The following is a 110,771-nucleotide window of genomic DNA, read 5'->3' on the forward strand; positions in this document are numbered from 1 at the left end:
TTCAACTTGTCAGCTTTCACCAAAAAAAAAAAAAAGTGGCTGGAATTCGTACTGGAACTGCAATCTATAAATCATCTGAGTGAGTAATGACATCATTACAATATGAAGTCTTAAAATCCATGAACACCATGTATCACTCCATTTATTTAGGTCTTCTTTTATGTCTCTGAAAAAAGTTTGTTTCCTGTAGAAGTCTTGTAGATTTTAATTAGATTCATTTCGTGATACTTGAAATTTTTAATGCTCTTACAAATGGTATTTTATGATTTGTTTAACTCTTTGTTTATGGCGTATAAAAAATAATTGACTTGTGTATTGATATACCAAGCAAACTTGATAACCTGTCTTATTAATTCTAATGGTTTTTGTGTAGATTATTGTATTGTAAATTTTTAAAACTTCATATTTTCCTGATGGCTCAACATCCCCATAAACAGGCTCTACATATACCCACCAGGCAACCAGGTGCACCAGTGTAATAAGGTTGGCCCCTGCCACAAGTTCCTCTTCCTACCTCCCCCTTATTGTGACCTGGTGTCATTCAAACACACCAATGAAATCTCCTTGAGTCTTTTCTTGTATACTCCACACTGACTCCTAAGTAAGGGCACTTGCTCATGAGGGCTTACTCACACCCCACCTACTTGGCTAAGTCTGATCTCTTGGCATTCTATCCCATGTGACCTCCTCTGGCATGCAGTGACTGTCTCTCAGGACCTGTGATTATAATACACTTTTTTTTCCTTCAGCTCTCTTGTGTCCCTTCTTGTGGCCACACCTGGCTGACCATCACCTAAAAGAACACAAAACAATTATTCTAGATATTTACATAAAAAGTCGTATCATCCTTAAATAGTGAATTTTCCCCATCCTTTTCAATTTTTAAACCTCTTTCTATCTATTGCACTGGGTGAGACCTCCAGTCCAGTGTTGAAAGGAAGTGATGATGTGACATTCTTGTCTTCTTCCCGATTTCAAAGTTTCTCCTTTAAGTATGATATTTACCAAAGATTTTTGTTAATTCCCTTTATCAAATTAACTCATGCCTATATGAGTAAGCCTTCATGAAAAATCCATAGGCTACAGAGAGCTTCTGGGTTGGTGAACACATCCGTATGCCAGGAGGTGCACTCCAGCTCCACATGGACAGAAGCTTCTGCATTCAGGATTTTTGGGGACCTCACCCTTAGGCCAGACCTAAGCTGATGATGACACATTCATTTAGCCTCATTGCTCTTTTGAGAAAGCAGAGAAGTCTGGCTGTTTTAGAGGAGTTTTGAGGTCCATACAGCAAAGAATATATTCCCTGGGCAAGGAAAAAATGACCCAGCGGACCAGACTCCAAGGATACCTCTGACGAAGGGGGAATCCAGAGAATTGAAATTGGCCCGGGGAAAGTGCTCCAGGGCTGTCTCTGTGTAGGGTTCTTGACCACAGAAGAGGAGTGGATGGGTGTATACTAGAAAGGGATAAATAGGGCTTCTGGGATGTTCCATTGCTTGATCTGAGTGGTATTACGTAGTTGTTCACACATAGGTGTGGCCACTTTATGTTAAAATACTATACATGCATGTGTGTGTGTGTGATTGTGTTTAACATACTTTTCTGCATGGTATAGTTTACAATATGAATGTTTTAATAATTGTACATACTCTGTCTTTACACAACTGACAATCACGCAGAATGAATGACTTTTTAGTTACAGGCGCCTATTGCCTTTTGCTCCTCTCCTACTCCCTACCCCTTACTCCCTTTCTCTTTTTCGCCAATACTGTTTGGGTCTTCTCTGGTCAGTTCAGCAGTTAGTGCTTTTATGAATACTTCATGGAACCCAATAACTTAAACATCCCAAAAGAGAATTGTGCTAAACCAGGCCTAAGTGCCTGGTCCAGGAGCGAAGAAACTCACATGAAAAGGGCACTATCCTAAATCTACCATTTTCCCTCCTCCTTTTTTATCTGCTGGGTCTTGAGTATGAGCTCAATTGTTTTAGTCTTTTTCCAGAGGCATTAGAGGACTTCAGCCTTCAATTTGACCAACCTAAATGACTGTGGTTGTCCAACCCCAAGATCTGGTAACCATGTGGAAGCTTATGTAGTAGGACCTGATTGAAGAACATGCTCATATGATTTTTAAATAAAATGAAGGCTCTGTTGCTGCCTTATGTGGTATCTTTGGCTTTGCGGGCTTCCTGGATTCAGGAAGTTTCACTGTAGCTTTCTTGCATTCTTGCCTGAAACTTTCATTAAAGTCAGGTTTCTCTTTTTTAGCTTGCTGGTGTTCTTCGGTATCTGGGCCTCATTCTTTTCCAAATACTATACTCTCAAAGAATTGGCATCATCAAGATGTTGTGGCTTATAGGAGAATGTCTTTTATTATTAGGAGATTCAAACTGAGGTATTTGGGGGTGAAGGATCATGATGTCTGAAATTTACTTTCAAATAGTTCAGTCAAAAGAAGTAAATTGGATAGAAGATAGAAGGAGATGGATGGATACATGATAGGTAGAAGATATATACATAGATAAAGCAAATGTGGCAAAATTTAACATTTATTGAATGTATGTGGATGTATATAAGGGTGTCCACTGTACTATTCTTTGAGTTTTTACATATATCTGAAAATTTTTACAATAAAAAACTTAAGAAAAGCTACTAGTGACTGATTCTGAATAATATGTAACTGATTCTTAGGTTGCTTGTTTGCTGTATGGCAGGAAGTTGGAGAATAAAGTAGAGGTTCTCTCCATCATATCTCAGATCACTGGCAGAAATCTTCTTAGCTCTCATCTAACAGGAACCCATTGTGTACCCATCTCTGGGAAGAACCAGGGTTTCTGTTTAGTTTCCTGGGATTGAAGCTTTTGGGAAGGTAATGAGTTGATGCTGTTTGGAGTTTGTTGAGCTTCTTGGATGTGTAGATTAATTACTCATCAAATTTGGAAGTTTTGGGTCATTATTTCTTCCAATATTCTTTCTGCCTCTATTCTCTCTCCTCTCCTTCGAGGACTTCCTGTATGCATTTGTCAGTATGCTTGAGGGCATACCATAGATCTCTGAGGCTCTGTTCACTTTTTCTTATCCACTTTTTACTGCTTCACTTTTTCCTGTTTCTCACACAAAATAATCTTTATTGACCTATCTTCATGTTTGTTTATTCTGTCTTCTGCCAGCTCAAATCTGCTGTTGATCCCCTCTAGTAAGTTCTTTTTTACCATTTCTGTCTCTTTGTTGATATCTTCTACTTGGTGAAACATTATCATCATACCTTCCTTTAGTTCTTTAGAGACGGTTTCTTTTAGTTCCTCGAACATACTTGTAATAGCTGATTTAATGTCTTGTAGTAAGTCTGACATATGAGACTCCTCAGGGGCAGTTTCTAGGGACTGCTTTTCTCCCTGTGTATGGGCTATACTTTTCTGATTCTTTGTATCACACATTTTTGCAGAAGCTACACATTTTAGATAATATAATGTTGCTGCCTTGGGTATCAGATTCCCCCTTCCCTCAGGGTTTGTTGTTGTTGCTATTGTTGTTGCAGTTTGTTTCTTTAGTGACATTCCTGGGCTAATTCTGCAAAGTCTTGTTATCCCTGTAATGTGCAGCCACTGAAGTCTCTTCTTGGTTAGCTAATGATTGATGAGAGATTTCCTTAGTTGCCTTGAGTCAGTAGGTCTTTCACCCTTTGCCAAGGGTCTTTTGTTTGTGTTGTGGCACTACGTCTACACTCAGGCAGCTTACGAGTGTGCTTTAGCCTTCTCTTCCTGCTGCCGAGTTTCAAGGTCAGTCAGTGGTGAATTATGGGTGGTCTTCAGGTCTTTCTGGGCACATACATATCCCTGTGTAAGTAGATCCTCAGGAATATGTCAGTGTTTAATAGCTCCTTGTGAACATCTTATTCTTCAGATATTCTTTCAAAAAATTTTGGCTAGGCTATTGTTTACCTCAATTCATATTGCAGCCTTAAGCTACTACAGTGTTAAACAATTGAAACTGATCGTTTTTGACAAATGGTTTTCATGGCTACTGTAAGTGTGAGACTGCTGTTTTTCCAAGGCTAGTGCAGAGCTGGGGAGAGGGGGATGGGAGTAAACAAAGTTAAAACTCCACAAACCCCACTATTTTTACTGAGGTTCAAAACATTTTCTTAATTTAAGGCTCTTTAGATTATTATAGGCCCCTGGTTAAATTCTGGAGTTGTAAAACAGTTGAGTTTAATAATTTTGCTAGTATTTATGTTGCTTTTATGGAAGAGTGGATTTACAGATACCCCCACACTGCTATTTTGGAAGTCCTGCCTCATCACCTCATTTACTTTTGCACCATAATCTAATAGGATACAATTTATTAATTTTATAGGTAAATACCCTAAGTCTTATAATGATTAAACTGCTTTCCATGGGTTATAATTGTCCTTGGCACACAGAGCCACCACTGCTTTTCAATATAAAATACTATATCCAACTTAATGATTGCCCCTAATAAACCATTAAAAATTCTATGTCCCAAAATTATGTCTGTCCAATTTCACTTCCATGCTTCCAACAATTTTTTCAAAGAGAAAAACAGTCACAAAGCATCAAGAGAATACTGACACTTATGCAGTATTGTACATATTTGTTTGTCTGCCTTCTGACTGAAGCTGAAAGCCTCTAATTGCTAAGTCAATATCATACAAATCTTTTCATCATCAGTTTCTTGGGTGTATGTCTGCCATGTTCTAGACATATATCCTTGCTTCTCTGAAGAAAAGAGAAACTGTTGTGAATGGGCCACTAGTAATTTGGGATTTTCCCCCCATTTAAGAGCAGAATCTTGGTGCTTGGGGGGATCTCGAAGCAACAGTATCAGGGGGCTGAGGGTGGGATAACATGCTGCCAGAAAGGTGGTAGTGTGCTGCAGCCAAAGGTGAGATTTGAAAAAAACAGTATGATAAATTGTAAGGATAGAATTGGTGAAGTAAAACAAAGCGAAGGTGCTTGCTAGAAGCAGGATGGTTTGAATGGCTTTCGCCTCAGGGGAGAATCTATGGGAGTTTCTGAGCCTGTGAATATGCCTCATTCTCTGGTGGTGTCTACGCAGGAGAAGTACCATGTGAACACTGGCCCCAATCAGGAGTCCCATGAACACAACATCTGGGAAAGTCATTAGAATTGTGTATTTTGCAGCACTAGAGATTTCAGGATTTTTAGAAGAACACAGTCCGTAATCCCGTATCTTGGTAGAATTGGGAATGTGCTGAAGAGCCTCTAAATGTCTAGGAATAAAGATGTTTATCAGCAGGTTGGAGATCCAGCATAGAAAGCAGGAAGAACTAACGTTCTTCCAAGCTCTGTCTTTGAGCCCCACCCACCCACCAGTTCTGCGGCTGATGGTGAGTGCCTGAAAAGTGCTCAAGAGGCAAGTGGTGCAGAGAGAAGGGCCTCGGGCCATTCTGTGGATATAATAGACAAGTTTACACTCAGTGTTGCCCAGGATGTGTGTCACTCCCCAGATAAATATCATCTGGGGGATCCCCTTGAAGAGAAGAACCAAGAAGTTGGCCACAGCCATGTTGGTGAGAATCAAGTGTGTGGGCCTCAGCGCGTGGCCAGTGCATGATGCTGAAGCATAGGTTGACAGAAGAAAGGTATTCCCCAGGACCCCGATCCCAGTCTGGACCAGGAAAAGTAGCCTCAGGATCAAGTCACCAAAAGTCATTCTCATGGGATCATGGGAAGAAGCAGTTCAGGAAAGAGCCTGAGGGTCACAATATTAGAACTCACTGTGACAGCACTAGTCACAGATTTGCTCCAACATCCCAGTTCAGATAGGGACTCTTGGGCCCTCAGTAACTCCCCTTTCTGAGGACAGTACTTACATTTCTGGCAGGGGGGGAATCCATACCAGTGAGTTCATAACTGTCACTCAGAGTAGCCATCCTGGCATGTTTCTCTTTAGGCTCATACAGCCATGTAACAGATGGTTCATTATTTAGTCTATTTCCCAAATCCTTTGGTGTACATGTCCAGGACATAATCTCCAAGGTAAAGCTTTATCTTTCATTTCAAAAAGTTTTCTTAAACATCTACTATATGCCAGAACAGGTTGTCAGTCCTCAGATTTACAAAGATTAAATGGCCTGCATCATTGTTCCTAAGGACTCCGAGCCTAGTGTGGGAGACACATATATAAAGTATGATATGAATAAAATATAAATCATGCCATGCATTAGTATATAAATGGTACTGTGGAAACATGCATCAAGGATCCCAACACTTAGTGATTCTGTGAAAATATACAGAAATTTTTATTTTTATTAATTTAGTAAATTGCTCTCGCAAATCAAATTAATATGTGTATACCACAAAAAATAAACTAACACATAGAGGAAAAAACTTCATCTGTGTCCCCTCTCTCATTTCTAGTCTTACTCCTCCTTCCTGAGATAGCCATATATCTCAGGTGTGCATTCTTCCACAATTTTCTTCCTACTCTTACAAAGTGTGTATATGTGTGTTTTAGCAATCAGTAATAAATACAGGATTGTTTTAGCAACAAGCAATAAATATAGAATTAAATGTGCTCCTTATGTTTAGAAATATAAAGCATTCTTCCTGATAAAACAGGGGCCAAATAAAAAAAAATCACACAGCAAACATGGTATTAAGAAAATAATATACTATGGCCCTATGAGACATATACCAGGAATTCAAGGATGGGAATTTTATTAATAAAATTCACCATATGTATCTCGATACTGTAAAATTCACTTGATATATCTAAAAGGAAAATTCATATGACTATCACTACTGATGCTAAAAAAAAAGCCTTTGACAAAAATCAACATGAGTTTTTTACAAACCACTCAAGCATACAGGAGTTTATGGATACTTCCTTAGCATGACTATGTATTTTCATACTAGCGCTTTACTTAAGGGGAAATATTGCAGGAACAAGCCAGAAGGACCACTATTTCAATTAAAATATTGTCCTCTAAGTATGAGTCTATGTAATTATACAAGAGAAAATAAATAAACATGAAATTTGAAAAGAAGTAAAATTATATTTGCAGATGATATGATGATATAGCAAAAAACCCCTAGAGAATCCATTTTAACTCAACTAATAAAAAATTTACAAAGGTAGGAAGCTATAAAATTAATATACAAAATCATATACATAACTAAATTCAGAATATCTAATGGAAGAGAAAATCCTATTTACAAAACCAACCAGAAGTTAGAAGTTTTAGGAATGAACTTAAGAAAAAGATAGAGAAGTGTGATGAGGAAAAATTGTAAATACTTCAGTAGGATATCAAAGTAGACCTGGTCAAGTGGAAGGACATTCCTTGCTCTTGGTAGGCTATCCAAACATTATAAAGACATAGTTTTCCAAAAGATAATTGAAAAATTCAATGGACCAAGTAAAAATAACAACAAGCTTTTTTCTGGAACCAGAGGAGTTGACTCTAAAAATTACATGGAAAGTAACATGCAAGATTAGGTAGGAAAAGCATACACGTGCTATGAACGGGCCGGCCCAGTGGTGCAGCGGTTAAGTGCGCACATTCTGCTTCAGTGGCCTGGGGTTCCCCTGTTCGGATCCCAGGCGCGGACGAGGCATCACTTGGCAAGCCATGCTGTGGTAGGCGTCCCACATATAAAGTAGAGGAAGATGGGCACGGATGTTAGCTCGGGGCTAATCTTCCTCAAAAAGAAAAAAGCAGCCGTGCAGGCCATCTTCAGCCTGTGTCAAATGACCTTGCAACCCCCACACCTCATGACTGAAGATGCCAGCTGGACAGATCCACAACAGAAAGAGATAAAGGAGTACCTCACTCTCACATTTTCCAGCTGCGTTTCTTAGAGAGTGAGGGGCTAATTAACTACCCTAGTCCTTGCCTCCCTCCGCACACAGATAATGTCAGCATCTCTGAACATGCTTGATGCATAACGAAGGAAATCTTGTTTATGTTACCTTCAATGTATAATCTAGAGAAAAACCCACATGTACTCTATCCCTTTTTTTTTTTGACATATATGAAATCTAGTTGTAAGTTTCTTCTCTTTTCCTCTTCCCCGCATGTGCACTGTTTTGTGAAAGAGATATAAGCTGTACTTAAAGTCACACGCCTCGGAGCAGTGCCATCAGAGCCCTCTGCTGAACTGTTTTCCTGGGGTTTGAACTTCCTACGCTCATTATTGAATGAACTCCTTCACTCATATCACCCAGGCTCTTTATTCCAGTGGACATATCTAAAGAGTGAGTTCACTAAAGAGGGAACAACAGCAGGTAGATCCTGAACGGGGGTCGACAACTGGAAGAAGTGCGGATTTTCCGGTCTTTAATGACTGTTCCTGAGGGCAAGCTGTCGTTGGCACCATGCAAAATGCCCAAAGCCCAGATAGAGCCCCACAGTCCTATTGGTCTAAAGAACCACAGCACAAAGTTCAGGATAACCACAGAGGCGGCAAAGTACGAGGAAATCTGGGGGAAAAAAGAGCCACAAAGATGGTACCCCAAATTTTAGATATAACCTCTATCCAAGTGTCTGGCTGAGCCCTGAATATGCGTGTATGATGCAGATACCAAGCAGTCCACTGAAACCTAAAATAACAACTGAGATTTCAGAATATGGAGTTTGAATTTAGGCAAATTAACTGCTGAAGGAAAAATAATCTATACTCTTTGGGAAAACATAACAAAATCCAGTCTCTGGATGTATCAGGATACGATCCAAAATTACTAAACATACAAAGAAAGAAGAAAATGTAATCCAGGGGCCGGCCCGGTGGCATAGCAGTTAAGTTCACACGCTCTGCTTCAGCAGCCCAGGGTTCGCTGGTTTGGAAGCCGGGTGCAGACCCATGCACCGCTTATCAAGCCATGCTGTGGCAGGCTTCCCACGTATAAAATGGAGGAAGATGGGCACAGATGTGTGCTCAGTGCTAATCTTCCTCAAAAAAAAGGAAAAGAAAGTGTAATCCATATTCAGAGAAAAAAAGTTATCAATGGGGAGACTAAACCCACGATAACCCAGATGTTAGAATTAGCAACGATTTTGAAGCAGATTTTATAACTATGGTCAAGATGACAAAGAAAAATAAGTGAAGAGAAATAGTAACTATATAAGGAACCAAATGAAAATTGTAGAAGTGAGTAACACAACATGCAAAATATAAAGATCACTGAATATGAGAGAAGAGTCACTTGACTTGAAAATAGATCAATAGAAAGAAACCATTTGAAAGAGAGAGAAAAGACTAGGGGGAGGAAATAGAGTGGTAGGTACCCGTGAGGAAATATTTTTAAAGTATAAACAACACAAATAAATGGATTCTTCCACAGATAAAAAATTATAAAAACCAGATAAAATATCTAAAAACAACTATCTAGAGGAACCAGAAAGCACCCCGAAACACGCAGACACTGGAGGAACGTTTCCACTTGATAACATGGCCTGAAACTATGGCAGCAGATCCAGGATTGACGGCAGTGAAACCTATGCTGACTGCAGTGGGAAACAGCAGGCCTTACCATCTCACGGTGCCAGAGAACAGAATTCAGGGATAGGAAAAAAGCCGGGAATTTAAAGGGAAAATTCTGAAAGTGGGAGAATCAGAGCGGGAATAAACATCCAAATCTAAATATGAGTTCCTCCCCAATCTCTGACTAAGACCAAAACGATCCAGGTGCCGAGGGGATCCCCGAGGGCCTGAGGAACCTCTCTGCACGTTCTAAATTATCTCTAAATAAAAAGCTTTTTAAAAATGCTTAAAGTTCAATGATACTGAAAATCCTACATTTCTAAGCCTTAGAGTTTCCATTAGAGCTATCTGTAGAGGTAAATTTATATCCTAAATGTTGGTATAAGAAAAAACTAAGACTGAACATAAAATACCAAACATTTAGTAAAACAAATAGTAGCTCCCCCGCAGGAAAAAACAGCAGAAAGAAAAATGTCACTTTAAATGACGACATATGTGACATAGGACAGGCACATCTGGCAGGTCTCTTGTAAGTATGGTTTTCTTCTCAAACTGTTTGTCATTTTTCCACATTTTCTCCTCTAAATGAATTATAGGATCAGTTTAAGTTTTGGGTGAAATTTCTCTAAATTCACAGGTTAATACAAGAAGAATATCTTTAGAATGTGAGATAGACCTCCTAATCATTTCCTTTTCTTTACCGCTCTTCAGGAAACGATTTTTACTTACTTTCAGCTTGCACATTTCTTTTCAACTTATTCCATTTTTTCTCCATGTCGATTTGTCTCTTATTTTCTAATTTTTCTTCCTTGTATATAAGAAAGTTAACGATTTATCTCTCCAACTGAACAATCATATTAGTATTCACATGCTTTCCACTGATTCTCTTGGATCACCCAGCAATGCTGTTACATTACCAGTAAATGATGACGGTTTTGGGTCTTTTCTCCCATTGGTACCTGACTGTATCCTTGCTTGCTCCAATGCGTTCTCCGAGGCAGGCAGACTGATACATTTCAAACCTGGATTGTAGCACATCACATCACGTCACGTCACGTCTCACGTCACGTCACATCCACACCCCTGGATAAGCTTTCACTGGCTTCCCTTTGTATTTAGGATAAAAGACAAAATTTTTCACAAAATCCTGCCATCGTCCCAGCTTCATCACCTCTCCTTACCCAGTACACTCCAGCGACACAGTGTCCATTCGATGACTTGAGTTTTCAAGCTCGCTCCTACTTCAAAGCCATCTCACACTCTCTTCTTTTTGTCTGCAAAATTTTCCATTATCCATATGCCAGCATCACTCTTAGCCATCATTTTGGTCTCAGCTAATGTCACTCTATCTGAGAGGCCATCTCTAATCCTTCATTCTAAATTAGGTACCACTGGTTATTTTCTCTTGGAGCAAATATCTGTTAGCTTTCGTTCAGGTTTCTTGCTGCCATTTATATAGGATTTTGTAGTTAATTTGTGTTTCACCCCCTTGAGCTTAAATTCAGCATCAGCAGGAGGCATATTTGTTGTGTTATCTCTACCTACCCAGCACCCAGCAGACCACCTGGTCCACAGAACGTGGTCAGCAAATATTTTTGAAATGATATGAATTGGTTGAATTTCATCTGCACCTTTCTCAATATTCGACCATGTGATTGTCAATCACATTTCTGGAGTCATCACAGTTATGCTTGGCCCCATAGGAGGCAAGATGTATGACTGTGAATTTCTGACATAGGTTTTTTTCTAGTTAAAATACACACACACACAAAGGGCTTAAAATAACCCTGCAGGTGAATTTAATGCCATCTTTACCAACAAACAAGAATGTTTTTAAAAAACAATCAATAAGTAACAAATACCTCCAAGATCCTGCTTTTTCCATTTTAATGTGAATATGGTATACCAGGGAACAAAGAAAGTCATATATAAGAATAAGATCTTACAACAACGTATAAAAGAGTACTGTTTGCATATCACGAGAGACTCACATACTGACTAAGAGGAAAGTGTGCCCCACAAAGTGCATAAAGCTGCTGGGCCTGACGAATGGAGGTCAAAGATCCAGTTGGAGTCTAGGAGTAGTTAGATCTACCTGCCAATCAGTTTGATTACCACCAATATCTATGCATTTTGTGATCTATTTATGCCTTCCTTCTAATGTTTCTCTTTCAGTAAAAATTGTAGCAAGACCCACTTGCTTGCCCTCATGAAGAGACTTTTCTGTAGAGTAACAGTGCTGGCTCCATAAAGAGCTGTGAGACCTAAAGACAGTATTACTGAGTTCCCACAGAAAAACCCTCTCACGCTGACCTTAGTCAACATGACCGCCTTCCTTTTCTCCAACAATGAGGGTACTGCCAGAGTCAGAGACTCTAGAACCAGAAAGAGAATAACACAACTGGTCACAGATCGAACCGGGGCTGGGTGAATCAGTGTTTCCTTCTGGAAAGGTGACACCTGGCTCTGATCCATCAAATCGCAGCTCTGCTCCAGGCTCACAAAGAAACGTGCACTATAACCTGTGCTTTGGGAGGCCAGAAAAATAAAGATACAAACAGTGAAAAAGTAGCGAGTATTGACTCTGTGCCAGGCACTGCTCTCGGGGCTTTAAATATATTGATTCATTTAATCCCCAGATAACCCAACAAACTAAATACAGTAATTATTATTCTCATTTGGCAGATAATAACAATGAAACAGAGAGTTCAGGCGTCCTGCCCAAGGTTACACAGCTAGTTAGTGATATATGTGCACTTGACCCCCACAGTCCACATCCTAGGGATCCTGTCTTATCCACTTTGTTTTGCTATAGATTGAAAATTTCTGCAACAAAACCCAAGACGTCTGCTGGGTTTGCTTTTTCCCCCGAGGGGGTTGGTGCTTCATGGGTTTCTCTGCACGAAAAAAAATTTTTACACTGACAGCAGAGATGAGAGAAAAAAACACTTGAGTATTGCAAGTGCCATAAAGGCAAGCATCAGTCAGAAATAAACATGAAAATTAAAATAAAATGGAATTGTGAAGGACAAGACAAATATTGGTAAGTCAGGCACAATCAGACTTGCTACTTGGAGCCAGAGGCAGCAATGTTTGAGAAAGCTCCCTGCTTCAAGAGTGCTGGAAATAATCCCTGTATCTTAAAGGGGACTGACTTAAAGATGATAAAAGAGCAAGAAGCAAGGACTTGGAAGAATATTCACATAAGGGGGAAACGTAATAAGAGATATGAGAGGTAAAAGTGATTAGAAACATAGAAATACACACAAAGAAAGAGTGAGATTAGAACAGAGCTACCAATTCTGTATTTCTAACCCATTTCTCAAGAAGTGGCTCAGTCCATTCAGAGAAAATACCAGTAGATAAAATTTATTGCTGATTCTCCACTGTTGGCCTTTAGGACTGGATACAGGAACTTCATGTAAGTTAATACTGAATGTTCAGTGTCAGAGAATATTCTTATCCTATTTTACAAGGATAGCAAATGAGGGACAGAAAATTTTTTAACTTTCCCAAGGTCACTCAATTCTAGTAAATGGAAGGCCAGTTCTGATCTGACCAGAAGTATGTATTGTCTCATTATTCATAAATATCTTGGAGAGGACAAATTCATTGGTATACTGGTAAACGTGGGTGTGGTCTAGGTATAGTCTGTCTCTGTGCTACTCTCTCTGTGCTTCTCTCTCTCTCACACACACACATACACACACACATACAGAAGAGTCATTCAAATCCATTCCACAAAACCTCCCAAACAACACAAGGTAGAATTGGGAAATCAATAAAGAGAGTCGCACAGAGACGGGGTGAAATTTGATGACGGCTGCTGCTAGCTGCATGTCTATCTTGCTGCAAAGTATGGAATCCTCTAGAATCCTGCAGAAGAGACTGACATGAGTACTATTTGCTAGAGTATTGATAGGTGCTGGCACTGTCACCCTCTTTAATATTCAGCCACTCTATTTAGTATTCAGAGTGATGCTGTGTTCCTACTCCTGGCTCATAGGTTGGGAAGCTGAGACACACTGTCAGGAGCTCCCAATCCCCCAGCTTGTAGGAGGCAGAGTAAGGAATTGAAAAAAAGCTGTTCCTGGCTCCCAAGGCTGGACTCTTACTCTGTGCTGCTTTTAAATGGTGCCTTTCAGTGGTGAAGAAAAGCAAACAATATGACAACCCCACTAGGACCCATGCCCATCCATTTCTCCAGTTCCATTCAAATTCTGAAATCTGTCTGTGAGGGCAACGCTGGAGCAGTGTAATTCTGAGTGCACATGTGTGTGCAGCGAATAGGGACCACAACTAAAGAATCTGAACATTGACCCTGAACTCTCGACACCAAAATTTATCAACTGCCTTGAGTCCGGTTCTTAGCAATTTAAGCCAATGGAAAACCTCAACCTCATTCTTAAAGAGAAAGAGGAGAGAGAAGAGCAACCCTTTCCCCTCAGGCTGGCCTCAGCCTCGGCAATGTTGAGCCCCCTTCAGGCTGAGTACCCATGGCCGTCCCCTGCCTACTGTGAGGTCTCCACTGTTACACTCTCCTGTCACCATCAGCCCAGAAATGAGTCCAGAGCTTTGGAAAAGCTGTCCTGAGACCCAAGGGACCACCTCTGTCCTGTCCAGTTCTTCACCTTTCCTCTCTTTTTAGACACTCTCTCCCAAACCTTATTTGAGTCTGAGCCATAATGCAATACTCACCAGGGTTGATCTCTGTTCCTGGATTTGGCAGCAGAACTGTGGCCATCAGTAAATATGTGGCATGTAGAGCCAAAGCAGTTGTGTCTTGAGATTCTCCGAGTTCATCTCCCCCCCGAGCTGCAATTACCTTGTCACCTGCAAGGCACTGACACTTTCTACAAAGGGACCGTGATGCATCTGCAGAGAAGCTGTAAATCTTAGTCCCAAGACAAGTCAGCATCAGTAGTATCTGGGGATTATTAGGACATGAACTAATTAACAGCAAGTGCAGCTGAGAGCAAAACTTTCCTGAGCCCAGAGCAGTGAACTCTGCGTTTCTAAGGGAGTGTGGAATGCACAGGGCATTCTCAGTGCTGTGCTGGGATAGTCCCACCAGGGTCTGCAAAGTGGATACTCATCTCCAAGTCCTGTTCCCACTCAGGGTCACAGTGATGAGAGCTGTCATGTTCGTGCTAGACTCTGAGCCCCGGTGTTTTGTTGTTGAGGACACGACCTCTGCTTGGGGTGCTGGGTCATCTAAATATCGGGAAAGCTCAGACACAACACTACACTCAGATTCTTGCAGGACTCCTTGGGCATTCCCACCAGTCCCACTCACCTCAGGCCATTCTTAAATTTGTCTTCTGCAACAGTCCTGGGGCAGCATGGTCAACAAAAGTGACTCCATTTGCCATTTCTGAAGGTGCTTCTACCCTAATTCTTGAGTCCCTACTATGAATAATGATGCATTCGTATAGTTCCACTTCCTCTTTCTTTCCTTCCACTGCCCAGGGTTAACCATAGAGTTATCTTGATGTTTCTTTTTATACTTTATGTATCCTTATTCTTCTATTTTTTGATAAGTCAATTTAGATATTTACCTCCCTCCCTAGACTAAAATGATGAGATCAATATAACCTTTTTTCCCCATTTCTCTCCCAATTTTTTCAGTTTTATCATTTCTGGAGTGTCACTGTTTTTAGCACTTACATTAGGCTCTGTAACTAAAATTACCACAATCTACTAAAGGCTTATATCTATGGTTAAATGGATTCATTGCCTACTCTCAGTTCTTTGGCCATTGTTCATCAGTTTATCTCTCACGGGTAAAATTCCTGTTTCAGTAATTCCTTCAAGAAGTTCGGAGAATTATAGTCCCTCAGTTCTTGCATGTTCAGTAATTTCTGTCTGCCTCTTGGTACTTAAAAGACTTATTTATTGGAGGTGAATGGTTATTTTTGTGATTCTGAGCCTTCACACTTAATAACCAATCTACCTTTTCCTTTATTTTGGCCATCTCAAAGATATTGCAATAAAGTGTTTTAAATCTTTCAAATTCTCTTATAATTTTTATTGTGAACAGAGCACTTTTCAAAAATATTCTGATTATTGCTGGTGCCTGACACTCAACTGAAGTTGCATATTGACCAAGTTTCTGGAAATCCTACTGGACTCTCTTACTATTCTACACGGTTGTCTGTGGATTCTCCTGTCTTTCCACATGGCAATCACATCATCTGCAGATAATGACAATTTAGTTTCTTCATTTCCAATTTTTCAACCTTCTACTTTTTATTATTGCCATACTATGCTGGTTAAGACCTCCAGCAGAGTGTTTAGCAGAAACAGGGACAACATACACTTGTCCCTCATTGCCAAGCAACTAGGAAACATCCTTTAAAGTTACATCATTAAGTATGATGTTAGCTGTAAAGTTTTGGTAGCTAATATCTTTTTAAACTTTATTTTTTATTGAGGTAACATTGGTTTATAACATTATATAAATTTTAGGTATACATCATTGCATTTTGATTTCTGTGTAGACTACATCATGTTCACCACCCAGACACTAATTATCATCCATCACCATACACACGTGCCCAGTCATTGCTTTGGCCCTCCTCCCTCCCCAATTCCCCTCTAGTAACCACCAATCTAACCTCTGTATCCATGTGTTTGTTTGTTGTTGTTGTTATCTTCTATTTATGAGTGAGATCATATGGTATTTGACTTTCTCCCTCTGACTTATTTTGCTTAGCATAATACCCTCAAGGTCCACCCATGTTGTCACAAATGGCCAGATTTCATCTTTTTTATGGCTGAGTAGTATTCCATTGTGTATACATACCTCATCTACTTTATCCATTCCTCCTTTGATGGGCACTTAGGTTGTTTCCAAGTCTTGGATATTGCGAATGGTAGCTAATATCTATTAAAGTAAAGAAGATGTATTTACACCTGTTTTGCTAAGCAGCTATTTTTTTCATAAATAATGTTGATTTTTTTTAAAAGATTGGCACCTGAGCTAACAACTGTTGCCAATCTTCTTCTTGTTCTTTTTTTTATTCTTCTCCCCAAATCCCCCCAATACATAGTTGTAGATTCTAGTTGTGAGTGCCTCTGGTTGTGCTATGTAGGATGCTGCCTCAGCATGGCCTGATGAGCAGTGCCATGTCCGTGCCCAGGATCCAAACCAGTGAAACCCTGGAGCTGCCAAAGTGGAGTGTGAACTTAACCACTCGACCACAGGGCCGGCCCCAATAATGTTGATTTTTATCTGCATTTTGAGTGCCAGGGTTCCTGCAACATTATTCTTTTTAAATCTATTTTTACTGATGTAAAAATTCACAAAATATAAAATTAACCATTTCAAAGTAAACAATTCAGTGACAATCACTACATTCGCAATGTTATGCAACCACCAACTCTATCCAGTTCCAGAACATTCTCACCATTCTAAAAGAAAACTCCATGTCCATTAATCAGTTGGTTTCTACTCCCTCTTCCCCCCAGGCCCTGATCACCACTATGTTGCTTTACATCTCTAGAGATTTACCTATTCTACACATTTCTTATAAAAAGAAATATAGTATGTGGTCTTTTGTGTCTGGCTTCTTTCACTTAGCACGATGTTTTTGAGGCTTACTCATGTTATAACATATATCAATACTTCACTTGTATATATTTCCCTTATATATACCTGTGTGTGTGTGTATGTATATGTATATACACATACCACATTTTGTTTATCCATTCATCCCCTGATGGGCGTTTGGATTGTTTTGACCTTTTGGTGATTGTGAATAGTGCTGCTATAAACACTAATGTATAAGTATTTAAGTACCTGTTTTCAATTTTGTTGGGTATATACCCAAGAGTGGAATTCCTCGGTCATAAGGTAATTCGATGTTCAACTCTTTAGAGGGATTGCCAAATAGTTTTCCACAGCAACTGAACCATTTCACATTTCAGCAATGCTCAAGAGCTCAAATTTCTACAATGTTATTCTTAATATTAGTAAAATACCAAGCATTTTAGGAAATGCTAAGGAGAGAAGAAATGTTTGTAGGGCCCAAGGACATGTTGTCATAATAAATTCAAAGTTCCTCCATGACACAACACTTGAAATAGACACACGAAAACTCACCACATGTAACCTCTTTTTCCCCCTTCAGTCTCACGTGTTGCCTGTTTCCTACTTATTTCATGTAAATCTTTTATCTGTATATTTAAGAAATAAGGCTCTAGAAAAAAGTAGGCTTCAAATAGTGCTGGATCATCACAGCTGGCAGAAATATTACAAAAGACAGTAAAAATAAGGAGAGCAAACGTAGATGGTATAATTCTTTAGACTTCTTATTAATGAGTCAAATTACATATTACGAGACATTTTTATTTAAAAGGAAATAGAAGATTTCTATTTATATTAGGTTATATTACTCAATATTTTATAACTATGCTGAGAACTTATTAAACCCTAAAAATTATGTTCCTTCGTGTAATTCCAGAAACATAATAAAGTTAAATACATAAAGTCCATGTTACGTAGTAGAGGCCACAACATAACCCCTACAAACCTTTGTCACTATTCAATAACTGATCCTTGTTATGTTCTGATTTTTTCATATATTCAAATGGCATTGTATGTGCAGTGAAAATGTCTAATATTTGTAGCAGAATATTCTCTGGAATCCTTTCTAAAACAATTATGTTAAACCCTCATAAAATTATTTCATTCTATATATAGCTTCCAAGTCTACTTAATTACCCAAATCTAAAATGCCATCAAACAGAGAAAAGCCCTGACAATTAAATTATGACATTCGATCAACTGTAACATGAATCTTAATTTAAGATATGGTCAGATACGAAGAAACAAATCCATGAAATACAAAAATAAAAATAAAATATAATTTATCACTGATACTCTTGCCACACTCATTGCATTCATAAAATCTCTGCATGCAGCAAATTCTGTTACTATTTTTAAGAACTTATGATGCTTAATGATATCCAGTCCTTCGCAGAAAGCATTTTCGGTGACTATAATCACAGTATTTCTGTAATGTATGAGTTTGCTGGTGTAGAATAGAGATATGATTCCTTAAGGATTGCATACCTTCAATGAATCTAGAAATTATTGCCTTGTCTGAGAATACGGTCTCTCTGCTATTTGAGTTGGTGGGCAATGAAGGAGCTCTGAACTGTAAATAAAGCATTTTAGACAATCACTCTAATTCATGGTATTTCTTTCTCGCTGTGCAACAAGTTTTGTGGCCAAAGGCAGACTTTAACTGTATCCATTTGATTCTCTCCTGAATTAAGAACATATATTAATATGTCACTTTCAAAGGCTGTCCACATTCCCTGTTTCTAAGGGGTCTATTATGAGTTTACAGATGATTAGTGAGCTCTGACCTCTACATAAAGGCTTTGTGACGTTTACTACATTAATAGGGTGTCCCTCCTAAATGAATTTGCTGATGTAAGGGAGATATGCATTAATTGGCAAGACTTTACCACATTCACTGCATCTATCTCTCTCATACAAGATGTTCAAAGAGTTTTGACTTTCTAGATGCTCTCATTATCACAACATTCCTGAAATTTTTTTTTGTACAATGAGATATGATTTTTCTGGGCTTTCTTGCCTTTGCTGCAACAATGGGGTCCCTCTGCTGAATGAATGCCCCAACATATAACAAATATGATTTGAAAAAGAATGATTTTCCACTTGCACTGCATCCACAGTGCCTCCTAAATGCACTGCCTCTGACTTTCAAATGAAGTCTTTTGACAATCACTGCATTTATAATGTTTCTCTTGCGGGGAGATCCCTATGGTATAATGAGGGGATGTCTTCACGTGGAAGGCTTACAACTTTCATTGCATCTGGAAGGTTTCTTTCCTGTGGGAGTTCCAGAAGGGTGCACTATAATCATAGCATTTCTATTCTGTATGAGTTCTCTGAGTAGATATGACTAGTAAAAAAAGCTTTCTCAATTCCCACAGTCATTGCATAGCAGAGCTTCTTCTATGCTGAGTTTGCTGATGATTTATAAGAGCTGACTTCCGAAAGAAGGCTTTTTGACATTCATTGCATCCATAGGGCCTCTCTTCTGTGTCAGTTCCCCGGCGACCAATGAGAGTTGACAAAGTAGCAAATGCTTTCTTACAATCGTAGCATTCATACGGTTTCTCTCCTGTATGAACTTTTTGATGTACACTGAGATGGGATTTGGCTGTGAAAGCTTTATCACATACACTACATTTGAAAGGCTTCTCACCCATATGTGTTCTCTGATGTATAATGAGAGTTGACTTACAGGACAAAACCTTCCCACATTCACTGCACTCATGAGATTTCACTCTTGTGTGACAACTTTGCAGATGGTTAGTGAGACCTGACTTCCAGATGAAAGCTTGTTGGCATTCATTGCATCCATAAGGTCTCTCTCCCACATGAGTTCGCTGATGAATCATGAGATGTGCCTTGGTGGAGAAGGCTTTCTCACAATCCCAGCATTCATAGGGTTTCTCTCCTGAGTGAATTCTCTGATGCACAATGAGATGTGCCTTTGATGTGAAGGCTTTATCACATACACTGCATTTGAAGGGTTTCTCACCTGTATGGGTTCTCTGATCGATGGTGAGAGTTGACTTATAGGACAAAACCTTCCCACATTCACTGCATTCATGAGATTTCCCTACTGCATGATGAGTTTTCTTATGATTAGTGAGATCTGACTTCTGGATAAAAGCTTGTGGACATTCACTGCATCCATATGGTCTCTCTCCTGTGTGAATTCGCTGATGAATCATGAGCTGAGCCTTTTTCGAGAAGGCTCTCTCACAATGTGAGCATTCATAAGGCTTCTCTCCCATGTGAATTCTCTGATGTACCATGAGATGTGTCCTAACCATGAAGGCTTTGTCACATACACTGCATCTGAAAGGTCTCACTCTTGAATGAGTTCTCTGATGTAAAACGAGTTTTTACTTCCAGGGGAAAGCTTTTGCACATTTACTGCATCCATAGCATTCTCCTTCCCTATGATGAGTTTTCTGATGATAGATGAGTGCTGACTTTGTCAGGAAGGCTTTTTGACACTGATTCCATCCATGTGGTCCCTCTCCTGTGTGAACTCGCTGATGAACCATGAGCTGAGCCTTTTTTGAGAAGGCTCTCTCACAATCTGAGCATCCATATGGTTTCTCTCCTGTGTGAGTTCTCTGATGTACAGTGAGATGCGTCCTAACCATGAAAGCTGTCTCACATACACTGCATCTGAAAGGTCTCTCTCCTGAATGAGTTCTCTGATGTAAAATGAGTTTTGATTTCCAAGGAAAACCTTTCCCACATTTACTGCATCCACAGGATGTCCCTTCTTTATGATGAGTTTTCTGATGACAGATGAGTGCTGACTTTGTAATGAAGACCTTTTGACACTGATTGCATTCAAATGGTCTCTCTCCTGTGCAAGTTTGTGGATGAGTAATTAGCTTTAACTTACTGGGAAAGGCTCTCCTACAATCACAGCATTCATGGGATTTCTTTCCTGCGTGAGTTCTCTGAGGCATGGTCATGAGTGGTTTATAAGCCTTCACTGTACATTCCTTGCATCCATATGGTTTCCTGCCTAAAGGAGTTGAGTCATAGTTAGTGAGCTCTGATTCTGGATGAAAGCCAGTGTACCCACAACAGAATGAGCAAGATAACAAGGAGAGGCCCAAAAAAAGTTCTTGTTTTTTCATTTACTATAAAAAACATTAGTGAGACAACCAGTAACGTTTGAGTAAGCTCTGTAGATTAGATAATAATTCTGTATGAACAGCAATATTCTGATTTTGATAACTGTATTCTGGCTATTTTAAAAAATGACATTTCTAGGAAATACACATATTTGTAGTTAGGGATAAAGAGTTCAGAAAAACAATATAACCTCTGTGTGTGTGTGTGTGTGTGTGTGTGTGTGCAATGACAGACAGACAATGACAAAGCAAATTTGGTAAAATATTACCACTTAGGGAAATTTGTAAAAAGAATGTGCAACAAATTTGTGTATAATTTTGAGATTGCTCATTAAGTCTAAACTATTTAGAAATAAACACTTTCAAAGGAAGAAAAACAAAAAATAAAAGAAGACATTTATGTAAAGGTATGCAGGAGCATTACGCATGGTGGCCTGACTGCAGAATGGATAAATTGTAGTATATTCACATAGTGGCATCCCAAGCAATACTCCAGAACTCTTGGTCTAGTTGCTGGTTACACAGAATGTTGATTGTAAAAATTAACTGAGCTCTACACTTATATTTGTATACTTTTCTCTGTGTGTTGTACTTCAAAAAAATTTACATAAAGAAGTAAAGAAAATTTTAGGCAGGAGTCAGGAAATGCTCACATGCAGGAGGATCCTGGAAGGAATCTGGATATTATGCTAATAGTAACTGGATGGAATTCAGGATGTAACAGTGGATGACAGATGACATGTCCTGATTTTTACTTTAAAAATGTCATCCTGTAAAGAAGATGTGGTACATATATACAACGGAATACTACTCAGCTGCAAAACAGAACAAAATCATTCCATTTGCAATAACATGGATGGACCTTGAGAGAATTATGTTAAGTGAAATAAGCCAGCAAGAGAAAGATAATCTGTGTATGACTCCACTCATATGAGGAATTTAAAATTATGGAATAAGAACAGTTTAGTGGATACCAGGGGAAAGGTGGGGTGGATACTCTGGGCACAAAGGGTGAAGTGGTGCACCTACAACATACTAACAAACATTAATGTACAATTGAAATTTCACAAGATTGTAACCTATCAATAACTCAATAAAAAAAAAGTCATCCTGTGTGTATGCGCATCAGTTATCACACGGACAAAGATTTAAATATTGTGACATAAATACTATCTTTAGGCTTACGGACTGTGGTTGTGAAAACTGGTAAAGATCTGTATGTCATACAGCAGTTTTCAGATTATACTTTAGATCTTTCCCTCCATCCTCCAACTCAGAAGACTGTTCTTTCTATATGATGCTTTCATTATCTTCCACACCTGTTTTCTTCTACCCAGGTAACGACTGAAACCTGAGGTCTTTAAAAATCCATATGTTTTGAAGTTTATTTTTATGTTCATGAATTTTGAGGTAAGGGGTTGGAAACAGTGACTTCCATTATGTGCTTTTTATAAATAAATAAAAACAGTAAAATAAGACAAAAAATTCCAGCTGTTATGTGGAGAATAGAGAGAAACAAGAGGAAGAAGTGAGAGTACTTTCATGAAAATTATAAAAATTTTGGCAAGAGATAATGGACATTGAGGCTTGGGTGAAAACAATAGTTACAGAGAGGAGTGGAGGACCTCAGGATATCATAAGGAGAAAGTAAAGACTAGACTTGCTCACGGGTTGGATTTGTGGTGTGAACGAAAAGAGGAACCAAGAGTGATATGAGGTTTGAGGGAGCTATTAGATCTCCAAGTGTAGAAATGAAATATGTGGGGATAAGGGAAGCTCTGGCCTGTAGACAGAAGTTTGGGAGTTGCCAGTATATTAATTGTATTGTTAAGGCCATGAAATTGAATGAAATCACACAAGAAACAAATGACAGAAATAGGCAAGGATGATGCTTTATGGTCTCCAACTCTAAAGACTTTAGAAGATGCCCAGAGAATGGAGAAAATCCATCTAGGAGGCACAAACAATGACTTCCAAGGAAAATGCCAACTTAAGTCTTAAATATCATGGGGAAGTGGGTTAGAATGAAGGATCCTCAGCTTCTCACCTAAAGATAAGCATAGTTATCATCTCTTACTGATTCTTTATTCACTAACTAATTCTTGATGTAACAATGACCTTCTTAAAGCTCTAATATCATATTTAGAGAACATCACTGTGGTCAACATTCCCACCTTCTGGCTTGTTTTGGTACATTCTCACATGGTCCACAGAAGTCCACCTGAAATATAGAAACTGGACAGTGGGTCAAATATCCTTACCCCAGGATAAAAGGTGCTGCTGTATTAACTGGAAGAATTGCTGCATTATTTGATCAGGTAAAAGGGTTGAAAACAAGAGATGTGGGGAAAACAAGAAGTGATACAGCCAAAGAGGAAGTAGAAGAAAAGGAGGAAGTCCGGATGCTGCTGCGAAGAAAACAACATTCTACCGAACACTGAATCAATCCAAAAGAAAGAAAAAGAGGTGTATCCTCATTGAAACACCAAGCAAAAGAGATCCTCACCAATATTTAGGTATTTGTAATGATTTTCAAAGTTTTAGCCTTGTTAAACAAATTTGGAAGTGGTCACCCCTACATGGTCAACTATTTTACTTTCAAGGTCTCCCATCTCAATGGCTCACAGTTACTCACTCACCTGAACATTGACATTGCATTTCATCTTCTATTAACCATATCTCTTCTCCATGCTCAAAATTAAGGGTATCTGGTTTGGTAGCTTGATAGCCTGTTTACAGGAAATGACAAAGACTTGGACACTTATAATTAGACTTGGTGAAGGATGTCAGGAAGGGCACAAAATGTTTCAGGAACTGACAAGCTTTCACCTTGGCAGATTCACCTTGTGCTCTCACTATCGAAGGTGAAAGCACATTAAGTTCTATCTGGGAACAGAAGAGGGACTAAGAATCTATTGCCTATCAACTCAAGTCCAGTATCTTGAAGCTCTTTGAAAGCCAGGACAAATGAAAAAGGAAACACTATTGGCTGTGCACACTCTGAATGACACACGGCAATCATTTTTAACTAGCTGTAATTCTCCAACATCACATCCTGGTACAGGTTCTTCTGAGCTGAACCTAGTAGCTGCCACTCCTCCCAGGTGAAGTCCATAGATACATCCTCAGATGAGATTAATCCCTACAATAACACATTTTCTTCAATTTGTGGTGATCATTACTAATGTGAAAAAGACTTAAAAGTTTATGCTCTGGTTGTTTTCACCATAAGCTACAAACGTTATATCTCTGTGTAATAGTTTTCATTATTCATTATGGAAAGAGGTAAAATCTATCTTACAAGTGAACACTTAATTCTCAATGAATCCAATAAATTAGAAGTTTTTGAAAGGCATATTCATTAAATCCTACAGGTAAAATATCCCTAAAATATTAATTTCTCAAAAACATTTTAAACATCTATTTAAAAGGTAGAGAACTAAGTGCTAATGTATAAACACAGCGAACATCTTCACAGAGCTTTTATCTTGAGCATGTTTCAACAGAAAGAACAAACTATAGAATCAGACATGAAATGACTACACATGCAGGAATTATCAGCACAGAATATTAATAAGAACGTTTAACATATTGAAAAATAAGATATCTAAAACATAGGGAAGGAATAAGATATTATTAAAATGACCATTTAGATGTATATGAACCAGCAGAAAGTTTAGAAACAAAGTACAGTCAATTCTCATTATTCACAGATTTCTTGTTTGTGAATTCACCTACCTGCTAAAATTTCTTTGTAACCCCAAAATCAATAATCATAGCACTTTCATGATCATTTTCAGTCATGCACAGAATAATTTAAGGAGCAAATAGTTTGAGTTGTCCAATGTGTATGTTCCCAGCTGAGTTTGAACAAAATGACATTCTGCATTCTCGTTTGAGTTCTCCTAGACTGTGTTCTTTTTGTGGTTTACTTAGTGCCACGTATTTTTTCACATTTTTATGCTTTTTGTTGGTGATTTTGCTACTTAAAATGGTCTCGAAGCACAGTGCTCAAGTGTTGTCTAGTGTTCTTAAGCGCAAGAAGGCAGTGATGTTGCTTATATGGTATCTGACAAATATTAATGCACAACTGAAACTTCACAATGTTATAAACTATTATGACCACAATTTTAAAAAAAGGAGTAGTGAGATCAGGAATGATCCAAGAGAATGCCCATACTAGGAAGACCTAATCTGGTGAGCAAATAAAATGCTCCAGATGAGGTGGGCAGGTATGGGCTATGACTGAATTGCAATCTAAAGTGGTTAAGAGCACAGACTTTAGGGTCAAACCTTTGTGGATTTGAATCTGAAGTCTGCCACCTTACTGTGTGACCTTGGGTACATCACATAACTTCTGTAAGCCTCACTTTCCTCATTTTAAAATAAAGATAATAATCCTACTCTAATTAAAAAAAAAAAGGCAGTGATGTGCCTTACAGAAAAAACATATGTATTAGACAAGCTTTGTTCAGGCATGAGTTACAGTGCTGTTGGTCATGAGTTCAATGTTAATAAATCAATGGTATATATTAAATAAGGTGTCTTTAAACAGAAACACACATAAAACTATGTTATGCATTGATTGATGAAAATATTGTAACCAGGAGATCCCAGGAACCTAGCCCGTACTTCTCCTAGGAGCAATGGTTCAATACTTTCTAATTCAGTGTTCATAGTGACTTCATGGAATGTAAGTACTGTGAATAACAAGAATGGGTTGTATACAGTAACTAAAATTAGAGACCCAACTGACAAATTAATAGCTGTATAGATACAGCTGAAGAATTCACATACTGGAATAGAGATCTTCAAAAATCCCAAAGAATGCAAAGAGATAGACTATATGAAGCAGCGGGTAAGAAATACAGAAGTGAGTTCTAAAATTTATATGGATGGGGGCCACCCCATGGCCGAGTGGTTAAGTTCATGCACTCCGCTTTGGTAGCCCAGGGTTTTGCCCGGTTCGGATGCTGGGCATGGACATGGCAGCACTCATCAAGCCATGCTGAGGCGGCATCCCACATAGCAGAACCAGAGGGACCTACAACTAGAATATACAACTATGTACTGGGGGACTGTGGAGAGAAGAAGAAGAAAAAAAGAAGATTAGCAACAGATGTTAGCTCAGGTGCCAATCTTCAAAAATATTTTTTTTAATTTATATAGATGTACAAAAGACTTGGAAAAGCCAAGGCAACCTTGAAGAAGAAAAAAAACTGGAAGACATAACCCTACCGGAGTTTACAGACTTACTACGTAAAAACCCACTTTAAGTAAGACAGTGTCATATTATTAGTACAAGGATGGTAAATACAACAATGGAACAAAATACACAGATCCCAGAAAAGGACTCAGTATACATAACCACCTATTTTACAAGATGCCAATATAATTCAGTGGGGAAAAAGGATGGCGTTTTCAACAAACTGTACTAGTTCAATTGGATAACCGGGGGGGAAAGAGGGAGCTTTCACCAGCTGCCTCACATTCAGAAAAGTAAATTCAAAATGAATCATAGGCCTAAATATAAACAGTAAAATATTAAACTTTCTAGGGAGAAAACTTACAAGACTACATTGATTATCAAGGGATATGCAAAGACTTCATAAACAAGATGCAAAAAGCACTAACTAGAAAGGAAAATAGCGACAAACTGGGTTAGTATTGGGCATGACAGATCTTTACAAATTCTCACAACCATGTCCACTTTAAAAACATCATTCTGTGTGTGCTTGTCAGCTATCATACTGATAAGTCTTATGTAATATAAACACAGTCTACCAGTGGTTATAGGTAAAGCTACCACTTTAATTGCTTGAATTAGAACTAGATAAAGGTGTAAAATCAGTGATCAATTCTCACTTTATGAAGCTGGGGGGAAAAACAGTAAATTGAACCTAAAGTAGAGGAAAAAGACTAAAAATGCTATAAGTAAATCAATAGTGAACTGAAAAACAAAAGAGAAAACTGAAAAGATTACTAAAATTGGTAATCCATAGCAAGACTGATTAAGAAAAAAAGAGAGACGACAAATTAAAACGAAGTGATGAAAAATTAATCAACACTACAAATCCTAGTCATTAAAAAGGACAATATGATATCTACTCTTTTTTTTTTTTTTTTTGAGGAAGATTAGCTCTGAGCTAACATCTGCCGCCAATCCTCCTCTTTTTTGCAAAGGAAGACTGGCCCTGAGCTAGCATCCATGCCCATCTTCCTCTGCTTTATATGTGGGATGCCTGCCATAGCACGGCTTGCCAAGTGGAGCCATGTCCGTACCCAGGATCTGAACCAGTGAGCCCCAGGCAGCTGAAGCACAATGTGCGAACTTAACCACTACGCCACCAGGCCGGCCCCCCGCACCTTTATTTTGATTTATTTATTCTTTTAATTTTTTTTAATTGAGGTAACACTGGTTTATAACATTATGTAAATTTCCAGTGTACATAATTATATTTTGATTTCGGTATAGAATCACACCTTTAAAGTGATGAAAGAAAAGCACTGCCAACCCAGAACCCAGAATATCACCAGGGGAAATATTATTTAAAAATAAGTGTGAAATAAAGACATTCTTAAATAAATAAAATCTGAGAGAATTCACTGCCAAAAGACCTGCACAGAAGAAATGTTAAAGCATGTTTCAGCCTAAAGGAAAATGACACTAATGGAAAACTCAGGTCAACAGAAAGAAATGAACAACACTAGAGATGATAAATAATGGGATATTTATAAGACTATGTTTTTATTCTTCTCATTTTCCTTAAGAGACAAATTGTTCAGAACAGAGCTTGGTAAGCCCAGCCTACTGACTATTTTTGTAAATTAAGTTTTATTGGGACATAGCCACAGCCATTTGTTTACATGTCTGTGGATGCTTTCACTATAGAACTGAGCACTAAACAGTTGTGATGGAGACTGCAATTGGCTTGCCAAGCTGAATATATTTACTATCTGGCCCTTTATTGCTTTAGAACAAAATAAATAACACTGTAAAGTGAGCTTATAACAATAAAAACTAAAATGTAGGACAACAATAGCTCAAAGTACAGGGAGTGAACCTAAATGGAATTATACTGCCATAAGGTTATTAAATTTTTTGAAGTGCGAAATGGAATGTGTCAATTAGAAGTGTGAAGGGGGAGGGGCTGGCCCCGTGGCCGAGTGGTTAAGTCCGTGCGCTCCGCTGCAGGCGGCCCAGTGTTTCGTTGGTTCGAATCCTGGGCACGGACATGGCACTGCTCATCAAACCACGCTGAGGCAGCATCCCACATGCTACAACTAGAAGGACCCACAACGAAGAATATACAACTATGTACTAGGGGGCTTTGGGGAGAAAAAGGAAAAAATAAAAAAAAATCTTAAAAAAAAAAAAAGAAGTGTGAAGGGGGAAAGGTAAGGTGTCACGTGTGAAATGAGTAGTGTAAAATGGCACAATATCAATTTAAAGTCAACCTTGATAAATTAAAGATGCCATATGGTTAGCCCTAGAGCAACCACCAAAACAATAATAAAATCAATAATAAATAATAAAAACAAGGGACATTATTCTACCCAGTACAGTCTGACCTTGTGGCACCAAAATTCACGACCACTCCATGTGCAAAACACACTTTTTCATTCCGATTGAGAATGAGACAAAGATGTTCACTCTCATACTAGAGGAGCTCACCAGTGCAATAAAACAAAAATAATAGGGTTAAAGATAAGAAAAGAAGTAATATTGTTATTTGCAGACAACATAATCATGTATAAAGAAAACCCTAGAAAGCCTACAGAAAACTACTCTTTATAAAATTAAAATGATACCAGTTACTATAGCAAAAAAACTCCTAAAATATTCAAGAATAAATCTAATAAAAAACGTGCAAGATTGCTACAACGCAAACTACAATTCATTGCTGAAAAAAAGAATATCCAAATAAAAGGAAAGTTATACCATGTTCATAGACTGAAAGACTGTACACTGTTTAACTGTTCTACCTAAATAGCTTTATTGCAATCACTATCAAAATTACAGAAGGCACTTTTAAAACAAGCTGATTCTCACATTTATATGGACAAGCAAAGGATACACAAAAGCCAAAACAATATTGAAATAGAAAGAAGTTGTTGCAACACTTGATTATCTGATTTCAAGGCTTACTTGAAAACTAGAAGAAGCAAGACAAGTGCAGTACTGATGTAAGGAGAGACACACAGGTAAATGGAAGAGATAAGTGTGTCCAAAACTAGATCCACACTAATATACGCAATTGATCTTTAGATCAAAATGACAAGTGAGTCCACCAGGTAAAATCTTTTTAATGTTGCTGGAACAACAACATATCCATATAGGAAAACAGAAACTGTGATCCCTATCTCACTCCATATACTTAAGTGACAGGAAAAGAATTATTTCCTCTGAGAAGCTGGTCTGATTTCTCCTTATGAACAATACCTATCATATAACTTCTAGTGTTTCTTATGCTATTATTTACATTATAAATCTAAAGATGACCCCTTAAGATTCCTGCTCCTTAAATGTTCAATCAAATATTAATTTAGGTACTGCTGTGAAGGGAGTTTGGAGATGTAATTAAGATTACTAGTCACCTGACTGTAAGAGAGGGAGATTAACCTGAATTATTTGGGTGGGCCCAATGTAATCACATAAGCAGTTAAAAGCACAAGAGGAAGGCAGAAAACTCAATCAGAGTGATGTGTCAGAAAGAGAAGTTGGAGAGATCTGAAGCATGAGGGGAAATCAATCAGTTGCTGGAGGGGTACCACCTGGAAAGCATCAGAAAGCATGTAGGCAGTCTCTAGGAATAAAGATCGACTCTCCCTGACATCCAGTGAAGAAACAGGGATCTCAGGCTCACAGTCGCAAGGAAAGGATTCTACCAACAACCTGCTTAAGCTTGGAAACAGATACTCCCAGAGCCTTCCACTAAGAGCCCCACTGGCCCACACCTTGACTTCAGTCTAATGAAAAGTAGAGCAGAGAAACCAGCCGAGCCAACCCAGACTTCTGACTTAAAGAACTGTGAAATAATAAATTTGCCTTGTTTAAAACTGCTAAAAGCTGTTTGGGCACCAACAGAAAACCAACACATTACTGATACCGGAAACATTAGAAACAATTTGTAATTCAGCTTAATTACACCATACATTGCTACATATTTATTCACCAGCATTCCTTTATATGGACCCGATGGCCTACATTTTCCCATTCAAATGATTTTAAAGTTTATTTTCCCTCAAATTCTGAACTTAGGAAAGTGTACATTTCCATTTAATACTTATTTTTATAATCCTTTGCAGATTCACAAGGATGAAAGGCAAAACGGAGAAACAAACAGAAACCCCCAGGGCCTTGGTCATTTTCTTCTGTTCTTAGTTAACGGCCAGTGATTTTAGGGTCTGGTCTGGTCTGTTGTCCTTTCTGGTTCTGAACATGACAAGAGATCTCTGATCAAGGGTAAAGGAGACATTTCAGAGAGGGGCCTAGCTTTTAGAATTTGGGCAATTACTCAACTCTTCTCTTGTGATGGAGGATGAATTCTTAAAAGCATAAGGCTGGGGTTGGAAAAAGGAGCCCTCAGAGATCAGACTAATCAGCCTACACACCACCTAGGAATTTCTAGTCCTCACTGCCACCGCTAAACATAGATAGAGAAAGCCAGTGGGAATCTGGAGTAACTGCTCCCCTGGACAAGATCAGCACCAGGCAACTTGTGGTGGTGTGCCTGACTCTGGACTTCTCTGAGGTCTGGCAGGTTCTAGTATCTAGAGACCCAAGTTCTAGACTGGAAATCAAGACAAAGTGGGTAGAATCTGTAAATCTTTACAGCAGTGTGGTAGGTTCTAAAGTGTGTAAATCAGATTTCTTTCTGCCTAAATCATCTTCCCATTCACAACGATACTGTTTAAAAGTTGCTCACTTATTCCTCAAGGCACTACATGGCAGACTGTTCTGTAAGCTTTCTGTTCATGGTAACAGGGCTGGGAAGAGGCCAGGACTGGACACCCCATAGGACACACAGGACACACTCAAATTCCCGTCCCAGGCCCCCAACACAGATCCGTCTGGCCCCCTAGAGCAGGAGGAATGAGAGCAAACACATCCCATGCAACGAAGGAGTTCCCTGGAGCCATTTTCCATCTGGGCCACACAGCAGGACAGACCCACCAAGATCCAACCAGGTCCCAGCTGAGCCACTGGATGGGCTTGGAACTGAACCACACAAGGCCAATTCCTTCTCATGCTGCTTACAGAAGCCCCAGCAGCGTTTGGTTGGGGTTCTAGCAGGTACCCTCTTCGACCACCGCTTGCACTCAGGTAGAATTCACTCACGTGGAGAAAAACGGCTGAAGGTAAATGAACTGCGTATCCCAGAAATCCCCGCGGTAGCCACACAGCGAAGATGCACCAGCCCCTAACCAGGAAGATAATGTACCCGAAACTGTCCCTCCCAGAAACTTCAGTGGCCCAGCACAGGTGCCTGTTCCCAGAAAAAGCACAGAAGAACTAGCCACAGGCTGAACTATATTCCTCAAATTCAGTTGTGCTTGGTTCTCCTCATGGGACCTGGTCCTCACTGATAGCGATTGCTTCCTTCTGGCCCCTTCCTGGGAAGCTGAACATCCTGGGAATAGGGGCTCTAGCACCTAGAGTGGGCCTTATTTGCCCTTTTGTTCTTGTGGAGGGAACCCCACGGTAAATTATAAGTTTTATAATCCACCTGGCACAACCTTCCTGAGCATATAGAATATCTATAACAGCTGTTTTTAACATCATTTTCTGCCACTTCTCCAACCTGTGCCACTTCTGGGTCTCTATCGATTTTCTTCACGTTTATAGGTCCTATTTTCCTGCTTCTTTGCATACCTGGTAGGTTTTGATTAGATGCCAGATGTGAATTTTACATTACTGGCTGATGGATTGCTTTCTAATCCTTTACTATTGGGCTTTGTTATAGGAAACAGTTAAATTACTTGGAAACAGTTTGGTCCTTTAGGGGCTTGCATTTATACTTTGTTAGAAGGGTTCAGAGCAGCCTTTAGTCTAGATCCAAAGAGCCACCCACTGAGGCAAGACTCTTCTGAACTTCCACTGTGATTCTCCAAATGTTAGGAGGCATTCCCATTCCAGCCGGTGGAAATAAATTATTCCCAACCTTGGGCAACCTCCAAGGATGGTTCTGCCTGTTCATTTCCAGTGATTCTTTCTGCAGCCTAGGGAGCTTCCTCACATATATGTGCTGATGACAACTTAAAAACTTGTGGGGGAACTCTCTAGAACTCTCTAACTCTCTCTGGGTGCAGATCTCGCCTCTCCTGTAATCTGCCCCACGAATCTGAGCCACCTTGAATTCTCCAAACTCTAAACTCTGTCTCCATTCAGGCAGACTGCTGGGATCTCTTTAGGTTCCTCCTCCCTACACTGCAGAACGGAAACTCCCTCCAAGCAGTAAGCTGGGGCAATCGTAAGGCTCACTTCATTTGTTGCCTTTCTCCCAGAGATAGCTGTCCTGAGCTCCCATCACCCAATATCTTGAAAAGTCCATTCACGTATTCCATTCTCTTTAGTTATTTAAGATGGGAGGGTATACAAATCAAACATTTATTGTTAAGGAAAAGGAGGTTATTGGGATTGGATGTGAAAAACACGGGTCAGTATTTAGGTGCCTCATGGTATATGCAGATATGTTAATTTACACAATTTTAGAATAGATACAAAGATGTTTGGCAGCATTTCCCGCAGCATAAATCTCATGTTCCTTTAGGACATTTAAGAGTTATTTTCCAGTGATGATAATTTGATTTATACATTTCAAGAGCATTCCATGGTATTCATATCTAACAATCACAGCATAAGATTCAGACTATAGAAAAAAATGTTAGTTAGATCATAATTACCATGAATACTTCTCTGGGAACAAACTTTTTCAAATTTATTTAATGGCGAGGTAGGAACTTATTGCAGTGTAAATTCTCTGAAATCTAATGTTTTTTGGTAGGCAGAATAATGGCCTCCTAAAGATGTCCATGTCCTGTTCCCAGAACCTGTAAATATGTTACATTACATGGTAAAGGCGAATTAAGGTAAGAAGATGGAATTTAGTATTTCAGGACCATATAAGTTGTTTCTAGAGTTTTACAGGTTCACAGCGAGGAAATGTGCCTCTGGAATTGTCCACAGGATGGATAGTACCCAGAGCCTCATCAATACTCGATTTAGACGATGAGATTTGGCACTTTAGAGCTGATAAATTTTAGGTGAGATTTTGGACTTTGAGTTAGTGCTGTGATGGGTTGAAACGTTTGGAGATGTTAGGATAGGGTAAATGCATATTGTATGCGGGATGGACATGAATCATTGGGTACCAAAGCGTGGTCTGTAGTAGGCAGAATAATGGCCTCCCAAAGATGTCCACATCCTAATCTCCAGGACCTGTGAATATGTTAGATTATAAGGCAAAGGGGACTCAAAGTAGCAGAGTTAAAGATGCTAATTAGCTGACTTTAAGTGGGGAGATTATCATGGATTATCTGGCTGAGCCCAATAGAATAACAAGGGTCCTTAAACACGGACAAGGGAGGCAGAAGAATCAGTGTTACAGTGATGAAAGAGTTGACCAGCCATTGCTGGCTTTGAGGCTGGAAGGGGGTCATGAGCCACAGAATTTGGGCAGCTTCTAGAAGCTGGAAAAGCAAAGAAACAGATTCTCCCCTAGAGCCTCCAAAATGAAATGCGGCCCTGCCCACACCTTGCTTTTAGCCCAGGAAGATGCATTTTGACTTCAGGCCTCCAGCACTGTAAGATAATAAATTGGTGGTGTTTTGAGACCCAAAATTTGTGGCAATTTGTTAGAGCAGCCATAAGAAACTAATACAGCTGTACAAATTCAATGTATTTGCATGCTTTCATTACATAATGCAATTCCTGGTGTCCAGAAGGTTTCATTTATTAAAGAAGTTTTTCCAAGATTCCCAAGGTGTAAAATTGTGACTCATGAGTTAGTTTGGTGTTAGAATTTCCATCTTTTATTGCTTTCAGGGGTTTCTCTTCTCTATGAGTTCTTCTACATTTTACTAAAAATGTTTTCCACATTCAGTGTCTCTAGAGTTGTCTCTCTTTGCTTCTCTGGCATGTGATGCTGTACAATTTATCATTGAAAACCATCACATTCTTTCCAAAGGTTTTAGTCCTGTGGGAATTCTTTGATACCAACTGTGATATCACCTCCGGGAAAAGGCTTCCCCACAGTAGTTGCATTTCTGCGCAATATGCTTTCACCAATATTTAATAAGTCTAACTTCTCACGGAAGTGTTCTCCACAACCACTGCATCCACAGCATTTCTGTCCTAAGTGAGCTCTGACATTTAACTCGTGGAGGATTCTTGCTAAAGGCTTTTCCACATTTCTGGTTTCAGAGGATTTTTTTTCCTACACAATATCCGTAACATATAAGACATAATTTATTACTGAAGGTGTTGTCACATTCACTGCATTTGCAAGGCTTATTCCCTGTGCAAATTCCTGATTATCTACTGAGGGCTGACTTCTTGGAAATGGCTGTTCCACAATCACTACATTTCTACCCCCTAGGAGCTCACTGAGGTTTAATAAGGTCTGAGTCCCTGAAGAAGACATTTCTACAGGCACTGTGTTCATAGCATTTTGCTCCTGTGCGAGTTCATTCATGTATAAAGATCTACGACTGCCTGAACTAGCTTTCTCCATCTTCAGTGGATTTATAGCTTTCTCTCTTGTATGAGTTTTCTTATGTTTAATGAGAACTGACATGTGGGCAAAGGCTTTGCCACATTCACTGCATGCATATGGTCTCTCTCCTGTATGAGTTCGCTGATGCTGAATGAGCTTTGACTTGCTTCTGAAAGCTTTTTCACACTCACCGCATTCATAAGGTTTCTCTCCCGTATGAATTCTCTGATGCTTGGTCAGGTCTGACTTAAAAAAGAAGGTTCTTCCACATTCACTGCATTCGTAAGGCTTCTCTCCTGTGTGAAGTCTCTGATGTGCAATGAGGTACGCCTTCTGGGAAAAGGCTTTCCCACACACACTGCATCCGTAAAGTTTCTCTCCAGTATGAGATCGCTGATGTCTGTTGAGCCGGCACTTCCGGCTGAAGGCTTTCCCACATTCACTGCATCCATAGGGTTTCTCTCCTGTGTGAGTTCTCTGATGTACCATAAGCTGTGACTTTCTGGAAAAGGCTTTTCCACATTCATTACACTCGTGGGGTTTCTCTCCTGTATGAGTCCTCTGATGTTCGGTGAGCTGAATCTTCCTCATGAATGTTTTCCCACATTCGTCACATCCATGGGGTTTCTCTCCTCTTTCAGTTCTCTGATGTCTAACAAGCTGTGCCTTCCTGGAGAAGGCCTTCCCACACTCACTGCATTCATGTGGTTTCTCTCCTGGATAAGTTTTCTGATGGTCACTGAGCTGTGATTTAGTGCTACTGGGTTTAACACATCCATGGTATTTAATTCCAGTGAGAGTTTTATCACGCTGGATGTAGAGAGACGATTTCCCATATCCATTAAATTCGTCAGAATCCTTTCCTGCATATCTTCTATGCTGGATTACAAAACCTAAATGTGATTTCAAACTTTTACAATGTGAGCCAAACTTATTGTGCCTTTGTGTTAAAGGAACCAGACTTTTGCATACATCAAAATTATTTGCAAGTGCATAACTCTGCTGACATCTTTCCAAAGTTTTAATCTCGTTTTGGTTTTCTGGGTGCCACTGCATATGGTCAATCTCCCATATTTCTTCTAGGAAAAAGAACAATGAAAACATCCATGATAATTTTAGGAGGAAAAAAGGTAAAAAAAAATGCCATGGTTTGAGCTAGCTCTTATAAGATCCCAGTCTAAAAGAAATGTACCCTATGGAAATGTATCCTATGCCCTGTGAAAAAAGAGAATATTATAAAACAGTAAAAGAAAAGACAGCTACTTTAGAAATAATGATGTATAATCTACAATGAATAAATATAACTTGGACTTAATTCCAAATAGGACCTTGCAAAATTGGCAGAAGAGCAGAAACAGAACCACACTGGGATTGGAATAGAACAAAGAAGATGGAGAGGATGGATCCATTCATCCAATAAACATTGAATGGGCTGGTGTTTGTGAATAAATCAAAATATCAGAATGTCAGAATTAGAATATACTACTCATAAAGTGACTAATATATTCTGTCTCCAAGGAGCTGTCATTCTAGTAACAAGAGAGAAAGAGAGAGTGCAAAAGACTGAGAATCAACAGGTAAGCAAAGAAGTAAGAAAATTACAGGATGCAAAAAATGGTGTATGACATGGTGGCAGAGTAGTGGTAGGCCAATCTTAGGTAAGGTAGTCATCTCCAAAAGAAAAGCTGAGCTGGCATCATAGGATAAGAATGAGCAATGTTATGCAAATAACTAGATGAAGAACATTCCAAGAAGAGGGAATGGCCAGTGCAAAAACCTAGAGGCAGAAAAGACTTAGGCATGATCAAGAAATATAAGAGAGTGGTGTATCTGGACCATCCTAAGACTGAGTGAAATAGAAATAGGTAAGTTTGGAAAGGCAGGTAGAATTGAAAACATATAGATCATGTAGAAAGACTTTGTTAGAAATTTGGATTTTATGCTAAGAGCAATGGCAATAAGCCACCAAGCACTTTTTTTCAAAATTTTTATTGAGATTATAATAGTTTACAACCTTGTGAAATTTCAGTTGTACATTATTGTTTGTCAGTTGTGTTGCAGGTGCACCCCTTCACCCTTTGTGCTCACCACCCAGCCCCCTTTCCCCTGGAAGCCACTGATCTGTTCTCTTTGTCCACGTGTTTAACTCCCACATGTGAGTGGAGTTATATAGAGATTGTCTTTCTCTATCTAAGCCACTGAGCATTTTTTGGCAGGAATACACCACTTTCTGAATTGATATTTCTAAAAGTTCACATGACTGTTGTATGGAGAATGAACTGGAGAGATGAAATTGTGAGAGAATACACAGGAGGCTATTCTCAGAGTTCAGGCAAGACCTAACAGAAGCCTCAGCATGAATGAGTACCATGGAGATGGAGAAATGTACAACAACAAAGGACACAGTATAGAGGTGGAAAAGACAAGACCCACTGTCAGAACTAATGTTGGAGGTAGAAAAGGAAAGAATCAAGGACAGCTCCTCGATATGTGGTTTAAGCAACTATGTAGGTGCTGTGTCATTTAATAAGATAAGGAAGGTCTGGGAGACAGGTTTGACATTTGGGGGGAATCAAATGCTCCATTTTGAGACACACATCATGTCTGAGAAGACTAATTCAAGAGAGAATATGAAGTACTCAGTTAGATCTATGAGGTGGAGAGAAGTCTAGACTTAAGATAACAATTTTAAGTCATGAGTATATAATCGTTACTTAAATATTTTGACTGCCTGGGACTAGGTAAGATAATTTAGGAAGAAGAGATAGAGAAAGAGGAAGGCCCAAGACAATAGCTTCATGCACTCGAAGTTTCAGAACTTTGGGAGAGGGATATGCAGAGAATATGATGAGCCCATCCACAGATAAACCATATCTATGCAGATCAAACAAATAAGCACCATGGGTTTGAGTAACAAATGGTTGGAATTGGGAAATCAGAATGTAGGATCCACAGCATCTCATTCCAAGATCACTGGTAAAATATTCAATAATCACCTTGTTACTAAATCTTTTCCTTCTCATTCCAACTGCATACCAAAATTAAACTTTCCCACATCACTAATCACCTACTTAGACTAATACTGTATATAGTCAATACTCCAACTTTCTATGTAGGTATGATACAACCTCACCTGGTCCAATATATCCAGACAGGTATACGTCCATATGGAATTTAAAAATAGGTCCCTGGGCCATCTGCCCATATCCCAGAGAAGAGTTACAGTTGTACTCGTAGGTGGAAATATCACTTTCTCCAATCAGTTTAATCATATGGTAACTGTGTATAGCACTGTTCAATAAAACTTTCTGTAATGATGGAAATGTTCTATATCTGTGTTTTCCAATATGGCAGCCAACAGCCATGTATGGCTATTGGGCACTTGAATGTAGCTAGAGTGACTGCAGAACTGAATTTGTAATTTTACTTAATGTTGATTAACTTCAAATTTAAGTAGCCACAAATGGCCAGTGGCCAGCACACTGGACAGCACAGGTATAGACCATCATACTCTATATTTGCCATTATAGTCTCCTTGATACAGTCATCTCCAAATTTACTTCTTTCAACTAATGCCACAATCTTCCTTAATCTCTGTTCCTACATCATCTCTGGAACCCATCAATTAAGACATTCTGAAGAATCATTCTCCATTCAGGAATAAAACATTCATCTGCCTTATCTTCCATTTATCCTAGACCTCCAAGCTATACCTTCCTATTGTTACAATGCTACTATCCAGCTATCAAGCAAGACTCTCTAGAACTAGCAAAAAAAGGTAAAACAAAACCAAATTCACACTTTCTAAGCCAATAATAAACATAAAATCCAGAATAATCAGCCATTTCCTTTCACATAATCTCCTACAGGCCAATCTGCTCACACTGACCCACATCGCCTTCCTCATTTCCATCTGCAAAGTCTTCTTTTTATATTGTTACTGATGCACAAGGCCTTTCATCATCATTTTTATTCAAAATCCAGATACCTTTAATGCAGAAATTATTTTATCATGCTTCCCCAAAAAAGCACTAATTTGTCTCTGTAACACTATCAAAGCTCAATTTTCTATAATTTTGGAAAACAGTCCCTGTCTGGCCTTCATAACCAAATGCTAAAAATTTTAGACTTTTATGCACTTATGCCAACCCTTTCCAACTGGGACTTCTAAACTTGGAAGGTATTTCTGTCCTCCATTACATCGGACTCTCTCTCAGAGCATATTAGAGTGCTGGTTCTTCAACTACAGGGATCAAAGCAGAAGTGCCTGGCAAGCCTTTCAAACTTCACATACTCAGGTCACTCCCTGGATCTAGTAAATCAGAAACCGAATTTCAAGAGACAAAGCCTGCAGCTTGAACAAGCTCCCACATGGTTTACACACATCTCTGATTAAAAAACAAAATTAAGGGCCAGCCTTGGTGGCCGAGTGGTTAAATTTGGCGTGCTCTGCTTTGGTGACTTGGGTCTGGTTCCTGGGTGCAGACCTAGACCACTTCTCTGTCAGTGGCCATGCTATGGTGGCGACATACATACGAAATAGAAGAAGGCTGGCAACAGATGTTAGCTCAGGGTAAATCTTCCTCAGCAAAAGAAAAAGAAACGAAAACAAAATTAAAACCAAAATGAAACAAAACTAAACCTGCTTTTAAGAAAGATATAAGGAGTGGACTCAAGTGACGGTGTCAGTGAGGGATTATGTAGTCTACACTAAGTAAGGAAGAATCAGATATAGAAGCCTCACACCAATCAATAAAACAATACCAAAAAAATAGATGATCATCATCAGGGAAATGCAAATCAAAACTACACTAACATATCACCTTACACCCGTTAGAATGACAAAAATATCTAAAACTAATAGCAACAAATGTTGGAGAGGTTGCGGAGAAAAAGGAACCCTCATACACTGCTGGTAGGAATGCAAACTGGTGCAGCCACTATGGAAAACAGTATGGAGATTCCTCAAAAAGTTAAAAATAGAACTACCATACGATCCAGCCATCCCAATACTGGGTATTTATCCAAAGAGCTTGAAGTCAGCAATCCCAAAAGTCCTATGCACCCCAATGTTTATTGCAGCACTGTTTACAATAGCCAAGACGTGGAAGCAACCTAAGTGTCCAGCAACAGACGAATGGATAAAGAAGATGTGGTACATATATACAATGGAATACTACTCAGCTGCAAAACAGAACAAAATCATTCCATTTGCAATAACATGGATGGACCTTGAGAGAATTATGTTAAGTAAAATAAGTCAGCGAGAGAAGGACAATCTGTGTATGACTCCATTCATATGAGGAATTTAAAATTATGGAATAAGAACAGTTTTAGTGGATACCAGGGGAAAGGTGGGGTGGGGGGTGGGCACAAAGGGTGAAGTGGTGCACCTACAACATGACTGACAAACATTAACGTACAACTGAAATTTCACAAGATTGTAACCTATCAATAACTCAATAAAAAAAAAATAGATGATCATGACTGAGTTAGTGTGGTGTAGACAGGAAGTCAGGAAAAAGGGTGTTCCAAGTGTGCACTCGAACTTCATGGAAAGAAAAAGAGCTCAGAGTGAAAGAACGCAGTATCGGGATGTAAAAATGCATCACAGTCAAATGCAGAGATGCCAGTCCTCAAATTATCTGACATTATCTCTGACATTCAACAAAACCTATCACTTTCTCCTCCTGGGAATACGTACGTCACTTGTTTCTGGGACATCTTCTGACTCTCCTCCTCTCATAGCTCTGATATTTCTCATTCTATTTGGCTGGGTCTTTTCAATGTCTAAATATATGTAGATCTCTTGTTTTTCCAACCAACTCTCACTCTTCATGTTTTCTCATCAAGTTCCACTGCTTTCCCTACCCACAGAGGAATGCAGCCTAATATCAAAAGGGACTAAGAAAAACACTAAAGAGGTTGGCCAGTGGCATAGTGGTTAAGTTCACGCACTCTGCTTAGGTGGCCTGGGGTTCGCAGGTTCAGATCCCAGACGCAAACCTAACAGCACTTACCAAGCCACACTGTGGTGGCATCCCACATAAAACAGAGGCAGATTGGCACAGATGTTAGCTCAGGGACAATCTTCCTCCAGCAAAAAGAGAAAGATTGGCAACAGAAGTTAGCTCAGGGACAACCTTCCTCACAAAAAAAACAAAAAAAAAAACAAAAAAAAAGGACGAAGAGAAACAGTGAAACCAGCTAAAGTATGTAGCAATTGGGGCAGTGCGAGTTGAAATTATTACAGCCTACTTTGAGGTAGGAATTGAGAGTATGGAATTTCCAAATGGCCTTTTCAAACCAATGACAGTTAATAGGAACAGCAGAGACCTTCAGAAATAATACAGCAGACCAAATAGGGAAGACTCAAGGCAACTCAAAGGTGGCCAGGTGCCACAGCACAGAGCAGGACAGTGGAACATAAATAAAATGCACAGGAGGAAAAGGATCCATCAGGAGGAAAAATAGTCTCAGGTTCTGACACTGAGGCTGAAGGAGAAAGGATTTCACAGGATAATTATCCTGGGTCCAGGCAAAATACAGAATTAAAAGGCAGATTAGACCATAGCTAGGTAAATGTCAACTCAGGAGTATCTGTCAGAGTACAGAGCTTAAATCTTCGGTATATATGATACACTCTAGGGTGGTGAAGACATCACTGAGGGAAAGGAGGAACTGGCTTCACATATAGGAAGTAGGACATCATGGACAGCTGCCTTGGTGACTTGCAACATGCAGGGGCTTGGAGTACAGATTAGGTCAATTTGGGGCTCTCGACAGAGAACAGAGAGCTTAGGCCTTGAGAATGAATTAAAATTTTAATATGAGAATCAAGCAGAAGATTTAAAAAGACAGAACCTGGCAGCTGGGAAAGCAGTGGGTGAAGAAGTAGAGAGAGGTGCCCTGAGAGACAAGGTGTGTGTGGTTTTCAGATGAACCAAGGTGAGGCGGATTGTCAGGGAGGGCCATCAGCCCTTTTAAAAGGGGCAGAGACGTTGGAGAAGTAGACAGCAGTGCTAAGTGCAAAGCGATCTGTATGGGTAGTGAGAGGAATTTTATCGCAAGTAAGGTGGAGAAGAGGAAGTGAGACTGCTGCAGACAAAGAAAAGGAGAAGACAGGTGCATACCAGGAAGACTAGAACCAGGTTAAGAGATCAAGGTCCTAGGTGAGAAAGACTGTCATCAGATCTAGAAACCTAAAAAAAGGAAGACATCATCCTTAAACAGCAGGGAAAGAAGAACAACCGTGATAAACAACAGAGACGCAGAGAGGTGTTAGGTCAGGGTTGCCAAGTAGTGTAAGAAAAGCTCTCCGAACATTTCAACAGCGTCACCCCTTCACTGACCCGCCGGAATTGTAGAGTCATCTCTCCCCATTTTCTTGGTTTTCACTCACTCACCTGGACAGGTTTGACTATGGGCTGCTCCCTCTGCTATCCATGGTGGTTCTCCTTGCTCCAAACGGAAGAGAGAATCTGGCTTCATCGCTTGATATCCTGTAAACAGGAAGTCATTGAACACTTAGCACCAAGTATTTAAGATTGGGGGATCTATGAAAACTGGAAAAAGTTATATTTCAGGGACCACATCATTTGTGCTTCAGTAAAGTAAAAGCTTTTTACTGGGGAAGGGAGAGCATACACTCTACGATCAAAGAGGAGAATAAAAGTCTACCACCTACAATGCTTTAGCCCAAACCATGAAATACTTCAGGAATCCTACAGGTTGCACTGAATGAGAAAGAAAAGGCAGCTGATGGTGATGCTGTCCTTACCTACTGACAGTAGGTTGTTGTAGTTCTCCAACATCACGTCCCTGTACAGGTCCTTCTGAGATGGATCCAGTAACTGCCACTCCTCCCAGGTGAAGCCCACAGCCACATCCTCGAATGATAACGCTCCCTGTAATAACAAATTCCAGTGCAATCTGAGGTGGAATAGATGATGTGGAAAGAGGGGCGGTAACATGTTCAGCTCATATTCCCCATGATAAACGATGCACACTGTGACCATTTCACATACCATAGGACCATGTGTCTCAGTGCACTTGGGTTGCTATAACAAGATACCACAGACAAAGCAGCTAATATAAACAAAAATTTATTTCTCATAGTTGCAGAGGCTGGGAAGTCCAAGATCAAGGTGACAGCATGGCCACACTCTGGTCACAGCCACTTTCTGGCTCATACAAGTTTCATAGTGCCTTCTCACTGTGTCCTCACCTGGTGGAAGGGTGAGGGATCTCTGTGGATTCTCTTTTATAAGAGTACTGGTCCCATTCATGAAAGCCTCACCGTCACGACCCACATACCTCCCAAACGCCGCACACCTCCTAAAACCATCATCTTTGGGGGTTAAGATTTCAACATATGAATTTTGGGGGCATGCAAACATTCAGATCACAGCACTGCAGAATTCTACTAATTAATTTTCCCAGCTTAAAAAAGTACTAAAATAATATTTGCATAGACATCAAACAATGTGCAGTAAGAATGTTCATTATTTCTTTGTTTACAATAGTGAAAACCTATCAATAATCTAAATGTCCATAGAAAACAGACAGGGTTAGATGTGATAAAATACCTCGTAAACATTTAAATCAATCAGGAAGATGAAAAAATACTGATAGCAATGATCTTCAAGGCATTCTCTTAAGTGAAAAAAAACAAGTTCCCAAAGAGTGTATATAATATGATCCCAAACATCCTAACATACACAATTACACATGTATAAGTAACATATGTATGGATATAGAAATGTACATAAATATAGACATATTCCACCACACGTCAACTATAGAAAGGGACTGGATGGAGACCCACATTATTAACATTTGTTATCCTTCGGGTGGGGATTGGGCAGGAAAAAGGTGTGAGGGGATATTCTCTTTTGGTGCAAATACTTCTGTTTGCTTGAATCTCTTGCATGCAAATGTAGCCAGGTATCATTTGCATAATTAAAAATATGAAGACCAAAACAAGAATAATTGGCTCTGACTTCATTTTTTGAACCTGAGGTTAAGAAGGTATAAAGGGAGCATTGTCCACGTCTGTAATCCAAGCTGTTCTCCAAGAATGGAACCTGCAGCTGTCTCTTGCCAAATCAGTAACACAAATCTGGTTGAGAGAACTCTCCTTCCTGGAGGACCACTCAAAGATCACACAACCCACTTATTCTATGGACAATCCAGACTTCACTCCTGGGTAAAGTCGGACCACCCGAAGGCTCTGTTGTTGAGGTGTGCTGCTTCTGAAGAATTTTGTCCACTGGAGTTCTGCTCTGGCATCACCTCCTTAGCCTACTCGGAGGAACACAAGAAGAAAGAGCCAAAGGAAACACCATATGCCTTTATGACACGACTGTTACTGAGGACACTGTCTACCAAAAAAATCTCTCTGAAGAGCTAAGGAAAGAAATTTCTTAAGACCGAAGAACAATGAAATGTTTACTTCCTCTGAAGAACTGGTTTGCCTTCTCCTCACACACACTGCAAATCATGTAACTTTTCACATTTTTCTTGTTATTACGGCTGCCGAGAAAAGCAGACACAAGTTCAAAGCTAAGGCAACCCACAGGGTCTTACACAGTCACTTACCTAAGTTCCAACGTTAAGAATTTTGTACAAACCCTATGACCTACACATCTTGCTTCCTAATTTGCCCTGATTTTAAGATTATAGCCTAAACTTATTTTCTGACAGGTCCTGATTTTTATCAACATATGCTGTCTCATTTCATCAGACTTTTAGAAGCTTCCACATGTCCATTGGGAAATCAAGGATAAAACAGGTAAAACAAACCTCACCTGGGCCTTGGTCATTCCTCCTGTTCTTAAGAAAGGACCAACAACTCTAGGGCGTGCTCTGTCTTCTGTCTACTCTGGGCCTGCCTGGAAATTGTGGTTGAATATCTCAGGTCAGGCTGCTGCCAGAAATGACGATCTCCCAAGCCTGGAACCTTCTTCTTCTATTACTGAAAACGTCTCATTCCTGTAGATTAGAACCTGTGGATTGAGGAGCAAATTCAATTACAAGAGGACATGTGCCTGGGGCCTCAGCTCTCTCTTACCATGTGGACTCATTCTAACAGAAGGCCCCAATATTTCATCCATCTCTTTAACACCCTGGAAGTTTTTACATCCTGGGGCCGTGCTCCACAGGAAGATATGGAATGGTCAAGAGGAATGCCCTTTTCTTCCCAAAGGTGGAATGTAGTGGATGTGGAAGAGGAGATGGGAAACAAAAACCAGTTCATGGTCCTGTCCACCACCAAGTTCTCACACAGATCAAGTTTAGGGAAGATAACATATAGACGTAGTGGTTCTGGAAAGTGACTTAAACCTGTGTCCACATACTCCTAAATTTTTTGTTTATTGCACCGAGGCAATTATCCCAGTTTGAAGACTAATGTACTTAACAAATCATAAGCAGTGTCTTATGTATTCCTTAACATTACTCTGTAATGTACTCATTATTATCACCATTTTTTTTCTTTTGGAGGAAGATTAGCCCTGAGCTAACATCTACCGTGCAACCTTCTTCCTTTTGCTGAGGAAGACTGGAACTGAGCTAATATCCATGCTCATCTTCCCCTACTTTATATTTGGGATGCCTGACACAGCATGGCTTGACAAGCAGTGCATAGGTCTGCACCCAGGATCTGAACTGGTGAACCCCAGGCTGCCAAAGCAGAATGTGCGAACTTAACCACTGCACCACCGGGCCAGCCCCTATTATCTCCATTTTTAACACAAGTAAGCTAAGGTTTGGTCAGGCGAAGTGTGTTGCCCAGGCTAACAACCTTCCTAAGTAGCAATGTGGGAATTAGAATCCATATATGCCTTTCTCCATTATAATATTTCTCTCTTCCAACAGCCTCACAATACAAATTTGTTCTCTTTCTCATGCACTTTAAAAACTTCACTTCCTGGTGCATCATCCTGTGAGGTGGCCATATAGTCACATTTGCCAAAACAGGGCCCTTGGAATTGGCTCTTGTAATATTCACTGTGCACACCCAGCCAGCTCCTTCCACACAAGCAGGAATGCACAGGCAGCCCCACCCTTGCCTCAGAAGCAGCAGATCAGAAATCAGTCTCCCCAAGAGCCAAGCTCTGGAGCCATGCTAGAAACTCACTCTAAGGAGACCAACAGCATGAGGTCAACTTGAATTTAGTTTTCACTTCTTGAGGCAGCAAATTATTATTCTCAGCCTCTTTCTCTAGCTCTCCTGAATCTTCCACACCTAGAGACCTCATTTCTGACTCATTCTCTGACCGACTGGTAAACATAGCAGTGAACAAGCATACCACCACCATCTCTAATTCTGACACTGCTTTGTCCCAGTCTTGGCCCATGAGTCTAGACTCCTTGCAGGGTCAGCCCAAAAAGGATGGCACACAACTCATATGTAGAGCTCCTTACGGGCAGGAGGGAGGTAGGAAAAGGTGTTTATACAGGAATGGTTAGAACTGAGATCTCTAGGGTTGGAGGCTCAAGGACCCAACCATTCCCTAGAAGCTCCTTGGCAGACTTTCCCTCACACCTAACAGATCAGAGCTGCACCAAATGCTCATGCCTGGAATACAGCAATGAAACCGAGAATGGCAATGGAACCCCCCTGAGTTGTAAGACTAATCTGCGTTTCCTACTGAACTGAAGTTAAGGTCAAGTTGCTAGATGGATGGCTACCTAAATAAAATAGGGATTTTCTTAAAAAGGAGGGCATGGACATCAGGTTGGCAGCCTAAGTAGCTAATAAAATAAATTAATAGGTTAGAGGAGAAAAGCCTAAATTGATATTAAAAAACAGTTCATAAAACTCAGTATTGCTTTTGTTACAAACCCATAATAGCCTAGCAATGGAGCGGCTACTTCCTTAGACTTGTGGTATAATAGGAAATAGATATTTGGTCTTTGTCCCAGGTTCCTGGACACGGCTCCTAAAACCCTTGGCATCTCCAGAGTGATGAGTATCTTTTAGATGCTAATGAGGTTATTGGTGGCTGGGGACCCCTAGATAGCTTCAGGATGGGGGCTGGTCCCCAGAAAGACCAAGGCATGATTAGAGGGCTCGAACTTTCAGCCCCAACCTTGGGCTTATGGGGAGGACAGAGGGACTGGAGATAGAGTTTAATCACCAGTGGACAATGATTTAATCAATCATGCCTACGTAATGGACCCTCCATAAAAACTCCTAACCGTGGGGTTTGGAGAGCTTCTGAGTTGGTGAACACTTTGAGGTACTGGGCAGGTGGTACACCTCAACTCCACGGAGACAGAAGCTCCTGTGCTCAGGACCCTTCTAGATCTTGCCCTATGCAGCCCTTCATCTGGCTGTTCATTTGTATCCTTTAAATAAACTGGTGACAGTAAGTAAAGCATCTTCCTGAGTCCTATGAGCCATTCTAGCAAGTTACCGAACCTGAGAAGGGAGGCAGGGAAACCTCTGATTTACAGCCAACTGGTCAGAAGTACAGGTGGCAACCTGGGACTTGCAAGTGGCATCTGAAGTGGGAGCAGTCCTGTGCGACTGAGCTCTTATCCTATGGGGTCTCTGCAGGCTCCTGGTAGTTAGCGTCAGAACTGAGCTGAATTGTAGGACACCCAATTGCTGTCCAGGGAGTTGGAGAATTTGTTGGCATGGGGTAAAACTCCCATATATTTGGTGTCAGGAGAGTTAAAAAAAAAAAAAAAAGAAAAAGCTCACTGATTAACAATAACAAAACTAAACCCTATACATCTCGGTAGAAGGATATATAAAGTATAATACAATTTTTATAAACTTTTAAAACGTACATAAAATATTATATACTGTTTGTAGATACACACATACTTAAAAGTCCAAAAAGGATTATAAGGTAAAATTTCAACTTAGTGATTACATATGGGGGAGGAGGAAGGAACGGGGTAGAGAAGTGGCGCTGACACTTGAGTTGTGTATGTAACACTTTCTTTCCAAAAGAAAAGAAAAAAAGGGAAAAAATCTAAAGCAAAGCCAAAATCAAACACCGTATATGCTCAATTGAGAGCCAGTGACACTCTGTAAGCATTCCCACACAGAATGGGAAGGGTGCAAGAATTACCATTCTCATTTGTCACTGGTTGGTCCATGCTTCCAAATGCAATTAGAGAAAGGAATCAAACAGCAATTACCAATCTCAGAGAAAAGGAGGCAAACTATCGTCTGCACAATATTACTGTAGATGCATAAAACCCAAGTAACAGAAATGGACAATAGTAAAAAATAAGTTTAGTCAGTGCTTGAAAATGACATGAAAACGACACATGAAATATGATAACATTCCTTTACTGTCAGTATTATATGGTAGAACATTACTGGGTATATTCTCAATTATGTACTGAATATTTTCAAAATAGGCATCGCTTCTGACTCAGCTTTCTGTTTTGGGGAATTTATGCAAAGAAAATAGCAGCAAAGTGAGCAAAGACTTACGTAAAGTACACTAAACATATGTTTAGGTCCACTAACAGAAGATTAGTTGAATGAATAATTATAATCCATCTAATGGAATACTACATAGTAATTTAATATTTTAACATACTTACTGAAATTAAAAATGTCCATAATATACAACTCAATGAACAAAGCACATTTCTATTCATTGTGTGTAGTATGATCCTGTATTTCTGCAAAAGTAAAGCAATACATCGATATCTGTGTGTGTGTGTACACTCATTTACAAAAAAAAACTTAATAATGTTAATAATTATTATGGCTGGTCCAAGAGACTAGAAAAGTGAATTTTACCTTTTTTTCAATAAGCACAAGATTCTTTTAAATCAAAATTAAACATTTTTAAATTTAAAAATTTTAAGTACAAAAATATTCCCACTTGAAATAAAATTAAAGATGTTGGCAAGTCATTAGAAATCAATAACCATATGTGCTTTGGGAAGGAATGGGAGGAGGGAGGAAGGGAATAAGTCATTTGTCCCACCGGATGTACCGCCTTCTGGATTCCGCTGATTGCCTCATCATGGTATATTTAATTTATTCTTCCTCACCTCCTCCACTCTCAATTTTTCCTGTAAACTGGGTAGCTGAATTTAGAGGTTTGAGCACGTCCACATTTAACTATTTAGGCAAGAATCCTTCATTAACGTTGCTGTACACTTCTTATCGTAATATGTTAAGAGGCGTGAGGACAAAAGAAAGACTAGAAGAGGAATTGTCACAGCATAAAAGAGACCTAAGAGATGTAAGAAGCAAACAGAAGGCAGGCACGTTCTCTGGATCACGTTTCAAACAATCCAATGTTCAAAGACAACTTTGAGATGATCAGAAAAAAAACTTGAACATGGACTGGGGATTGGATGAAATAAAAGAATTATTATTAACTTTGATACATTTGAAAATGAGCTGCTGCTTACAAAGTTTTAAACGACCTTACCAGTTAGAGATGCATACTAGAATATTTACAAGTTTAAGACATGCAATCTTGAATTTGCTATGAAACTCTCCAAGGGAAAAACAAAAGCGGAGGAGGCACAGATGAACAAGATCAGCCGTGAGTTGATAATCACTGAAGCCGAGTGACGGGCACATATTATCCTATCCTCTCTACTCTGAATTTCCATGAAAAAAAGTTAAAAACAAAAAAGTCATCAGGGCCTGATGAGTTTCACCTAATCTTCACAGTACAGATGATTCCAAGGTTATGCAAACTCTTGTAGGTCACAGAAAAAGAGGAAAAGTTTCTCTACTAATGTACGAAGCCAGTATTTCAAAATATTAATCAATAGTTTAGAAAAAAGAGAACTAGAGAGATACTTATAAACACTTATTCACTGATTTTCATCCGTCCTTCTTTTCTAACATATGTATTCAAGGCTATAAATTCCCTCCACTGGCCACTTTAGTTGAATTCAACAAGGGTTGATATGAAGGATTATTATTAAAATGTAATTCAAAACATTTCCACTGTAATTTTCCTTGATTCATGGATCCATGGGTTATTTAGACGTGTACAGCATACTTGTCAAACAAATGGGCATTTTCTAGTCATCATTTTGGTATTACTTTATAGCTAATTCCACTGTAGTTAGAGAAAACAGTCTGTATGATTTCAATCCTTTGAAATTTGTTTACACTTGCTTTATGGCCCACCATATGGTAACTGTTTATAAATGTTCTATGTGCATTTGGGGAAACCATTGGGCAGAGTGTTTTATATTGCTCAAGTTTGTTAATCATGTTATTCTAATCTTTTGGGGGTTGGCACTATGGTGAGTTGGTGACCTGTTTTTGTAAATAATCTATTGGAACACAGCCACACCCATCTGTTTGCATATTCTCTACGGCCGCTTTCACATTACAATGGCAGAGCTGAGTAGGTGTAGACAGATATTCGATCTGCAGAGCCTAAAATATTTACTATCTGTCCCTTTACAGAAAAAGTTTACTAATCCCATTAATCTATAGCCTTCTAGCTTTTTGTCTCTGTGTTCTGTTACCGAGAGAGGCATGTTAAGAATCTCCCATTATGACTGGGCAGTTGTCATTTCTCCTTGTATCTAGGATACCCTACACTTCAGGAATTCCACCAGGTTTATAGCCCACAGAAGTCCAATGCACCAAAATGCATGGGAAAAAATGTTCATATTAACATCATTCATAATAGTCACAAGCCAGTAACAACCCAAATCTCTATTAATAGCAGAATGGATAAATAAATTGGGGTATAATCATGCAATGTAATACTACACAGCAATGAGGAGAAATGAACTACTGCTATATGCAACAACTCAGATGAACTTCACAACAAAATATTGAGCAAAAGAAGCCAGGGACAAAAGAACATGTACTATATGATCCCATTTATATAAAGTGAACGATCAGACAAATTCAATATGATGGTTTTAGATAACAATTACCTCCGGCGAGGAGGGAAGAGATTAAGATGAGATGGCACCTTCTGGGGTGCTGTAATATTCTATGTTTTCATTTTTAGTATTATACTTGAAAAAACTTCTAAAGAAAAGTACAGACCGGTTTCACTTATAAATGTAGAAGCAAAAATTTTTTAAATTTTTTATTATGAAAAATTTCAAGCAAAAAAAGAGGGAACAGTTTAATTGAAACCCACGTACAAAAAAAGAAAAGAATAGGATAAACTCTACATATCCATCATGTGACTTCAATAATTATCAACGCAAACCTAACTTTGTTTTATCTACACCACTGCTCTCTCCTCTTCCATCACTGGCTTATTTTGAAGCAAATCCAAGACATCTTTTTATTTCTAGATGCAAAAATATAAAATATTAGCAAATAGAATCCAGTCCCATATTAAAAGAACAGATCATTACGGATAAATACGGTTTCTTCCAGGAATAGGAGATACTGGGAAATCTAGTAACATAAATCAAAGAAAATTTTAAAGAGGAAGAAATTATAAATGAAAATAATTTTAAAGATAAAAAGCCTTTGAGGGGATCTAATGTACAGCATAGTGATGACGGGTAATAATACTGTATTATAAACTTGAAAGTTGCAAAGAGAGTACATATTAAAGGTTCTCATCGCGAAAAAGAAATGGTAATTATATGATGCAACACAGGTGTTAGCTAAAGTTACGGCGGCAAACATTTCGCAATATATACATGTACCAAATCGTCAGATTACACACTTTAAACTTACAGAATGTCACATGTCAATTATACCTCAATAAAACTGGGGGGAAAAGTCTTTAGAGGAATAAAAACTTGATAAGTCACAGCTACCAGTTATTCAGACTCTACTATGTGCCAGGTAACCCACCTTGTACTTAAAAAACATTTACCCATTTAATCTTCATATTGCCTCTATGAAGTAGGAATTATGAGAATTAAGACAGCTTTTTTCACAAATGAAGAAGGTGACTCAGGCATTAACCTACCCAAATCATGGGCAGAAGTAGATTCTTCTTAGTCCTCAGTCCATACACTCACCACCTGGCCAAAGTTATTTGCAGGCGACGAAAGTGCTCAACTAGAAAACATAAAGGAATCAATTTAGAAGCTGTTAGTAATAATCTGAGTAGAAGGACATGATATAATAAGTATATCTTTTTAATTTCTGCTCTTGTGCGTTACCTAAAATTGGAAGAAATAAAAGAGAGAGCAGGGTCTTACGGAAAAAAAAAGCCCACCATTGACAATTATAATAATTATTTAGGAATAAGCATAAACCAGATACGTCCAAGACACATATGGAAAAACACCATATCTGGTCAAAGAAACAAAAAACGGGTTAAAGGAAATCTATCAGACGTTCCTGCGAGTATTGTACCTAGGTCTTCATCAGTCCCACCCAAATTAAAGCTCCCACTCGATGGAACACAACTGCAGGAGTTTAAAAAAAAAGAAAAGAAAAGAAAAGAAAGAAGAAAACTTCCTAAGAGTGTGCAGAATGGAAATGGTTAGGCTGGGATGTTAGACTAAGAATGTATAAAATTATACCAATACCTACACACCTGATCCCCACATTAAAAAGCGAAATATACTAAATTTTAACAAGAGTCCTCTTTCGGAAGAGTATTTAGGAGGATGGGGATGTCATTACTTGGGTCGGGATGAACCTGAAAACAGATTTTCAGCAGAAATATACAGCAAACGTGGACGCAAGAGAACCAGGCACCCCATCTCTAAAATTAAGCGTTCGATAAGCAATAAACACGGATTCCCCAAACGCTGTCCAGAAACGGACCCGACTCCCCCTCCACCCAACCGCGGACACCCCAAACGCTACTCTCCAACAAAGACCTCCCCGTCCTCGTCCCAACTCGGAACCCCACGGGCTCCCCCTCCGCGGGGAACCGCAACACCGAACCCCCAGCGACGATTGCCACCCGCTTCCCCCAACACCGACCCCTACGCGCTCCGGAACAAAAAGAAAACCTAACGCGCTCTCCCCTGGCCCCGAAACACGCTCAGAACCCGACACCGACCCGACCGGTGACGTCCGTGTTCACCGCTGGAGACAAGCCGCGGAGCCACTTCTCTGAACGCTTTGCCTCAGTGTCTGCGGCCCCGCGGCCCCACCTCCCCGGCTGACAGGCCCCCCACCCCGCCCCGGAGCTGAAAGGACGGCGGTCGACGAGGGCCATCCAGCGTCGTTCCAGACACCTAGAGTCTGGCTCTCGGACGCCTCTCTGTGACGTAAAATATCCTCGCCTGACTCGAGGATATTTACTGGGAGCAGCCATTTTCCCACTTACTGCCGTACAGCGAGCGAAGGCTCTTTATTCCGCCTTTCGTGGGAAGGCACAAGATGAGAAGGTATTGAAAACGACCCTTTTCATCCCATTTCCAGGCCGCTTCAACCGCTGGGCCCCGACTTTGCAACATCCGCCAGGGGCGGTACACAAACCGCTCACCTTCCTAGAAGCTCATGCCTGCCCAGATCTCTCTGCGGGATGGGGAAGAAAGGGTCGCGTACATTAAGGCACTTTGATCCTAAGGCTAAAGAGAGGCTAAGTGGGCGCTGCCATGTTAGAGTAAGTTCAGCGTGGGGGGAATCTGAGCCGAACGCGAGCAACAGTTGGAGGGGAACCGGCTCATATCCCGGGGATGCTGGCTGGAAGGGAGCTTTATGGAGGAAGCCGCATTTGAGGCCAGTCTAGGGTTAAGAGAACGGCTGAAGAAGGCATTGCTCAGAGAGTGGGTAAAACGGCAGGATTATAAAGCCCTTGTTATGATTGGTGTGGAGGAAAATGGGAAAGGGGCAGTGACAACGCAGAGGCGTGGCTCTCCCTTCCACGGGGGAGGAGCCAAAGGCGGGGCAAGGTTTTCCTTCCACAAAAATGGGAACTTCCTTGAAATGAAAAGCTCTGAGAAAGGGAGGTGATTCTCTTCAATATTGCAGCCCAACAGATTGAAGTGACAAGTTCCCGACGCAAGACCCACTACTCATAATTATACAGCCAGGCTCAGAGCGCCTTCAAACCAAAGGGATTGAGCATTCATTCATTTATCCAGCAGATGTTTATAAAATGCCAACTGTGTGTCAGACACTGTTCTGCATGCTGGGGATACAAACGCTATAAACACAGACAAAAATACCCTTCTTTATGGAGTTTTACATTCTACTGGAGATATCACATGAAGTTATGGTTTGACTTCCTCATTACAGCAAGTGTTATGATTGCCATCTACAATGTGACATACAATGCAACCTGGTTGTGTTGACCTACTATACGACCTGGAAGGCAGAGCATTGAACCAAAGATGATTATTCTCAAGTCTTAAGATCTAATGGAATTTGCTTTGCTGCGTTTTGGATTTGTTTGGGACCTATCACCCCTTTCTTCCTTCCAGTTTCTCTCCTTTAGAATGCGAATGTCTGCCCTATTCCTGTCCCACCACTGTATTTTGGAAGCATGTGAATTTTCTGGTTTTAAAGGTTCACAGCTGGAGAGGAATTTTGCCTCAGGGTAAATTGTACCTCAAGTCTCACCCATGTCTGATTTAGATGAGACTTTGGACTCTAGACTTTAGAGTTGATGTTGGAATGAGTTAAGATTTTGGAGACTGTTGGAGTGGAATGCATGTATTTTGTATGCAAGGACATGAATTTGGGAGGGTGCTAGGGGTGGAATGTTATAGACTGAATGTTTGAGTCATGTCATATTCATATGTTGAAGCCCTAACACCCAGTGTGGTTATATTTGGGGATGAGGCCCCTAAGAAAGTAATTAAGGTTAAATGAGGTCATAAGAGTGGGGGCTCTGATCCAATAAGTTTAGTTATCTTATAAGAAGAGACACCAGAGAACTCTCAGTGCAAACTGAGGAAAGGCCATGTGAGAACGTAAGAAAGCAGCTGTCTGCAAGCCAGGAAGAGGATCCTCACTAGAAACCAAATCTGCTGGAAGGTTGATCTTGGACTTCTAGCTTCTAGAATTGTGAGAAAATAAATTTCTGTTGTTTAAGCCATCCACTCTGTGATATTTTGTTTTGGCAGCCAGAGCAGTCTTAATACAGTGGTGAATTACATTGTTTAGAAAATTAGACAAATTTTAACCTACTTTGCATTCTTTGGATAAAACCAATGTAGTCACGAAGTGTTTACCTTTTTTCTATATTGCCTATGTGTTCAATAGAAACCTGGGAAACACTTGCAGGATCATGGTGGAAAGAATATAACTTTGGATCAGGCAAATTTAATAATATGGGGTTACCATATTGTTACCATTACCTTAATGGATTTTGGCTTTAATGTGAGCTCAATTAGAATGCTTCTAACAGTTTACATGGTTGGTTGACTGAAACCTGACTTATAGATGTCCTATACTAAATAAAGTTTAAATGCCAGAAATTCCTTCATATTCTGTAGAGTATCCAAAGGCATATGGAGTTGGCAATGCTGATGTGGCTTTATCATGTAAAACCAGCTTACCCATCCCAATTATGTATCCCAGGAGCATCCAGAAGTCAGTCTCTTCAATGAAGCTTATCTGGCTACAGAAATACTATCATAGAAATCTGTTACTATACATGAAAAGGTACAATAACACTTGAACTTATAGGGATAAGTTTATGATGCATGCTGTAAACTCATGGAAGCACTTAAATAAGAAAGTTACAGCTAAAAGCCAACAAAGGAGAAATAATCTAAAACATACTCAGTTACTCCAAAAGAAGGTAGAAAAAGAAGAAAAGGGGAGTAAATAGATGGGATAAATGGCACAGTGCACATTATTAATTTAAACCTAGATACATTAATTCTCACATTAAATATAAATGATCTAAACACCCCAATAAAAAGAAAGATTATCAACTAGATTAAAAAAAAGCAAGAGTCCAAGCTATATGCTGCCTACTAGGAACCCACTTTAAATATTAAGTCACAAATAGGTTAAATGTAAACCATGTTAATAGAAATATGAAAGATAAAAAGAAAGTCCTGTCAAATTTATAGAGAGAAAAACTACAATTTCCGGAGTGATGGCAGATTAGATATTGCAGAAGAAAAGATCAGTGAACTTGAAGATATAACATTAAAAACTATCCAAAATTAAACACAGGGGGGAAAAAGACCTTAAAAGTATGAACAGTATTATAACCTACTTGTGTATGCAAAAGAAAAGATCAGTGAACTTGATGACAAGGCAAAAGAAACTATACGAACTCCAGAACAAAGGAAATAAAAGCTTAAAAAAGGCTTTTATTACAAAAAGAAAATCTTTGAGTACTTGGCCAATGGGTAAGAGGTATCATTGTGAGGAATGCCAAGTGGAAACCTCTCAATTTGCCCTCCACTCTCTGATCAATACAGTGAATGAAAAACAATATTATGGGAGAGTTTATATGATAGAAAGAAGTAAAACGTATTGCATATCTTATAAACTCCACAGTACATTGTTATTATTAACATGTTAATCATTCTTCTACCTTTTTGATCTAATGGAATACAGCTATAACTGTTTATCCAGTTATAGTGATGTCATTTGCTCAATCTAGCACTTACGTCAGTTTTGATTGGCTTTTCTCCTCAACATTGGTCTCACTTTCCTTCTTTTATGCATGCCTGGCAATCTTCTAGATATCTGGTATACAGGGGTTAACAGAAGTTCCCTACCCTCATGAAGCTTACAATCTAACTTAGCCTATTTACACTCAAGACCTTATACTTGAGCATGAACTCAGAAATTTGCTATTTGTTGTAAGATGCTTTGTATTGAATCTGATTCAGTAAGGTTTATACATGACCCAAGGTCTTTATATACTCCATGTTAAAATCTTTAAGAAAACAATTGAGATGGTCTCTCCAAATGATTCTAATGGTTTTTACATTTTGCATTGATTTTTAAAAATCACCTTGTTTACAATGCCATTAAGATACCACATCTACTGACAGGCCTCCACCCTTAGTTTCTCCCTAAGAAACCTGACCTCATGCCCTTCCTCGAATCCGTTTTCCAGCAGTAGACTCGGTCTGAACCTCATCCTCCATCAGTTTTATGCCAGCCTCTACTGACATTACCCCTGACTACAGTTCTCTAATTACACAGATCAGTTTCTGAAAATACTTGCCAGGTTGGTCAAAGGCCTGTAGTATTCCAGCCCAAAACTAGGTTCAGCCCAATCTTCCAGAGCTCCTTTGCCTACTCCTGATCCTGTTCAGTGCCTTCAGCTCTGTGGAGTATAAGATAGCAAGGCAAGGTTAATTCTCCTATGAGGATCTACTTTTCTCTACCTCATATGACAACAGAATATGTAAGACTGAGTTCCTTTGACTTGAGAGGAAATGGGAATACATGTCAGGAAGAATGTTGGAGTGGTTCCATCAATGAGGCAAAGGGTAGGGTTTACACAGGGAACTACCTCCACAGGGCACAGTGCAGTGATTAGTTATCCAGGAGTTTAGGACTTCATTTTCCCAGGATTCTGAGAAGAATAATTTGAATAATCAGGGAAGGGGGAGAGCTAGGATGGGAAGCAAGTAATTTTTTTTTTTTTTTTAAGAAGAAGATGATTAGCCCTAAGCTAACTACTGCCAGTCCTCTTTTTGCTGAGGAAGCCTGGCTGAGTTAACATCCATGCCCATCTTCCTCTACTTTATATGTGGGATGCCTAGCACAGCATGGTGTGCCAAATAGTGCCATATCTGCACGCGGGATCTGAACTGGCGAACCCCAGGCTGCCGAGAAGCAGAACGTGTGCACTTCACCGCTGCGCCACCGGGCCAGCCCCTAGAGTCATCTTAATTTGTGTTCAAATTGCCTATCTTAACTTTTTCTTTTCATGGTTTCAAAAAAATTACCCAGTGGAATGTATTTTATTTAATTTATAGGTTTAAATAACTAATTGTCCTTGGGCTTTAAGTTCATTTTACAAATCTGATTTGTCTACCTTTTCAAATCTAGGAAACTTTTTAAATCACGCTATGGTAACATTGTATTATGCCTGGTCTTATTTATAAATTGAAGTTAAACTCATCCAAGGATGTTAAGTTACATTTATGAATTTAATATATTCATTTCTTTTTTGAAGGACTTCAGTTGTCTGAAATAATTAAATAAATTTAGAGCCAAAGAAATGCAACAGCTAGCCATCTTCTGATATTGGGTGGGCACTGAAGATAATTAAAAAAGAAAAGAAAGAAAAAGAATCTACAAATGGGAGAAGTGAAAATGTGAAAACCTTAACCAGTGATGTGGGTCAGAGACTATCTCCCTTAAATTATGGAATCATTAACGTAATAACTAGGAATATGACCCAAGGTATCCTATCCCAAAATGTACATCAGGACACAAATGTCTTATGTGATGTATCATGCACGTGGAAATGGTACATAAAGCTCTCAAACATTCCTCATTTCCACAGGCCTTCTTTGCTTCACAAGAAGTTTAATATTTTGTTAAAGGTATTGCACGATTAGTGTGTTCACAGTGTTTTATTTCTATAGGATTTCATCTGCTAATGGATGAGGCAGAATGTACGTACCACTGGAAACCCTGCCACATTCACTGCCTTCCAACCTTCTCTCTCCATTATGTACTGGCACATATTGAGGCCAAAGACTTTCACACTGTCATTATATTTCTACACACTAGGAGCTCATTGATTATTTATAGTGATCACTAATAATGGATAGGGTCTATCTTCAAAAAAAATGGCTTTCCTAGCCTCTGCATTCATAGGCTTTCTGTTTATACAAAACCATACACTCAGCGAGACATTATTGCACAAGGCTTTTCCAAATTGAATGTATCAGTTTTTTCCTATGTGTTTTTTGTGACATAAAATAAGACATAATTGACCACTGAAGGTACAGCCACATTCACTGCATTCATAAGGTTTCTCTCCTGTGCAAATCCTCTGTCATTTCCTGAGGGTACACATCTGGCCAAAGGCTGTCCCACTATGACTACATGTCTATTTGCTAGGAGCCTACTGATGTTCAATGATGTCTGAGGGGTCACAGAAGGCATCTGCACAGTCACTGTATTAACAGGGTTTTTCCCCTGCACGAGTTCACTAGTATTTAATAAGCTGTGACCCTTTGTGGAAGGATATTCCACCTTCACTAAATCTACATGTTTCTCTCTTGTGTGTACCCTCTTATGTTTAACAAGGCACGACATATGGGAGAAAGCTTTCCCACACTCATTGCATCCATAGGGTCTCTCTCCTGTATGGGTTCTTTGATGTACAATGAGCATTGTCTTTGTAGTGAAGGCTTTCCCACAGTCACTGCATTCATAGGGTTTCTCTCCTGTGTGAATTCTCTGATGTTTAATGAGTCCTGATTTCTGTGAACAAGATTTTCCACATTCAGTACATACAAAGGGAGTCTTTCCTGTATGAAATCGCTGATGTGCTATGAGGCACGCCTTCTGACTGAAGGCCTTACCACATTCAGAGCATCCATAGGGCTTCTCTCCAGTATGAGTTCGTTGATGTATAAGGAGATTGCCCTTCTGGATGAAACCTTTTCCACATTCACTGCATATATAAGGTTTCTCTCCTGTATGAGTTTTCTGATGTAGAATGAGCTGTGATTTTCTGGAGAAACCTTTCCCACATTCAGTGCATCCATGCGGTTTTTCCCCTCTTTCGTTTCTCTGATGTATAATGAGCTCTGCCTTCCTGCAAAAGGCTTTGCCACATTCAGTACATTCATAAGGTTTCTCTCCTGTATGAGTTCTCTGGTGTTCAGTTAACTTGAACTTTCTGGAGAATGCCTTCCCACATATACTGCATACATGGGGTTTATTTCCTGTATGAGTCTTCTGATGTTCAGTGAGCTGAAACCTCCTCAGGAAGGCTTTCCCACACTCACCGCACTCATGGGGTTTCTCTCCTTCATGAGTGCGCTGATGTTCAGTGAGCTTAAACTTCTTGAAGAAAGTTTTTCCACATACATTACATCCATGGGGTTTCTTTCCTGTATGAATTCTCTTATGTTCAGTGAGCCGAGATTTCTTGAGAAAGGCTTTCCCACATTCAGTACATTCATGGGCTTTCTCTATTTTGTGTGTTGGCTGATGTGTAAGGAATTGTGACTTAGTACTGATGGGTTTTCTACTTTCATGGAATTTAATTTCAGTATGAGTTTGCTCATGATTAGAATGGAGAAGGGATTTCCCATCTCCATTAAACTCAGCAGGCTCCTTTATGTCACAGCTTCTACTCTGGTTGATTAAATCTAAGTATGATTTCAAAGTTTTTCCATGTAAATCAAACATATCATTATTTGGCTTTAAAGGAAAACTACTTTTGCTCTGATGAACAATATTTCCAAATGCATTCTGTTCATAACACTGTTCCATCCTCTTTGGCATTTTTTGGTTTTGCCAGTGTTGCTGCAGATGATCATCAACTTTCTCAAATTCTAGGAAAGAACAGAACAATGAATTCTTCCATGAGCATCACACAGAATAAAACTGCTTCAAAAATACCTTGGGGTGGGCTGGCTCTTTAGTGGAAAACCTATGGTATCAACACAAAAGAAATTCCAAGTATAAATGTCTTATCTCTTTATGTTAAACTTTTTATTGTAGTTAAATATGCATAAGATAAAATTTACTGTATTAGCCATTTTTAAGCATGCAGTTCTGTGGCCTCAAGTACATTCACACTGTTGTGCAACTATCCCCACCATCCATCTCTAGAACATTTTCATCTTCCCCAACTGAAAAACTCTGTACCTATTAAACACTAATTCCATATCTCTTGGAAATGGTTAAAAACACAATAATATGGGGCTGGCCCTGTGGCTGAGTGGTTAAGTTCACCTGCTCCGCTGCAGGCGGCCCAGTGTTTCGTTGGTTCGAATCCTGGGCGTGGACATGGCACTGCTCATCAAACCATGCTGAGGCAGCGTCCCACATAGCACAACTAGAAGGACCCACAATGAAGAATATACAACTATGTACCAGGGGCTTTGGGGAGAAAAAGGAAAAAATAAAATCTTTAAAACAACAGCAACAACAAAAGAAAAACCACAATAATATAAAACACCAAATAAACCAAAAGATGACAGCCATCAGTGTAAAATAGGGTAAATTCACAATGAATAAATATATATTTGTCTGTTTTATAAACAGGGTCCTGGAGACAATAAAATACAAGGAAGTCTGTGTTAACATCAGATCACAGAGATTCAAAATGGTGTGGGACACATCCATTCATTAAACACATCCTTCTTTTTGTTTTTGAGGAAGATTAGCCCTGAGCTAACAGCTGCCACCAATCTTCCTCTTTTTGCTGAGGAAGACTGGCCCTAAGCTAACATCTGTGCCCATCTTCCTCTTTATATATGGGACGTCTGCCACAGCATGGCTTGACAAACAGTGCATAGGTCTGCACCCAGGATCCGAACCAGCAAACAGCAAACCCCGGGCTGCTGAAGTGGAATGTGTAAACACATCTTCTTAAATGGCTACCATATACCAGGCATGGCAGTGGTGCTAGAGAAACACAAAAATATTCTTTATTTTCACTGAAGTCATATTCTAGGGGTGGAAAGGGAAACAGAATAAACAAGTGAGAAAAAGAATAAAGGAGGCAGTTGCAAATGTGACCGTGGTTTGAAGAAGCAAAGGAAACAAAGAGAAGTGGAAGAAATCAGGATTTATTTGGAAAGAAACATAAACAAGATTCACTAATGGATTTGATGTGGGGAGACGTAACAAGTGGAATCGAAGGGTACTCCTCAGTATTTGGCTTGAGCCAATGGGTAGGTGGGTAGTGCCTTTTAACAAGGTGAGGAATATTGCTGAAGTTCAGAATGTGAAGGAAAACAAGTGTATTTTGAAGCATATCAACTTTGAGAGAATATTAGCTATCCAAGTACAGCCATGGAAATCCAAGTCAGATACACAAAATTTGAGAAAGGTCTTGACTGGACATAGAAATGTGGAAATCATCAGTATGTAAGTATTATTTAAGGTCAGCAGAATATTGAATGAGGTCACACTCTGAGAACGTGAAGACTGAATGAGGACGAAGGGAGAAGACCAAGGCTTTAGTCATTTCAACATACACAGCTTTGGAATTCGTAGAGCCCAATGAAGAGACCTCAACATTAACCACAAGGTAGAGAAATAAGCAGATGCAGGTGTTAGAATAAATATCGCAAAGAAGCCAGCCAGAACGCTGGATGCACAGCACCTGATTTCAAGATAATTCTAACAGACTCTTGGGTGCTCCTCCTGTTGCTAAAATACGCCATTCTTCTTCATTATGGAGACTATCATCAAACTAACTTCCCCAAAGCACCAGTGACACAGTTTTGCAGTCAACAGCTTGTATCTAGCTGTAACACACTCCTGTGCTCCCACAGGGAGAGGGACATGATGATCCTTATGAACTCTGACAACATGCTGGTGGGGCACACGGTCTTCTCCAGCAGACCTCCTGCTGCGCCAGCTATGGGGGCCCTCACCTTCTTCATCATGCTGAGCTTTCATAGACGTCAGATTGGAATCATTCCCATCTCACTAATCTCTCGTCTTCCTCTTGCCACTAACAGCATCTTCTTCCTCAAGTCTTCAGTTATGTCTCCGCTGGCAGCCATCAAGGGGTCCTAAAGGACCGCCTTCCTCCTGAATCCAGGACTCATGGCAGCTTTCCCTTTTGTTTTTCTTAGAACATCTGGCTATACTTTACTATTGCTACAATGCTGTCACCAAGGTGAAAGGTCAGCCTACCTAGAGCTAGAAAAATACAAAACCTAATCTTCATCATGCCCGCTGTATTACTAACACACACAATTCACAAGAGTAAGCCTGGTGACAGAAGTTTACATTACCATAAGGTGCCCAGTTTATCTGAGTTTCCACTCCACTACTTCCCAGATAGATATCTTCTAACATGGATCTCTGTGCGGCTAGTTTCATGCCAATCTTTCGACAGTGCCCACATGGCCTTGCACATTTCCAATTTCATGCCTTCTTACTGTGTTTCCTCCTCATCATCTTAATTCAAAACCTAGCTATATCTCTGAGATAAGATACTTTCTGATACTGCCATTCTCCATTCTCTCTATACCACTTTAGGCTACTCGTCTCTTAAATATCTAAAGTAGTCCCTATATTTATTATTCACTTCTATTTTGTACAGCCTTGAACTGTAGCAACAACGTTTCACATATTCAAAAGCTTCATTTGTAAATACTACATGAAGATTTGTCTGACCTTTGCTTGTATAATCTTTACTCCAGAAATATACTTCTTTGTTTCCCACTAAATTCACTCTCTCCTACTATGTATTAGGGCTGCAGTTTGTCAGCTAGGGTCACAACAGTACCCTTAGAGAGCTTTGCATAAAGACATACACGGGCCATCAACCCAATTTTAACAAAACCAGATTCTCTGAGAAAGAGGTCTTGGTCCAGGTATTATAAAAACCCCTTCAATAAAGAGCTGGCATTTAAGAAATGCTTGATAGATAGATGGAAAAGAATAGTCTTTCTCCAGCCTGGCTAATCAGTTACTCGATGAAGAAATAAGTGAGCAAACAAGATGTATTTCATTCTTGCACAAGAAGAATGAAAAAGAGGCCCTTGATTCGAGAGTGGTGAAGAAGCCTCAGGCAGCACCAAACCACACTGAGACAGTATCTTTAGGAGTGGCTTGTGTGATGGGGCACAAAGTACAATGAGAATTCAGAGAAGATATTGTTATATTTTGGTGTTGTACAAACCATTTCATGAAAAGAGAATTCAAAGTGAGAAACCTATATTGTCTGAAAGGGAAGTACAAATAAAAATCACATATTCATGTCTTAGTTTTTATCTTACTTGATGAATCAGCAACTCTATTTTTTTTTTTTTTTTTTGAGGAAGATTAGCTCTGAGCTAACTACTGCCAGTCCTCCTCTTTTTGCTGAGGAAGCCTGGCCCTGAGCTAACATCGTGCCCATCTTCCTCTACTTTATATGTGGGATGCCTACGACAGCATGGCGTGCCAAGTGGTGCCATGTCCGCACCCGGGATCCGAACCAGCGAACCCTGGGCCGCCAAGAAGCGGAACGTGTGAACTTAACCACTGCGCCACCAGGCCGGCCCCTGAATCAGCAATTCTAGACAATGTTGATGGCTCTACCTTTCATGAAACACTTGCCCACCACCTGCTCTCCCCCAACCATGTTTACTACACTCATCTGTCAAATCTCTAATTGTCCAAGGCGCTTGTTTTCTTCACCTGGACTCACTCTCTAGATCTTCTCTGGTCCAAGTTTCTATCTCCAAACCTACCTCTCCCTGAAGTCTCTGGATGCATCCAACCACAGCACAGACCTCCACCTGGATTTTAACAAGGACCTCTAACTTACCGTCTCCGTTTTGAACTCCTGACTTCCCAACCTAAGCCTCCTCCTCCACACATCTTCTCCATCACAGTAAATGGCAATTCTACTCTTCTCATTACTCATGCCAAAAATCCTTAACATCATCCTCCATTTGTTTCTTTTTCTCTCACGCTCCATGTGTTGAGTTGAATTGTGTCTCCCCAGAGAGATATGTTTGAATCCTAACCCTTAGTGCCTGTGAATGTGACCTTATGTGGAAACAGAGTCTCTGCAGATGTAATCATGCTAAGATGAGGTCATAATAGATTAGGGTTGGGCTCTAACCCAATGACTTATAAGGAGAGGGAGATTTGGCTGCAGTCACACAGAGACATGCAGGGAGAAGGCCATGTAATGACAGAGGCTAAGACTGGAATGATGTGTCTACAATCTAAGGAAAGTCAAAGATTTCTGGGAACCACTGTAAGTGAAGAAGGGGCAAGAAAGGATTCTTTCCTAGACCATTGAGAGGGAGCATGACCCTACCAACACCTTGATTTCCAAATTCTAGTATCTAAAACTGTGACAGAATAAATTTCTGTTGTTTTAAGTGACCCAGTGTGGGTAATTTATCACAGCAGCTCTAGGAAACTAACATACCCAATACCTACTTCAATGGCAAATTCAATCGGCCTTCTTAGATACATCCAGAATCTTCCCATACTCGTCCCTGAAGCCTAGCTGAAGTTGCCAACAACCAAGTCTCCCACCTGGCTTTCTGTTTCAACACCTGCCTATTCCAGTCTGTTTTCTACCCATAGCCAAAGTGATACTTCTAAAGCATAAATTATATCATGTCACCGCTATATTCTAAACCTTCTCAAGTTTTCTCAATTCATTAGGAGTAAAGTCAAGTCCTTGAAATAGATTACAACGTCCAACACGACCAACTGACATATCACCAACCCCCAAACCCCACTGAACTCATCTCTAGTCATTTTTCTTCTTGCTCACTCCATTCTATCCACATGGGCTTCCCTGATGATCCTCAAACACACTCCTGCCTCTCCTGTGAATTTTCCATTCTCTCCACTCTTCACCTAGGGAACCTACTCATGTCATTCATCTCTCTGCTCAAAAGAACCTTCTTATGGAGGTGATCCTATTCCTAAAAGAGACCCCATGACCCACTGTTCCACTATGCCCATGGATTGACATTCACAGCCCGTTTCACCATCAGACACAGTGTCTATGCACTTTTTCCCATTTTTTTCTTATTGCGATAAAATACACATAGCACAAAATTTACCATCTTAATCATTTTTGAGTGTACAGTTCAGTAATGTTAAGTACATTCACAATGTTGTCTAACCATCACCACTATCCACCAACCTTCATCACTCTTTTCATCTTGTAAAACTGAAACTCTATACCTATATATTTATTTTTGTTATATGTGTGTCTCCTCCTTTTCAAGAGTGGGGCCCTAGGTCTTTGATAGAAGAGAAATTTCTGTGTCATAGTAATATAATCAATGGGGATACAATATCATCAGACTATGAGGAGGAAAAGGAAAGCTTTAGGGAGAAGAACCCAGCAACAAAATCTAATTTGAACTAACGGAAAGATTATAGTTAACAAATATACAAAGGAATTACAGTAAAGTAGGCAAGAGGCTTCAGGCTAGGAACTAAGAATGAGAAATTTTATAAAGGTCTTTCCTAATCAAGCAAAGAACAGGAAGAGCAGGGACCTGAAATATGGGAAGCCCAGAGGGTAGAGAAGATTCCAGGGAAGGCCGGGATGGGCAGGATTTAAGACGTAGAGAAGTAGGAGAGAATCTCAATTTTAAAAAGGGTGATGGAAAGAGATTTTCTTGGAAGGAAGAAGGTTCTAGTTCATAGTCAGTTGGCATGGAGACAGGTAAAATATACGGCTGTATTGTACAGATTAGCCATGTTAAGAGAGATGTCATCTTGGGAGTCTCCACAGAGAGGAAGAGCTTACATATTTGAATAATGTACAGCTTTAAGGCCTATGAAAAAGAGCAGAGGTTGACAAACAGAACCTTTGAAGAAGCTCAGAGTGGGGAAAAAGAAAAGTTAAGGAAGCAGATAAATGCACACTAAGAGACCAAGTTACCATGGGGATAAAGCATCCAAGGTAAAATGGATGTTATGAAGGGAAATAAATATTTCCCAATGGGGCAGGAAGGTGTATCAGTCAAAAGACCGGATGAATTTAAAGTTTTCTCTCAGAACAGAGACATGGAAGGAGGAATTTCATAGCAAGAGAGGTGAAAGGAACACAAAATCATACTCTCGACAAGTGATGGAGAATGGGAAGATTTGAAAGTCCAAGCAAGAATTCCAGGGGACAAAAAGATGACATCTAAGAAGTAATAAATAGGGCTGATCTCGTGGTGTAGTGGTTAAGGTTTGGTGCACTCCACTTCAGCAGCCCAGGGTTCATGGGTTCGGATCCCAGGCATGGACTTATACCACTCATCAGCCATGCTGTGGCAGCAACTCGCACACGAAATAGAGCAAGATTGGCACAGATGTTAGCTCAGGGCGAATCTTCCTCACCAAAATGAAAAAAAAAAAAAAAACAAAGAAGAAACAAATACAGATTAGTTCTAAGAAGAGATAAAGGGGTGGGGCCGGCCCAGTGGCATAGCAGTTAAGTCCGCATGCTCCGCTTCAGCAGCCTGAGGTTCAGATTCAGGTTGCAGACCTATGCACCACTCATCAAGCCAGGCTGTAGCAGGCATTCCCACACATAAAACAAATAGAGGAAGATGGGCACAGATGTTAGCTCAGGGTTAATCTTCCTCAGAAAAAAAAAAGGAGGAAGATTGGCAGTGGATATTTACTCAGGGCTAATCTTCCTTAAGAAAAAAAGAAGAAAAAAAAAAAGAAGAGCTAAAGGGGCATATTTACCTCTAAATTCCCACACAGAAAAAAGAGCTCTCGTATGGGGAGAGGGATCCATGGAGGCTGTTTCTGAATCCTCAGACACTGTCACCACTGTGATGCCATCTCTCAACAATGAGGAAGTGATTTCCACAGCCTTCCCCCTCCTGCTGGTGCTCCCTCACTTACCTGGATGAGGTTGACTGTGAATTTCATCTTCTAAAGTCCATGGTGGTTCTATTTGTTCCAATTTGGAGAGTGCATCTGCTTTGCTGACTTGATACCCTGTTCATGGGAAATGACAGAAGACATAGTTAGGCTCATCAAATGGCACAAGGAATCTGTGACAATAGGAGAATGGTACATTTTAGGGACTGCACAATATGCATGTTTGCAAATTAAAGGCTTGTCTCTAAGGTGAGGAGAGACTATATCTTCTCATCTGGGGCCAGGGAGGGGACTGAGAAGCTACCATTCAGAGCACCAGACACAAGGTTTTCAGAAGCTGAGAATGGAAAGGCCAATGACTGGGGACCCTCTGAGTGACACAGGGGAGCGGTCCTCACCCACGGACACCAGGTTGCTATAGTTCTCCAACATCACATCCCGGTACAGGTTCCTCTGAGCAGGGGCCAGGAGCTGCCACTCCTCCCAGGTGAACTCCACAGCCACGTCCTCCAGGGTCAGAGATTCCTGTAATAACACGGTCCTGTTTAATGTGAGTGTTTCTCTAGTTACTGAAATGGAAGCTGTGAGATAAGAGAAAAACATATGTATTGGTCTCTGCCTCTGGTTCCTGACCTAGAACTCCTAAAACCTGTGTAATTTCCTAAATGATAAGAGCATTAGGAGCATCTTTTGTTCTAATAGTTGGTCTTTGATCCTGGTTCCTAACACAGGGCTCCTGAAACCCTTGTAAATTCCTAAGTAATAAGTATGGGGTTCAGAGGGCTTTTGGGCTGCTGAACATGCGGAGGTGCTAGGAGAGTGGCTTGCCCAGAGAGGGCGTGGAAGCTCCAAGCCCCTCCCCACATAGCTTGCCCTCTGCATCTCTTCCATCTGGATGGTCACTGCATCCTTTATCATACCCTTTTATAATAATCTGGTAAATTTAAGTGTTTCCCTGAATTCTGTCGGCCACTCTAGCCAATTAATTGAACCTGAGGAGGGAGTCATGGGAACTTCTGATTTGTAGCCAAGTCAGACAGAAGTTGTGGGTTACCTGGGGTCCCACTCTTTTCTATTGGCATCTGAAATAGGGGCAGCCTCACGGGACTGAGCCCTTAATCTCTGGGATCTGACGCTCACTCCAGGAAGATAGTGTTAGAACCAAGTTAAATTGTAAGACACCCAGCTGGTGGCAGAGAATTGCCTGTTGTGGGGAAAACCCCGCCACGTCTGGCGTCAGAAGTGCTGTGAGTGTGGTAGCAGGGTGAGAATAAAGGAGACACACAGAGGAAGGACGGGGTCTTACCCTATTCAAAAGGAATGTGGAAGAAGTTGTTCTGCTCATTCTCACCATGTAGGCGACATTTGTATTCCTATTTTTTTTAACACATTGTGAAAGAAGCAAAGTCATATTAAAATATTCAGTCATCCATTCATTCAACAAATCACAAATTTCTGTAACATGCAGCCATTAAATCCTCCTGCTCCCCTAAGATCATTTGCAATTTATGTGTTTCAGCACCTACTTGTCAATCAATGAATGATATGCTAGTGACATCAGAACGACATACTATGATTCCACTCGTAAAAAATGGCATAAGAGATGTAAGCATTTATGTACATAGATTTACACATATGTACGCCCTCATGTGCATGCATACACACGGACACATCTAAATACATATATAAAGCATTTGCTAATGATGAGCTCGAGAATCAGGAAAAAAATATATGGAGGGGGAAATTCGTGTGATAACTACGGGTACTAGATACTTTGCAATTTGCGTCTTTTCACTAAATATGTGGTATCTTTTCCAATGCTAATTTTCCAATAATCTGATTCTCAGACAGCAACTGGGTGTCCTACAACCCAATCCTATTCTGATGCTAACGACTCAGAGTTAGCGTAAGGCTCCACAGGTTTAAAAGGGCTCAGTCCCACAAGACTGCCTTCACTTCAGACACCAGGAGGAAACACCAGGTCCCCAGGGAACCCACAACTTCTGTCCAACTTGGCTACAAATTCCGGGGTTCCCACAACCTCCTCCCTCAGGCTTGAGAATTTGCTAGGACAACTCAGAGAACTCAGGAAAATGTTATACTTACTATTGCAGGTTATTATGAAGGATATAAATGAACGGCCACATGAAGAAATACATAGGGTGAGTTCGAAAGGGGGTCCTGAGTGCAGGAGCCTCTGTCCCGGTGGAGGTGGGCAGCACCACTCCCCAGCAGGTGGATGTGTTTGCCCCCTTGGAAGCTCTCTGAACCAAGTCGGGGTTTTTATGGAGGTTCCATTACACAGACATGATTGGTTACATCATTGACTACTAAGGAGAGAACTCAGTCTCCATCCCCACTCCCAACCCAGACCTCGGAGGGTGGAGCTAAAATTCCAACCCTCTAATCAACACTTGGTCTTCCAGGGGACCAGGTCCCATCCTGAAGTTATCCAGGGGCCCACCCTGAGTCACCTCATTAGCATAAACTCAGATAAGACTCAAAGGGGCTTGTCATGAACAACAAAAGACACTCCTACCACTCAGGAAATTGCCAGGGTTTTAGGAGCTCTGTGTCAGGAACTGGAGACAAAGACGAAATATACATATTTTGCATTACGCCACAATGAGTCATTTGTGTAATTAAAATAAAGGCAATAAAGAGGTGGGAGGTGATAACTAGATTCTGAACACAGGGAAGGGCTCTGCATTTTCTGAGAGAAGGTGAAGTTCTAAAGCAAACCCTGTGCATCTCAACAACCCAAGCCATCACCAGACAGCAGAACTTATAACTCCCTATGGCCAAATCCGCACTCAAGCCTGTTCACAGAGGACCGCTGAAAGCCCTGCAAACCTTCCATTTTCCTGGGCACTTTAGGTTTTATTCAAGGATAAACCCTGACGGCAACACGGCTAAGTACATAAGTACATAAGTCACCAGGCTGTGGTCTCCTGAACTGTGTTCACTGAATTCTACTTGGTCTAGTCCTACAGGGACTCAGAATAATCGTGTAAGAAACAGCGTACACAACCTGCTTGTACATCTTTTTCAGGAATGCTGCCAAGAACACACAGTCCACCATGTCACCATCAAAGAAATCTCCCAAGACTTAAGTGCCATAAAGAGTGACATCTCCTGAGGAACTGATCTTATTTCTCCTCAGAGTCAGCACATATCCTGTAACTTACCATGATCCCCTGGTTGTGATGGCTGTCAGAAATATGAGCTACAAGTTGACAGTTGACATAACCACCCAGGTCCTGCAGAATCATATATTATATTCCAACATTGGTCAACATTGTAGTACGAACCCTAGGAACAATATATTCCTGATTCCATTTTGTCCGGATTTTAAAGGTCCAGTCTATGTGTATTTCTCCCCAGAGCCCATTTTCCCCCAAATTTATCCTTTTCATTTAGTTGAAATGATTCTTTCAGGCCTCCATAAATCCACGAGGGAATCAAGTTAAGAATAAAACAAACCAATAGTCACCTGGGCCTTCATCATTTTCTTCTGTTTTGGGAAATGCCCAGTAACTGGGGCGTTCTGTGTTCAGTCTCTTCTGGATCTGCCCTAAATTTCTATTCAGAAATCTCAGTCTCAAGTCAAAGACGTCTCATGAAACGACCACATGCAACTCCAGGAAGCTCCTCTTCATCCTCTCCTTCATCTCTCTTTCTCTTGGGAAGCCAGGACCTACGGGGTGAAGAGCAAGTTCATTTCGGGTGATACATTTCCTCTGGGCCCAGATGCCGTCCCTGTTGCTGTGCACTCACCTTACATCAAGGCCAATATTTCTAACTGTCTTTATTTAGTGCCTCTGATATTGTGATTTATAAGAAATATGTATATTCACTTATTCAGATGCCCAAAATATATTTCTCCAATATATTTGGTTTTAATCCACAGTTCCTGGCTCACAGCTCCCAAAACCTTGGAATTTCCTAAGTGTTACGAATGGATATGTGGATTTTGGGGCCCAGGACAGTGGCAGGTGAAAGTGTTTTGGTTCCTCAACATGGAACCTCTCCAAAAAAAGGGGCCGACTAGCTGTCCCTTTGCATTTTTATGGAGGCTTCATTACATAGCCATGATTGACTAAGTCATTGGCCACTGGCGATTGATTCAACCTCCAGCCCCCACCTCCCCTCCCCGGAAGTTGGGGGGTGGGACTGAAAGTTCCGACCCTCTAATCACATGGTTGGCTGTACTGGCAACCAGGCCCCATCCTTAGGTGCTTTCCAAAAGTCACCTCATTAACGTAATAAAGGACACTTTTATCGCTCTCATCACTTAGGAAATTCCAAGGGTTTTAGGAGCTCTGTGTCAGAAACAGGGACAAAGACCAAATATTTATTTCTCATTACAAATCACAATATGACCAGAACTCACCCAAGTCATCTAGTAAGAGCAAGAATCCAGATTAAAAAACCAGATTCAGGGGCCGGCCCTGTGGTGTAGCGGTTAAGTTTGGCATGCTCTGCTTTGGCGGCCTGGGTTCGCAGGTTTGGATCCCAGGCACAGACCTGCATCACTTGTCAGCCATGCTGTGGCAGCAACCCACATACAAAATAGAGGAAGACTGGCACAGATGTTAGCTCAGGCTAATCTTCCTCAAGCAAAAAAAGAGGAAGATTGGCAAACAGATGTAAGCTTAGGGAGAATCTTCCTCAGCAAAAAAAAAAAAACAAAAAAACCCCAGATTCATTTCATCCCAGAATCCACACACTTGTCACTGGGCCAATATTATTTGGAGATGCTCAGATCATTCACTTAGAAAATATAAAGGAATCAATTAAAAAGCTACTGTAGAACTCTAGTTGAAAGGAATGAGACAGGAATCAGCCTAATGAGATAGTGTTGTCTGCAAGATAAGGCCCCTAACCAATCAGCAAGCTAAGAGAATTGATAGAGACCACCAAGATCCACATTCCATAGCCTCCAGACTTTCCCAGGCTTATGCACATGCCCTAGCACCCAGGAGTTGACTGAAGGTGACCCTAGCCCCATGACCATAGTAAAAATCACACCAGGGGTGGAGAGCTAGCATGCTAATGATAGATGCAACACATGCGGTGGCATGTCAAATAAGAGGGCAAGTGCAAGAAAGACCGCACCTCTACATGCCACGACAAGGCACTCCTCTCCAGCCTTTGCCTAATAAAAAGCCCCACAATCCTGCTCCCTAAAGAGTCAGTCATCTGCCCGTTTCCCTTCTGCACCGGCTACCTTGTGCCTCCCTTGTGCACAAGCTAATAGACTTTTACTTTTCTACTCCCATTTGTTATCTCTCTTGATTTCTATTCTGGGGGACAACAGGAACGCTGAAGTATTTCGGGGAAATCATGATGTCTGCAATTTACTTGGGAATGCACTAAAAGTTCTTTCAAAAAGAAGGAAAATAAGATGAATTAATGAATGGAGGGATGGATAGATAACTGATAGAACAAGTACAGTAAAACGTTAGTGGTACAATCTAGGTGGTAGGTATATGTTCACTGTAAAATTCATTCAACTTTGCTGTGTGTTTGGAATTTTTCATAACTAAACGTTGACTTGGAAAAGGCTATTAGTAATAAAAAAAAGTTCAGTAAAGTGACAAAAACAAAATAAATATTTAATAATATTTTTAAATTGCTTCACTGTGTTAAAGAAAATTAGGAGAACGTGAGATTAAAAAGTTAGAAAAAAAGACCCTGTTTACAATTGCAACAGGCAAAAAACCAGGAAGGAGATAAGTGTCAGTGAAACACACCCTTGGATAAATCGTCAAATCCTAATACAACCCCAAAAGCAATAACTAAATATTTTAAATATTCCAGTGCAATCCAAATAGCATGTATTTAATCAGATTCTAGTCACAATGTCACTGGTTGTCTCTCCCGTTTATCTATTAATGTCGTCATTTAAAAAATTCTTAATAAGAGAATTTGTATGATGGAAATGTTTAGAATATGAAATTAGCTTAAAAAAAAATGACACCAATGTGTCCACAGTTTATCTGAATTACGAAAATTCAGCAGAGAAAATACAAGCCCAAAATTGAAATATACGAACACTTGAATAAGAGCTATCTTTGGGAAATAAAATTTAGGGGTCTAGAAATGTCATTTTAACTGGCGGTAGAAAGAATCTGAAGGGAAGTATCCAACTGAACTTGAAGGAGGAAGGAAAGAAAGCTCATCTTTAATAGAAAGTTTACCAGTTGAGATTTGCTTAATCATGACCTCCCTAAACTTCACATCTGGGGGACGAAAGGAGACAGTGATCGAGGGGCCTAAGGAGATTTGCAAACAGTCCATGGAGAGGGAACCGTACTTTAAGGTCCGAGGGGGAATGTAACGTTCATCAGGTGTGTCTAACCCCTGGCTCCTCCATCCCTGAGCCTCTTAACTACATCCAGACACCGCTTTCGTTGACAAACACCAACTCCCCTCCAGTTCTCAATCGCTGAGCCCCACCGACAGGGGGAGCTGCAAAGACCCCAAACTCTGATCTCAGGGATCCCAGTCCTTGCTCGATAGACCTGTAATGCCTGACCACCCGAGCTCCCCATGCCGGACAGCAAAGACATCCCAACTTCAGAGCACGGTCCCGGAGCGGCAGCTCTTCCCACGGACCCTGCGGGCCTCCGACAAGGACGGCCACAGATCCGCCTCCCTCCTGAACCTAATCCACAAGAGACTCACACACTGACCTGCTTTTCCCTGGATCCCACTGCAACCTCCTAGCGGCTACACTTAACTTTTGCGGATTCTTTCATTCCAGCACCGTCAACCCAGCACCCGCCCCGACCTACGGCGGCCGAAGAGGGAGCGAGAGGTTTTTACGCAGCGCGGCAATTGGACTTCCGGCTCCTCCTTCGAGGGTAATATGTCCGCGCCCTCTGCGCCACGCCTCCCTGGGGGCAGCCATCTTTGAATATTTGCGGTACGGAACGGAAATGGCTGTCTTTGCGCCGCTCACCAGGATGGCTAGATACAGTGAAAAGGCAATGAACCGTTACCTCGCTCCACCCTTCAGCCCGTGGGCGGCGAGGCTGGAAGGGTTGCAAACAACGCTGCGCAAACTGCGTAGATTTTCAGAGGCTCGAGCTTACTTACACAATATGGCTACGTCCAGCTCAGCGGACAAGAAATTATGAGAAATGGCTCAACGAGCCCGGCCATCTTAGAGGAATTTCAGGTGTCGGTACAGCAGGAAATACGCCCCCGAGAAGGGGAGAAGGAGAATAGATCATTAAGCTTGGAAATGAAAGGGCCGATGACAAGTCCTTGCATCTCAGCCGGTGAGGTCAGACTTAGAAGGTGTGAGTGAGGGTGAAAACATAAATTCATAGCCCAGGTCGCCTTTGGGTCAGGCCTGTTTGGAAAACACCAAATGTTGAAATTTGAAATTGGGGTCTATGAAATAATTGGATACAAAAGCTACTAGGACGCTGTCGTAGCATCAGCAATGTGGCGTCAATGAGTTTTGAAGAACTCACACACAGCCATTCTTTCTGGGACAGTATCATCACGGCCTTGTGCTTGCAACTAAGATTACTGGACGAAGATTCTGGAGCATCTATGTGCTGTTTTGTCACTTTCTTATGTCCTCCCCAACTCTGCTCCCATCTTACCCTCTCTCTGTCCCTTAGTCCAAGTTCTCTCCAGCTGTAGCAGCAGTAAGCTATGGCAGAGAGAAATCAAATATTGCATACAAACTTGTAAGATAATATAAATCGGTCAACTATAAGGACAGAAGTGTCCAAAAGCTATTAAAACTATCCCATCCAATAGGAGTTGCTATAATTTTTTTTTAAAGATAAAAGAAATAAAATCTGAGAATTGGCCCATCCACAAATCGGCCTGCTTCCCATTAAGAACGATGTTTAATATCTTTTCATGTTAATTGGCTATTCAGAGTCGCCTCTTCTGTGAATCTTTTCCCATAGATTTTTACTCTGTTGTCATTTTCTTATTGATTCGTAAGAATTTTTCATGTAGTCTAAGTTTTCATCCTTTTTGAGTTGTGTTGCAAATGTATTCTCCCAGTCTGTTTTTGACGTCTAGTATATGAAATTATCTAATTTTAATGGAGCTGAAATTTAAAGCTCTCTCCTTTTGTGAACAGATTTTTGGGACCCCTCTCCCTGGTCTAACAGGCAAATCTAGCAAGCAAACTGCATCGGCTTTAAGGTAATATAATAAAAATCCAGGCTGTGCTGTGAAGCAGCCGTGCAGGCAATCTTCAGCCTGTGTCAAAATGACTTTGCAACCCCACACCTCATGACTGAAGACACCAGCTGGAGAAATCAACAACAGGAAAAGATAAAGGGTGCCTCCCTCCTACATGCGCAGCTGCATTTCTTAGAGATTGAGGGAATAATTAATGACCCTGGTCCTTGCCTCCCTCCACACATAGATAACATTAGCATCCCTGAACTTGTTTGATGTATAACCAAGAAATTCTTGTTCATGTTATCTTTAATGTGTAATCTAAAGAAAAACCAGATATACCCTATCCCTTTTGATGTATATGATTCTTAGATGCATAAGCCATAAGCCTTTCTGCACGTACACTGCTAAGAAAAAAGGGTATATAAACTGTGCTTCGATCTGTAGACCTCAGAGCAGTTCCATCAGAGTACTCTGTTGAACTGTTTCCTGGGACTAAAATTCCTCACTTTGATTATTGAATAAACTCCTTCACTAATATTTACCTGGACTCTTTATTTCAGTTGACACGATTATAGTCTGTGCTTCGTAAATCTCTTTAAAGAAATCCTTCCCCACATTAAGATCATAAAGACATTCTCTTGTATTTTCTTCTAAAACTTTTAGAGTTTTCCTCTTCATATTTAGGGTCCCAGGGGTCAGCAACTGCACCCCATGGGTGAAATGCAACCCACAGCCTGTTTGGCTTTGCCCTTAAGATTGGTTTTTAAATTTTTAAAAGGTTAAATAAATAGAGATCATATGTGGCCTGCAAAGCCTAAAATACTTACTATCTGGCTCTGCAAATAAGTGCTGATTTTTAATCTAATACAGAGAGTGCTGATTTGTGTAGGGTGTCAGGTAGACACCTAATTTTATTTACTTTTTCCATAGGATAACTAATTATCTTTGGACCCTTTTAAAAATAACTCCACTGAAGAGTTTGGCTAGCCTTGGTTCCTAAGAAAAAGGTAACCTCTAAACCCTTAGAATTTCCTGAGTAATAAGTGTGTCTTTGTTATTCATGGAAAGGCCCTCAAACTGAAAGATAGTTTCTGCTAAGAAGACGACTCAGGATAGGAGCTGGCCAGCCAGAAAGACCAACCATGTGATTAGAAGGTTGCATATGATATCCATACACATATCAGTCTAACCTCCAGGGAGTGGAGGAGGCTGGAGATTGAGTTCAACCCCAAATCAATCATGTGTATGTAATAAAAACCAAATAAAAACTCAGTATAAGACGCTCAGGTGAAATTCCCTGGTTGGCAATACTCTTTTGAGTATTGTCATACCTCAGTGCTGGGAGGGTCATGCATCCCTGAGGATGACAGAAGATTCAGGTACAGAACCTTCCCAGAGTTTTCTATGTGTCTCTTCTTTTGGTTCATTCTAATTTGTATCCTTATGCTATAATAAAACTGTAATTATATGAATAGGACTTCCAGCGAGTTCTGTGAGTTTTTCTCACCTGAGGAAGAGGTCTATCAGACCTGACAGTGGACATGGGAACTCCTAAATTTGTAGCCAGTTGGTCAGAAGTGAGGGTGGCCGTGGTAACCCCTGAACTTGCAGCTGGTTCCTGAATTGAGGACTGTGCCCTTAACCTCAAATTTGGCTAACTCCATATAATAACCCTTTTTTCACTGACTTGTAATGTCATCTCAGTTAGATATCCGATTTCCGTATGTGTAGATCAGCTTCTGAGTTCTCTTTTACAATTTGGAATATGTATCTATCCATGTACCTAATACCACAGTATATTAATTACTATATATTTATAGTAAATCTTGTTTATTATCAAGTAGAGCAAAATCTCTATTGTATTTCTTTGTTAAAATTGCTTGAGATGTTCTTGACTATCTGTCTCCTATGAGAATTTTAGGACTGGCCTAGCCAGGATTACAAAAAACCCTGTTGAGATGTTTTTTGGTTACACGGCAATAGATAATTAATGCAAAGTTCTTGCATACCATACTAAGGAGGTTAGACCTTTGTGTTAAAGGCCATAGAGAGTTGCAGGTCAATTTATGAGCAGCATTTCCAGACTGAGATGCACCTGTTACATTAGGTTATGTTATAATAAAACCAACACCAAAATATCTCTGGCTTAAAACAACAAAGATTTACTTATCACTCATGTTGCATGTCTGGGAGTTCTGCTCTGCATCATCCTTGCCATCACTCAGGACCCAGGTGGAAGGAGTAATCTCTACCTGTAATATTACTGGTTACTAGGAGAGATGGAATCAGAACATAGAAGACTACGCTCTGGCTTCTATGGCTTCTATTTAGAAGTCACAATCTCTTTCCCTCTCATTTCATTGACCAAAGCAAATCATATGATGAGATGTAACTTCAAATGGATAGAGAAATACAATCCTTCCAAGTACCCAGAAGGAGAAAGATCTGGAATACTTATGAACACCCCTAATGACTATCACAGCACTTTACAAAGACTGAACTATTCCAAGTGTGGAAATGGAAATGGCAGCAGGAATGAGGTACAATTGTGCGTATGGCTGCAGGTTATAGAATGTTTATTAGCATTTAAATCAGAGGGTCTGGCAGGTGTTGGAAACACATCTGTAGTTACTGACAAAACCAGGGACATCATGGTTAAATTGCTGGATTAAAGGACAAGTCACTGATTTTAACACAATATTTTGTAACATCTTCTGAACCCACATATGTTGGGGTAGCCTCACACTGGTGATCCAACCTGGATATCTGGCTCAAGGGATAAAGGGTTACTCAGCAAAGTCAAATGTGTACCTTTGCCTTCTGTCTTCTACCAGTGTTTTTACAGCTCTCTAGAGGACTTTGGGTTCCTTGTTTTTATTTTTCATTATAAAAACTCGAGTCATATAAAAAATGGAATTCTTAATTCCTGTGTCCCCACCACCTAGCATCAATATCATGCCTTCCATCCATCAAGATTATTTTTGCAATTGGGGGATTTTGAGATAAACCACTAATCTTTGGGTTTATGTAATCTGATGCTGAGTGTAGGACAAGTCTTGACGGCAAAATGCCAAAAGCACCTGAATCCACTCGATGATAATAAAGGGCCGCAAGGAGACCACCACCAGATAAGTCCTCTGCAGATACATCTTCAAGATGCCAGTTCTCCTGAAAACCCACTGCCACTTTCAGGCCTGTTGCCTGTTATGATAGGATGGGGAGGTAAACTTGGAGGGGCCTGTACCATGTAATGAGAAGAAATGATGAGAAACGTTTAAAGATTTATTCTTTTTGACATGGCCTTGAGATGTTTTCCCACCAGCTCCCACTCTGCTGATAACCAGCACAAGCTGAAAAAAAGATTAAGATTCTGTAACTCAAAATAGTCTTTCTCACTGTTCTATTTTCCTTGCACCCCAGACAGGCTGTAAGGAGAGAACTGATGGGGTCAGCAATACGATCATTAGCTACCAGTCTCACATCATAGTGAAACAGGATTCAGTTATAAATGACAGAATGCCAATCAGTTTGCCAAGCAAGAGGGAGTTTATTTAATTCCCAATCGCACAGGATCAAGATTAGGTTTAGAATTAAAATGCAACCTGGAGAAAGTAGGCTTTACTAACTCTTGGTTGTTATCCTATAGCAGTTACTTCCTTGAAAATAAGGTTTAAGAGTGAGTGTGAGAGATTGAGAGAATGAGCAAGAATGAGAAAAGATGAGTCAGGTATTTACCACCTTTCCAGTGGAAAGGTTCTTCCTACTGAGACCCACTTCAGTATTTTGAACATGTCAAGAAGCTGGGAAGTGCTTATCTCACCATGGGTACAGTGACTTTCTTCTTGGAAAGTGGTTGGGGTGGGAGCTCGTGAGGGACAAGGTGTGCAAAGACTCCCGATTCACTAAAATGATTTTGCTGCTTACAGGCAAGAATCTTCGTCTTCAACAGAACAGTGCCCTAGTCAACTTTCTGGGCTTCACACTCAAGACAATGGAGAGGTCCCAGTCACTCCTGAACAAATCCTTTGGAAATGCACACAGTAGGACAGTAGTATTTGTTTTGCTAACCAATATGTCACACTGTACTTGAGATTTCATTATCACCTGTCACATTCTGAAGATTCTCAAATCTTCCCCATGAGCAACACTGTCAGTTCCTGGGTTTGGAATAGAAAGTCTGTCAGTGCCCCTGGGATTAATGTTAGCCCTTCTTATTTATGTTTTTTTTCCCTTCATGCTATTTTGTATTGCCTAAGATGCATACAGCAGCATGTCTACATTGCTTATTGAAAATACGGAGACGGATGACTCACATGTTTTTACAAAGGCTAGTTTTGGCTATGTAACCAGCGAGTATAAAAGACCTCTCAGCAAACTTGTGCCTCGGTTCCCCTTGAAACTGAGAACTTCATATATATTTTGGTGGCTTGTGATTTGGAGATGAATAGTGTTCTATGTGACTGAAGAAGGTCCCTGGACTCTGCCTGCGTGTTGCAGAACATTTTGATGTTTACCTGTGTTTTATTTTCTTGTTTTTTGCCTCTCATGCTATATTGTAGCTTTTGACTTTCTTAGAGTCTATGTAAGTGTAACTTGCTGAGTCTTGGGACTCCAGTCAACCACCTTAAACTGGTGACTGCTGTAGTTGCAGTTCCCCCATCTTAATGGAAAGCGTTGTGCTCAAAAAGGAAATACAGTTTTGTAAAACTGAAATCAAGCTCATTGTATCTTAGGGCTTAATCCTCACTTAAGAAAAGAATTTATGAGACTTTCCAGCTACATGGTAGACAGGGATTAATAAAAATATCTCTAAAGTTTGGCATAAGCTCTTTCAAAAGGAAGCACATCTTGTGCAGTATGAGAGAAACAGAAGCCTATTTTATTTGACCATAGGAACAAGCCACATTGCCCAATCAAGCAATACCAGGACTAAAGCTAATATTGAATTTCCATCTTCTGATATCAGGGACTATCAAACTGTTTAGAAGTCAAAGGGGTATAATACCCGTGAAGAGTTACCATCTTCAAACCCTAAATATCTGGCTGGTTTAGAAGAAACAAAATTCTGTATAAAGATGATGGCTTCTACTGTATTTCATCCAATCTAAGGTACCTTTGGTTGTACGATGCACCACTATTTTAGGTACGACGTTCTCCATGTAAATACATCAGGCCCTCAACTTTATGCGGCATTTTAACAGCATTGTTAATATGCGGGGAAAAATTTCCTCTTAGAATCGATGAAAAAAAGGAAGGCTCAAAATCTTCCAGGCCCATTTACTAATACCAGCAAATAGTGGAGTAACGGTGGTGGTGGGGGGTGCTATTCAGTATTTTATTAAGATTTCCTACTAAAATAATGAATCACGTCGTTCAACTACAACTTACGTAGCATTGTAATGATAGAAACACTCAATGCAGATATTCTAAGGAAAAGGTTTATGGACATTTAAGCACATGGACCAGGGAGTCACAATTGTTATATTAACACATGCAATTCCCAAATATGAACAATCTTTATAATAAAAATAGGTACAAAACACATCTCTTCACATCGTTCTGATATAATTTTTTCTGTTTTCTGACAAGCGTATTTATTTACATATTTAATACTTTCTATAATGCTTATTATGTCACAATTGCAGAAAATGATTTCCCTCATAAAATGATGCCCATGAAAGCATGATTCCCCAGTTCTTTAAAGCACGGAATTATTTCCTCAGTGGCAATTCTCTGATACTGATGTAGCTGAATATCATGCCAACAACATCCCCACAATCACTACATACAGAGATGTTCCTTCCTATTTATTTCCTCTGGGCTACATTTGATTGATACTTATTGGGAATGGTACTTCCTCCTGCCTGGCATTCTAGCCAGTACCATTCTCTAACAAGTAATGAGCTGTGAGTTTCAAAAGAAAGTGTGTCCACATCTGCTGCATTCTCAAGGTTTCGCTCCTATGTAAACTCTGGTGTAATGAGCTATTTACTCTCAATAACAACTTTTGGATATTTCCTCCATTCATGATTTCTCTCCTCTATGAGTTTTCTGATGTAAAATGAGGCTGAATTTGTGGGAGAAAGTTTTCCAACACTGACCGCATCCATAAGGTTTCTCACCTGTGTGAGTTCTTTGATGTATAATAAGATGTGACTTCTGGGCAAAAGATTTCTGACATTCGCTGCATTCATGGGGTTTCTCTCCTGTGTGTGTTTTCTGATGTAAAATGAGGCTAAATTTGATAGGAAAAGTTTTCCCACATTCACTGCATCCATAGGGTTTCTCTCCTGTATGGATTCTCTGATGAATAATGAGGCTAAACTTGTGAGAGAAAGTTTTCCCACATTCGAGGCATTCATAAGGTTTCTCTCCCGAGTGAATTCTCTGATGAATAAGGAGATATGATTTCCGGCTGAAGGCTTTGTGGCATTCACTGCATTCATAAGGTTTCTCTCCGGTGTGAGACCTCTGATGAATAGTGAGGTGTGACTTTTGGGTGAAAGCTTTCTGACAGTGACTGCATTCATAGGGTTTCTCACCTGTATGTGTTCTTTGGTGTAGGATGAGACTAAACTTGATGGAGAACATTTTTCCACATTCACCGCATGCATAGGGTTTCTCTCCTGTATGAGTTCTCCAGTGAGTATTGAGGAGTGACTTTACACTAAAGCCTTTCCCACATTCACTGCAATTATAAGGTTTCTCTCCTGTGTGAGTTCTCTGATGTCTGATGAGCTCAGATCTCTGGATAAAGGCTTTCCCACATTCATTGCATCCGTAGGGTTTTTCTCCTGTATGAGTTTTTTGGTGTAAAATGAGGCTAAACTTAAGGGGGAAGGTTTTCCCACATTCATCACAACCATAGGGTTTCTCTCCTGTGTGAGATCTCTGATGAATAATGAGCTGTGACTTGTTGCTGAAGCTTTTCTGACATTCGCCACATCTGTAGGGTTTCTCTCCCATATGAGTTCTTTGATGTAAAGTGAGTTGTGACTTATCGCTGAAGCCTTTCTGACATACGTGACATGCAAACCATTTCTCTCCTGTGTGAGTTCTCTGATGCTTATTAAGGCATGACTTATCAGTAAAGGCTTTCCCACATTTATTACATACATAAGGTTTCTCTCCTGTATGGGTTCTCTGGTGTAAAATTAGATGGGACTTCCGGCTAAAGGCTTTCTGACATCTACTGCAACCGCAGGGCTTCTCTCCTGTGTGTGTTCTCTGATGCTGAATGTGGTCCGACTTCTGGGAAAAGGCTTTCCTGCAGAAACTGCAGTTATAGTGTTTCTCTCCTGTCTGAGTTTTCCAATGTTTAACAAGCTGTGACTTACGGTGGAAAGCCTTTACACATTCATTATATTCACTGTATTTTTCTCTGGTATAAACTTTCTCATGCTTAGTATAAAGACATAAATTGTCACATCCATTAAATTCAACATCATTTCTTTCATAGCTTTTATTCTGAATAATGTACTCTAGATTAAGTTTCAAATGTTTCCCAAGTATGTCAAAGGTAGGAGATCTTTGTGCTAAAGGCACATCTAGGTTTAAGCTTGGAGAAGATGTTTTTCCAAATGCATTATTTTTGTGGTGACTCTCCAGAGTTTCAAGGTTGCCTTGGCTTTTTTGGTGCCAGTCTGTCTGATTATCAGCTTTCCAGGTGTTGTCTAGAAAGGAGACCAATGAATCCAAAATGACCATGTAACAGAAGGAGTAGAATCTCATAGCAAAGGCCAAGGAGAGAAGAGGAAATAAGACTGTGGGTATACAACGAAAGTCTGAGACATTTGTAAGTAGAAGAAGGAAAAAAAAATGGGCTACGAGAAGTATGGGAGACATACAAAATGAGGAGAAGAGAGAATTTATGAATGCCTGAGTATATAAGCAAAGAGAGCTATAACCATCGTCCAGGGAGATGGAAAGAAGAAGACAGGTAAACTGAGGATGCAGGGAGAAAGATTAACTAAAAGAGCAAGTTCCAAGAACTAGGGAGGGATTTGACCAGAATACATAAAAGAAGGAAATGTATTCTTTCAAAAAGCAAGCAAAAGAGCACTAATAAATAGAGAGATCAAAAAGTGGAATCAATATTAACGGATGTGGGAGCTCACGCAAGCTGTTCTGAGTCACATTCAGAGCTTAAAAACTTCAAGAAGATTACTCCAAACGACCTTTCAGAGGTGCCTCCCTATTTCTGATCGACTGAGATTTTCCCTCCATTTATCCCACAGGGCTGGTCTTTCACTCACCTGGATGAGTCTGACTCTGGATTTCCTCCTCTATTCTCCATGGTGTTCCTTGCTCCAGCTGGTAGACTGCATCTGCTTTGGTAACTTGATACCCTATCCAAGGAAAATTATAGAGGACCCATAGACCCAAAAACTTGGGCTACAAGGCCTCTGAGAAATGGGGAAGATTACACTTAAGGGGCTGAACACTGCATCTTGGCCAAGTAAAGGGCTTTTACTTTGGAAGAGAGAGAAAAACACTCTGTCAGAGGCCAGAGACATACTAAAATCCATGATGTATGGAACACAAGTCTAAAAAGTATGGCTCTTGTAAGGTTCCACTCTTTCATCACCGAGAAAGGAAAGGCAATCGACTGCCTATGTTATCCAGGAAAAGCTCTGCTTACCCACTGATACTAGGTTGCTATAATTTTCCAACATCACATCTTGATACAAGTTCTTCTGAATGGGGTCCAGGAGCTGCCACTCCTCCCAGGTGAAAACCACAGCTACATCCTTGAACGACAGTGAGCCCTGTAATAGAACATTCCTATTCATTCTAAAGGGATTATCACTGGTTAATATTATGAAGATAGATAAGAATTTCTTATGATAATTTTTCACATGGTAAGTATGTGACTGCTTTCCATATAACTAGTTTTGCATTATACTTTGTAGGAAAAACCAATTTTTTATTTAAAATATCCTCTCTCTGTTCTTCCAATCGTTCACTGACTCACATGTTCATTCATTCACAAAAGAGAAATAGAATAGAGCGTGCTTAAATCCTTTAATCTAGAAACCATTTACAACCCACGTGTATGCAACTATATGTCAGGCACTGTATTAGGCACTCCTTTATAACTAAGACTCACTCCTACCTTGAAGGAGCATACTAGCTTGCCAAGAGAGAAATGTAAGTGCATGAGAGTACAATATATTTATATGGTGCAAGTAAGAAATATAAACCACGGGCCATGGTTAAGTTCGCATGCTCCACTTTGGCAGCTCAGGGTTCACCGGTTCGGATCCCAGGCGCGGACCTATGCATTGCTTTTCAAGCCATGCTCTGACAGGCATCCCACATATAAAATAGAGGACGGTTGGCACAGATGTTAGCTCAGGGCCAATCTTCCTCAGCAAAAAGAGAAGGATTGGTGGTGGATGTTAGCTCAACGTTAATCTTCCTCCAAAGAAAAGAAAAAGAAAGATATATAAACCATGCAGGCACCAACGGGGAGGAGAAAAATCACGAGGGTTAAACTTCACAAGGGTGAATCTGGAACCAATTCTCACGAAATCAACTGCATGCTTTACAATGAGCTGCAGAGAGGAGAGGTGGCATGGCACTCCAGAAGGAAGTAACCCAAACGACAGCACAGTGAAACCAGGAGCCTTCAGAACACTGCAAATACATTTCTTCCTAAGTTGTTGTGAGATTAAATGACTGAATTTGGAGCAAACAGAGCACACTGTAGGAACTCCAAAAAATTTTCACTTACTCCTATTTGTTATTTATATGCTGATATGGAGAGAATTCCAAGGTATGCGATTAAGAGCACATAATAAGTTACAGAAAAGTACATAAACTGCAACCTCAATTATGACAATGTGGGTATTTAGGTTCTGTGCAATAAAGGGTTAATCCAGAAGCTGTGGGTTGCCCATGCCCTGTACATTCCAAAGAAAGACCTGTTGCCAAGAGGACTAGCCCTTGACTTGCTGCTGGGAGAGAACCTCTGAACCCCTGGAATATCCAGCCTGATAAATGTGTTTTCATATTCCGGAGGCCCTGGGCTATGCTGTATCAGTTCAACTTCTGAGGGGCTGGAGACTGAGTGGCTAAGGTCAGTCCTGTATGCTGAATGCCTATGTTGACAGACTCCCAATAAAACCCCTGGACACTCAGGCTCAGGAGAGCTGCTCTGGTTGGCAACATTTTGCACCTGTTGTCACACATCATTGCTGGGAGAAGGAAGTGCTGTTCATGCTACTCCACTGGGCCAGGACAACTGGAAGCTGATGTCTGGTGTCTCCTGGACTCTATGTATCCTTGCCTTCGCTGATTTTAATCTGTATCTTTTCACTGTAATAATCCATAACTGTGAGCATAACAGCTTTTTTGAGGCCTGTGAGTTGAGTCTTACAGAATGATTGAAACTCACAATGGGCCCGGGACCCCCAACTCAAATTCATACAAATTCACATATGTAAATGCTGACAAGGGAAGTCAGAAGATAACACATAAAAGGTTTTAGGTTATTTACCTTGAGGGTGGTGAAAAAGGATGATGGGGGACTTTCAGGTTTTGCTTTATAAACTTTTGTACTATTTGAAATTGTGACATTGAGAATATTTTAAGCTTCACTAATGCAATCGGAAATTTTTTAAATAGAAGAAATAGTAAGTATTGACTATGAACTGAGAGTTGATGATGCATTTTGGGATGTGAAGAGATTATGAAGGGAATATTCTAAGACTTCACTAGTAAATGTAACTTGGAAATGTTTGCTAGTCAATATAAAGTGGAATTTCTCACCCTCAGCACGACAGACATTTTGGGCTGGATAATTCTTGTGGTGGAGGCCTGTGACATACACTGTAGGATGTTTAGCAGCATTCCTGGCCTTTGTTCAATAGATCCCATTAGCATCCCTCCCCAGTTGTGACAATCAAAAATGTCTCCAGAAATTGTCAAATATCCCCTGGGGGACAAAATCATCCCCAATTGAAAACCACTGATTTAAATAAAAAAAGGAATTTTGAGTGCTGTTTCTGGAAGACCCTTTGATGGGCTGTTTGAAGACGTCACCACAGAATCCATCCATTCTTCTTGATAATCTAGGTTTTATCCCTGGATAAAGTCAGACAACCAGGAAGCTGTGATTTGGGCTGTACTGTTTTGAAACCCTGAAGCACTGAGTGTGGCTTTGGTATGACACCACTGGTTTATGTGAGAACTGCTGAGAAATAACCAAAGGAAACTTACCACTTTATCAGTGGTTTGCTATTGAGGGCACTGAGCACTACATAATCTAAATAATAATGACACATCACAGAAATTTCTTCCTACTTAAGTGACATGAATGATTTACTTTTCTAGAGGAGCTTTCTCCTTAAGGAAAGGTAAATCACTGATTTTTTATTATGGCCATGTGGTAGATTATATTTCCCAAAGACAGCAACAATAGCATCTCACATTCCAAAACACCTGAAAACCTTCTGCCACTCCGCCATGAAGAGGTGCAGCCTATTCCCCTCCCTGTGAATCTAGCTGGTCTTAGTGACTTGCTCATAAGCAACAAAATGCTGTAAAAGTGGCAGTGCACAACTTCTGAGGCTAAGGCAGAAGAGGCCGTGCACCTTCAGTGTGGTTCTCTCAGAATCCAGCCTCGTGCTGTGAGAAGCCCATGCTACACAGAAGGCCATGCCTAAGTACTCCGGTCAACAGCCTCAGTTTAGCCTAGATTTTGAGTCATGTCATCCTGAATAGCAGACACGGGAATGAGGAAGCCTCCAGAAGATTCCAGTCCCCAACCTTTTGTGTCTTCCCAGCTGACATTCCAGACATCATGGTGTGGAGGCAAGCCAGCAGTAAAGGATTAACACAGCGAGTCTGGGTTGTCCACATCTCGCACGTGACAAATAAAGGTTGGGCTCTGTCTGTGGGAAGCAACCTCTAAGCCCTTGAAATATCTCTGTTTACTGGGAGCCTTGGGCCGCACCAGATAGTCTACGCTATCAGTGTGATTTATGGTGGGGGCCTTGGGCCACACTGTAGCAGCCTGGCTTCTGACAGGGCTGGAGACTAAGACCAGCCATTCATGTAGTCAGCTATGCCTGTGTGACTGACCATAAATAAAAACCCTGGACACTAAGGCTTGAGTGAGCTTCCCCTGACTGGCAATACTCAATGTGTGTTGTTACACCTCATTGTTTGGAAAATTAAACACTGTCCACATGACTCTACCGAGAGAGAACAACTGGAAGCTTTCGCCTGGTATTTCCTAGACCTGGCCTTAAGCACCTTTCTCTGCTGCTGATTTTAATCTGAATTATTTTGCTGTAATAAACTATAATCAAGAGTATAACAGTTTGCTGCGTACTGTGAGTTCTTTCTAGCAAATCGTTGATCTTGGAACCCAAGAACATTCAAGCCATCACCGTGGGGTCCTGACTTACTTCCTGACCCACTGAATCCATGAGGATGATGAAAATAAATGTACACCACTAGGTTTTGGGGTGGCTTGTTATGCAGCAATAGCTAAGTGGAACAAGGAATACTAGAGACAAGTTTGCAGCTCAATTTTATTAACTATTTAGAACCTCATGGGCTATAATCTATGTTCTAACTTTAAACAATTATATAAACATAAGATTTTCATAGTCTCATTGCAACGTGGCTGTGAAGTTGATCTTTTGCCTCAGTATTTTTCCTGAATTGTGACATCTATCCTTTCATGCTGTATCTAGTATAGAGTAGTCTTCATAAATATTAGATAAATATATTCTTTCAATATGTGTATTATTAAACCTCCTCAAATCCACTGGAAAGACAAATGGAAAATAAATATATAAAGAAACAACTCACTTGGGACTTGAACATTTTCTGGAGCCCTTAGACACAGCCAGCAACTCTAATATCTGCTCTGTTGTTGATTCTGGGCTCTTCTCTGAAGCTCTAACTGGTCTCTGGTCAAGCATGTAGTGTTGATCTTGGTACCTTCACTTCTTTCCCTCATAGGAACTACATAATCCCGGGAAGCCAGGACCTGGCGATTACAGAAATTCACTGCTATAATAAACTGCAACTATGAGTAAAACAGGTTTTTCAGAGTTGTGTGAGTCCTTATTTGTAGGTATGTACGTATTTTAGATACACACACATTTATGAATATCTAAAATTTAACTGTATTTTCTTCAGCTGGTAGGTTAATAGGGTAGTCTAAAGAAAAAAAAGTAATACATATTACCCAATGGTTTACTTTATAAGAAACATATAATTATTTTATAATAAAGAAACACAAATGAAGCTATCTTCATTAAATTATGTAATTGTACCAAAACTGTACTCAAAACTAAACCGACATTTAGAGAAAGACTGTTATAAAGACATAGGGTGAAAACAAAGTCAAATGAGAAAATTTTAAAAGCCTAAAAAGTCCAGAGAAACAGGTACAAACACCAGAATAATACTTGCTAAACTGTCTTGGGTACCTATTATGTGCTAGGTACTTTAATTGTCTGAGTAGTTGGTAGTGATTTTTTTTTAAATGAATGGGAAAAGAATCTCAGAGAGGTTGAGAAACTTGCCCAAGTTCACACCGTAAGTGGCAGAATATAGATAGAAACCTACGTCAGCCCAAATCCAAATTGTATATTCTTTTCTCTGAGCTAAACTTACCTGCAGGTGTTCTGACCACTTATCTGGAAAACCTGCAAGAATGAATTGAAACACATTAGTAAAATAAGAGTTCAGCGAGGAAATGAAAGAGAAAATATTTTTTTAAATTAGCTGCTTTTATATCTACCAGAAAATAAAAAATAATAAAAGTACAAGGGAAAGAGAAGCTATTTGCAGCAAACATAGATATAGTCTAAGGAATAAACTTAACAAGTAATGTCCAGATCCATATGAGTAGTTCAATACGTCAAGTCTATGCAAATTATTGCAAAGATTTGAAGTAACTTCAGTCAACATTGCAAGAAGATCCACAACATAGAATACCATGCAGCTATCAACAAGACTTTGTACCAAAAGTCAGTAATACTGGAACAATTTTATCACACAAGGCTATGTTTCTTTTAAGAAGCAAATTACAAACTACATATGCAGTGTTATCACAGCCTTGTAATAAAATGAGTCATAGAAAAGTATGGAAAAGGAAATATACCAAAATTTTAACACTGTGTATCTCTGGCTATCAGGATTTTGGATGTAGGAATGTCCTCTCACGTATGTGGAGGACCAAGAAGGGAAGATCCCAGAGAAATATGCAGCAAATTTGGAAGCCAGAGGGCCAGACACCACATCTTTTCATAATAAGCATTTTACTTTAGATTTGTTTAGACCTTGATCATTTCAAAGCATTGTTCATTGTTGTGGAGACAGTGAGAGGAGGGTTTGGGTTAAGTTAGAAAGCAAGTTTTGAAGAAGGCACTAACACAACCTGTGAGAAGTCAATAAGCTTTAAAACCCTCCAAAACGCAGAGACCTCTCAAGCTCCAACTCCCATAAATCTCTTGGGTGTCAATGCCTAATGGCATCATACCCAAAATATGGACCACACAGCTACTTCAGTTCATAGTTGATGAGTTCTGTCAGATTGTCACTGGTCTATCCAGACCCAAACACTCAGACCCCCATGACTCTCAATGACCATTGGAGACCCTCAAACACAAGAAACAAAGCTGCCCCAAGCAGCTGTCAACATGCACAAGGCCACTCCATTTACTGACCACCCCCAATGATGGCCCAGTCACTGACCTCCTCCCCTAAGTCTGTCCCAAACATGGACCTAAGCCAAAAACATCGAAAACACTGAACTACCTACCAAGGATATCTCATCCACTGACGTCCCTTCACGGACACTCCCATTAGTAAGCACTCCCAAGGACGTCCCAATCACTGACCCGGTCAACTGATCTTCTTCCAGGGATGCTCCAGTCGCTGACATCCCCCTCCAAGGCCGCCTTAACAACTGATCTTCCCCCAGAAAACTTTTCAGGCACCGACACATCCTCAAGGGCACCCCAATTCCTGACATCCTTCAAAGACACCCCAATCACCGACCTATCCCCCAAGTGCATCCCAATCACAGAACCACCCCCTAGGTCACGCCAATCACTGCTTTGCCTCCAAGACTGCCCCAGACACTCACCCCCTCCACAGAGGCTAACCCCGAGCCTCTCCAATCTTCCTCCATGCCACTCGAATCCCCGACCATCCCGTTCCCTCAATCACGGAATGCATCCCCCGCCCCACAGCGGCTGGCTCCTCTCAAGGACTCCCCACAGCCCTCCTCTATCACAAACCACAAATCTCCACAAACCCAGCTCAACCTGACTCCGCTCCCAAAACAAGAAAATGAGACCCCTCAAGAGAGTCTTCGCGCACCAGCTGGGTGGGTAGAAAAAGCCACGGTCCACCAATTCCGCTTCAGACTCAAGAAACCCTGCTGTTCCACCTCACTGGTCAAGTTTAACTTCTGTGGCACCCGAGTCTGCGGGCTGCCAACCACCACCCCGGGACGTCCTTCCACGGACAAACATTCGGTTCAGCTTTCAGGTCTTTCAGACAAAGACATTATGAGAGAGTATGGCGGCGCCCTGTTAGCGGATTTACATGGGAGCCGCCATCTTGGAAGACCGTCCGTACAACCACTTTCCTGCCCACGAAAACGTTACTTGTCCGCGTTACGTCAATCACCAGCATCCCCAAGGGCGATGTGCGTGCTCTAGCCCGTCTATGGGGGCCCAGAGGTCCATCCCCTTCAGCAAGGCTCACCAAGCCCAAAAATGTCCGCCTTCCCTCTTTGCCGCTGGTACGTGCGCAGCAGCCCAACGCTACAGTGGGCGCGGCCATCTTGATAAAGGTGCACATATCCGTACAGGAAAGGAAGTCGTCCTTTAGAGGGCTGGGAGGAGGTGGAGAGAACTCTGGGAATGCTTCTGGAGGACAGAATAGGGTTTGGATAAGCCATGGTGGTACAAGGAAGGCAGCTTGACTCACTGTGGACAAAGAGTAAACAAATTGAGTTGAAGGAAAAGATCTTCTCCAACCAGGATTGCCGGTGGGTGGTAGGTGACGTGTCCTGGTGAAAGGTGAAGAGAAAGGACTCCTGGGAGGCTAGAGCTAAGAGAGAGGCCGGGGCTATGCTTTTAACCAAGGTGAGGGGTGGTGAAATGGGGAAGAACAGAAGCCCAGAAATAGTTGGTAGAAATTTTTGTGCAGGCTGTATCTCAACTCAAATGTTTTCACATATAATTTCTAGTGAAGAAGTGATTAGAACTGGAATTGTCGAGTCAAAGAGAATGAAAATTTTTAATTGGGTAGATAATTCTACATGGTTGTCCGAAAATGTTCTATTAATGAATGCTTTACTGGCTGCTACCCTTCCTTTCTCAAGAACTCCAACTTGAAACTAATAGCTGTTGACTGAAATAGAGTCCAGGTAGATATTAGTGGGGTTTATTCAGTAATCAAAGTGAGGAGTTTGAACCTGGGCAAACATATGTTGTTGCATACATCTGTATTCCGTTGTATGATATACCACAGTTTGCTTACCCGTTCATATATTGATGGACACCTGGATTGCTTTTTGTTTGGGGCTATTACGAATAAAGGTGCTATGAATATTCTTGTGTAGGTCTTTGTGAGGACATATCATTTCAGTCTTCTTGAGTAAATATCTAGGAGTGGAATTCCTGCCTCATAGGATTCTCAGTTTCATTTTGCAATTCTCTTAAGTTTAGGAGTTAGTTTTGTAAAGCTTTTTACCCTTTCAAAGCTTTGCATATTGTAAGTAACTTGGATATACTGATAATGGATTTTTCATTTGGGGACATTTTCTATAGGTTTATCATGAAGGAAGCTTGAAAACAACTCTCCTACAAACACACTCCTCCACGCCCAAGCATTTCCTTTCCCCCATTCTTCCATTATAGTTATTTGTTAATTTTGGTTGGATCAGATTTAGTGTTTACGTTATGATGACTCTGTAAATACTATTTATAGCTCAGCCATGTAGTATATGTAATCTAAACTGGGACCCCTCTCCCTGGTCTGTCAGGCGAATCTAGCAAGCAAGCTGCATGGGCTTAAAGTGAGTACATAAATCCATGCTGTATTGTGAAGCAGCCATGCAGGCCATCCTAAGCCTGTTAGATATGACCTTGAAACCCCACATCCCATGATAAAGACATCAGCTGGAGACATCCACAACAGGAAAACATAAAGGGTACCTCGATTTCACGTTTCCCAGCTGCATTTCTTAGAGATTGCGGGAAAAACTAACCACCCTGGTCCTTGCCTCCTTCCACACATAGATAACAATAATTCCCCAAGCCCTGTTTGATGCATAACTGAAAAGCTCATTTATGGTGTCTTTGAAGTACGTGAATATTAGATGTGTAAGCCCTTTTCTGCACATACACTGCTTTGTTAAAAAAAAGTATACAAACTACAGTCATATCTGTGGACCTTGGAGCAGTTCCTCAGAATACCCTGTTGGACTGTGTCCTGAGATTCGAATTCCTCACTTTGACTATCAAATAGACTCCTTTAATTAACCTTTCCCAAGACTCTTTATTTCAGTCGACAAATACTATGTTCACTTTTCCTCTCTTGCACAACTTTTTATTCTCCCTAGAGTTGTCTTACTTATTCCTTCCAGAAACTCTGGCCTTCAGTTCTGACAAAGCCCCGCCCTTGATACTGGCTCCACCCCTGGCACTAGGGAAGCCGGGTACTACAGGTGGAAAAACTCCCGCCTCTCATCGGATTCCCTCTCCCCATTGGCTCCGGACTGCTCTCCTCACCTTTAATGGTTGGTAACCATGTCCTGCCCGCAACGTTAAGCTAGCTTTCTGTGAATCACAGTTCTTCACTTCCTTTGATGGCGTTATCAGTATCTCCCTATAGTGAGTGCTTCTCCAGACTCTTTTCCATCCTTATAATAATATTCCTCCTGCCCTCCGCTTTCAGCCAGAAGCGTTCCTGAGGAATTTGCCTTTTGGCCTATACGATTGCTCTTTTTCCTGTGCTAAAAAGACATTTTGTACGGACACTAACTTCTAAGACGGCTGCGCCCCCTGGGTCGTGCCCAAATCTTTCTTTGTGCAACGTGGATTACTTCTCTCCACAGCTCTTGTGGTGGACGCAGCCCACCGCATGTTTGTCTTGTGTAACCTCGAGCCTCTGAAAATCAACGCAGTTTGCGGCGCAGGGTGTAAAGTGCCGAGAAATGGGGTTGTTTCAGTGGCTTTTCATCGTTCCGAGCCTTCCCTGTGTACTCTGGCCGGAAGGGCCGCTTTGCCTTCTGTACGTCAAATATTGAAAGATGGCCGCTCCCTGGGTCCGCGGCTACCTGGGCGCGGACATATTACCTCCCAGGGTAAAGCCGGAAATCCAAGTGTCCGTGCTCCGTACAAACGTCTCAGATCCTCGTCGGCCGCCGTAGGCGGGCGCGGAGGGTGGGCGAGGCTCGCCGCAGAATAAAGATTCACGGAAGGGCAGCTTCTAGGAGGTCGCGTTTGGGGTCACGAGGAAATCGGGGGTGTGTGTGGCTGTCTCGGTGGAGGAGGATGAGAGGGTCGAGGTGTCTGTGGGTGTCTGAATGGAGTGGAGTCCGTGGGCGGAGAAGAAGCAGGTGGGAGTCGGTGACTGGGGTGTCTGGTTGGGGTGCTTTTGGCGTCAGTCCTGAAGGATTCTGGTGGTCAGTGATTAAAGGCCTGTGGAGATCAACGATTTTAAGTCCGGGGTCAGAGTTTGGTCTCTGTAGTGCTCGGTGATCGAGGACTGGGGTGGGGAGTAGTTTTGTCAGTAAAAGCTGTGTGTGGTCCGGATTCGGGATTTAAGGTGCGGCTCAGTGACTGAGGAGCAGGGGCTCATGGTCAGTGCATCCGGGTGTCTGGTCCAGGTTTCCGGATTATACCAAGGGGGTGTGACTGCTGCTTGTGGGGGTCCAGCTGTGTCAGTCACTGAGAGGGCTGAAGCTGGTTGGTGCTGGTTTGAGGTTCCAACGTTCGTTTCCCCCTCGGTCCTTCAGGTCCTTGACCGCCTAGTTGGCGAATCGCGGTTGGCTTCCCACGTCTCTTCCTCTCGGCCCTGTAAATATGAAAGCTTCGTTGGAGATCGAGGATTAAGCACGTCTAAAGTGGTAAGGTTTCTGCTAAAGATGACGGTGTTGTCTTTCCTGCAAGTTGACTGTGTGTATGCGTACACACACACTCGTGTACATATTTGAGCATCATTCTAACGCAAGTAAAATAACATCTCTTACCCCTGTTCTGTTCCCCAGTGTAACGTTTGTTAAAGTTTTTCATGTATTTTCCTTTTAGTTTTCATTGTTCTATGCTTGATTTTCATAATTGCATTAAACTGCTGAAATATTGGTAAAATTCGCCTCGTCGTTTAATTTCATATCATAAAAATTGGTATAATAAAATTTTTTCTTTAAAAATTTTTTTAAAAAATTTCAGTAAAAGGCAAACCCATGCCGTTATGACTGAAATCACTCAATGTGTGCATTCATTTAGATACAATTTAAATGCTCAAAGATTCAGTTATCACTACTGGGAACAGGTTATGATTCTGCATTTACCCAAGGGTGTGGTTCCTTCTTTCTCATCTCCACCTTGATTTTTAATTTTTTTGCCATTATGAATGGTGTCTTTTTATTTTTGACCTTTTTGTTCTCTTCTTTCAGTTTACCATTACATAGAAGAGCAATTACTTAAAAATATTTTTGTTTCTGCTCATCTCATTGAACTCTTATTATTATGAGCTTCCCAGTTCCCATGATTTTATTCTGAAAATTTTCAACGTATAGCAAAATTTGAAGAATTTTACATTTGAATACTTGTATGTCTATCACCTAGATTTTATTGTCATGATTTTATTGTTTCCTTACCACATTACCTATCCATACTTCGCTCCTCGACTCGTCATTAATCCATCTTTTTACATTTTTGTGTATTTCAGCGTAAGTTGCAAACGTTTATACATTTCCCCTAAATACTTCAGTAAGTGTGTAATTAGAGGTCTACTCATAGCCTTTTTTTTCCCTAATAATAGCTTTATTATTCGTTTTTGGTACAATTCATCTGTTTAAAGTGTACAATTCTGTGGTTTTTAGTATATTCACAGTTATGTGCAACCGTCACCGGAGTCAATTTTAGAAGATTTTCGTCACTTTGAAAAGAAACCCTCTAGTTACCACCCCTTATCCTTCCATTCTCCCCACCTCCAAGCAACCACATACCTCCTTTCTGTCTCTGTGGATTTGCCTGTTCTGCACGTTTCGTATAACATGTGGTCTTTTGTGACCGGCTTCTTGTTTTGGAGGTTTCTCCTGTGGTAGCATGTATGCGTACTTCATTCCCTTTTTATTCCTGAATAATTTTCCCTTATGTGGCGATAACACATTGTGTTTTCCTTTCATCAGCTGATGGATCTTTGGCTTGCTTCCACGTTTGGGCTGATATAAATAATGCTGCCACAAACATTTGTGTGCAAGCTTTTGTGTGGACATGTTTTTACTTCTCTTGGATATAAACCTAGAGTGGAACTGCCGTGTCGTATGGTAAATATGTTTAACTGTTTGAGGATGTGCCAGACTGTTTTCCAAAGTGGCTGCACCATTTTACCTTCCCACCAGCAGTGTGTGAGGGTTCCACTTCCTCCAAATGGTCACCAAGACTTGTTATTTTCATGTTTTTATTATGCCATCCTAGTGGGTACGAAGTGATATCTCAGTTGTGGTTTTGATTTGTATTTCTCTGAAGACCAATGATGTTGAGCATCTTTTCATGTGCTTATGCTGTACATAACTTTGAGGTACGTGTCTTTTCACTAAATATATATTGTTAGCATTTTTAATAGCTGCATAGTATTTCACTGGTTGTGTCTACTTTTACTCACTCAATTAATTCTCTATTAATAGAGGTAAATAATACTTTCATATCAACTTTTCATGTGTGTGCCATTGTTTGCTTTGCAAAAATTCCTACAAGTGGATTTTTGGATTCTAATAATAACTCCTGAAAGTATTCAATACAAAGTGTTAAACTATTTCCCAAAAATATTCCGTCATGTAACGCTGCTATAAGTGTGTGTTTTGGAATGCTATCAATTTTTAGATATAAATTCTGTAATCAGCCATCTAAAAAGTTATTTTTGATAGATGTCCACTCAAATCACTGAAAGTCTTGACTTTTGCTTAATCATATTGGGGGAACTTCTTATGATTGCTTCCTGTTCTCTAATATTGATTAATCTTACTTTATTCTTTGTCAAATTAACTGGATAGCATTTCCAGAATAGTTATAGATAATGGTGGCAATCCTGCTCATCCAAGCCGTGCTCTTGGCTTTAGACAAAGTACTTATTGTTTCACTGGATATTTGCAGGATGTGTTTGATTTTTTTTTTTCAATTAAGGTGAAATTCACCAAATGTAAAATTAACCATTTTAAAGTCTGCTTTTAGTAAATTCACAGTGGTGTGCAACCACCACTTCTCTCTAGTTCCAGAACATTATTATCACCCCAAAAGGAGATCCTGTTCCCATTAAGCAGTCGCTCTGCATTTCCCCCTTCCCCAGACCTTGGCAACTGCCAATCTGCTTTCCGTCTCTATGGATTTACCTATTCTGGATATTGCATATACACGGAATCGTACAATATGTGACCTTTGCGTCTGGCTTGTTTCACTCACTCAGTACACTGTTTCCATGGTGTGTGTTATGTCCTGGGGTACTTCTTCACTGCTTAGCTAGGCCATTTACAACCCTGCCTTAGCCTTCATTTCTTGCTTGCACTGAGCATAGAGATCAGCCAGAGGGAAAGCTTAGGGTCTTCTCATGTCTTTTCTGAACAGGTTTCTTGCCCTGTGAATGTACGTGGCTTTATAAATTCCCCACTATACACTGGTGCTTTTGAATGGCCTAATTTCCCAAAGAAACTCTCTTCCTAGCTTTTCCTCCCAACCTTTCAGCTATGCCTCCGCTGTAATCTTTTGCTCCAGGCAGCTGCAGGTTGTCTGTCTGCCTTGCGGTGTTTTTGAGAAATGCCCGCTGCTTATCCTCCCTGAGTGAGTTCCAAATTAGGAAAAACAGGGATGGGCACGTTGCATCCGTCCTTCAGGTAGGCCCCAGACAGGTTAGAACAGACAAACACGATTCTTTTCGAATAAGGTCTGCTCTGCTCCTTCCAGGACCAAGATCCAGGGTCCCGCTCTGGCAATGCCGGCTGCCGTCTCCAAGACCGTCACCAAACTGGGGAGGGAGTGAAGGAAGGGCAATAAAAATGGCACAGAGCTTTCCTACCATTTTTAAGTTGCCTTTTTCTTGATTCAGCGTTCTCTCTGTTGCTGTGAACCTCTGACTGTTTGTCAGGGTTCTGACAGTTTTTACTTGATACTTTGATGTTTCAGTGGAGGGATGAGCCCTTGGAACTTCCTACTCTGCCATTTTCACTCAGTGAGATTTTCCTCCGTGATGTACGTGATTTTTTTTGTTATTGGCACTTTTTTGAAGAAATAAGTTGATGGAAATGCAACTAAGTTATATCCTGTAGTCCATGCCCCCTTCCTTGCCCAAAACTAACTGCTTTCTTGAACTTATTTTATATAATGCATGGTTTTATACTTTGACTAAATGTGTATATATCCACAAATCGTAGTTTTTCCTTTGTTTTTTTAAAGATGGGCACCTGAGCTAACATCTGTTGCCAATCTTCTTTTTTTCCCCTCTCTTCTTCTTCTCCCCAAACCCCCCAGTACATAGCTGTATTTTCTAGTTGTAGGTCCTTCTGATCGTGCTGTGAGGGACACCGTCTCAGCATGGCTTGATGAGCAGTGCCCTGTCCGCGCCCAGGGTCCAAACTGGTGAAACTCTGGGCCGCCCACGCAGAGTGTGCGAACTTAACCACTCGGCCACGGGGCCGGCCCCCATAGTTTTGTTCTATATGTTTAAATTTTTTTCTATTGGTTTTCCTTTGTTTCTTTCACATAATGATTAGTGAAGATAGTCTGTTAGGTAATGCTTTGCTTCGTAAATTTGACACTGAGGTGTGTCTACACATTAGGTGTATACAGACTTCTGAATAGGTACATGAGCACACCTGGTTCTAAAGGAATAGATGTCCAGATCCTCACCTTTTGTATGTTTTCTTTCCACAAACCACTCTGTATGAGAATTCCCTTGCTGCGGGGGCATCGTATCGTGCTTGTTCTCCTTTCCCGTCTCCCCTCTCACAGTCACCCCACTTCCACTTCACGCAAGGAAGACATGCTACCCACACAGTCAGAATGTTTCGTTTTATTCCTCCAGAGTGTAATAGTCTCTGGGGCTCCAAATAAAGGGACAGTGGCAATGATGACATCTGGGCGCAGAGGAAATTTATACTCAAAGTGAATTTACTTTTCAGCCCAAAGGTCTTGGCTCCAGGAGCAAGATACATCAAGTGAAGTGAGGAGGAGGTTTCAGGACCTGGCTGTCATCATTTGTGGGGACATCGTTGACCAGAGACTAAGCTTTCTAACCGGAAATTTAGGGCAGTTCAAGAAGAGACTAAAGACACAGCATCCCAGTTACTGGCCATTATTTCCCAATAACAGAAGAAAATGATCAAGGATCAGGTGACTTTTGATTTGCTTTATTCTTTCCTTCATTCTATGATTGATTTCTGGAAGACTTTAAAAGTCAGTTGAGTTAAATGGAAGAGTGTAAGTTGGTAAAGTAGGATTTGTGCAGAAATAAATTTAGACTCTAACTTCGACATCAAGGCAAAGTAGGATCAGGGATATATAGTTCATAGGATCTACACTAAATGACTAATGTTCGAATGTTATGTGTGACAAGAGCATCGTACGGGTTACATTAGCTGTCAGCTTATATCTCATATCTCTGACAGCCATCACAAGCTAAGAATCATGATTACAGGATATGCACTGACCCTGAGGAGAAAGCAGACCAGTTCCTCAGAGGGTGTCACATATATTCCATGGCACTTATGTCTCAGGGCTTTTTTTTTTAATGGTTCTTCGTAGAGGTAATATGGTAGACAGTGTCCTTAATCTCAGCCTTCTCATAAATGCAAAAGCTGGGTTCCTCAGAGACCCCCTTTGAGAACAGACCAAGAGAATTCAGTAGGCACAGTTCTTCACGGGACCATAATAAGGTGACCCGTGGACCTGGCCTTGCAGCAGTCAGGTTAATCTGAGAATAAAACCTAGATGACCTAAGAAAATGAAGAATTATATGACTTTCAAAGGTCCTGTATGAACAGATGGCTGAACTGGTGTTTGAGTTCAGATTTGGCAGTGGGGCATTAAAAGTACTGTTGCCTGATCAAATTCTGGGGATCCCAGAGGGTTTGCTTTAGAACTTCTCCCAATCTAAGATAGTACGCACTCCTTCCCTGTGTTCAGAGCCAGTCCCTCCTGCCTCATCTTTTATTGCCTTTTTAAAATTTAATCATACAAATGTGCCTGGGTACATTTTTAAAACTCCAGTGATTACAAAGCACATAGAGAAAAAAAGTAAGATTCCTCCTTATGCACTTCTTTCCTAGTCCCCTCGTGTGGCTGAAGAAATGGGCAGTAGTTGTGTACGTCCTGTCGCTGCACCTGTGTGTCCATCTGTGTCTGTATAGATATATACAGATGCGTCTATCTCAGCCCTTAGATCTTCGGATAGTGCCTTCATAAACTTTCATGAATTGGGAGATGTTAGACCTCACTCTGTCCTTTATATTTATTATTCTGTCTTTTCTATATCCTGTTATTTTGTCCTTGTGTTGCATTTTGAGTAATTTCAGATTTACCTTCCAGTTCATTATCTCCTCAGTGTATCTAATATGCTGTGTACCTGCCTGGTAGTGTAAATATAAATTATATGTATATATCTGTTTTTTGAAGGATGCTGTTTATTTTCTTGGCCTGCTTAATGTTCTTCAGTAGTCTGGTTCTTTGAATAAGTTTTGGAAAGAAGCTTTTATTCCTCCTGACATATAAAACATACTTATTTAATATATAGTATCTTATAATTGTATCTTTTGGAGTTTCTTCATGGTTGATTCTGATAATGGTTATGAAGATTCATGGTGAATATAGGAATGTGTTTATTCATCCTGATATCTTAGAATAAATTTAATGCCTAGCAAATATTTGCTTGCTTCAAAAATATATATATATGTAGCAAATGCTTCAAATATATATATTGCGAATGTTTCTAGTTTAGCAAGAGGATTTAATGACTACTTATAGAAATTTATGATTTGTTGAATGATGGTCGACTGCACAATTACAGAATATTTTTCTAGACATAGGTTTGAACATGGATAAATTTGGCTTCTTTAACAGTGTAGCTTAAAAAATTCAAAACACCTGAGTATATAGATGCAGCTCTATGGTGAAAATGAGCAGGATAACTTCCTTCACCTTCCTTCCATTTCAATAACTAGAGAAACACTCATGTTAAACAGGACCATGTAATTACAGGAATTGCTGACCCTGGAGGACGTGGCTGTGGAGTTCACCTGGGAGGAGTGGCAGCTCCTGGCCCCTGCTCAGAGGAACCTGTACCGGGATGTGATGTTGGAGAACTATAGCAACCTGGTGTCCGTGGGTGAGGAGCGCTCCCCTGTGTCGCTCAGAGGGTTCCTAGTCAGTGGTGTTTCCATTCTCAGCTTCTGGAAACTTCTGGAGTGTATGAGGTGCTCTGAAGTGGTAGATTTTCAGTTCCCTCTCTGGTTCCAGATTAGAGAGTATAATGTGCCCTTTCCTGAGAGAAAAGCCTTTACTTTGCCAACCTGCAAATTGCACAGTTCCCAAAACATAACACTGTTCTGCGTTGGCAGGCCACAGCCCAATTCAAAGAGCCTGCCTCTTCTGTCATTTCCCATGAACAGGGTGTCAAGCCAGCAAGCCAGATGCACTCTCCAGATTGGAACAAGGAGAACCGTGGACAACAGAAGATGGCATCCACAGACGAACTTGTCCAGGTGAGAGAGAGAGAACCAACAAGGAGGGCAGCCAAGGAAGTCATATTCTAATCATTCAGAGATGTCACAGCTGTGAGGGTGTCTGAGGACATATAAACATAGCCTCCACGAATCTCCCATGGAAGAGCTTTTTCTTTTAGGCGTTTAGAGGAACATACCTCTTTTTGGATTCGATCCCTATTTATTTTGTCTATGTCTTGATTGTTTTCCCCCTGTAGGTTTCTTCTTAGAATTCTCAAATCTTGCCATGCTTCTTCCCCCGTCTTCACTGTATCAACACCTGTTCCTTCTACTTTTCTTTCTATGAAATTCCCCCTTCCATGCCTCTCTCCAAAGAGAGATGTTTGATTTTAGCACTGTCTTCTGGCTGCTGCACCTTCCTGCGCCTTTGGACAATGTTGATTTCCCTTCCTAACATCTACCCGCATCTTTGATTGGGGCTTAGGATTTCAACGTATAAATTTGGGGGGGTGCATAAACATTTGGTCTGTAGTACCTTCTGTTATTTACATCATATATCCTGACTGTGTAGTAAACCTCGGTCCTCCTCCTGTGTGTCTCCTTTACTCTCACCTCACTACCACACTCACAACACTTGTCACACCAGATGCTTTGGGGGTTTTCCCCACAATAAGCAATTCTTTGCAACACCAGCTGAGTGTCCTACAGTTTAACTCAGTTCTGACACTGTCTGCCTGTAGATAGCGTCAGACTCACAGGTTAAGGGTTCAGTACTGCAAGACTGCCGGTGCCTCCACTTCAGACGCCAGTCAAAAGTCCAGGTGGTCACCTGTGCTTCTGACTGACCAGCTCTAGACAGAGGTTCCCATGACCCCCTCCTTGGATTTGATTCATTTGCTGGAGTGGTTCACAGAACGCAGAGAAACATTTTACTTACTTGGTTACTGGGGTATTATAAAAGCATATTATAACTCAGGAACAGCTAGATGGAAGAGATGCATAGGGGGAGGTATGAGGGAAGGGGTTTGGAGCGTCAATGCTCTCTGAGCATGCCGCTCTCCACGAATCTCCACGTGCTCATCAACCCAGAAGCTCTCTGAGCCCTGTACTTTGGGATTTTATGGAGGCTGCACCATATAGGCACAATGGATCATTAACTTCTTTCCAGCCCCTGACCCCTCTCCAGAGAAGGGGGGTTGGCTGAAAAGTCCAGGCTTCTCATCATGGCTTGGTCTTTCTGGTGACTGGCCCCATCCAGGAGTCATCCAGAGTCGCCTCATTAGAACAAAAGACACTCCTGTCACCTAGGAAATTCCAAGGGATTTAGGGGCAGGCAAAGTGTGATTTTTCCTGGACATTTCCCTCCATCCTCAGTTTGTATTACTTAAAGTCTTTGCTGTTCCTGTTGATTTCTTAAAATTTCTCGTTCGCTATTCTCCACCGAAATCACAGCACTAAACCTCACATCTGCTATGCTTTAACTTGCTCTTGTAGTTTATTCTGGTCATTATTTTAGTTATTCTTAAACGATACTGGTGGGCTGGATATATTACCTTGAATCTTTCCTTTTCCTTATGATAGTCTGAGGACATTGAGGCCCAATTAATCATGTTACTAGTCATTCAAGATGGAAATCTCTCTTCTGTCAACGACCTCTGTGATATGGTATCATCTTGCTCATACAGAGTTCGCTTTCCTTTTTGTAAACTCAAAGTCAACTATATTTAGTTGTGTTCCCATTGTGTTCCCTACATGAGAATCTTTCCTTGGTTCATTGCTTTAAATACTTTCTGATTACCTTAAATGTTTTTTGATAGCCTATTACACACTGGCACTGACAGCTGTGAACAACAACAACAAAATTCTTCTTAGAGATTACATGTTAAAAGGAGGAGACACACAATCCATCACAGCAAATATATAAATATGATGTCTTGTGAAAGTGTCAGGAAGATTAATAAAACTGCAAAATGGAATATTGTGTGAGGGGGCCCAGGAGCGGCTCTTAGCAGCTAGGAATGTAGCATAGGCACTGTAATCTTAGGTCCTCTAGGAATGGGAATGCCTCTCTGGTGAGATGCCTTTAAGCAGCTATATGAGGGATATGAGGAGGTGCTTTGGGTGAATTGCATTCCAAAGTAGACAAAATAGCAAGTTCAAAGGCCCGTGGCAGAAATATGTTTGAGGAACCTCAAGGAAGCCTGTGTGAATACAGTGGAGGGAGCAAGAGGGACAGTGGATGGGAGATAAGGTCAGTGTGGTAGGTGGACAGGTCATGTAGGACCTTTCAAGGGCATTTAAAGGACTTGATTTTTTTTTGGAGCAAGATTAGCCCTGAGGTAACATCTACTGCCAATCGTCCTCTTTTTGCTGAGGAAGACGGGCCATGAGCTAACACCCGTGCCCATCTTCCTCTAGTTTTTACATGTGGGACACCTGCCACAGCATGGCTTGACAAGTGGTGCGTAGGTCCACACTTGGGATCCAAACTGGCGAACCCTGGACAGCCAAAGCGGAAGGTGTGAACTTAACTGCTGTGCCACCAGACTGGCTCCTAGGACTTGACTTTTTAAAATAATGAGATGAGAAAACACTAGGTAGTTTTCAGTAGAGGAGTGACATGAAATAATTTATATTTAAAACAATCACTTTGGCTACTTTGTAGAAAGGAGACAGTAATGATCAGAGGTTGAAGCCTGAAATCCAGTTGGGAGCCTCTTGCTGGAGTACAGACAGAATGCTTGTCTTTGACCTGGGTAGAAGGGGTGAGGGTTGGTTAGCTTCTGAATATGTATATAAAGGAGGACAGAAAGAGTTTTCTATTGAAGTAGGTAACAGGTGTGAATGAAAAATACAAATGAAGGATGATGGTAAGGTTTTTGGCATGAGTCCCAGGAGGATTGGCGTTGCCATTTCCTGGGGTGGAGAAGGAGATGTTGGGTTGAGAAATCAAGTTCTGTTTTGGACATTGTAATTTAGGTGGGTTTGTTCACATCCGAGTGGAGCGTTCTGCTGCATTTGGATATACCCCAGGAGTTCAGGGAGAGTTTAGGACTAGAGATAGAAATATGGACTGAGTGAGATCTCCTATGATATGAGTACAGATTGAGAAGAGCCTTGGATGACTAGCAATCAGAAAGACAAGAATTGCTTAAATGCATGGTTTCCTAATGCTTGAATCTACACCTCTGCTTTTGAGAGTGTGTTCTTGATAGATTTGGGGTCACAGCCTGGGCTGGACTATATATAATGCTGTAAGCAGGCTCTCTTGAGCCTCGTTCATGAACCACAAGCTTAATATGTGCTAGAAGAGATTGAATTTAGTGAGAAATAAAGCAATACAGCCTAGGATAAGATTTTAGTAGCAAATAGAGGACAAATCTGCATATAAGATGTAGAAGTTTAGCTTTCAAATGAGGAATCTTTTGCTATAGTTCAGGGCTGTGGGAAGTTAATTGTCCAAATGAACAGTAAAGATGGGGAATACTTTAGAAATTTAGGGGAAACAGAGCTTACAGTGACATAGAATGGGAGGATGATAGAGAGGAGGCACATCTAGGATTTGAATAAAGATGATGAAGGGCAAAGAATGAAGGTGTGAAGTTGGAAATATGCAAGGCCATGTGGGGACTGTTGGAAAAAAGATTGGCCTGAAGCCAGCCACGTGAAGGCCAATGTTAGGAGGTATTTGTTGAAGAACTAGTGGAGTGTGAATGTGGATAAATGGGATGATCTTTGGCAACATGCATTTTATTTCCAGGCTTTTGTGGACCTTGTCAGTAAGTGAGGTAAAATGATGGGGTTGTAAGTTGGACTTGTTTATCCTTGGATATGTAGTCTTTCCTTCTCACTGAATAGCAGCAGTGTAGCAATAGTAAAGTACATTCAGGAGTTCTAAGAAAAATGAAAAGCAAAACTACCAAGCGTCCTGGTCCAGGATCAGAAGTGTGATCTTTTAGGACCCTTTAAATGATGGAAACCAAGATATCTATGTAGAATTTTGAAAGGAGATGCTGTTAGTGGCAAGATGTGGGTTTGGGAATCATTACATTGAAATGGGAACGATTTAAATATTACATGTGTACAGGTACAAAATGTGACTGAAAAAGGTGACAGTTCCCTAGTGTGATATTGTCATAAAAGAAATATATATTCAGTCTTTGGCCCCGGTTCCTGGCACAGAGCTCCTAAAACACTTGTACAGTCATGTACCGCATAATGACGTTTTGGTCCACAACAGACCAGATACGCATATAGAATGGTGGTCCCGTAAGATTAGTTCCGTATAACCTAGGTGTGTAGTAGGATATACCATCTAGGTTTGTGTAAGTACACTCTGTCATGTTCACACAATGATACAATCACCTAAGGATACATTTCTCAGGAAGTACCCCTGTTGTTAAGCGAGGCATGACTGTAGTTTTCTTAGTATAGAAATGTTTATTTCCCTTGTCAGTATAGACAGTGTTTGGTACTCCTCACTGGGCTTTTTTAATACCCAAACTCTTAATGCTACAGTAACTATAAACTTGGTCCCATGCCTTCATCTTGTTTCAGTTTTCACGTTTTTTCAAACATGATCTCATCCAGTCCTCTGTCTTTGTATAATATTTATATACTAATGATTTCCACATTCTTATCTCCAGTTAAGACCTTTCTCAAGATTTGTACATCCAATTGAGTTCTTCATGTCTGTGTTGGATATCTAAAACTCATCTGAAGGTTGATATGCTTTGAAATACATACTTGATTTCCCCACATTCCAAACCTCAGTAATATTTCCCATCGCATTAAAAGGCACAACCCACCTATCCAGTGGCCATGGTCAAATAATTAGGAATAATACTTGATTCCTCATGTTTGTTAACTGCCCCATGTTGAAACCATGAGTGAGCCGTGTCTTTTCTCTCTCCAGATTATATCATGATTTCCTGCACCTTGTTCTCCATTGCTCCCTCAAACCACTTTTCACAATTGGTATCTGCCTCCTTGATCCCTGCTTTCTTGTTCAGTTTTCCCTAACTAGAAAGTATGCTCAGTGAAAATAAGGAATATGTTTCTATATCCTCATCATCAGCACAGTACGTCAGCACAGTACATAGTCATAATTTAATAAGGATTTGTGGATATATGAATGTGTCCCACGTAATTTTGAAACAAATATCCCTCTTTCTTCTGTGGTCTAGGGCTAATAGTAACTTGGTTTTATTTTGTTATCTCCATGCTTTATAAGGTGACATTTAGAAAGCAGCCAAATTTATATTTACTCATTTTGAATGAGCTAACCCTGTGTATACACTGACTGTTTTTACCTTTTATTTTCTTTGTTTGTATTATTTTTTGTTTCTAGCATTCTTTGTTTAGATTATAGTGTTTTACTCTTGTCCAGGTGATAACAAACATATTTATTTGGAGTTTCTTTAAACTGAGGTCATAGTGTTGTCAATAAAGTCAATCTACCCAAAGCTGTTTGTGAAATAATTTTATTCTATACCAAGCTCAAAGGAAGATTCATTCTTCTCTTCTTTCCTAGAAATCAAGAAAGATGCTGGTCATCAACTGGGGCACTTGCAAAATCGAAGATGTCTAAAGAGGATGGAACAATACCATAAACATAATGCATTTGGAAACGTTCATCGGAGTAAAAGTAATTTTCCTTTACGGCAAAAAGATATATCTGACTTACATGGGAAAACTTTGAAATCAAATTTAAGTTTAGTCAACAGGAACAGAAGCTATGAAGTAAAGAACCTTGTTGAAGTTAATAGAAATGCAAAATCCTTCCTCCACACAAAGCATGGGCACTTTCATACTGAAATTAAATTTTCTGAATGTGTAAATTCTACAAACACAAATTTACAATTCATTAAGCATCAAAGAACTCAAAAGACAGATAAACCCCATGTATGCACTGAATGTGGGAAAGCCTTCATCAAGAAGTCTCGCCTCATTGATCATCAGAGAGTCCATACAGGAGAGAAACCTCATGGATGTCCTATATGTGGGAAAGCCTTCTCCAGAAAGTCCAGGCTCACTGAGCATCAGAAGACTCATGTAGGAGAGAAGCGGTATGAATGCACTGAATGTGACAAAGCCTTCCCCAAGAAATCGCGGCTGCTTATTCATCAGAAAATTCATACAGGAGAGAAACCCTATGTATGCAACGACTGTGGAAAAGGCTTCATCAAGAAGTCTCGGCTCATTAATCATCAGAGAGTTCACACAGGAGAGAAGCCTCATGCATGCAGTCTATGTGACAAGGCATTCTCCAGAAAGTCCAGGCTTACTGAGCATCAGAGAACTCATACAGGAGAAAAACCGTATGAATGCACTGAATGTGACAAAACATTCCGCTGGAAATCACAGCTCAATGCACATCAGAAAACTCATACGGGAGAGAAATCATATATATGCAGTGAGTGTGGAAAAGGCTTCATTCAGAAGGGCAATCTCATTGTACATCAGCGAACTCACACTGGAGAGAAACCTTATATATGCAGTGAATGTGGGAAAGGTTTCATTCAGAAGGGCAATCTCCTTATACATCAACGAACTCACACTGGAGAGAAGCCCTATGTATGCACTGAATGTGGGAAAGGCTTCAGCCAGAAGACATGCCTCATCTCACATCAGAGATTCCACACAGGAAAGACTCCCTTTGTATGTACTGAATGTGGAAAATCCTGTTCACACAAGTCTGGTCTCATTAACCATCAGAGAATTCACACAGGAGAGAAACCCTATACATGCAGTGACTGTGGGAAGGCTTTTAGAGATAAGTCATGCCTCAATAGACATCGGAGAACTCATACAGGAGAGAGACCATATGGGTGCTCTGACTGTGGGAAAGCCTTCTCCCACTTGTCATGCCTTGTTTATCATAAGGGAATGCTTCATGCAAGAGAGAAACGTGTAGGTTCAGTCAAGTTGGAGAATCCTTTCTCAAAGACTCACAGCTCTTCACATGCAAATGAACTCTTACAGGAGAAAAACCCTGTTAATATGGTGACCATGCAAATGCCTGCTGTGGCAGCTCAGACTTCCTTCCACATCAGTGGGCTTCTAGCAGATAGGAAGGTAGCCATTGTGGGACAGCCGGGTGCCAGATGTCCACCCTCAGCAGATAATAGAATTTGCACAGAGAAACCTTATGAATGCAGTGAATGTGGTAGTGCCTTCCGTGATCAGTTACGTCATATTTTATGTCACAAGAAACATACAGGAATAAACTGTGGTACAGTCATGGTGGAGAAAACCCTTGAATAAAACCTTCTAGCTTATTATATGGCTGATAAGTGTATACTGTGAGACATAGTATGAATACAGAGACTGGGAAAGCCTTTTGGGGAAAGATAAACCCTACCACTGCTTCTTAGGTCACGTACCATCAGTGAGCTCATATCTGGTAGAACTGTAATGACTGTGGAAAAGTCCTTCCCCAGAAATAAGACTTCAGTAGGTGTCAGAGAGTTCACACAGGATAGAAACTCTTGGACCTTTGAAGACAGTGAATTTGGCAGTGCTGCCCTTGGCACATTCTGCCTCATCAGTTGGCAGAGAAAATCATATAGAAATAAAACTGAACACACCACCTGTGGAACTTCTTCAGCAAAATGTCAGAAAAAAATGCATAAAGGAAATAAGCCCTGTGAAAATGAATACTATTTTAGAGATTTCTGTCAATTCTAACATAATTATACATCTGATAATATACATAGTGTACATTTTAGGACAATATACCTTGAATCAAACTCCTAGTTGATATGTCAGTGACTCAATTCAAACGGGGTTGTGTATGTTACACATCATCAACTAAGGTTGTAACACAATGCATCCCCCTCCCTTTTTGAAGGGCGAGTGTCTTTTTCCACTCAGGGTCATTATATGGTCTTGCATTTCTTCGTTTCTAAGTTTATTCAGTTTATTTCAGACTACTGAAATAGTAGTGATTAACTTTATAAATATCACCCCGGAACAAAGCTCAAAACTCTTGAGTAACCTATTAGCCAAGCTCTTACCATAGAAGACAGTTCCCATCCTGTGCACACACCACTCAGGAAAACTTTAACAACTATTTCCTTTACCTAGTACTGTCTAGGACCTATAGATGATGACAGTAATGAACTAAACAAAAAGTCCTTGCTACCTTTGAGCTAGCAATTTTTTTAAAACTAGATTTCATGCATATAGCAATGTTACCCTCCAGCAAATGTGATCAAAGGCTGTGTACACGTACATTAGTTGAAAGGGACATACAGTATAAGGAACAAAGTGTCCTGATAATTTCTTGTTCAAGGGGCATATTGTTATTATTTGGAGGGGGAGGGAAAGGGATTCACTTAATTTTACGTACATAACATGGATACTTTTAAAAAATGTTCGTGTCTTGGCTCTCTACCTAGATTAAAACTTCTTTGATAGTTTATAGATAATTGTATATTCCCCAGCACATTGGAAAGTAGAAATGAATTATACATAGATTTGAAAGATGAATGAATGACCTAATTGAGTGATCAAAATTATTTTTGCCACTGAAGGAAAGAAGCTACTGGAAGGAAAGTCTAAGGATCAGTGTTATTCCAAGAAACAATTTTTTAAAATCCTGAATAGAAGCTACTGTCAGAATGTAAAAGGGGCAGATCAGAGAAGGAATAGGACCCATAGAATACATCCAATTAGTGAAGAAAATAGCTTCAAAAATGGAGGGTAGCCTGTGAAATAGGTGAAGGTGAGATCCCTTTGGATGTCTTGGAGAAGAACCCTTGCATTCATCCACAGGTCTGTCACCTAATTTTAGAGTTGCCACCATTTCAAAGATCTTGGCTCCTCTGTGACATGATGAATCGAGATGTGATTTAGCCTTGTCATTCATTCTCACTCTCTTGGGAATGGGGCCCTTGTCGTCTCTTCTATACTCAGGGTTCTTTCCCTTGATCCAATAAAGATTATTCCACTTAAAAACAGTGAGTCCTGCTTATAAGGAAAAATAAAGTAGAAATTTGCCATGAAGTAGCTGTCTCATAATTGAATTCCAAACTGGCTTTTTGAGTAATTCACAAGAAGTATTTTTTTGAGCATCTGTGCTGTGCCAGGCACTGTTGTAGACACGGGATACACCAGTGAACAAAACACGCAAAGTAATGGCCTCTAACGGCATGGATTCAAGATAGATGCTCTTCAGCAGAGGATCAGAAAGGAGTTCTTCCACTCGGACTTCAGATCCTCTCCACTTTGTCTTACGAATCTGCACGTCTTATCACAGCAGTCATTGCGTCTTTCTCACTGAAACTGTCAGGGTCCCCAATTGGAGTGCCAAGGCCTGCCCTAATCCCTGAGGACCAGGTGCTGAACTCACCTTTCAGAGGTTGATATCCCAGGTAAATAAAAAATGTTAATGGGGTTGACAGTTCCAGATCGCCCTCTTTAAGCAGGCTATATCAACTTAATATCCTCTATGGCTTC

General features: G+C 40.5%; 5 protein-coding genes and 2 long non-coding RNA genes across 22 annotated transcripts; 2 read left to right on the plus strand and 5 right to left on the minus strand.

Moving 5' to 3' along the window:
- Positions 1-1,658: 1,658 nt before the first annotated feature.
- LOC139073546 (vomeronasal type-1 receptor 4-like) lies at positions 1,659-16,278 on the minus strand. 2 transcript variants are annotated; one of them, XM_070558439.1, is made up of 2 exons: positions 14,171-16,278; positions 1,659-11,994 (listed from the first exon to the last, which is right to left on the minus strand). In XM_070558439.1, exon 2 carries the CDS (start codon positions 5,703-5,705, stop codon positions 4,659-4,661), a length of 1,047 nt encoding a protein of 348 aa, XP_070414540.1. In that variant the 5' UTR covers positions 5,706-11,994; positions 14,171-16,278; the 3' UTR covers positions 1,659-4,658. The 2 variants fall into 2 exon arrangements, with proteins under 2 accessions (XP_070414540.1, XP_070414539.1); XM_070558438.1 differs by having other exon boundaries at positions 1,659-11,999.
- Positions 16,279-17,769: 1,491 nt separating this feature from the next.
- Positions 17,770-23,816, minus strand: LOC103554211 (zinc finger protein 84-like). Its single transcript, XM_070558427.1, is given in 2 exon segments — positions 17,770-21,069; positions 23,356-23,816. Coding segments are annotated over 2 exon segments (1,650 nt in total). The 5' UTR covers positions 23,378-23,816; the 3' UTR covers positions 17,770-19,441.
- Positions 23,817-34,062: 10,246 nt separating this feature from the next.
- On the minus strand, positions 34,063-74,059 carry LOC103554192 (zinc finger protein 615-like). The gene is made up of 9 exons (XM_070559535.1): positions 73,924-74,059; positions 70,414-70,922; positions 67,624-67,750; positions 67,247-67,342; positions 58,639-60,243; positions 44,709-44,728; positions 42,680-42,806; positions 42,306-42,401; positions 34,063-35,978 (listed from the first exon to the last, which is right to left on the minus strand). The coding sequence occupies exons 2-9, from the start codon at positions 70,495-70,497 to the stop codon at positions 34,621-34,623; spliced, it is 3,513 nt and encodes a 1,170-aa protein (XP_070415636.1). The 5' UTR covers positions 70,498-70,922; positions 73,924-74,059; the 3' UTR covers positions 34,063-34,620.
- Positions 46,710-52,768, minus strand: LOC139073552 (uncharacterized). The gene is made up of 2 exons (XR_011522424.1): positions 51,804-52,768; positions 46,710-48,552 (listed from the first exon to the last, which is right to left on the minus strand). It is a non-coding gene; the product is annotated as an uncharacterized lncRNA (long non-coding RNA).
- Positions 74,060-77,690: 3,631 nt separating the features above from the next.
- LOC139073556 (uncharacterized) lies at positions 77,691-88,449 on the plus strand. Its single transcript, XR_011522439.1, has 3 exons — positions 77,691-77,928; positions 79,315-79,428; positions 88,367-88,449. It is a non-coding gene; the product is annotated as an uncharacterized lncRNA (long non-coding RNA).
- Positions 80,811-91,229, minus strand: LOC103554193 (zinc finger protein 84-like). 4 transcript variants are annotated; one of them, XM_070558420.1, is made up of 6 exons: positions 91,130-91,229; positions 89,027-89,058; positions 88,214-88,394; positions 84,030-84,156; positions 83,644-83,736; positions 80,811-83,061 (listed from the first exon to the last, which is right to left on the minus strand). In XM_070558420.1, the coding sequence occupies exons 3-6, from the start codon at positions 88,226-88,228 to the stop codon at positions 81,413-81,415; spliced, it is 1,884 nt and encodes a 627-aa protein (XP_070414521.1). In that variant the 5' UTR covers positions 88,229-88,394; positions 89,027-89,058; positions 91,130-91,229; the 3' UTR covers positions 80,811-81,412. The 4 variants fall into 4 exon arrangements, with proteins under 4 accessions (XP_070414521.1, XP_008523358.1, XP_070414523.1 ...); XM_008525136.2 differs by having other exon boundaries at positions 90,740-91,159; XM_070558422.1 differs by lacking the exon at positions 91,130-91,229 and adding an exon at positions 90,177-91,114.
- ZNF613 (zinc finger protein 613) lies at positions 91,053-110,318 on the plus strand. Of its 12 annotated transcripts, none has more exons than XM_070558391.1 (6): positions 91,053-91,415; positions 94,392-94,502; positions 98,772-98,982; positions 100,846-100,972; positions 101,256-101,348; positions 106,843-110,318. In XM_070558391.1, the coding sequence occupies exons 3-6, from the start codon at positions 98,968-98,970 to the stop codon at positions 108,573-108,575; spliced, it is 1,968 nt and encodes a 655-aa protein (XP_070414492.1). In that variant the 5' UTR covers positions 91,053-91,415; positions 94,392-94,502; positions 98,772-98,967; the 3' UTR covers positions 108,576-110,318. The 12 variants fall into 12 exon arrangements, with proteins under 12 accessions (XP_070414492.1, XP_070414496.1, XP_070414499.1 ...); XM_070558395.1 differs by having other exon boundaries at positions 91,252-91,415; positions 100,830-100,972; XM_008525132.2 differs by lacking the exon at positions 91,053-91,415 and adding an exon at positions 93,670-93,869.
- The last annotated feature ends 453 nt before the right edge of the window (positions 110,319-110,771 follow it).

This window comes from Equus przewalskii, chromosome 9 (assembly GCF_037783145.1).
Source record: "Equus przewalskii isolate Varuska chromosome 9, EquPr2, whole genome shotgun sequence".
Taxonomy (NCBI): domain Eukaryota; kingdom Metazoa; phylum Chordata; class Mammalia; order Perissodactyla; family Equidae; genus Equus; species Equus przewalskii.

Bases quoted from the DNA above. Each gene is read 5' to 3' on its own strand.
- LOC139073546 (XM_070558439.1), bottom strand. From the start codon at position 5,705: ATGAGAATGACTTTTGGTGACTTGATCCTGAGGCTACTTTTCCTGGTC.
- LOC103554192 (XM_070559535.1), bottom strand. From the start codon at position 70,497: ATGATTCTGCAGGACCTGGGTGGTTATGTCAACTGTCAACTTGTAGCT. The intron at 60,244-67,246 runs GTAAGTGAGGGA...GTTCTTTCCTAG, and splicing joins TCACAGTCAACCTCATCCAG to AATTTGAGAAAGTTGATGAT. The intron at 35,979-42,305 runs GTGAGTGAGTGA...TCTTTTTCCTAG, and splicing joins CCATAGTCAAACCTGTCCAG to AAGAAATATGGGAGATTGAC.
- LOC103554193 (XM_070558420.1), bottom strand. The intron at 83,737-84,029 runs GTAAGCAGAGCT...TTCCTTGGATAG, and splicing joins TAGCAACCTAGTATCAGTGG to GGTATCAAGTTACCAAAGCA. The intron at 83,062-83,643 runs GTGAGTGAAAGA...TCTCCTTTCTAG, and splicing joins CCAGAGTCAGACTCATCCAG to ACAACACCTGGAAAGCTGAT.
- ZNF613 (XM_070558390.1), top strand. From the start codon at position 93,960: ATGGAGTGGAGTCCGTGGGCGGAGAAGAAGCAG. The intron at 94,503-100,845 runs GTAAGGTTTCTG...ATGTAATTACAG, and splicing joins GATTAAGCACGTCTAAAGTG to GAATTGCTGACCCTGGAGGA. The intron at 101,349-106,842 runs GTGAGAGAGAGA...CTTCTTTCCTAG, and splicing joins CCACAGACGAACTTGTCCAG to AAATCAAGAAAGATGCTGGT.